The 102,331-nt window shown below is 46.6% G+C and overlaps 1 protein-coding gene across 3 annotated transcripts; it reads right to left on the reverse strand.

Annotated features, from left to right (window-relative positions):
• Positions 1-33,878: 33,878 nt before the first annotated feature.
• Positions 33,879-96,807, reverse strand: ABCC12 (ATP binding cassette subfamily C member 12). 3 transcript variants are annotated; one of them, XM_015126082.3, is made up of 29 exons: positions 96,689-96,807; positions 94,261-94,416; positions 91,537-91,684; positions 91,018-91,251; positions 89,491-89,664; positions 88,566-88,713; positions 84,403-84,551; positions 81,509-81,616; positions 79,179-79,457; positions 74,938-75,009; positions 72,424-72,548; positions 68,275-68,347; positions 66,428-66,631; positions 62,740-62,874; positions 62,551-62,626; positions 62,400-62,471; positions 59,390-59,479; positions 58,344-58,447; positions 56,156-56,353; positions 55,160-55,386; positions 52,027-52,164; positions 47,614-47,800; positions 41,989-42,078; positions 39,392-39,581; positions 38,773-38,932; positions 37,581-37,659; positions 36,430-36,543; positions 34,743-34,907; positions 33,879-34,635 (listed from the first exon to the last, which is right to left on the reverse strand). In XM_015126082.3, exons 1-29 carry the CDS (start codon positions 96,805-96,807, stop codon positions 34,549-34,551), a joined length of 4,101 nt encoding a protein of 1,366 aa, XP_014981568.2. In that variant the 3' UTR covers positions 33,879-34,548. The 3 variants fall into 3 exon arrangements, with proteins under 3 accessions (XP_014981568.2, XP_077842473.1, XP_077842474.1); XM_077986347.1 differs by lacking the exons at positions 88,566-88,713; positions 89,491-89,664; positions 91,018-91,251; ... (1 more) ...; positions 94,261-94,416; positions 96,689-96,807 and having other exon boundaries at positions 47,614-47,740; positions 84,403-84,659; XM_077986348.1 differs by lacking the exons at positions 84,403-84,551; positions 88,566-88,713; positions 89,491-89,664; ... (2 more) ...; positions 94,261-94,416; positions 96,689-96,807 and adding an exon at positions 83,977-84,224.
• Positions 96,808-102,331: the final 5,524 nt, after the last annotated feature.

A 102,331-nucleotide genomic window follows, 5' to 3' on the forward strand; every position in this document is an offset into this window, starting at 1 on the left:
GGTTAGAGGTCATTCATCATAGCAATGGTGGAGGTTGTAAGGGCCATGACATCCTCTTTGTGGTAGAACAGCTCCTGCCTGTTACATCTTCGTTTATATAAAGAGGCTAAAGTTGCTTTCTGTCACACGTAGCCCAGAGCCCTAACTGATGCAAAGGGGTTTGGCAGACTCATAATCTTTCCAAAGCTCCAGCCCCATACTTAGTCATTAAGGCCCTAATGGATAGCCAAGGAATTAGGATGGGGGCAGAGAGGAATAGATCCTCCCTTCCTCGCTGGGCCGTGCAGCTACAGGTGAGCAGATCCTGAATTTGGCAGGTGCACAGCAGTCATCAGTAAATCACATGAGAAGCTCTTGGAGCCTCCAGGATGGTGGATTGGTGGCTGCTAAGATTTTAATGTACATATCCATCCAAAATTCATGTTGGAACTTAAATCCCAAAGTGATGGTGGGAGATGATTAGGCATGAGGGCTCCATCCTTGTGAATGGGATTAATGCCTTTATAAAGAGGCTTCCGAGAGCTGGCTGGTCATCCTGTCCCTTCTGCCAAGTGAGGACACAGCATTCATCCTCTCTGGAGGACACAGCAACAAGGAAGCAACTGAATCTGCTGGCACCTTGACTTCAGACTTCCTAGCTTTTGGACATGGATGAAGAAATAAACTTTTATCATTTATGAATTACTCCATCTGTGGTATTTTTCTATGGCAGCAGGAACAGACTAAGACAGGCCAAGCCTGGAGGACCCTGAGTCTAAAGGCTGCATTAAGCTGGGGTTGCCTAGGGACACAGGCTTTGTATAGGAACATTCCAGAGATGCATCTCTACCACAAAGTCATTCAAGATGTCATTTCCTCCTGCCAGCAGAGTGCCAGGCTCCCTGTAGAAAGGCTACCCCCCAATTCTCACTGCTATTGTGGCAAAGAGACGCTTGGAAGCGCCTGCCTGGGAAATGTCTGAGTTAAGTGTGAAGCTTTCACCCTTGGACTCTGTATGGGAGCAGAACATCCACTCCTGGGGCTGCCCATCAGCATGCATCTTCCACTTGATGGCAGAGCTTTGCTACCAGAGTGCGCACCAGAGCAGCCCCACAGGCAAGCCTCTGTAAGCCCCAAGGGGCTCTTTCCTGCTGCCGAGTGAAACTTTCCCTCTGCAGGTGAAGGATGGCTGCCTTCCTGATGCTACTTCTCTCCTCCTTTTACTCCTTTTATTGGAGTAGGTAGTTAGGAAGACATAAGCAGGGCAGGAGGGGGCCCCTCCACCAGGAATGTCAGGTGACCATCAGGCGATGGTCGGGTAATTATTAAACTGTCTCTCTAAAATAATCATTGGTCACAGCCAGCATCAGGGAAAGGCAGTATCTCAATAGATAGAAAACACCTGAGGCTGATGATCGGCAGCTTCCTGATCTCAGGAGTTGGGCTAGTGGACTCAAGCATGCGCATTAAGAGGCAAATGGTGGAGATTACCTGGCATATGACCTTCCTCTAGGAACACTCATCTGGTAAGGGAAGGATGTCTCAAGTGAGCATGTGCACAACTTCAGTTAACACACTGTGCACGTGGTCCCCCCCAAGTGCTGGTAGGCCACTGTGCATGTGGACAGCCTGCTCCAAGGGAAGAACCAGAGGACAAGAGATGCAAGACCCCCAAAGCATGCCAACGTATGAAACCCCAAGTCAAAGGTCAAACCACACATTTGATCTCTCAAGTCACCTGCTTGGCCCTCTTCCAAGTGTACTTTACTTCCTTTCATTCCTGCTCTAAATCTTTTTAAATACACTTTTATGTCTGCTCTAAAACTTGCCTCAGTCCCTTACTCTGCCTTATGACCTTCAGACAAATTCTTTCCTCTGAGGAGGCAAGGACCGAGTTGCTGCAGATCCGTATTCACTACTGCTAACACTCTTACAGCAGAAGAAAGGGAACACGGTTGCTCGTTGTGGAAGTTAGTGGTAAGTGAAAGAGTCTAGTAGAAACCAAAAAGCTTTTATTTTACTTTATTCATTCCCTCCTTCTTAAGAAGGCTGCTTGCAAAACAGAGATGAGAAAGCACAATGGGTAGGGCCACAGCAAAAGAAGAAGCAAACCCTTCCCTCTGTTACTGGTGGAGGGTGTCTAGGTTCTTGGTGTCCGGAACAAAGAATTGGACAAAACGTACAAAGCAAGGAAGGAATGAAGGGATTTATTGAAAATGAAAGTACACTCCACAGTGTGGGCACGGGCCTGAGCATAGGTGCTCAAAGGCTGTGTTACAGAGTTTTTGAGAATTTAGCTACCCTTGACTTGGGGTATGCCCTATGTAAATGAAGAGGATGAAGTAAAGTTACAAAGTCATTTACTTGGTGTATGCTCTATGGAGAGGATATTTCCTGTTGTAGGTGAAGTGTGAGTTGGCCTCATGCTCCCTGCCTCCAGACCCTATTTTTCTGTGTCACCTCCTGCCCTTTTGTAACCACCCAGAGGGTTCCCCTTGCTCACTGACTAGACAGAGCCAATTCATCAAGACAGGGGAATTGCAATAGAGAGAGAGTAATTCACACAGAGCCGGCTGTGCAGGAGACCAGAGTTTTATTATTACTCAAATAAGTCTCCCCAACCTTTCAGGGAGTAGAGTTTTTAAGGATAACTTGGTGGGTGGAGAAAAGCCAGTGAGCAGGGAGTGCTGAATGGTCAGAGATGAAATCATAGGGAGTCGAAGCTGTCTTCTTGCACTGAGTCGGTTCCTGGGTGGAGGCCACAAGATCGAAAGAGCCAGTTTGTTGATCTGGGTGGGCCAGCTGATCCGTCAAGTGCAGGTTCTGTGAAATATCTCAAGCACTGATCTTAGGAGCAGTTTAGGGAGAGTTAGAATCTTGTAGCCTCCAGTTGCATGACTTCTAAACCATAATTTCTAATCTTGTGGCTAATGTTAGTCCTACAAATGCACTCTAGTCCCCAGGCAAGAAGGAGGTCTGCTTTGGGGAAGGACTGTTACCATCTTTGTTTAAACTATAAACTAAACTAAGTTTCTCCCAAAGTTAGTTCAGCCTATGCCCAGGAATGAACAAGGACAGTTAGAAGCAAGACGGAGTCAGTTAAATTAGATCTCTTTCGCTGTCTCAGTCATAATTTTCCAAAGGTGGTTTCATTTTCCTCTGGTTCATTCCCTTTCCAATAACTCTCCATCTTGTAACCACCCAACAGGTTCTTCCTGCTCACTGAACAATTAAAGACCATGGCATTGCAGTAAAGAAAGAGTTTAATTGACACGAGGCCAGTTACACCACATGGAAGATGGAGTATTACTCAAATCAATCTCCCTGAAGGCCCATAGTTAGGGGTTTTCCAAAGGCAGTCTGGGAGAAGAGGTGAGGGCGGCCAGGTAATGAGTGCTTTCTGCTGATTGGTTGGGTCAGAGATGAAATCACATGGGGCTGGGGGGATGGACGCTGTCCTCCTGCATGCTGAATTGCTTCTGGGTGGGTCACAGGAGTGGGGTCAGTGGGTTGGGTTGGAACCATAGGTGTCAGACATTCAAAAAACCTGAAAAGCTACCTCAAAAGGCCAATCGACAATAGTGGTATTATCTGCAGGAATGGCTGGCAATCTATGTCTGGACCTTAGCAGAGTCAGGCTCCTCTCCACCCCCATAGCCCCATGGCCTTTCATTAGCTTTACAGAGGGACTCGAGTTTGGGGGAAGGGCTATTATCATTTAAACGATAACTTAAATGTCTTCCAAAGTTAGCTCAGCCCAGCAATAATTAAGGGAAAGGCAAGATGGGGGGTGGGTTAGATCATATCTCTTTTACTGCCATAATTTTCTTACTGTTATAATTTTCGCAAAGGTGGTTTCCATCTGAGTGGGCCAGAATGCTGCAGGTTAAGATGTTCGCTTATGGGTTCCTCTGTTTTAAGTCTTTTCTTTTTAGAATGGAATCTGCATGCTTGCTCATGTCGCTGCAGCATCTCTAGGGCCAAAGGATGTCCCTGACATGGGGGGCTTGGAAACTGGTGGAAAGGAAAGACAGAGGGGCCGAGGAGGGCAGTGTGGCAGCATTTCTTGTTCCTTCCTTTCAGCATCAGGAATAAAATGTGGAACACAAGGAACCTTAGTGATACACCCCAAGGGCCTCATTTCATGATGAAGATGCCCACCCCACTCACCATAGATAGTTAGTTAGAGATAGAGATGGTATTCACACTTGAGACACACAGGTGATTCTATCCAGACCACAAAAGTCCCCCTCAATTACTCATTTTTTCAGGGACCCTTGGAAATATAGGGTCCTGTTTGATTGCCAGATTTTAAGGAGGACTTATTCAAATTTTCATTCAAAATTATTCAGTCAAATATGTTTTTGAATGAAATGATATTAAAGAATTATTTTTGACAACATGGATGAGCTGAAGGACAATGACTAAGGGGTCTGGAAGCCATGTCATTCCAAGAACTGGCTGAGACAGCTGAAGTCGGGAGAAGGGAGAGAATGGGCCACAGTGCAGGGGTCCTCACACATGTGTCTCTCCTCCCCATGGACACATAACACAGAGCGAGCTCCCCACACACATTTGTTGAGTGAGTGTGTTAATTGCTTTGCTTGGAGAAGAGAGGGCTGACAATACACACTGCTTCGGAAAGCTCTGTGACAGCTGATGAGAAGGAAAGTTTTGGAGAGCTGGCTGTCTTTCGGGGAAGTAAGAGAGATCGGTCAGAGCTGAAGGACAAGAGCACTTCTCATTCTTGATTACGCTCTTGAATTATCTGGAGATCTGGCTGAAAGGCAGATTCTGATTCAGTAGGTCTGGGGCGAAGCTGAGATTCCGCATTGCCAGTGGGCTTGCAGGCAGTGTGGATGCTGCTGTTCACAGACGACCCTTTCACGTCAATAATCATTTCGGGTTGCTTCCATTTCTAAGAGTCCCTATGTGCTGAGCCTTCCATAAAAAAAAGACAAGGTTGAGAAATCTGGTCGAGTGTGATTTCCAGATGTAGGAGAGTAAAAAATGGCTCCCTTCAACCTTCTAGGTTCCTTGGCTGGGCTGCTAATTAAATTGACATAAGACAGATTAACAAGACAAAAACTATATTCAATTACATATGATGCACAGAGTCCCACACACATATGTGACCTGAAGAAGGGCCAGCTGATTGACGCTTATATAATATCCTGAGCTATAGAAAGGAATAGGGGTTTGGGATTTCTAAGGACTGGTGGAGAAAAGCCATGGGAGGGTGAAGGGAAGAAATGTGTGTTGAATAAAGGTTGTGTTTTTATGCAGCTAAGAGGTCTCTCGGGTAGTAAAAGTTGTCTCAGAGCAGCCCTCAGAAGAGCAGATGAGAGTTGGGGTGTGGTACCAACCTCCAATCTTATCTCCTGTAGTCCAAGTTAATCTTCACTGGTTGCTAAGATTCCCAGGGAGAAGATTCATGACAGTTGAGTTCCTTTTGGAGGATCAGTCTTTAGGCACATCAATAGAGCACAGAAAAAGCCCAGATCTTCTGTTCCCCAAGTGCCTTCAGTTCAAAGTAATCAGAAATACCAAAGCATCAGATTTGGAGGTGGCATTTCCTGAACTCCTTCATAGACATACAAATTCGCCTTTATATTTATGTAAATCCAGAGATCTCTGTGCTGTGAACTGATCAAAAGAAGGGGAGGTGTTTCTCTTTGTATTTTCACACAAGAAGAAAAAGCATTCCTGGTGGCTATGATTCTACTAAAATACTCAGCATATGTTTACTGCATTTCACAACAAATCTGCTCAGTTTGATGCATTTAAAACCTGTCAAATGCTTTACAGGCAGAAAATACATAACTCATGCAGAATCCATAAGACACTTAAAGCCCTGTGCTGCTACTGTCAGCAAAATGAAGTCTTTCATACTCCCACAGCCTCTCCATTCAGTTTATTTCTCCAGTTATCAGCTTTTCTTCCAGATTTTCACATTCCTCATGAGGCTGCTCCCCAGTCTGGCCCTGGAGAGCCCAAGGAATTTGCCCTCCAGCCCCTTGAGCTGACTACACTGGCCTTGCCAGAGAGCCAGAGCCACGGGGCAGCAGTTTTGGGCTCACTGAACTGACAGCTTCTGGTTAGGGAAATGCAAGTCCACAGGGAAGCAAGGAGTAGGGAATCATATTTGTTGAGCACCTACTGTGTGCTAGATAATGAACCAGAATCACTCCACCCATTTCCTCTAATGCTTATTGCACCATCACTGGAGAACTATGGAGGTTAAAGAGAGAAAAAGAAGTCTCCTCACATTCATGGACTTCAGAGACAAGTGAGCATGTCCCAGACTACTCTCCTATTGCTTCACAGACAGGTCCTGACTCTCATTCTGTGTCCTGAAATCCTCTACCATCTTTGGGGAGCGGGACACCAAAGCTTGCCTAGATCAGGGCTGCCTGGCCACATGAGGAGAATCTAGTGGTGATGGATCCAAGTTGTTCGTTTTTCTTCCAGTGTTGTCTGCTCCCGGGGGAAGGCTACAGACAGTGAATGCGGAAGTCCTGCCTGGACTCCGCCCTAAAAGTGCACATCCTCTCCTGGAGCCTGAAGAGCCAAACTATGGGTGCCAGAGTCCAGGCCAAAATGGTGCAGCATGAAGACCCCATTATTAAGGCTGCTGATTTCAGGCCTATTTCCAATCGAGGAGGAATGGGGTTTTGTTTTGTTTTTTGTTTTTTCAGATTGAAAAGCGCTAAACTGATAAGCAATGATGCATGGCCTTCACGGTCAATTGCTCACACTAGCAAAAAATGTTCAAGATAAGGTCACAAAAATAATAAGAAGAGTAACAATGCCACCATGACCTTTTAGCAACATGGAGGAAATCACTCTTCAGCAGGGATTCATTTTTCTAGTTTTCTTGTTTTTTTAGCCACAAGAAATAAAGAGTGCACCCTACCCTTTAATTCACTGTTTCTCCCGTTCATTTTCTATTTCCTGGTAAATTAAGTAGGGGCAATTTACAAGCCTTTCTTATGTTCCCAGCTCCTGTGGACCCTGATTCTAAAAGCCTCTCTACCCTATCCCTACCACTCCCTCCCCATTTCTAACCCAGCTCTTCCAAACAGAGTATATATAGGTACTGTGGAAGCAGACTAAGATATCCTGCATATAATAGGTGCTCAATAAGTACTGAGATGAATTAAACTGAAACACTGACAGTTCTTTATCTGGATCTTAGTCTCATGGAGAATAGCAAAATCTGAGAAATGTGCTATCATACCGTGCCTCCCCAATCTAGTTTGTTCTCTTCCACGTTTGTTACCGGAAACTTGGAACTGAGAATGCAACACCCATCTATCCTTGGAAACCTTCTCCAGAGACAAGCGCTCCTTCTCCCTGGGAACTGTGTAGGAAATGCAGCAGGGAGCCTAGCCCAGCCTATGCCCGTCCTAGCAGCCTGCACCTGTCAGCGCAAGGTCTACGGATCAAACGGAGGGGACTTTCTGATGGAGCCATCCTGGCAGGGCCACTGTGTAAGAAAGAAGTCACGTACTTGCAAAATGAGGGTAGGGGCCAAGCGCACTCCTCAAATTCTCTGAAATAACAAAATTATTCATGAACTGAAATAATCACTGCTTTGTATCTTTTCGTTTTCCCTCTTTGTAAACAGCGCTGCTCTTGGTCCTCCTGCCTAACCACAGCAGCCCCTAGTGGCAACAAGCTGGAACACGCAGGACTGTTCCGAAAATGTCTCCAGCCGTTCTCCAGAGCCTAAAGCATCCCCTACCTCCGCCCTCCCCTCTCACTTTCATGGATCTGATTTTTATTTCTTAGGGACTGAGGTTAGCCTGTTGGTTTTTCAACACACACGAATGCACACAAGCGTATGCATATACTGATACTGTGTGGGGTGAGGCGAGACACGCAGGTCAATGGGCCCCTGGGGTGGGGAACGCACAGGAGGGCTGGTAGGAGCTGGGGGAGCTCTCTGCACACCCCCACGTCCTCTGGTCCAGAGTGCCCATGAAACCAGAGCCCAGCTCTGACTTGACTTTTGTCGAGAAGAATCAGTCGTCAAAGAGTGAGGGGTGGGACGCCCTACTCAGGGGTTCACATCTCTGCTCCTATCACACCCCCAGGAGCAGCTGCCATCAGCCAAGGTGAGAAAATCATAATGGCACCCTAGAGAGAGAGCCCTTTATGAAACAGCTAAATATCTTCTCTCTTCCCAGGGAATGACTTAACAAAACCTCAAATGCCACGCTTGGATGTCAGCTGAAACAACTTTTCTCAAAAAAAAACCTAAATGCAAAAAAAAAAAAGCTTATTTGAAACAACATCCAGAGGGAGTCCTTGTATACCTAAGTCCAGGTAATGGATTTATGCCCGGACTGCTTTCCCCTGCAGGGAGTCCAGTCCCTCCGCGATCTCCCTTCCCAGAACCAAAGGCTAGTGGAGCACCAGGCCTATTTTGGAAGGGCTGGGAAGGGAGGGGAAAATGGATATGTAAATGTCTAGTGAGTGCTGAGACTGCTGGGTGCTTCCTTCACCAACCTGAACTCACTTCAGACTCACACAGAAAAAAAATAGCACGTTAAGAATTCCTCTGGGAAGGAATTGACTCTTAAGAACAGAACTGTTTAACTCTTGATCCTGCCTTTAATTGACTCTGCAAATGTTTAAATGGATTCAAATACAACTGAAACGGAGTTGGGTGATTCTGACATCAATTAATATATTCCGATGAAGTTAGCAGGGGGACTTTGAGTTAAGTGCAAGGAATTTTTAAAAAAGGGGGCGGGGGGGAATACGACCCTTATACTTTGTTTTAAATTATGATAGAGCATACAGGGCAATTCCCCCAGGGCTTATTACAAAGACTCAGAAGATGTTAAACCCACTGGGAAAAGCCCAAAGCTCTGGCTTCTACAGGGAAATGTGAATTAGTTGATGCAGACACCACAGATGCTTTATTGGTTATTGTGTGTGTTTTTATGTGTGATATTGGGCTCTGTGCTATGTGCCTCTCAGCTGTTTGAGGGACAGATGTCACGAGGAGTAGTCCTGGCACTCATGGGTTTACTCAAGCCCAGACCCCAAGGGACCCAGGCATTTTAAGAGCAGAGCCTCCTCCAGTCATGGCCTGCCCTTACCCCTTCTAAAATCTTGAATGTGAAAAAAGACTGTCCGCCTTCCATCTGATGGGGGTTGCTGAATGTTTACTTCACCCAAGTCCCAAAATGAGGCACACGTTAGCTGTTTCCAGCCCCTCACCTTTCAGCAGCCTGTGTCCACTGAAACGGCTTTTGGGGGGCTCACTAGAGTCCTCTCCACATCCAGATTCCCCAACCTCTTTCTAGGTGTCCTGTGGGGATCAGGACCCTCTCTGAGCTGCGGTCCTTGCTGAGCTCCTGCTCAAGTCTCCTCTCCTCCTGGAGTCTCCTCTCCTCCTCTGCTTTTCCTCAAGTCCTTCCAGCCAATCCCCTGAAAGTGTTGATGCCCTTTCTGGTTTAGGACCACTCCTTATACCAAACCAGTGTTCACTTCCCTTTTATTCATCCTACGAGTATCTACTGAGTGCCTACCATCTACCAGGCATTCTTCCAGCACTGGGAATACAGCCGTGAATTTAACAGACAAAAGTCCCTGCTCTTACGGCCTTAGAGTCTAGTGCCAGGGTTGGCAACACTTTTCTGTGAAGGACCAAATAGTAAATATTTCAGGCTTTACAGGCCATATGGTCTCCATGGCAACTACAGCTCTGTGGCTGCAGCTCTAAAGCAGCCATAGACAGAACATAAACAAATGGGCATGGCTGTGTTCCAATAAAACTTTATTTACAAAAAAAAGTTGTAGGGAGGAGGAGGGCTTTGGCCTGCTGGGAAAGACATATTCTGTTTCTGGTGAGATTTCTTTTCTTTTTCTTTTTTTTTTTCTTCTTCTTTTTTTTTTTTTTTATTTAATTTTATTTATTTATTTATTTATTTATTTATTTATTTATTTATTTATTTTGAGACTAAGTCTTGCTCTGTTGCCCAGACTCCAGTCCAGTGACACGATGTTGGCTCACTGCAGCCTCTGCCTCCCAGGTTCAAGGGAAGCCTCCGGAATAGCTGGGATTACAGGTGTGTGCCGCCACGCCCAGCTAATTTTTGTATTTTTAGTAGAGACAGAGTTTCACCATGTTGGCCAGGCTGGTCTCAAACTCCTGGTCTCAAGCGATCCACCCGCCTCGGACTCCCACAGTGCTGAGATTATAGGCGTAAGCCACCCGTGCTCGGCCTCTGCTGAGATTTCTAAACTGGCAGAATGCAACTCAAGGGCCATCTTTGCTGCAACACAGGCAGAAGTTGCCTGAGAATTAAGCCATCCTGGGAAGGCGGAGTGGAGAGTCCTCATGGTATTCATGACTTTTTTTTTTTTTTTTGAGACGGAGTCTCGTTCTGTCGCCCAGGCTGGAGTGCAGAGGAGCAATCTCGGCTCACTGCAAGCTCCTCCTCCCAGGTTCTCGCCATTCTCCTGCCTCAGCCTTCCCAGTAGCTGGGACTACAGGGGCCCGCCACCACGCCCTGCTAATTTTTTGAATTTTTAGTAGAGACGGGGTTTCACCGTGTTAGCCGGAATGGTCTCGATTTCCTGACCTCTGATCCTCCCTCCTCGATCTCCCAAAGTGCTGAGATTACAGGCGTGAGCACTGCGCCCGGCCTCATGACATCTTTTGACCCCCCTGGATTCAACCAGGTAATCATGTCTGTGCCTTTGGTTATTTTAAATCAATAAACATTTCTCCCTCCCCGCCGCTTTTTTTTTTAATTTTTGGCTTAAGCCAGTTGTTTTGGGGTTCTGTCACTTATAACCAGAGTCCTGACCCATACCAAACCCAAACCCATTCTTGAGCTCCTTTTCTCCTTTCTCCGTGTGTTTTTTCTGGGCAATATCACCCACCTCCCTGAGTTTCTGCTGTCACCTCTATGTAGATAACCCTGGCATATTTTTTATTTTGCTTTTGAAATAATAAAACAGGATCTTTAGAGTAGAATTTTTATAATCCTGTTTTGTTTTTTTTGTTGTTGTTGTTGTTTTTCAGATGGAGTCTCACTGTCACCCAGGCTGGAGTGCCGTCGTATATTCTTGGCTCACTGCAACCTCTGCCTCTTAGGCTCAAGTAATCCTCCTACCTCAACCTCGCAAGCAGCTGGGACCTCAGGCCTGTGCAACCATGCCCGGCTGATTTTTTGTGTGTGTGTGTGTGTATTTTTAGTAAAAATGAGGTTTCGCCATGTTGCCAATGCTGGTCTCGAACTCCTGAGCTCAAGCAATCCACCTGCCTCAGCCTCCCAATGTGCTGGGATTACAGGCATGGGCCACCATGCCCAGCCTTCTATTTTATTTTATTTTAAATTTAGAGTTGGGGTCTCACTATGTTGCCCAAGCTGGTCTCAAAATCCTGGACTCAAGCAATCCTCCCACCTTAGCTTTGGGAGTAGCTGGGCTTTTATAGATGTGAGCCACTGTGCCCAATCCTGACATCTTTATTTCAGGCTCTAACTTTAATCCTGAGCCCGTATTTTCTCTGGCCTACTAGACATTTTGCCTAAGATATCCAGGAAGTATAACATGTCTAAAACTCAACTCAGTACTCTGGTTTCTCTTCAGATGGTATAAATCTTTCACCTTTTAAAATTCAGCTTATTACCTAACCTCTGTCCCTTCAAACATTTTTCCTGTGTTTCATAATAATACTAAAAATAATACCCAAGAGGCACTGTGACTCATGCCTGTAATCCCAGCACTTTGGGAGCCTGAAACTGGTGGATCTTGTGAGCCCAGCAGTTCGAGACCAGCCTGGGCAACACAGTGAGAACCCGCCCTACCAAAAAAAAAAAAAGTTAGCCAAGTGTGGTGGTACACACCTGTAGTCCTAGCTACTCAGTAGGCTAAGGTGGGAGGATCAACTGAGCCCGAGAGATGGAGGCTGCAGTGAGCCGAAATCACACGACTGCCCTCCAGCCTAGGTGACAGAGTGAAACCCTATCTAAAAAATAAATGAATAAATAAATAAATAAATAAATAATATCAACTGAGCCATTATTACTCTGGGCAAGGTCTTGTGGTAGGCATCATATTATTTCAAATCTTCCTAATTAGCATTCAAGGCAGATATTATAAGTCCCGCTGTACAGATGAGGAAACTGCATCTGAGAGACTAAGCTAATTGGATCAGCAGGTGACTAAGCCGTAGTTTAACTTCAGGCCAGCTGTCCTGAGCCTCGATCCTCCCTGTACCAGGCTGGCTGCCCTTCCTTGTTCGGTTAATAGCAGCATCAGTCGCTCAGTCACCCAGGCCAGGAACTCTTCTTCTAGAACATCTCTTGTATCTTCCCCTTTCTATACAGCCACTGTTTTATTCAAGATTCTCATTCTTAAGGTAACAGATAGTCTTCTAGATGCCTTCTCTTCTCCCAGGCCCTTTCCTTCCACTCCAGTCTATACTATATTTCATTATGTTATATGGTTGACCCTTGAACAACACGGGAATGAACTGCACAGTTCATTTATAAGCAGATTTTTTTCAACCAAAACACAGTATTCACAGGATGTAAAACCCGCTACGGAGGCAGGGGTACTTTTTGTAGACTCAGGTTTTATAGTACCAACAGCAGGGACTTGAGTATGTATGGATTTTGGCATATATGGGGGTTCTGGAACCTATCCCTCATATATACCGAGGGCTGACTGTAAATACAAACCCCTAATGAAGGAACAAAAATTTCTGCCTCTTCTTCCTCCTCTCCTCAGAAACCAACAGCTCCTCCTACAAGATAGAAGCCAAGCAGCTTAGCTGGCAGTCAGGGACCTTTTCAACCCAGCCCACAGCCTACCTTTGTAAACACAGTTATCCATATTTAAGGTATACAACATAGTGTTTTAATATACAGATACATAGTTAAATGCTGACTACAGTCAGGAAAATAAGCACATCCACAATCCATCTTTTTTATCTTCTCTCTTCCTAATGCTCCATTTAATACATTCTTGATCTATCCACTGCTTCCAGAAAATAGCAAGTTTAATTTGCTCTTTTAGAACGATTGAAACTGTTTCTGCCTGAAGTGATCCGACAGCTCTCTGACTGTCTTTTGGGTCCGTTCTCAATTTCCAATTCTTCCATAAAGCACTGCTGAATACTCTCACCTCTCTCATCTCCCTACTTTCTGAATCTTTTTGTTTCTCCCACTCATCCAGTGATCTCTCTCTCTCTCTGTGTGTCTCTGTGTGTGTGTGTGTCTGTGTGTGTGTGTGTGTGTGTGTGTGTGTGTCAGTTATCTGCTACTTTGAAAGACTGTTGTCCTATTTCAATTGTGGGTGTCTTGAATTGTTGTCATATGTCATTATTTAACATATACAATGCATTGCTCTTTAACTGCATCTTATTTCCCTAGCTAGGCAGTAAGTACCTAGAAGTCAGGGGATGGAACTCTTTTTTAATCCCTCCATAGTTGCTAGCACATTTCTTATTATAGATCTTCTCAACACTGGCTGCACATTAGAGTCTCCAATGGAGCTTTATAAAAAATACAAATGCCTGGTCCCACGACCGGAGATTTAGATTTAATCATTCTGAAATGAAGCCAGGCATTGGTATATTTTAAATCTTTCCAGATGATTCTAATGTGCAGCTAGGCTTAGAGCCAGTGATTTATCACATCACAGATACTCAGAAAATGCCTGATGGATGTTTGATTGACCTGAGTCCCGATGTGGGCCCAAATTTCCTAATTGACTGCCCAAATATATTTGGCTACCAGAACAAGGTAGCTAACCCAGTAGACTTAATAAATATTGTTTGGAGCTGAAGATGGTAATCTTGATGTTGACAGTGATGATGGTGATGATGATAAAAATCTGAAACAAATTCTGGCATTTCTAGTTTCAGCATGGGACAACAGTTCCCCAATAAGAAATCAGATCAGCCCGGGTTTGACTTTTGCTAATTCTTTTCTTCCCTAATAGGTGCCTTGTGCCTTTCCAGTCACTCTAGACGAGACTCTGCAAGACAACAGGCTTCCTGGATCAGTGGAGCAGACTCACTGGGAATAACCTAGTTCCTCCTCATTCCCAAGGCCACAGTTTATAAAAAACTTAGTTAATTTGTCATTGTGAGAAAGTTTTGGACAAACTAAGTTCTTTTCTTAACGAGGCCTTGCTCTCAGGGAATGGGTAGGGACACAGCCTTTTAGTCTATGGTCTAAAAGGTTTTGGGAAGGACAGAAGTTTGCATCAATAGTTGTTGCCAGCTGTTTAGAGACATTTACTCATTTGCGAATGAGGCAAGAGTCATGGCTGCATCCCCTCATTTAGTATGGAGCTTTGCTTCATTCTGTGAGTGGGGTTCACCCCTAACCTCACTCAGTCTTGCAAATGCCATTGGAGTATTCATATAGATGGTGAAAGAGGGGGAGGATTGGAGAGAGCATCTTTATCCATAAAGTGTCACCACAGGTATAGCCCAAGCATTTAGGACATGGGGCTGTTTCATTTTATAGCAGGTCTGATTTAGAATTATCTTGGCTAGAAGGTAATATGGTTTGGCTCTGTGTCTCCACTGAGATCTCACGTCAAATTGTAATCCCTACGTGTTGGAGGAGGAGTCTGGTGAGAGGTAATTGAATCACGGGGACAGACTTCCCCCTTACTATTCTCATGATAGTGAGTGAGTTCTCACGAGATCTGGTTGTTTGAAAGTGTGTAGCACCTCCATCTTCACTCTCTCTCTCTCCTGCTGCCGTGTGAAGACGTGCTTGCTTCCCCTTCCACCATGATGGTAAGTTTCCTGAGGCCTCCCCAGCCATGCTTCCTGCACAGCCCGTGGAACTGTGAGTCAATTAAACCTCCTTTCTTTATAAATTACCCAGTCTCAGGTAGTTCTTTATAGCAATGTGAGAATGGACTAATACAGAAATCAAACGATATTTAGAATGGAAAAATTAAGCCTGTTTTTTCTTCATCTTTAGCTTAACTTTTATTTAAAGCCTGAAAAAATTAAGATAGGACTGAGCAGATCAGAAACAGAGGGCCTTGGGTGGTGCTTATTTTTGGGGCCACATTCAGAATATATCAAGGAGGCAGAGTAGTGCAGTATTCAGGAGCAAAGCTCTGGAGTTGAACTGCCTATTCCCAAACCCCACATTGATCTTTGGAAATTAAAGATCTCTTGCCTCTCGAGGCTTCAGTTTCCATATTTGTAAAATTGGATAATAGCAGCAAGTAATAGTAACAATCTCATCAGGCATGAGAGAGATTGGGTTTGTGGGAGCCATGGCATTAAGGATCCCTGTGGCTATTGCAGGTCGTGGTGTGGACCCGTATCCTTGTTCCCCACAGCCTGGCTTCTGTTTAGCACACTTACTTAAGGGAACCAGCTTTTCATTTCACTGGCCAATGGAAGGTAATAGGGACTTTTTGTCCACATCCTAATGCTATATTCATTGGGTTTTAGTCAGAAAAGCAGAAACCATTTCAGGATTTCCAAACAGCAGCAGTTTAATATGGGGAACTGGAGACACTGGTAATGCAAGAGCCAAGAAGTCAAGCAGAGGATAGTGAGGAAAGCCAGAAATTAGCAAGAGCACCAAGTCACTATCACCTATGAGCTGCAAAGACAATGGGAGAAGTGGATTGCAGTCCAGGAGCCGGGCCTCCAGGGGGAAGCTAAAACCATGGCAGGGGCTGCTGGAAAGAACCTGGGGCAATGGAGGGAGGGACTGACTGGCTCTCCTCACTATCCTCTGCTTGACTTCTTGGCTCTTGCATTACCAGTGTCACCAGTTCCCCATATTAAATTGCTGCTATTTGGAAGAAGAGGCTGTGGAGGGGACACAGCCACTGCCAGAGACAACACAGTCAGCACCGAGAAGGTATGATTTTCTATGACACCACTTGGTCCCAAGGAGCAAGGGAGTCTGGAAGATATGGTTTTCTATGACACCGAAAGAGATAGAGAATACAGGGAATGAGTCCATGTAGGTGGCTTATTCCTGTAATCCCAGCACTTTCGAAGGCTGAGTCAGAAGGATTGCTTGAGGTCAGGAGTTTGAAACAAGTTGGGCAACACAGTGAGGTCCTGTCTTTACAAAAATAAAAAATAAATAAAATAAAAATAATAAAAATAGCCAAGCATGATAGCATGCACCTGTAGTCCCGGCTACTCAGGAAGCTGGGGTGAGAGGACTGCTTGAGCCCAGGAGTTTGAGGCTACAATAAGCTATGGCTGTGCCACTGCACTCCAGCCTGGGTGATGGAGCAAGACCCTGACTCTAAAAGAGAGAGATTGAATGCAGGAAATAGATCTGAGGGAAGACAGGTAGACAACAAGCACAGCTCTTTTCCCACTTCCTAATCTCTCCTGAAACCAGCACAGAATTGTGTCTCTTTGGCTGAACTAAAATTCAAAAGGGCACTTCTCACCTGGGAAGTGTCAGAAGGCAGAAGGGTGCTGGAACCACGGTGCAGACCCAGGACTGTTCTGTCGGGGTCTGGAATAACAGAGAGAGCAGGAAGGGAATGCTGCTGAGATTGTGGGGATTGCAGTGGCTTGTTTTCTTTCATTTTTATTCCCTGACAACTGCTTCAGTTCTTTTCATTATTAATCTGGGATTTTTTTAATGTTCTCTGCACATCTTTGGAAGATTAATTTAAGCCAAATCTTCACTACCACAGGGGCTAATTCATTTTTCTGACTCTTTGAACAAAGAACAACTATTATTTCTTATCAACAGAAAAGCACAACTTTCTGAGTTAAAAGCCGGAAGAATTGCAAGCCTCCTTGGCAATTTGGAGCCTTGAGACAGTCGGGGAATCTCAGCACAGGCTGTGTTTCTTGTGGGACTTTTCATATTGTGGTAGAGGAAGGAAGGAAGAGGATGGCCTTTGCCACATCAGACAGACCTCAGGACCGTGGGCCTCTCCTCTCCCTTGCCCTCTTCCCACCTCAGTTCTGAAAAAAAGAGGTTTCCCTTCAGCCAATGGGCAAATGCATAGTGGGGTGCCCAGTTCTGCTGGTGGGTAAATGAAATATTTAGTTTGTGAGCTGAAGGGAATCTTTTATCTTTTGTCCAAAGTTCAGAAGCTGGGGCCTTCAAGCAGAAACTAAATTATGGCAGAAGCTCTCCAGGGGGAACTGAGAGACAGCGAATTCTGGAAATGCCAACTAAGCATGGCAATTACAAGAGAAATAACCCTGGATTTCCTCCTCTCCTGCCCTTCAACTCTGGAGGAGAAATCAAAACAAAGATCTTAAAGCCACACAATCTCAGAGCCAGAATGTGTAGGTTTCTATCAAATGTCCACTCTCCAATGCCTCCCCAAGCACACACAGAGAATCCCGGATGCTGCTAGAACACTTCCATCACTGGAAAGCTCAGGACCATCCATCCCGTCGGTGGCTGCCCCAGTCATTACAGATTTTCTTCCTTTCACTGAGCCAAATCTGTCCACTGGCTTCCAGGAAGAGGAGGCCTGGTCTGCGCCCCTGCCTGGCAAAGCCCCTGTAGACTTTCCACCATCTTTCAAGGCTCTTGTTTATCTTCTATCCTGCTTGTAACATAAGCACCACATTCAGTTTTGGGTTTTATATGCCTGCCTGCTAAATATCTGAACCAGGTTTATCCAAAATTTGCCACAGTATATGAATTGATATTCTTTGAAAAAGAACAAAGAAAGTTTTGTGGTCAAATAAGCTTTGAAAATGCTGGGTTAATAAGCTTTGGTGGTCACGCTAAGTGTTCACCCACATCCCTGGCTTTTCCCACTTTGGCACCCACCAGCCCCACTGCCACTGTCAGCACTTGCATTGCTTTACCTGAGGGCCCTGTCTGGTCCTTGGAGCCCACTTTGACTGCACAGGGAACAAGAAGTGTGAAGGAATCAAAACTCCCCAGGAGCAGCCCTCAATCGGAGACAGATTGGAGTTGGTGTGTGATATGGTTTGGCTATGTCCCCACCCAAATCTCATTTTGAATTGTAGCTCCCATAATTCCCACGTGTTGTGGGAGGGACCCAGCGGGAGGTAATTGAATCATGGGGGTGGGTCTTTCCCCTGCTGTTCTCATGATTGTGCATAAGTCTCATGAGATCTGATGGTTTTATAAAGGGAAGTTCCCTTGCACAACTTCTCTCTCTTGCCTGCTGCCATGTAAGATGTGGCTTTCGCCTTTTGCCACCCCAATGCCAAGATTGTGAGGCCTCCCCAGCCACATGGAACTGTAAGTCCATTAAACCTCTTTTTCTTTATAAATCACCCAGTCTCACATATGCCTTTATCAGCAACATGAAAACAGACTGATAACAGAGCGTAAATACCCCAGCTGTCCCACACCACCCTTTGGGAAGGATGACACTGAGGCCCTTATTCTGACGACTGCCAAAGTTCTATTCACCATGGGAACTGGCTCCACAAAACATCCTTTATCCCCTGCTTTCCTTCCTGATCTCGTTCTCACACCTTCTAGGAAACAGGAATCTTTGTCTCAATAAATGCCTGTGGGGAACTCAAACTAAGACACAGTCAACTTGAAATTTCCAAGCAAGGGCTATAGTCCAAGCCCTTCCCAAAATGTATTTGATGGAGAAACCCTTTTCTCATAGTTCATCTGGAGGGACTAGGGTTCTGGAGGAGATGTTTAAGGAAGCTCGGTTCTGGCCTCTGGGAAGGATGCAGACCTGTCATGGAGTTCCTAAGAGGGAAGAAGTCAAGGACAGCATGGTAGCATGGATGATCAGGGTGTGAAGCAAGAAAGACGTTGAGTAGGAATATCCGGCCACCCAGAAACACCTGGAGCTGAGACTCCCCAGGGGTGGAGTCCTCTCAGAGACAGTCTGAGAGGAAGTGGCCGATGTGGGCATTGAATACGTTAATCTGCTGCTACAGATTTAAATTCTGGTTCTCACGCTTCAAGTGCAGTGTGCGGATTAGGCTAGTTCCTAGTGGATTCACGCTTCACAAAAAGATAATACTGTAGCTGTCTGTGCAAGAATTAACCCTCCTGCTCTTCTACCTGTAAGGAAATGGTACCAATTTCCTCAAGCTGCAAGACTGAGAGGCAGAGACACCCAGGATTAGGCAATTATGTTAGGAAATTCAACATTCGAGATGAATGGAAAATGACTAGGGACTTTTTCTCAACAACTTGGCTTGAACGGGATTGATTCCAGGACTAAGAAGTATTCAAGCGACTCAGTGTCTGCAGTGATATAAAATAGGATCATCTGGTAGCTGGAAAATCTAAGGTGTGCCCTCTCATCAAAGCACAGGCATTTAATAAAGTTGATTAAGGATGCTGAGGCAGCAAGGAGGGAAACCAACCATGAAACATTGGGTCAAACCCACATTAGGAGTCCGGAACATCACAGAGACACAGGGAGATGTCCTCTAAATTTCTGCATGGACCAGGAGACTTTATCTTCCCTGGAAGGACATGGAATGTTCTTTCTGGAACACCCCCCAGCACTGGCTCAGGAAGTCTCTGTGAGGATTCATAGCGGACTCAGGGAATGCTGTCTGCACCTGCACACACAGGTGTATGGGTTTCCTCTGGGCATTGGCTACATGTTAGGCATTTGGTGGTCTGTCCTATACATGACTGGATAAAGTGTTTAAGAGATAAATGTTCCCAGACCTTCCTGATCTCCTACCCACAAATAAGCATCCTGACTGGGCCTGCCCTCCACCCCCTGAGAAGAGCACTGCTTGGCAGACCCTTTATACTCAGAATCTGGAGAAAGAAGGAGGGAGGAAAATGTAAGAGGCCTAGGGAGTATGGCTTGGAAAACGAAGTTTTTCAAGGTAGTTGGGGGAAAAAATGAGCTCAGAGTTACAGTGGCACAAGAACGAAATAGATGAGAGAGAATAAGGGACTGTGTTCAGAATGGCTGGCATTGGCAGGACATGGGGACTCATGTCTGTAATCCAAGTGTTTTGGGAGGCCAAGGCAGGAGGATTGCCTGAGGCCAAAAATTTGAGACCAGCCTGGGCAACATAGTGAGACCTCACCTGTACAAAATATAAAAAATATTAGCCAGGTGTGGTGTTGTGCCTGTAGTTCCAGCTACTGGGGAGGCTGAGGTGGGAGGATTGCTTGAACCCAGGAATTTGAGGCTGCAGTGAGCTATGATCATGCCATTGCACTCCAGCCTGGACAACTGAGCAAAGACCCTGTCTTTAAAAAATAGAATGGCTGAGGTCTATATGTGTCCTTCTTGGTGTTTGAAAAATATTAGTCAAGGACAGAAGAGCTTGCTTTGAAATTACTCTTCATTGCTGGACTATACTTTCTTGACCTCAAATCCACCTTGGGACTGGATATTGTGAGTCATGGCTTAACGTACTATTGAGATGTACATCCAGACCCTGAGCCTTTAAACAAATCTACCCACTCACCATAGGTGCAGCTAAAGACCGATAAAAATGGGGAGACTGTCTTGGATCTTCTCTCTCCTTTTATCTTTGCTCCTCACTGTCTACTCCAGTCTTCTGTGTTGACTTCTGACTTTTCAGTAGTTCTCCCATTTTTGGCTACAAAATTGCTCTTTGAACTTGAATACAGAAATTGACTTTCATGCTATTGATTCTTGCTCTCCTTAAGAAAAATCTTTTCCTCCCTTCTGTTTCTCCCCTATCCTAAGCCTCCAGGGTGAGCACCAGCCCAGCCTGGCTCCAGTTCCTGAACCACCCCAATGCCTGTAAACTGGGCTTGTTCTGCATCTCACTCCCACCTTGCAGGGCCATGAGACTGTGCAGTGTATGTCTATTTCCCTGGTAGACTGAGCTATGTCTTATTGTTGCATCCTTCCCTGCTCCTAGCACTGCCTGTATTCCATAACAAGGGTTCACTGAGTATTTGTTGACTCCCAGACACAAGATCAGCTGTAGGTCTCAGCCTGGAGGAAATGTTAATAAGAACTGTGACACTTGGAATTTGCCATTGAGATGCTTCAATGTGTTAACAGAAATTCCAGAAAGCTAGAGAGGCTCTTGGATAAATTAGAAATCATGAGGAAGAGAGATGTTATTTTCTGGTCAACAGCCAATTCACTAGTGATTTAACCAAGTCAATAGCTCATGGGACCTTCGTGACCTTAACACACTGAATGGCTATTTCTCCTTTTGCTTTTAGAGGTCAGTCCTCTTCTGGCCCAGCTAATTTTTCCCCAGCTGGGCTGCACTTTCTTGAGGCCCCTGGACTCCTGCCTGAGTAGCTTCCCCCCTCTGTCACCTTCCTCCTCATCTCACCCAGAAGCTGGAGCCAGTTAGAACACAGGTTTCCTTAGGTCTGTGATTAAATCTTGAGTTGTTTCTGATTGGACTGCTCACATTTCCCATTTTTCTTTACTTTTTTCACAAATTGTTTTGTAACTACTATGAGCCAAGCCCTTTGGCAGGCATTGGGACTACAGTGAGTCTCTGACATCAAGAGGCTCCAGCATGATGGAGAAGACAGACAAGCCAGCAGAGAATTGCAAAATGCTGTTCTATAGGGTGCTGGGGCATTGCAGAGGCAAGGAGGTGGACCACCAACCTAGATGAGGCTGGGCTATGTTTGAAGTGGGGGTTGAGGAGGGGAATGGAGTACAATAAAACACCCAATACAATAAACGTCTTCCATTGCATCATTACCATGGACCCATGACCCTGCCTCCTAGACAGATGGGCAGACCCTGTTTCTTGTTCATCTCAGCAGCCCCAGGGCCTAGCACAATGCCTGGAGCTTTGTACCGTTAGGGCCAAGGGGAATTTTTCCCTGAACCCTCTGAAGATTCACTGAAAACTCAACTGATAAAAGGCATGTTAATTGGAAAAAAGGTACAGGAATGTGTTTAATGTGTACACATGAGCCTTCAGAATGAAGACCCGAAGATACAAGGGAAGTCATCCGTTTTTATGGTTAGATTCAACAAAGTCTGGACAGCCATGTAGAAATGTGATTGGACAAAAAGGGTTTGGTCTAATGCTAATAGACTGCTTGGGGAAGCCCAGCAAGGCCTATCTGTCTGAATTCTTCTTGGCCTCTCTGAGCAGCATTCCTTCCTTCTGGATGTGGGGCAGGGCCCTCTCTGGAATGGGGAGTCTTATGCCCTACTGTCAAACAAGGTAGGTCAGAGAATTTATTTATGGCCAGTTTTTGCACTAAAAGGAGAGGGTAATATTAGAATAATATTTTTAGGTTTTATGGCTGGCTTTCGGGAAAAGGGTTCTGGTTTCTATGATCCACCTTGGGGAAAAAGGATTCTAGTTTCTGTGGCTACCCTTAGGGGAGAATGGGACAGAGAGACAGGGCGGCAGGAGAAGGTCAGAGAAAAACTTCTGCTTCTGAGACTCCTTCTGAGGCCTTCACTTTGGAGTATTGTTTTCTGAGTGCCAATAGTAGCTACTCAATAAACACTTGTTTAATGTGAATAATTGAATCTTAAGACAGCTTAATGATATCATAATGCTTTCATAGGTATTAGGTAGCACATTAGTCAGAATGTGCTAGGCCCTGCAGCTGTAACAAAATCTCAACCCAACAATGATTTATCATTCATTTAATGTGCCAGAAATTGACTTCTTGCTCATACCATCTGTTCTATTCAGATCAGCTAGTGGTAGGAGTCAGGAGGAGAAGGGAGGATTCTTCACACACTCACTTGGGAGCTCAGGGTGATGGATGGAGGCTCTTCCATTTGAAATGTCATCTGTAACTAAAGCAAGGAAAGAGACATCTAGAGGGTTTTGCACTGGCTCTCCATGCATCCATCCTCACTGACATGTGTCAATTCCATTTAAGCCTGTTAACCGAAATTGCAAGATAACTGCAAAAAATCCCTTCCCTAACAGCAAAGGGGCTGGAAATGGTGAGGGGAGAAGTAGATGGAATGTTTGGTGAGACCACTGACTCTGTTACAGGTAGGAATATCATTTCCTCCACTTTTCTTCACTGGATGAGGAATAGGGGCACCACTGAAGGAGAGACACCAACCCATACTGTCAGGCCTGAGATCCCATTGCCCCAGCTCCACTTCATTCACGGGACATTGTGAAGCCTGAGTCCTTAGGAAACCATTGTGTTAGGTTCATTTTCCTTGGAAATGATAATCACTGCTAGATCTGACTGATCCTGGTCTTCTTTTCATAGTACAGGTACTGTCACCATCAGGAGACAGTATAGGGCAGTGTTCCCCTGACATGGCATCCATCAATGTTCTAGGTCTTTTCCCAGTGAACTCTGCCCCCAAGGGGTTCACTTTGCTCCCAGTCGCAAAACACAATCACGTAGCAGCATACTCTTCACTCTTGATATTTCAGATTTTCCTTCACTCTCATTCTCATTCTCTTCTGTGATGCCAGTTCCTTGAATTACTGCCATGTTTCCGTGTTTTGGTTTAATCAGATAGCTCATCTCTGGGGTTGCTGTCACAAGGGGCTTCATACAAACCACTTTTGGTAATCATTTTTCAATGTCTTCTCACCCCTCCCTGACACCTCTCCTACACACTAGTGTCCTAGGCATGCTCTTTCTGTTCTCACTTTGGACTCATTTATGAAAGCTGTTTTAATTTGTTTTCTGCCTAGGTCTATTAATACAGTGCATGTCAATGCCATTGCCTTCCTTAATTCAACATGTGCTATAGACTTTGACTCAGGGGATATGCACCAGTCCACACGTGTTAGTTTATTGCAAGGGGGAGGGGAGAGGTTTGCCTGAGCGGTGGGAGTTTGAATGGCCTCTGCAGATTGGCTTTCTCCTTACTCCTTCAGTGCAGGTGAGAGTTTGCATCCACGTGGGTTTCTCTTTTTCGTCTCCTCTTATGAACTCCCCTTGGCTGCAGTCTCCCTCCAGGCAGGCACCATGTCTTCTCTGTACTCATGAGAGTGTACAGAGCCTGCTGACTGTTGATTTGATCAAGCACTCCACCCCTGACTCCTCCACTTTCCCCTCGCAGATCTTCCCAATTTATGAGGGGCAGGAGTAGCCAGGAGGCCTCTCAGCAGCCCTGGAGGGCAGAGGTGCCCTGGCTATCACCTGGGGATGCTGGTCTCTTGATCATGTACTTGTCTCCCTCCTTGGCTTTTCTTCTAATATAATTTCAGGGAAATCTGAAACACTGCCTACTGAGGACCCTATGTGAGGGAAAATAAAGCTATTTTGGTTTGAGCTGAAACACTGTCTAGCTCATTAGAGGTGACCAGGCTAGCGTGGCCCTGCTGCTCTGTCTGAATTTAGAGGGAGACCATCCTGAGGTGGGGAGTCACAGGTGAGGTGGAGATGAGTAGTCCCTGGTGTGTGTGTGTGTGTGTGTGTGAGAGAGAGAGAGAGAGAGAGAGAATGGCAGAGAGTAACACACTGTATGAGGAACATGGTAGAATGAAAGAACTGAGAAAAGTAAGACTCCAGACCCCAACTTGCTCAAGTTGCTCTTAGGCAAACCACTCTTGCCTTTGAGACCCCATCACTCCTCCAGTGACCTGAGCAGTCAGAACTGCATGGTTTCAAAGTTCCTTTCAACTCTGAATGTCTATGATTTTATGAATGAGCACTGACTAGAGCATCACTTTTTGACCATGGGCAATTTATTTCAACGTTTTATGCTTTAAGATTTTTTTTTTAATTCCAAATGGATGATAATCCCAATTCAAGAAACTGTTGTGATCATAAAAGGAGATTAAAGATGTAAACACACTGAAAAAATTGTGTGGTACTTTTAAAATGCTAGTTATTTAACTTGCCTATATGCCTTGCTGTCTTGTAGTCCACCCAGGCTGCTATAACAATGAAATATATTACAGAGTAATTTCACAGTTCTGGAGGCCGGGAAGTCCAACAGCAAGGCACCAGCAGATTTGGTGTCTGCTGAGAGCCCACTCCTCACAGATGGTGCCTTCTACATACCCTCACATGGCAGAAGGGACAGACAAGTTCCCTGGGGCCTCTTTTTTTTTTTTTTTTTTTCTTGTTTGAGACGGACTTTCACTCTTTTGCCCAGGCTGGAGTGAAGTGGCACTATCTCAGCTCACTGCAACCTCTACCCCAGGGTTCAAGTGATTCTTCTACCTCAGCCTCCCGAGTAGCTGGGATTATAGGCACTCGCTGCCACACCCAGCTAATTTGTGTGTGTGTGTGTATTTTTAGTAGAGATGAGGTTTTGTCATGCTGGCCAGGCTGGTCTCAAACTCCTGACCTCAGGTGATTCACCCTATTGGGCCTCTTTCATAAGGGCACTAAGTGTGGAAAAACTCAACCCATTTTTCATCTGCTGTCACACTACCACAATCAACACATAGACTTCCGTGACCAAATATGTGGTGGTTTTCCACACACACAATTCTGCAGCAGTGGACACCAGCTGGGTGTCCTGAAATTCAATTCTATTCTGACACCATCACCTGGAGATAGCCAATGTCACCTCTAACAAGCTAGATCGTATTTCAGCTGAAAGAAAAATGGCTTTATGTTTTCTCAGGAAACATCCTCAGTGAAATTGCATGTAGTTCCCAACCTGGCCCCACGGGTGGGGCTGGACCTTCTGGAGAAGGTTCTTCACTCCATTCAGAGCACAACACAGCATGGGTTTAGCACAGTGGGAACACTTAGGTGTTCTGGGGGTTCGGAAGCTCTGGGACCAACAGGAGTCAGCAGTGAATCCCCCCATAGGGACTGTGCTGTCTCACAGGTGAGGGATGACTGAGCACACAGTAGCTTCTTCTCCACCCCTGTTCTGCTTTCTTCTATGTTGGCTTCATTCACAGGCAGAATTTCTCCTCATTATGTCAAAAATGGCATCTGAGGTACCCACTATCCAAGAAGAGCTCATGTTTTCCCCCCTAGAGTTCTAGCTAATGTCTTGGGTTTGTGTCCAGCCCAAACCTGTCACACCACCCCTGATATGTGACCCTCTGATTTGCCTGGTCTAGATCCCAGGCCCATACCTGGGGACAGTTGGTAGAGTCGGCGTCATCTGAACTACCCAGTTTCCAGACTAAGAATAGAGTGGGTGGTGGTCCCCAAAGAGGAGATGGGAACTTGCAAATGATGGGTTTGAATTTGAGCTCAGATTTCTTTGACCCCCCCTGAGCTAGGTCAGATTTCCTAAAGATTTACTCTGGGACAAGCATTTATATGCTTCTGACTTATCAAGTGTATTAGTCTGTTTTCACACTGCTGATAAAGGCATACCCGAGACTGGGAAGAAAAGAGGTTTAATAAATTTATAGTTTCACATAGTTGGGGAGGCCTCACAATCATGGCAGAAGGCAAGATGGAGCAAGTCACATCTTGCGTGGATGGCAGCAGGCAGAGAGAGCTTGTGCAGGGAAACTCCTGTTTTTAAAACCATCAGATCTCATGAGACTCATTCACTATCATGAAAACAGCACAGGAAAGACCTGCCCCCATAATTCAATCACCTGCTGCTGGGTTCCTCCCACAACAGGTGGGAATTATGGGAGTTACAATTCAAGATGAGATTTGTGTGGAGATACAGCCAAACCATATCATCAAGGATATATTCTCAGGGAAAATTTCTAAGTAACACAAGGAGGAAGAAAGATACAATTTCAGGCAAAGTACTATGGAGGTTAACTTCAGCCTGAATCCACAGGGGAACTTGGAGTGTAAGTTACACTTTAGGATCTTCCCAAAATGAGGGAGCTGGGCCTATCAGCTCAGAACTCACCTGGAGGAAGGTACACTTCTAGCCCCTTTGGCCCTTCCTTGGGTGTGGGCACTCTCACTCTATAGCCCAAGGCAGTCCTGGGAAGAAGAGTTAAAGGTACCAACTACAGGTAGCAAAAGCACCCTGAAACACACCAGCAGCTAGGACTCTGGGCAGAGTATTGACTGATGGTGTTTACTAGAACCCCAGAGCTCATGCTTTTCTATGTCACACTTCCCCATTCTCCAGTTGTCAGTCCAGATATTAACATGCTGCCTTTGCTTAGAGTGAGGTCACTTGGCTCTAAAATCCCCACATCAGAGAAAACTGAGGAATGTGATTAGTGTTGTGGCACTATTATGATCACTTACCAAAGAACCCTTTTGGTTGCCAAGCCAAATGTACTCTCTGTACAGAGTGGTCTCATCATTTCCTAAACGATTCTGCTATGTAGATGATCTCTGATTTACCAATTGCAGAAACAAAGAGGCAAATAATTTAAATGAATGCACTGGAGGGAACTTGGCTCTCCTGTCTTTTCCACCACATGCCTGGAGAAGAGCTTCCCCTGGCAAGGGCAGCATGCATCATTACAGACTGGCACACATGACCCTTGTGTGTCACTGGCAGTGTCTGCCCTCAGGACACCCATCCTGTCCTGGGAGGGGTGATGTGGTGGAACCAACCCCATTTCTCTCCCCATAACGTAGTTGGCTCTGCTGCAGGGGGATTGTCTGGGGCCCCACTTTTCCTTGGCCAAACTCCCTTTGTTGCTCATGGGCTTTTCCCTAGCACCTGCCCTAATTGTTTTACAACAACTGTTCTCCTGTCACTAGCTGTATCCAAGCCTTTGGTGTTCACCAACTGTTTGAAGATGCAGACAGTGAAGTACCTGAAAATTTTCCAAGCAGTCCTCAGCCCTAGTTAGGCGGTGGCTGGCTGTCTCCCCAGCCAGGCTCGCCCTCACTCCCAGATCTTTTTATGAATGCTTTCCTCAACCGGAAACAACACCTTCCCCAGTCCTCATCACCTTCATGACTTATACTTGCCCTATAAGGACTGTTGGTCGTGTCCAGAATTGTTTTCACTGCTTCCAACCTTCGTTCACCCCTCCCTTTTTCAATAGAAGAAAGGATCAAAAGAGTGAAAAATCAGGTGAAATACTGAATGAGTGAACAAGTAAATGAAAGAATGAATGAATGAGCTCACCACCTAACATCACACTTCATCCTCTGGTATTTTATTGTGTGTTCTTTGGTACTTTTAAGTCATTTCCCCAATAACATGATGAGCTGCCCGGAGGAAAAGAGCTGTGATTTTTACTTCCCTCTGGAGAACAGTCTGATGCCATGTGGCTGCATGGACATAGCACTAAGTTAGAATTCAGGAGCCCAATCCTCCCCCTACCACTTTTTGAATGAACTTGGACCAGTTTTAGGTTTCCTGGGCCTTCTTTTCCTAATGTGTGAAGTGAAGAGATGGGATTGGAAAAGCCAGCTCTGGGGTAAAAGTCCAGTTTCCTCTCCCTGCCATCTGAGTAACCTTGGGAAAGACACAACCTCTCTGAGCAAACAAGAAAAGTCGTTCCTACCTCATGAGCTGTTTTAAAGCCTTGATGATGTGATGCATGCGAGGTTCTTAGCCCATAGCTAACAATTATAGTCTCTGAGCTCCTATACACATTGACATAGTGAGAATATTCACTTGAGAATGCTGTATTGGCCAGGCGCAGTGGCTCAAGCCTGTAATCCCAGGACTTTGGGAGGCCGAACAGGGCAGATCACTTGAGGTCAGGAGTTTGAGACCAGCCTAGCCAACATGGTGAAACCCTGCCTCTACCAAAAATACAAAAATTAGCTGGGTGTGGTGGTGAGCACCTGTAATCCCAGCTACTTGGGAGGCTGAGGCAGGAGAATAGCTTGAACCTAGGAGGCAGAGGTGGCAGTGAGCCCATATTGCGCCACTGCACTCCAGCCTAGGTGACAGAGCAAGACTCCATTTAAAAAAAAAAACCTTGCAAGATGGGCTACCACAATTCTCTTCTAAAAAATGCAAAGCCAATCAGCACATGAAAAGATGCACAACACAACTCATTAGGGAAATGCAAATCAAAACCACAATGAGATACCACTTCACACTTATTAGGATGGCCTTAAAAAGGAATTAAATTCTGATACACGCTGCAACATGGATGAACCTTAACTGAAATAAGCCAGACACAAAAAGACAAATACTATATGATTCCATTTAAATAAGGCACCTCATGCAGACAGAAAGTAGAATAGTGGCTGCAGGGTTTTAGGGGGACAGGGGAATGGGAAGTTTAGTGGGCACAGAGTTTCAGTTTGGAAAAATGAAAAATATCTGGAGATGGATGATGGTGATAGCTGCACAACAACGTGAATGTATTTAATGCCACTGAACTATACACTTAAAATTGTTAAGATGGTAAATATTGTTATTTACATTTTACCATAATAAAAAAAAATTATTTAGAGCAATGCAGAACAATTGCCACAAACCAAGCTGAGGTTTCTTTGGGTGTGGCTCTTGCCAGGTGAAGGAGGCAGGTTTGTGCTAAAACAATAGAAACTGACTCAGTCTGGTCCTTGAATGCTGGTCTCAGCAGAGGGAAAGCTTTCAGCCAAAGCCAGGAATGTGCACGTCATGAAGTTAGGCAGGGCCTCTCCATGGAAATCGACATTTATTTGAAGACTTTAATGCTTGATTTGGCCTCACCCAGAGGTGACCTTCTACACAGGGCCAAAAGAAAAGTGATTTCTTTGATCGTCCATCTGACCCCAAACTGACCTCCTGCGTTTTCCAATTCATTTTAAACCATGCTGTACTGACCAAAGTGATTCCAGCTCTTAGCAAAGAACATTTCATATTTTACCAACAATTCTGGGCCAATTTCAGATCTGTTCACTTGAAGAGCAGGAATAAAATCCTGTGAGTTCTCTCTGGGTCTTTCTGATCTCAGGCAGTAGGGAGGGAAGGCAAGGGGAATATTTATAATTTGTGTGAAGCTTGGGGGACAGATGAGAATCGGAAACTCCTCCCTGCTTGAATGTGAACTGGCTCACTTGGACCACATCTGAGTGGGAAGGAGATGGTGTAACTCGCAGGGCAGGGACTGGGGTTCTTTTTTCCTCAGGTGAGGATCAGCATCTTGCGAGGGAGGAGAAGAATGTGATTCTTCTGTGTTGTTTACAACACTTTAGGCTGCAAGTAACAGCAAGACCAACTAGAGCTGGATTAAACAATAAGGAAAATGTATCCTCTGTAACAGGACAAGAGGATGGAGCTATACAAAAGAGTAAGATCATGTCCTTCACAGCAACATGGATGCAGCTGGAGGCCATCATTCTAAGTGAATTAACGCGGAAACAAAAGCAAATATCACATGTTCTTGTAAGTGGGAGCTAAACATTGGGTGCACATGGACATAAAGATGGGAACAACAGACACTGGGGACTCCAAACGTGGGGAGGGAACAAGGGTTGAAAAACTGCCTATTGGGTACTGTTTTCACTGCTTGGGTAATGGGCACACCAGAAGCGCAAATCTCAGCATCACACAATATACCCATGTAACAAACCTGCATGCGTACCCCCTGAATCTATAATTTAAAAAAGAAAAGACAAGAGATAGGGTGACTATGGGGTTGGTATATCAGCAGCTCAGTGCAGTAAGCAAGTCCCTGTGCTCTGTCCATCTGCTTGCTTCCTTCATGCTCACACGAGGCTGCCGACTCCCCAGACAGACCAGGCAATGGGAGGGTATGCCTTCCAAACCCCATCCCGACAACCAACAGAACTCCTCCTCATGTGAATCATATCCCATGCCAATGCCCCAAATCAGGAGACAGCAACCTTTCTCTGTAAAGGAACAAGATAGTAAATATTTTGGGCTTTGAAGATATACATTTGGTCACAGTCACTCCACTCTGCTGTTGGAATGTGAAAGCTGTCATAGGTAATGCATTAACAAATGAGCATGGTTGCATTCTGATGAAATTTTATTTATAAAAACAGGTAGGCCTGCTGGATTTGGCCTATGGGCTAATTTGTCCACACTTTTTCTAGACCAGGTAGCCTCAAAATTAACTCCAGGATACAAGCATTGATGAAACAAGTCACAGGCAATTTGTTACTAATTTATAACCACAGTGCTTGTAAACGGTTTATTCCATTCTCTGTTGGCATCTAATAGAGACTATTCAAAAGGTCCTAATTCATAACATTGAGCATATGATCACCCAAAAGGCAGATGATAGCAGAGCACAGCAAAGCTGGGGCACCGAAATAAATGAGAATAAAAATTTCAAGGCTAGGCGCGGTGGCTCATGCCTGTAATCCCAGCACTCTGGGAGGCTGAGGCAGGCGGATCACTTGAGGTCGAGTTCGAGCCCAGCCTGGCCAACATGGTAAAACCCTATCTCCACTAAAAATACAAAAATTAGCCAGGCATGGTGGTGCACACCTGTAATCCCAGCTACTCAGGAGGCTGAGGCAGGAGAATCGCTTGAACCTGGGAGGTGGAGGTTGCAGTGAGCCGAGATCGCGCCATTGTACTCCAGCCTGGGTGACATCTCAAAACAACAACAACAACAAAAACATTTAATTACATTTAAAGGGTACTCTATCCCCTCTGAATGCCTAAATTCCTACAGAAACTGTTTTCATATTTCCTTTTTTGTTTCTCCTGTATTGAAAGTCAAGAATGAAAAAGACCTTAGCACTTTGTCCAAATTTTACAGATGGAATGGAGATTCAGAGAAGGCAAGCTACTTTCCCCATATCACACAGCCACTCAGTGGCAGAACGAAGATCCCAACCCAGGCTATAGTAGGTTGTCGTATTGTTCAAAATATTTGCTGCCCCTCCAAAGAGGAAGCTTATACAACTCCTGCTGGAATAAGCTTGGTCCTTGTGCCTTGTGGTGGTCCTCTCTCTGGAGTAGGGTATATACCACCACCACTACCCACACTGTTGAACTCAGGAGCAGCCAGGCAATTTGTTTTGCCCATGAAGTGTGGATGAAAGTAGCATGTATCGCTTCCGATTGCCATGTCTGCCTGCGCTCTACCACAAAACATGATGTTCCTGGCAGAGACTGCTCTGCTCTGCTGGGTTGCAGAGTGAAGAGGATAAGCACAGCTGCAGCTCACCTGTGATGAGCATATCACACGAGCAAGAAATAAGCCAGTGTGGTCTGGGGTCTTTTGTTACTGCAGCATAACTGAGTCTACCTTGACTAGTACTCAGGCTTTACAACACAGGCACTGCTCTTTCTCACCAGGAGGATCACATTTCCAGCAGTGTTGCATGGAATTTAACAGCACATGTTTTATTTTTATTGTATTTATTTCTGCAGTGATGAGGGCTCCACCCTCATGACCTAATTAATCACCTCCTAAAGGCCCTACGTCTATACAGTCGCATTGAGGATTATGTTTCAACATGAGGATTTTGGGGAGACACAAACGTTCAGATCATAGCAGGTACCTACCCCACAGGGATATGTTGAGGATTTAATAACCAAAGCCTGTGCTTTGAGGAATTTGGCTAAATGGCTACTATTATTCCACATAGCCTCCCCTTAGCTGATATGGCAGTGACAGCAAGGGATTGGGGTGGGAGAGGGGTTTACTAAGATGGTTTCATGGCTTATACATGCAAACAGCCAAACCCTCAGAAGTCACTCTCCCCCAGGGAGGATGCTGATGACCACCACTGTCCCTGCAACAGGCCAAGGGGAAAGGACTGGAGGGGCTTTGTTGTGAAGGGGTTGGGAGCAGGGACTGTGGAGCCAGACTGGTTAGGGTTCAAGTCCTATCTCTGTCCCTTCCTTCCTGGGCATCTGTAGATAAGTTACTAACCTCAGTGAGCCTCAATTCCCATCTCATGGGGTGAGGTGAGGATTCAGTGAAATAATTCATGAAAAAAATGCTTGTCACTGTCCCTGGCACAGTGCAAGGTCTCAGTAGACATCAGGATCAATGTCGGTGTTCTTCTGCCAGAGTAAACCAAAGCGAGTGTGGGCAGAAAAGGAGTCATAGGAGGTGATTCCTCTCTCAGTGCATCTGAAGGAGCAGCAGGGATCATTGTAGCCTATCCCCTGTCCTCATGAAAACACCACCTCTTGAAATCACAGACTGATTATCTGGCTGGTGTCAAGTTGGTAGAAAATAAAGCATCCCTCCCTGACATTGCACAACTGTCATGGATTCCCATGGATGTGGGTTTAATGACCTTCGGTCAGGGTTATGCACCATGGGGGAAAGCTCAGATCAGGCAAAGATACACTGTGTCCCTTCACAAACAGATCCACACTTGGCCTGGAGCTGTCCACGGAAGGAAACCCCTGGCTCACGTCCTTCTCTGCCACATGTCTTGGTGCACCCTCTGCTGAGGGCAGGATCCACTGCTGCCAAGCTGCTGGGCCAGGGCTTTCACACACTTGCCAGGCTATAAACTCTACTTGAGGCCAGGTATGCTCGCCTCCCCGCTGGTTGGGTAGACCCCTGCCTAGGCCTGGCTGGAGGAGGGCTGGAGAATAATCGGTTGGAGGTGAACATCACATGCCCAGCCCTTGAATTGCTGGCTATTGGCTTGTTGGCCAGAAATCCAGATTAAGCTCTTAACATGCACACGCACCTGGGAGGGATGTTCGCCAGGCTCCACAGCTGTGTTTGAGTGAGTTCATTAGATACTGTCATTCATGGCTGCCACAAGTGTTCCCCGGGTGCTCCCAGGTGTCAGGCACTCCTTCCTCCATGTCTGGGGAAGCAAGGACGTGACCAACACTTAGAAGGGAAGTGGGGTGGGGGGTTGCCATCTGGAAGCTTTGCTGACCACACTGCCCTGAGCTGTGTTTAGAGTTCAGCCTGGGGCCTGGAAAGCAGGCCCAGGAAACCTCATAGGGCCTTCATTCCTGACGAATGAGAAATAGCCAGAACTGCCGGCCTGCCTCTTGGCGGCTACTACACAAGAGCTTGCCGGATTTTCTATAAATTTTTTTTTCTCAAATGTCACCATGAATTCGCAGCGCTCACTCCTGGGGCTGCTGGGAATACACCTTTACTGCTTCCATCAGAACCAGCCTCAAGGTTGGAGAGAAAGCCTTTTATTTGGTAAGCGACTGTGAGGGTTCATTACTGAGTAAAGGGAGAAGGCAACAAGGGTCTATGAGAGGAAGTAGTACAGAAATTGGAATATCGTCAGTGAAGTAATTGCAAGGCAACATTTCAGGGTAATTTCCTACTGCGTTTTAATGACCAATAAAGAAGATACAAAAGTGTCATTTATAGAGAAACTCCAGCATTTTGTTTTCTTGGTTATTCTAATAGATCAATTGAAACATATAATATGATTTAAAAAACAATTTTTTTGGCCAAACACTGTATTCAATCTTTCATGCCACAGATCTGTGTAGTTACTGCTTGTCATCCAGTCAAGATGGAAGTGAGTGGGGCTAAACGAGAAGAAAATTCTGCTCTTTTTCCTTCTGATAATGGGCAAGGAAACCTTGCAAACTCCATCCTAAGACATTTTCCCATTTTCTTTATTGTGGCTGGTTTCTAACTGAAAGTTACAATATATTCATTCTTAGGCAGTGGGGTGGTTTTGGTGAAAACACATGAGGAACCCTTGGGGTTTTGGGAGGTGAAGGGCAGTTTTTTAGTCCATTAGCTTTGTCTGCCTAGGTTCACCACCCAGAACCAACCCCAAGCCCACCAAGTGGGGTGACATGGACTGAGTATGACACGGGGGACAACTTCAGCGCCAGCCCACTCATGGATGGGAGGGGCTGGAGACCAGGGCTACTTGCAGAGAGGACAGCTCCCCCTCCTGAAGACCCCTCCTACTCATCTCACAGAGCCTCTTCCTCCTCTAGAATCAGCCGCCAGGACCTCTACAATCTGACTTCTGCTGCTAGTAACATCGCAAAGGCAGAATCTGGCTTCTCTGCAAGGACTTCAGGCTTGTCAAACTCAATCACCTGAAAGTCAGAGAAGAAAAACTGAAATCAGCAGAAAATATCTACCCACTGTAAAGCTCAAACCACTGAAATTTCTGGGGAGATGAAGCCAAAAGAGCTTCCTGTACCTTCCCATTTTCCATAACCAGGACGTGATCGCAGTTGAGAACTGTGTTGAGGCGGTGGGCGATGGTCAGCACAGTGCAGCCTTTGAAGGCATCTTTGATGGTGTTCTGGACCAGGGTGTCAGTCTTGGAGTCCATAGAGGCGGTGGCTTCATCAAGGAGAATGATCTGTCGAGGAGGGAACATTGTAAAGGTAAGCCAAAGGTGCACCGAGAGGGGAATTTATAGCCTTGGCTCTATTTACTTTAAAAAAAGAAGAAGAAGAAAAAGAAGACCACAAGATGAAAAGTAATTAGCTAAACATGCATCTCAAAAAAAAAAAAAAAAAAAAGAGAGAGAAAAGAGTGAAGTAAAACTCACATCACATCACCTCCATGTTTCCCAAGGAACTTGCTAGAGGAACAAGGTTGTATATCCTTTACTCCTCTTTTTAAGTGGTTTATTCTAACCCTACAAACTCATAGGGAGACAGGCTGCACAGGCTTTATCTATTATGCTAACCTGAGTCGGCATGAAGCACAGCAGCACTTACATTCATTCCCTATATTGCTGCCATATCAAACGATCATAAACTTAGAGACTCAACATAAAATTTATCTTCTAGTTCCAGACGTCAGAAATCCTAAAATCAAGGTATTGTCAGGGCTGCATTCTTTCTGTTTCCTTGCCCTCTTCAGTTTCTGGGCCACTTGTATTCCTTGGCCCACAGCCCCTCCTGGCATCACAGCTCCTTCTCTCTCTTTGACTCTTCTGCCTCCTCCTTGGAAAGCCCCATGTGAATACGTTTGGCCCACCCAGATCTAGGATGATCTCCCCATCTCAAGATCCTTAATCACAACTGCAGAGTCCCTTTTGCCAAGTAAGTTAATATATTAAAAGTCTTGGATGAATATGTTCACAACATCCAAAAATCAGGACATTAACATCTTTGGGGAGGTGGGGTATTATTCTGTTGGTCACAGGGCGGATTTGATTTAGCAAATCAGAGCACTTGAACTTAACCCCTGACTCTGCTTGACTGGCCAAGTTACTTAACTTCCTCGAGGCTCTGTTCCCTCATAGGTGAAAGGGGGCTATGCCTTATTGATGAGCTAGAAATGAAGATGACACTTAAACCACTTAGCACAGCAGGCACTGGATCCATGCCGGTCCCTCTCCCCTGACATTAGCACATCTGGAGAATACACACAATGGGTCACACCTTTGATGAGGCTTCAGACACTGACATTACTAAAGCAACAGCAATCCCTTCCTGGAAATCAGTAAATAAGGGTGGCTAAGTCACAAAGAAAAATAAGTATAAATTGTACAATTCCCATATCCTAGCATTCTGATGGCCCTCTTGAGCATCCTGGCGACAGTGTACCCAGATTCAGAATTGTTCAGAGACAATGGGAGAAAGTTGGGAGACAGAGTTTTCAAACTCAAACCACTTAGGCGAGCAGAGTGAAAATCTAAGCGAGACCTCCCCAGGGGAAGCCTGGGAGAGGAAGGTGCTCTTGCTGTAAATGGCTGTTACTTTTCAATTTTTATCCCTCACAACTTTGTCTTAAGAAAAAGTGATCGGTTTTTAAATGGCTCAATTGCTCTCTCTTTGCTGAAAGACATACGCCTGGCACTACCTCCTGGATTGAGTGGCGCTGCGGGAAATATCCAAAATTTAACCAATCCATTTTCCGTGTTTTCTTACCTTTGAATTACGGAGAAGAGCTCGGGCCACACAAAGCAGCTGACGTTCCCCTACTGAGAAGTTTTCTCCATTTTCTGTGACTTCTGCCTGTAATTTTTCTGGGAGTTTCATTATCTATAAAACACAGAAAATGCCACATTTGTGCTGATGATCTATAAAATTGTCCTATGCTGTCTGTATCGATTGCCCCCTTCTCTTGCATTCATCAGCTTGCTTTATTTTACTATGGCAAAGAAAGTGCAAAACAACAATCATTTCAATATTGCAAACAGGCACCAGGGAAAGACCGGGGAGTAGGCGGACATTAATAATTTAAAATCACAGTATGATTCATAGAACCCTGTAGACAATTCACCAAAAGAACAAATGATGCAAATGCAGTTCCAGAGAGCACACAAGCAACTGGAAATGGCCTTCTGGATTGCTGTTTGCATGGACAAAATAGAGATGGGATGGGAGAGTTTCCTGGACATTAAGGAAGGGTAAGACAGGGTCTGGCTTATCCAGAGTGACAAGCCAAAGTGGCCTTGGAAGATGCTCATGTTGGTACACCAAGTCCTGGAAAAATATCATGTTGGGCTGTAGAGGGGGTCATGCTTACCTGCTGACCTCAGCTGGGGTTGTAGTTCTTATAGGACAGGGTCCCCTCTCACAGATGGTTCAGTCCTCTCCAACCAGCCATACTTGCTATTCCCAGAACATTCCACACCCTCCCGTTTTCTGTGGCTTGTCTGTTCTGATAAGCAAATGAGGCCATTGGCAGAGTAGCAGGGCCTTCCATCTGCTCTACAGCCAGATAGGCTTGCGTTCAAGTCTCCACCCGGCTACTCACTGGCCTGGGCATGTTACTTCCCTGAGCTTTAATTTCTTCATCTCTAAAATTAGGGGTAAAAGTACCAACCTCAGAGCATTGTAGTAAGGACCAAGTGAGACGATACACGTAGTGCTCTTGACTGGGTCATTGTAGAGCCCTATTGTTGCTTTTAATAGGAAAGAGTAACTAAGGATTATGTTCTACTGACTTATGTGGTGTCCAAAAATAAACTTGGCTAAGTGCTGGCCTAGGTGCTTGTCAAATTTAAACCTGGGCCAGGAATCTAGGGCAGTGGTGCTGGGAAACAAACTCCTCCTCAACAGCCCCAGAGACCTACTGTGTCCCTCATGAACGTTCTCTCCAGAACCTGCCAGAGCATCTCGTCGGTGTGACTCTCAAAGGGATCCAAGTTGTACCTGCAATGAAGGAGAGGAAAGGACAGGGAGCCGGATTTCCAAGGACGAGAGGATGGATGGGGAGCAGGCTTTCTGTAGCATGTGGAGGAGGGTAGGAGGTGGCATGTGATGACCTCATGCTCCAAGAATCGTCCTCAGTCCAGGACAGTGGTCCACAAAATACGGACCTCAGGCCACGAGACCAAGGGTCCACAACTCTGTGATGGAGCAGAAACCGCCGAGGCAGGCAATGACAGGTGGAACCCTGCCGAGAGGCAGCTCTGAGCAAGGTGCTCAGAAAGACACACCTGGGCCTCTCAGCAGCCCCGAGTAGCAGAGTGGGTTTGAACTGATAAAATTCTTGGCAGAGAAAGAGGGAGAGTGAGCAACCCAAATCTGCCACTCCATGCATCGGCAGCTCCTAGGGCCTCACAGGGTGCTGAGCAGTTCAGACACAGAATGTAAATCTACTGTTTCAAGAGGCAGAATGCATTTTTCAAACAATGAACTCTAAATACAGTAAATACAGTTACCCTACTTCATCTGGTGCGCTATGGGAGAAATGTTCCTCTCATTACAGAGAGCCACTGCACTGGCTAACTGAGAAACTGCCTTTCCCCTTGTGCCTTGATATCAGATCTGGAGCCCCACAGAAGCTGCAGCCCTACTGTTCTTGCTTGGAATAGCTTCTGTTCACTTAGTTGTGGAAATAAATGAATGCACTTCGAAATGGACAGCTATATATGTGAGGTAACTATTTATTTTATTGTGCACACTGGGACACTTTTCAGAGTGGCCATTGCTAAACCTGATGGGATGCTGGGACACAGGCATAAACTAGGGCTGTCCAGAGCCACCGGAATATCTGCTCAGTGTATGAATGAATATAGAAGCATCCTGTTCATTGATAATGTGTTTATAAAACACAAGCAATGCTCAGACCCCTGGGGCCTGGCTCCTCCCAAGGTTGGAGGCAGAAACAGGGACCAGCAGTGCTTGTGAACCCTCTGGGATGCTGCTTCCCTCAGACAGAACAGCTCCAGGCCAGCCATGCCCTGGGGATATCACAAAGTTCTTGGTCAGTCTGATTTCACTCTCCAAAAATAGGAATGCACAATGATTAAAAACAGCTACCTTACTGTACCTACAAACAGGACAGGATCCTGTGGGATCACGGTCAGCTTGGTTCTGAGGTCTTCCAAGCTGAGAGTGCAGATATCCACCTCATCAATGAAGATTGTGCCATTGGCTGGCTCCACCAGACGAAACAAGGCCATTCCTAACGATGACTTTCCTGGGAGCCATAAAAGCAAGAACAACAAATCAAACATCAGTTTGTGCTTCCATCATATCGAAGCATTTAATTAGTGGGATTTTTAATGCAATGCAAATGGCTCCATAAGGATGATGGTGTAGACAGAAAGTGTCCTCACTGGGGTCGGGGTGGAGGGATGGGCTACCCTGACACAGTTAACCTGCTCATCCTTGCAAGGGCCCTTAGCACACAACTCATCTCTGGGGCCCTGTTGCACTAGAATGATTGTCATTTAATTAATTCAAAAACTGATGTGTCTGCTTCCATCTCCACACACCCATTCAACCTGAAATCCTAATTTACAGTAAAGAGATTTGAGAGAAATAACAGCCAATCTGACACACATACACATCACTCTCTGGTGTGACTTAACTAGGACATCCAGTGGAAATCCAAAGAAAACAACCTAAAAGAAACAAAAGCACAGCTTGTCCTCACCGGAACCTGTTCTTCCAACAATCCCGACTGTCTGCCCACTTTGTATGTTCAGGTTCAGGCTGTCGAGAACAAGGGGGGTGTTGTCTCTGTATCTCATCTGATAGTCTCTGAAGGTGATCTCCCCATGGCTGGGCCAGTCTTTGGGACAGGTCCCCACTTTGAGGGGATGAGTGCATTCAGGAACACAGGTCTGTAAAGGAGAACAACCAATGACCAGTGAATAGCCATTTGTTTTTTCATTTATTTAACTAATTCATTCATTGATTCACACAGTTTCAGGTACTGCTATTCATGGTGGTGAAATAAACCATAATGACCCTTAATTCTAGAAACTCACATTCCAGTGGGGATGTCAGATAATAAACAAGAAAAAAAATTAAAAATGAAGACAACAAAACAGAGTATTGCAATAGGATACAGAATGTGATTTGTGTGTTGGGCAAGGGGGATGGGAGAGTAAAAGTACTTGAGGTTTGAGGAAGGCGCCTATGTGACATTGGAGCTGAGGGCTGGAGTGCTGGGAGGATGCCAGCTACAAGAGGATCAAGTCCGGAGCCCTCCAGGTTGGGGGGACAGCTAGTCCAAAGGCCCCAGGGCCAGAATGAGCTTGGGCAATTTGAGGAATGGAAAGAAAAATCATGTGGCTGGAGCTTAGCGAATAGAGGGATGGATGACTTAGAGGAATACACAAGGGAAGCTCATACTGGGCCTGTGGGCCTGGGAAAATGTCGGAAGTGTAGCCCTGAAGCTGTGTGACAAGGCCAGAGAGAGCCTTGAGATTTGCAGAATTCAACCAGATATAATTTCAAGATCTGCAAGAATTATCATCATGCTAGAAGTAGAAAGATGGTAAGAATGCAGGATGTCAAGTTCAGAGGTCTTTACAGATACATGAAAAAAAAAAATCATTTAAGTCCCCTAAGAGTCCAAGAAATGCAAGCTCTGATTAAGGAGAAGGGCAGCTTGGCTTCATCACAAGAGCAGCCCCTCCTCTTAAGTCACCTCTGTGTAAACAGCTGGAATTAGGAATCCCGTGTGCCCCATCAGGGTGGCTGACCAGCCCACATCTCTGGTCAATAAGCAACCTCATTTAGCTGAGAAAATACCTGTATTGTTAAGGACTGAGTATTTTTTAACGCCTAGAAGATTTAGAATTAGGAATAAAAATATTTTAGAGAAACGAAACTGTAACAGTCATATTTTTACTTTAAGAAATCTGTATGCTTGGTGTTTCAAGTATTCACAATATATTAACAGAACTTGGGCTGGTGATGCTAATTTAAAATGTACAATTGAATAATTGATTTAAACATGATTTTACGTTAAAAATTTACTGTTTATAGCATTGATTCTGTCATGAAAACTTAGCGCTTACTATATTTATAAGTTTAATTCATTAAAGTTATACAAACTCAGGAAGGTTTGTGGTTAAATCAGATCATTGAGGTAGTTAAAAAAGAAACTGAATGTATTAAATTTTAAAATGCAGTTTAAAATGTTTTAAAGTGTTTAATTAAGTTTGTAAATGGAGCCACTCTTCAAAGACACCTAAATGTGATTGCTAGAATTGGCTAGACTTCTTTTAAAAGAATCGCAAGATTTGTAAGTTGGATATAAAAGCTTTTAAAGAAGCGTCAGACTGGGCTTCTATTTTTTCAACTTATGACTTTAATCAATCAAATAATAATTTTTAACTTAAAAAAATTTTAGAGTCAGGGTCGAGCTCTGTTGCACAGGCTGGAGTGCAATGGCATCATCATAGCTTACTGCAGCTTCAAACTCCTGGGCTCAAGTGACCCTCCCTCCTTAACATCCTCAGTAGCTAGGACTATAGGTGCACGCCACCACACATGGCAAAATTTAACTTTTTTTTTTTTTTTTTTTTTTTGGAGAGATAGCGTCTCACTATAATGCACAGGCTGGTCTCAAATTCCTGGCTTCAAGCAATCCTCCTGCCTCGGTCTCCAAAAGTGTTGAAATTACAGGTGTGAGCCACTGCGCCTGGCCAAATATTAATTTTTAGAAACCAAAGTAAACCACTGAATTGTATTTTTCTGTGTATCAAAACAGCCCTTAAGGAAACCTTGTTAAAAAGAAGCTCACATTCAACATCAAGGACTTTAGAATGTATTGTAAATACAGGTTTTAATAAGAGGGATGACTCATCCGATTTGGGGTTTTTTTTTGTTTTGTTTTTGATTTTTGAGACGGAGTTTTACTCTTGTTGTCCTGGCCTGGAGTGTAATGGCAGGATCTCAGCTCACCGAAACCTCCACCTCCTGGGCTCTAGTGATTCTTCTACCTCAGCCTCCCGAGTAGCGGGGATTACCACTGCTCGCCATCATGCCTGGCTAATTTTTGTATTTTTAGTGGCGACATGGTTTCACCATGTTGGCCAGGCTGGTCTCGAACTCTTAACCTCAGGTGATCTGCCCACCTCGGCCTCCCAAAGTGCTGGGATTACAGGCGTAAGCCACCACGCCCAGTCTGATTTCAGTTTTTTAAAAAGACCCCTTTCGCATCTAAAAAGATCCAATATTTGCCCAAGCCCTGCCAAAATGAACTTGTCCCTCCTCTTTGATACACTAATTTCTTACCAAAATGTATTCCCTGAGCAGCTCCACGGAGGTGAATTTGGCTTGGGTCTCTGTTCCCGTTCGCACACACACTTGGAGCAGTCCGCTCAGCTGTTAAAAAGGAGCAAGCAGCCGCAGTTAGAGCCCCTTCCTCCTTCGGGTGCTGTTGCTCCCGGTTCAGGAGGCAGCCCTGGTGAATGACCCCTCCCCTGCCTCAAGCAGGACGGCACAGACAGGAGGCCTGCCTTCCCAGCCAAGTGCCCAGAAGTAAAGATATTCCTGTTGGGGTGTTTTGCCTTTAAACACTTCCTTTGTATTTAGAAACAAATGGTAATTACATTTTTCCTCAGCACTCCAGATGGTGAGAATCATCTCCCCACAGAACCACTTGATCACACGCCTCTTTGAGTGGTGGGAATTCTCTCTGGGAGCTGCAGAACTGCTAGGTATCGGCCCCTTGCTGCCACCTGGCAGGGTCTTGCATCTCAGAGCAGCCCTCCCTCAGCCTCTTGCTCAAAAAGCAACTGAAAACCACATCGCCATAAGAGAACAGAAAACCATCAAGCCTGTCTTCTTGCTATAGTAATGAGAAAGTCAAGGCTCAGACTGGGGCATGTGGCTTGCTAAGATCACCCACCTTAGGCCTGGATCTCCCAGAGGCCAACGCTGAGATTTGACTGTAAGGATTATATTAGGGCAGGTTGAATGGTGTCCCCCACCCCTAAAAGATGTGCCCATTTCCTAATCCCTGGAACCTGCAAATGCTCTCTCATTTGGAGAGAGGATCTCTGCAGGTGTTAATAAGGACTTTGAGATCATCCTGGATCACCTGAGTGGGTCCTAAGTCCAGTGATAAGTGTCATTATAAGAGACAGAGGAGAAAACATAGAGGAGAAGGGGACATGAAGGCAGAGGCAGAGACTGGAGTGATACAGCTACAAGACAAGAGATGCCAGGGATGGCCAGCAGCCACAGAAGCTGGAAGAGAGAAGAAACAGATTCTCCCGAGCCTCCGGGGGGAAGCTGGCCCTGCCAACACCTTGAGTCCGGGCGTCTGACTCCACAACAGTGAAAGAATACCATTCTCTTGTTTGAAGCCTGCAAGCATGTAATTTGTCACAGCAGCCTTCACAAACGAACATAGGCAGTGAACCCAGATTGTACCAGGAGGGGATGGAGGAGTGAGCAGGGGAAGAGAGGCTGCCCATACCAGGTGTGTTTGTGAGACGTTACTGCTGTGGGCAACTGAGAGTCCAGCTGGCCTGGGAGCTCTGGGACACTGAATGGAGCACACCTCGGAACTGGCCCATGCTGGGGTAAGAAAGCTGAGGTGCACGTGGGTACATAGCCACTGACTCCCTCAGTCATTGCTACACCTGCTCCTGGGTGTGAGAATGCCTGGAACCTCCAGCCTGCCCTGGAAAGGTGGGGCAGCCACAGCATGTGTCACCAAGTGGGCTAGAGGCAGGGCCATCTCATGCATTAGAGAACTTCATTGACTGAGCAGTAGCCATGGGCCAGGTACTGGTCGGGGCACCAGTTTCCAGGGTTGAAGGTTACAGACAAGATCCCTGCACTCACGCAGCTTCCATTCTAGTGGACTGGTGGAGATGGCACACAAGGCCATTGCAGGAGTGACAAGAATGTCCCGAAAGGATGATGTAGGAGAGGGGCTGGAGCTGGGGAGTTAGCTTAGATAGGGGGTTCCAGAGGACTGTGTGAGCTGAGGCATTTATGATAAGAAGTCCACCAGTCAAACTCAGGATAAGAATGCTGTAGTAAGAAGCAAGAGGCCTTAGTCGCAAAGAGGCAGGGGGCACGAGCAGGTGGGTGACGTGGAGAGCGTCCACCTTTCGGTGCAGACCCTCTGAGAGCCCCTCAGCAGGCCTCCCTGCTTAATACAGGTCAGCAGTTTCCACTTCTTTAGAGCAGTGGCTCTCAACCTGCCCCAGAGAGGGCATTTGGCAATGTCTAGAGACGGTTTGGGTTGTCACAACCTGGCAGGAGGGACGTAATACCAGCATCTCATGGGCAGAGCCAGGGAGGCTGCTGAACATCCTACCATGCACAGAACAGCCCCTCACCAAAAGGATTATCCAGCCCCAAAGCCTGCAGTGCCATGGTTGAGAAACCCAGTCTTGGAATACAGATAATACCCCTGCCCCCGACTTACAAAGCTCTACATATTCTACTCTGCTGGCACCTCATACCACCTTGCTGAAGCCACGTGGGCTTCTCAGATTCTCAAACATGCCAGGATCATGCCTACTGCTGAGCCCTTCCCTGAGGCACTCTTTCTTCCAGTCTTCCTTGGCTGGTTCTTTATCCTTCAGGTCTCAGGTTGGAAGCCACGTCCCAGCAGAGGCCTCCTGTGGCTGTTGTATGAAATGTTGCTTCCCCTTCTGACAGAGACATTCCTCCACTTGTTGTCTTCCCAATGCTTAAACACCTTCTGAGCTTCTCATCTATTTACTTGCCCCTCATTTATTCCAGCTGCCCATTAGAATGAGGGCAGGACTTGTTCGGACTGCTGACTGCTGAATCCACAGCCACTAGCACAATTCCCGGCTAATGGTGGGTGCTTAGGGGATATCTGGTGAGTGAATGAATGAACCCTGCCCTTGAGAAGGGCATATACATCTTTTGCTAAATGCAAGAGTATCAGCTCCCAAGGCCACGGCAGCCCTCCCAGATTTAGGATGCCCACAAAGGCACAGTGCTGGCCCCAGGAAGTGCTTATTCTACGTGATGTGATATGATGTCACTTTGCATTCACTTTCTGCTCTGTGGGATTTCATGCCAATTTCTCATCCATCTAGGGAGTCTTCTCTAGTCTCAAGTGGAGTGCTGTCATTCTGATTCTGTGTTCTCCAAAGGGGGCTAATGCTCAATGAAGCCACAGAGCCAGCTGGAGAACAAGTGTTCCCATAGATCTCAATGCTGTGCACGACCTTTCAGGAATGTTTGAAAACAATCTCATGGAAAGCTGATAATATCGCCCAAAAGCATGACCTTAGTTGGGGAAAGCTGTTTTACTTGGACCAATTAAGGGAAACTGTTCAACATCATCTGCTTGATATTTTACTAGGCAACGACAAATGAAAACATCTATCAATACAGGAAACCGGTTACCCAAGGAAAATTCATTTTTCCCCACTTAAAAGAGAGTACTGAGAATACGTTTTTGTTTCTCCTTCTTCCCAAAAATACCATTTAAACGATATCAGATAAATTTTCCATAAAGAATAGACCTTTAACAGTAAGGGGATTGAGGAGAGACAGCAGTGAATGAGCTACAAATTTCTACAAGATGGAAAGAGGATGAAAGCCTTTTGATAAAATGGAAGCAGAGCATGCTAGAGTTTAAAGAGCAGAACCCAGAGAGGCTCCAGGTATGAGAAGGGGGCCCACAAAGAGGCTGGCTGATAGGCTCTCTATATAGACAAACACTCCCATCTGGTTCACTCACTCCTCTTCCCCTCTTCTTTCTCCTAACCAGAGTTAGTTGGACCCTTTTTCCCTAGGCATGGGAGCACACGTGCACACAGATACACACACATACACATGATTTTCTCTAAAGAAATTGAATTAACTGCCTGGGGATAAATGGGGCTCTCAGAATAGTCCCCATATAAAAACTTCTTTAAATCTTGCATTTGGGTACCTAAAAGTCAGCTCCCTGGCTGCTTTCCTGAAGTGAAGCCAGCCTATGGAAAAGCCCCCCACCCACCTACTGTAGTCATAAAATTTCCCATCAGGAGACACCTAGCAAGGTGAAACAAAGGCAGAGGAAACTCTGAAAACCGAACCTAGTTCCCCGAGGTTAAATACAAATGGGTCAGGAGACAGATGGACAAAACCAACGGCACGAAAGAGCAAGAATGAGAGAAACAAAAAGAAAAACTACCTCTGGAAGAAACAGATGCAAGTCAAAGAAGGGAGGAGAGTTTAGGAGGGGAAAAAAGACTCTAACTGATATGGTTTGGCTTTGTCCCCACCCAAATTATCTTGAACTGTAGCTCCCATAATTCCCACGTGTTGTGGGAGGGACCCAGTGGGTTGGGAGATAATTGAATCGTGGTGGCAGTTTCCCCCATACTGTTCTCATGGTGGTAAATAAGTCTCATGAGAGCTGATGATTTCACGAGGGGTTTCCCCTCGTGCTTGGCTCTCATTCTCTCTTGTCTGCCACCATGTAAGACGTGACTTTCACCTTTCACCATGATTGTGAGGCCTCCCCAGCCACATGGAACTGTGAGTCCATTAAACCTCTTTTTCTTTATAAATGACCCAGTCTCAGGTATGTCTTTATCAGCAGTGTGAGAACTAACTAATACACTAATTAATATCCTCAGAGAGATTCAAAAATACACTGCATCCATGTAAAAAGTGATTCTTTTAAAAACTCAGAGAATAAGAGCTTCTGGAAATTAAATATATGAATATAGGATTGCCAAATTTAAAATTCAAAGGAATAGCTGAATGGCAAAACTAATGAAAATTCCCAAGATAAAAAGACAAGAACATGGAAACTTTGAGAGAAAAGAAAAAGAAACATAGAGAATTGATGCAAGAAATTCAATATTCAACTGACATGAATACAGTAAGAAAACAAAAACAAAGAAAAAGAGGACATTGTCAAAATGAAGGAGAAAAAGGAGACATGTTTCCAAGCTGATGAGAAATTTGACTTTAATCTTAAAGAACTCACAGCATCAAACAGAACACATGAATAAAGACCCACATTCAGATACATTATTCCAGAGTTTCACAGCACTAAGAATAAGGACTATGTCAGAAAGTTTCCAAAGATAACAAGATTCAAACAAACATGAGGTCCAGGTGGCCTGCATTCAAACCCTGGCCCTCACACATGACAGCTGTATGATCTCAGGCCAAGTCTTTCTGGGGCTCAGTTCCTTCATCTGCAAAATGGGGATCACGGCAGTATTGGAAGGTTGTTGTGGGGAGGAAATGAATTAATTTAGTTAAAAGACAGGGCCTGAAGCCAATCACAATCAATGCCATATGTTCACCTATTATTGTTACTCAAAAGAAATAAAAAAGCAACCAAAAAGATAAATCAGTAATTATTTGTCATCGACATTATGACCGTCTCTCCAGCGTTCATTTCACTCCCTCCACTGTGGAGTAGCTATGTGACTTAAAGTTGGAAATAGGTGTAACTCCATCCCTAGCCTAACTAATGATCTGTATCCCACCAAACCACTAATTAGTTCTGGGATGCCTAAATTAATCCAATAAGAGTAAAGCTCCAGGCTTTTGCCTCCATGGCTGGGCCAGGAAATGCTTTCCTCCAATAAGAGTAAAGCTCCAGACTCCTGCCTCCATGGCTAGGGCAGGAAATGCTTTCTTTCTGCTTCTTCTTTGCTGTAGACCCCAGAGGCTGCTGGTCACTTGTGAGGAAAGTGATCACAGGGCATGCGCAAAGCTCAGAGCCATAATCCCACTGTGCCTGAAGTCCACGCAACCATCCTACTTTTTAAAGATGTGAGCCACTAAGCTCCCTTTCTCATTTAAACCCATTCAGGTTGGGGTTTTTGTTCTGTCCATCCAAAAGCACCCTCCCTGATGTATTATAAGCCGGAGCCTCCAGACTAAGCCCAACCTTGCACCAGGCATTACCTGGATGATGTATGACAATGACAGGCCTTTGGATGAAGTGCTGATGGAGGAGAAACTCAGGGTCACCAACAAGGCCACAATGAAGGTAAGGATGTTCATGAGGACATCCATTCTCAGCGCAAACCACCTGAGAGCACAGTTAAAGTAGAGGAGGTGACTGGAGTTTTCGTCGTTTAGCATCTTAAACCTACAGTCAAGAAAATCAGAAAAAGCAGGAGATCAGGTTGTGCTTCTGTAGACTTAGGGTTAGGGTGACTGGAGAAATGAGGCCAGGGGAATTTTTAATTGAGGGAATGCACTCTCACATGGAAAACTCTTACAAAAATGAACATATATTCATGCTCTTAAAAATCTGCCACTCTAGACATCTTTGATTGGCACATATTTTGGAAAATCTCATGTGGCAATAGAGTAGGGTGCTAAGTGGCTCTTTCTGTCTTTCCCAGAATTGGCAGCTAGAACCTACAGCTGAGAATAAGAGGTGCTGAGTGCTTCACATTCTGACTCCAAAGGATCCCTATCGTGGAGTCAGCCATCCTCAAAGGCTTTGTGGAACTGACAATTGGCCCCCTTGATATATAGAAAGGGTGGGCGTGGGTTGTGGAGCAGGTCACCTTTAGGGAAGTCAATGTTTCTGACCGTAGAGGAGGGAAGGGAGGGCGCATGTCAGGTTTCCCTCCCTGATCAGAGAAAGAAGATTGAAGACAATTGCTTATAAAGCTGGAAGCCTCTTCAAGGAGAGGAAGCTGACACCTTGCATCCCTGCTGCATGTCCATGGAGCCAAAGGTCTTGGAGAGGAGGGAAGAAGCACAGAGCGGAGTGACAGGGAGATGACGTAGCCAGGAGACAGGGGCAAGACCCACCCTTGGAGTTCCGCATTCCCCAGATGTATGGAAGGCAGATCTCATCAGCTCCTCAGTTCCTAGGGCTGAGATAGCAGAAGAAAGATGACCTTGGAGCCTGCGGTCCCTGGCATGGAGCAAAGAGGCCTCTGCATCAGAGGAGTGCAGTGTGAGGGCTTCCAGGCAGAACTCACAGGAAGACCCAGTGACTCCTACCAATCCAGCAATGCCGGCAGAACTTCTGGGGTTCTGGCCCTGCTGGGGTCTCCAAGCTGCTGTCCCACATCTGCACAGTGCACTGTGGCAGCAGGAAAGGGTAGCAGAAAGGAGAGAATGGCCCAGAGGTGCCAGTCACCCAAGGATGTGTTCTTCCTGCTGTCCCCTCCCCAGTTCCCCTGCATCAGAGAGCCAGGCCTGGAGAAAAGGAAGAGGGTGTTTAAAAGCACAGAGCAGGTGCTTCTCAATTAAACACACACACACACACACACACACACACACATACACAGCATAGCCTTGCCACACCAAGCCTCTGGGGGAAAGAGACCTGTGGCTTGAATACATTCAAGATTGAAATTTTCACCGCACTGAGATGACCATTAACCAAAAGAGACATCAGATTCAACTGCCATTGTGGCTTCCCTGATCTAGTGGGGAAGGGCTTCATGAGAACAGCTGGTAGAAACTATTGGGGGAAAAAATGAAATCCTTTCCATGCTTAAAGCCCTAAGGAGGTAGAATTCCTCCCCTGGCATAGTCGTGAATGTGCTCAGGCACTGCTGCTCCACGCTGTCCTGGAAGGCCTCCCAAAGTTCTGCCCGGAAGCCCCTCTGACCAGCCGCCCTGGGCTCCATCACCCTCTCCTCCTCTCTGTTTTAACTCTAACTTATTTTCCCCAGAGCTTAATCAAAATATTATTCGAAACACAGTGCTGTTTCTATCATGTAGCTATACAGCATACAAATTCAACTGACAGCCTCTGTGACCTGGAAGTCACCTATGGTCTTATCTGTGTGGTTGGTTAGATTGCATAGAAACAAAATCACTAGCTGGGATCAAATTGGAATTTGACCTCTAACCTTTTTACATTTTTTAAGCTGCAGCATTTTTGTCTGGTGGCAAAAGCAATACATGTCAGAAACCCAAGCCCTTTAGAAAGAAACTATTAAAAGAAGGGAACCCTCATCAGTCATTCTTGGCTCCTTATAGGATTCTCTCAGAAATCTTGGAGGAGAAGCTGTGGGAAGACAAAGCTTGCATGTGTGTTTGTTGTGGGTGAGTAGACGAACGGCTCCATGGGCTTTCCTCATGGCTAGGACTTTGGAAGGGTCTATGTGTGAGGCAGCACTCTTGAAAAACGATGTTCAGGTCAAACTAGGGTCAGGACTAGGTGCTGACTGAACTAAAGACAAGATGTGATGTCAAGTGTACTCTGAGATCCTGGGTGGTAAAATGGAGGGGGCGTGAGAGAGAATTCGATGAAATTCTAAATGTAATGCAATTCCGGGCCGGTTGCAGTGGCTCACTGTAATCCCAGCACTTTCAGAGGCCAATGTGGGTGGATCACTTGAGGTCAGGAGCTCAAGACCAGCCTGGCCAACATAGTGAAACACTGTCTCTACTAAAAATACAAAAATTGGCAGGGCCCCAGCTACTTGGGAGGCTGAGGCAAGAGAATTGCTTGAACCTGGGAGACGGAAGTTGCAATGAGCCAAGATCGTGCCGTTGCACTCCAGCCTGGGTGACAGAGTGAGACTCTGTCTCAAAATATAAAAATAAAAATAAAAAATAAATAAATTTAATTCAATTCCAAACTTAGAATGCATTCAACGCACCCTTTAGAACTACATCTAATTCTTTCTCTCTGAAGGGTGTGTTAGCTTTTTAAGGAAGGAAAAGGGCCGGGCGCGGTGGCTCAAGCCTGTAATCCCAGCACTTTGGGAGGCCGAGACGGGCGGATCACGAGGTCAGGAGATCGAGACCATCCTGGGTAACACAGTGAAACCCCGTCTCTACTAAAAATACAAAAACTTAGCCGGGCGAGGTGGCAGGCGCCTGTAGTCCCAGCTACTCGGGAGGCTGAGGCAGGAGAATGGCGTGAACCCGGGGGGCGGAGCTTGCAGTGAGCTGAGATCCGGCCACTGCACTCCAGCCTGGGTGACAGAGCGAGACTCCGTCTCAAAAAAAAAAAAAAAAAGGAAGGAAAAGATAGAAAATCTATGTGGGAAAGGCTGCTATGGATTCACCAAACTCCATTTTCTTTTCCTCCTTTGGATACAGCTGGACTACATTTCCCAGTCTCCCTTGCAGTTAGGTGAGCCCATGTGACTCCAATCTGGCCAATGAATGTGCAGAAATCTTGGGATGCTTTACTAGGGTTGGACTATAAAATTCCCCCTGGGTCCTACTTCCTGGTCCCCTTGTCTTCTGGCTCAACACAGATGATCCGAGAGAATACCCCAGGGCCCTTGGGATGGAAGAGCCCCAGATGGAAACAGACTATGCCTGAGTGTGGAGTACAATCCCCTACTGTTGCCCCATGGACTGTCACTAAATTGTGACGTCAGGAAAAATAAAAATTTATTGCGTGAACTCCCTAAGATTTGGGGTTATTGTTACTGCAGTGAGCCTACTGTGATTTATACCTTGTTTTTTTTTTTTTTTTTTTTTTTTGAGATGGAGTCTCACTCTGTCATTCAGGCTGGAGTGCAGTAGCGCAATCTCGGCTCACTGTAACCTCCAGCTCCCAGGTTTAAGTGATTCTCCTGCCTCAGCCTCCCGAGTAGCTGACATGACAGGTGTCCACCACCACACCCAGCTAATTTTTGTATTTTTAGTAGAGATGGGGTTTCGCCATGTTGGCCAGGCTGGTCTCAAACTCCTGACCTCACATGATCCACCTGCCTTGGCCTCCCAAAGTGCTGGGATTACAGGCGTGAGCCACCGTGCCCAGTCTGATTTATACATTTTATGTCATATTATAGAAGTGTGAAGCTGGAAGATGCCAGAGAGATTTACTAACATAGTCCCCATATTTTAAAAAGAAGAAAATGCTAAGTGAAATGAAAGGTGGCCTTTAGAAATTATTTTTACAAGAAACATGTAATAACATGAAACAGGCTATTTTAAATTGTTAAATAAATTTAAGAAATGATTATAAATACTTAAGAAGAAAAAGAAGACTCCATGAAGAGAAAAAAAGAAAAAAACTAGAAGGAAATATGTGAAAAAAATTAATATGTTTGGGTTTGTGGGGTGCTATAAGTGATTTTTTTTCTTCTTTTTCCTTTTTTGCTCTATCTTCCTGAATCAAACACATTTTTACTTTTAGAATGAAAAATAGAATAAACAAGGTTGCCATTGAACAAGCTCCCCTCATTCACATTTTCTGGGGCCCCAGATGCTGGAAGAGAGGCCGTGAGGCCAAGTGTCTTCAAGGACCCCTCCTCATTCTTCCAGCTGTTTGTCTACAATCAGTCCCCAGCAGCCCAGACTTCCCTCCTCCTGTGCCCTCCCCATCGGAGTCAGGCATGAAGCATAGGGGCCTGGGGCAGGGCCCCACGTGGGACTCACTGGGTGACGCAGTTCTCCTTCTTGCCATAGGCATGAATGATGCCCAGGCCCTGCATGGAAGAGGTGATGTGGGAGAACCAGGGTGACCGGCTGACATTCTCCACCTTCTTGAGCTCCTGGACTCCTCTGTGGAAAATACTGGAAGAAAATTGAAAGGGGCCAAGTGGGCCACAAAGTGAGGTCTCATCAGACTTGCCCTCACACATACAGAGCCAACTAGGCACTCAGCACAGTGCTTAAGTCAGAGACGGTGCCGTCTAACTGGGGATGAAGAGCGGGCCTGCCATTCTGCAGCGATGCCTGCCCCAGGTGTGGGAATGGCGGGGCGTGAGAACCATGAGTCAGCCGCACTCGTTTGGCCACGGTGCTAAGTGTTTCTCGTATCAGGAAAGTCTTGCTCCACAAGGCATGATTCTAGTCTTCAAAAACCAAAATTTCTCATACAGCGCAGCCCCTAAGTATCAGCCAACCACTTTTTAGTGCCCAGCCAGAGAAAAAGTGATCTGTTCTAACTCTGGAAGAAAACCCAGTGTGTCAACTGCCAACATGTGGCCTTCTAAAGGCATTTTCAAAGGTAATTTTGAATGAACATCATTATAGTTGACTTTAAAACCAAACTCCACGGGATGCAGCTCCCCTTTGTGTGGAAGCTCCAGGAGCCCTGGTGAGCAGGAGACCAGGGACCTCGGGTGTGTACAGTAGCTGGCTGGCCCCCAAGAGAGAAGACAATCAAACCTCTCAGCTAAAACAAACCCAGGGCAGCGAGGAGGGAAGCCTCATTAGTGCAGAGCTAAAGTGAGTTGGTTGGAAACACTTGGATAATTCAAGCAGGATGAGCTCTGGTCTGTCCAGTCTTTATAGCTAGAAGGGTGAGTACAGAGCAGAGAAAGAGCTTTTACTAAGTAAATCAACTGCATAAACAGGAGGACAGACAGGAGCAATGATCAAACACAGGAATGACAAAAAGGAACATGAGCCCAAAGAATCCACTGTAAGAATGACATTCAGGAGTTGCTTTTATCCTGTAAATGACTCTCAGAAATTATTTGTATTTGGTCATCACAATAAACCCTTGAGTTTGGAGACTCGGACCATTTCATTTGGAGGCAGAATGGGGTCTGGAGGCAGGGAATCTAAGGCCAATTCACACTGATTTCCAAGAACTAAATCCAAAGGAAAACCCCAGCTTTCCCCGCCTACATAACAAAAGGCTCAAAGGCTACTCCCCTTGCACACCTGCCCCTGCCTTTTTCTGGGTGACAGATGTACCTTTGATTAGTCCCCTCCCACAACCAATCAGGCTGGTGGCAGACCAAGTCTTCATTTGTATAGGAGTAACTTTGTAACTTCACTTCAGCCTCTGATTGGTCGCTTTCTGCAACCAATCATACTGATCATGGGCCACTACTTCATTTGCATGGGGCGTACACCAAGTGGCCAATGGGAAACCTCTAGAGGGTATTTAAACCCCAGAAAATGCTGTAACTGACCTTTGAGCCCGTATGCTCGGCTTGCTCCCACCCTGTGGGAGTGTACTTTCATTTTTGTTTTTGTTGCTTCCTTCTTTCCTTGCTTTGTGCGTTTTGTCCAATTCTTTGCTCAGGACGTCAAGAACCTGAACACCCTCCACCGGTGACAATTTCACTTCCTCAGGGTCACCGCGGGAACAGTGAAGACAGCAGCAAGAGTCCAGCTCTCCCAGCTCCCTAGGGCACGGTGTCAGCTCCCAGAGCCACACCTGCCCCTGCACAGAGTCCAGCTCTCCTGCGCCAGCACATCCCCACACCCGCATTTGCCACTGTCCATGGACACCATCAGCAGACTTGTTGAACAGAACTGAAGCATCCGAAACTAAATTCGTATTCTTATTACCCAAACTGCTTCTCCTCCTGCATCACCCGTATCTCTCTTCACGTTGCTCTTCACCTTGAAATCATTCATTGCTTCTCCCATCCCCCGACACCCAAAATTCCACCAGACGTGGGAAGTGAAACCCTAATGACACTACCATGGAAATGACTCTCAAATCCACACCTCTCTTCTGTTCCCACTGCTGCTGCCTACCTCTGGTCCTCATTAATTCTCTCACACAGACTGTAGATTTCAAGGGACTCCCGCCCTATAGTCTGCCCTGACCTTTCTGTAGCTCCATTCATCCTCCACACTGTGGCCACAGCAATTATTTCTAAAACCAGGATCTGAGTGTGAAAACCAACAACCCTGTGCACAGGTGAAAGCAAGTCCAGGGTTTGTGGGCTGAATATTTTATAATTTGGGGAATTCTCTTTCAGATCTGCAATAACTATCCCACTGGCTGGGCAGGTCTAGGATCATGATAAATGATTATTTTTAGTTATTGATTTTTATGGAAACTCTTGCCTAACAGCTTATTCCCTTTTTAACCAACAAGCCATTGGTTGTGTAGTTTCCCTGATCCTCGCAAGCCCTCTGAAACAGGTGAGGCATATATTTCAATGATTACCTTTAGGGAGAGAGGAAACTGAGGTGTGCAGCATCTCTCTGACTTCTCCAAGGTCCTTCAGCTGGTTGTGGCAGAGCTGGGGCTCTAATGCGAATTTCTCTGATTTGCAACCCTTTGCCCTCACCCAATACCCACCATGCTACCTGCTGGGAACCCCAGCTCACCCCAGGAAGAGCGGGGAGCAGGGCGGGTGTCCTAGGAGGCTGGGATCATGGCTGTCCTCCTGCTTTCCCCCAGGGTGGGTGTGCACAGCTGCAGTGGGAACCCCTGCCCCCACAACGTGCAAAGTTGCCTAAGGCCTTTCTCTAAACACACCCATGGTTAGGGTGGGGGTTATTTCTCAAAGCTCAGAGCAGCAACAGTAGAGCCCCATGGTTAGGAACATATCAGCAGAGAGGTGGCAATCATGGTTACTAGTTTCTTGGCCTGGGACCAATGCCTTAATCTTTCAATAACTTCCACCTCTCAGGGTTGCTCTGAGGCTAAAATGCCAGATGTATGCAAAGCACTTAGCACCTGGCATTTACTAAGTACAAAAAATCAATGGTAGACCATCAGTGAAGACAGCAAGCACTCAATGTTCAATATCACGTGATACCCAGTCAGTGTGTGTGTGTGTTGTTTTCTTGTGTAAATAGCACATGGGCCTACCGTAAGAGAATGAAGAAGCCTACAGCAAGGCCGGCCACGACTAAAAGGACAGCAGGAAACACAGCAGCCAAGATCACGAGAATAAATACCACCATAAAGAACTGCTGCAGAAAGTTCTCTGCGTGAAACGGCAGCCTCACATCCAGCTCATCCATATCCTTGGAAAAACGGTTCATTAGCCTGCCAGTGGGAGTCGTGTCAAAGAAGCTCATTGGGCTCTTTAAGATCTGTGGAGAACAGTAGAGAGTCAGAGTCGAGGTGGGTGCTCAGTAAACCCTGCCGCTCTGCTGGGGGTGAAATTGTGAGCACAGGGCCTGACCTTTTTTCCAGGGCACAGCACAGTGTGTCAGGTGATCTTGGGAAAGGGAGGATGCACCCCCTTCTTGTGGCCACCGTGAATGAATGTGAATGTGGGGATTCAGTCTCTGTGCGGAGGCCCCGAGAGACCCCCTATAGGTCAGGCTTCCCCTCCAAATCTGGGATGCAGCTTGAGACAGGAGAGTCTGATGCCTTTGTCAGAGGAAGGAATTTTGTGCCCCATGGCAATAAAAAGCCAAGTTTCACTTTGTCTCTTTACCTCCGAAGTGTGGGCCCCACCCATATGCTCCAGCCAGGGCCCTCCCAGCCCCTGGCTGCTGCCCACCATGGCAGTGGAATGCGGAGGGGGCTGGAAGGATCTCTTGAGGCCCGTGTCGCACTCAGGGCTCTTTGGAGCAGGAGCTGCTTTCTTGGCCTGCACTTCTCTGCCGTGGAGTGGCCTCCCCTGCCTCCACCCCCCGGCCCAGCCTCAGGGCTGATGATCCACCCCCACAGCTCCCTGGAATCTACCTTTAGTTGGTAATCAGCTATTTGGGAGACTCTTCCCAGACTAGACTGCAAGCTCTATGAGGGCTCTGGCTGTCCCCAGAGCCCAGCACCATGCCTGGCACACAGCAGGTGCTCCATATACCTTGTTGACTGAATAACTGGGTACACCTGCAATGCTTGTGGCCATACCTTATTAAACACCATGTCATGCAGACAGGAGGATGCCATCAGTGTGGTCTTGGTGAAGACGAAGCCTTTGGTGACACCAAACACCAGCACGGACACCATGCTTGCAGCGTACACCCACTGGTACACATGCTGACCGATGTCTGCCAGCACCGCGCCGACCTCACACGTGGTCCTGTTGCCCTGGGGCCCACAGGTCATCTTCAGAGAAAAACAAGAGAAGCACCAAGAATTGATAAATTCCTGCCAGGAGAACAGGCATTTTCTGGATAATCTTTCCAGAGAGAAGAAACTAAGAACAAGGACATGAGTGTTTTAAATGAATCAGGTGGGTACAATCTAATCTGTTCCCTTCTGGGGCCTCTGAGCTTTGCGGGGTTCCTCCTGCTGGCATTCATGACCCCAAGGGGCACCTGACTGTGAGCTCAGCACAGTCAGTGGGAAAAACAAAGCAGAGAAACGAGGTGGGCACCGGGCAGCCATCCCCGAAGCTCACAGCACCTCGGGACACCAGAAGCAATGCTGGGCTGGGAAGATCAGAGAGGCAAATGGGGAATCAGAATTCTACAAGGCTGGAGGAGTAACCCTCAGGCAGAGGATCAGGAACTGACCTCCAGCATGCTGAGCTGTGTGGCAGCAGCCACCAGGCCTTCGGGGTGACTCAGGGGCTTCTCTGTATGACGGGCCAGCTCCACAGTCCCTTCCCTTTCTTTTTCCCAAGGGGTAACTGAGAGGGTGCTAGGGTACTGCCCTGGGATCTTTGGTGGGGAGGAGGGTGCCCAGTGAATACAAGTGGCTCTCAGGATTCAAAGAATCTGTGGCTCTGTCCTGCCCAGCGAAAACACACAATTTTGCCAGCACTTATGGGGAGACGGCATCTCCTCGCCCTGAGAAATTGGCAGTTTCATTTTTCTCTGGGCTGTGTGCTAAAAGTCAAGACTGCCCTTGGGGAGCAAACAAGTATCTTTCTTCTAAATGCCATTTTGCTGATTACAGTCACAGTGGAAATGTAAACCAGAGGTGGCTGATGGATGAACATCGTTGAAAGCAAAAGTATCTCTGGGGAGTTGAGGGATAGACGGCCCAGCCTGAAGAGGAGACACTCCTATGCCTTTGATTGTGCCAAGGCACAAGGGCCAAACACATGGTTCAACCACCATGGCTGCATGTGTGGGAGGGTAGGGGCAGGGGCAAACGCACAGTGTCCGAGGCACCAGGGGCAAACACATGGTTCAGCCACCATGGCTGCATGCTTAATCAGCCAACGGCAGTGGGACTCCTGGGGAAGCACCAAGCCTGTGAGAAGGCTACACCCTGATCCTAAACCTCGGGCCCTCCAAGGACACAGCTCTTCGTGAGTGAGAGGGCATCTGGGAGAATCTTTCTATTCCGGAGATGGCTCTCTATTTCTGCACAGAGCAGGCCACCCATCAGCCTCTCCCCTTGGGACTAGCTTTGGAAAGCTGTGCCCGGCAGCCTCTCCCCGCCCCTGTCTCCCCAGTGCCACCTCCCTTTGGTTGTCATAGCAACAGACCTGTACCAAATGTAATCTTGGAGGATGGGCCAGTGACCCCACAGCACTCCCCAGGGCTCCAGGAAAGCTTTGAGACCATTGACCAAAAGCTGGGAGAGCTCCCAGCAAGCTCGAGAGAGAGTCAACACATCAGTTCTTCCCAGGAAGGGCCCTGCAGAGAAGGGTCCCCCATGGCTCCATGGCATTTGCAGAGCCTGAATCTGATGCTTGCCCGTCCTGTTCATGCAGAGACGACTTTGGGGAGCAGAGACATGTGGGACCTTCTGGCACTGGGCAGTGTCCGTAACAAGATGCCAATTTCTCTTTAGGAAGACACAAATCCGTGTTAGGCTTTCCTGGGGGAAACTTACAAGAGAGACTGTGAAACTGACCCAATCTTGTACATGCCTGATTCCAGACAAGCTGGGGCACACGTCTTCTTTAGTCAACCCTTTAAAATCTGAAAGTGGTGTCTATGCCCTGCTTGTCTTGAAAAACCAAAGGGGATTCCAGGGGCTTGGGTCCTGTGGTGTAAGCATCTGACCTCCACTTCTTGAAAAGGGCAGGGGGATGCATGTGGGCTCATGGCATGGTGGCAGGGACAGTCAGATGCTCTGGCAGCAGTGTTTTACTCCAAGACACAGACTCGGTATCTTCCAATGCCAAAGGGAAACTCACCCGTGAGCCCTTGTCCAACCAGAGACCCAGCCACCAGTTGCTGAAGGCAGAGCTGCCAATCATCAGGAGGAAGAGGAACACAGTGAAGAGAGAAAGGAGGTACCCTGCAAGAGGAGGGGAGACGCCCAAGGGGCTGCAGACATGAGCATGTGGCAGGGGCTGACCTTCCTCAGGTCCCAACCCTGATGGGAAATTCAAAACCTGCAGGAAAAGGATCCGCACACCTGGAAACCACCTGCTAGACTGATGTGGCATATCTGAGTGTTGGGGCCCTGAGCCATGGGGACATCTGTTCTACCTGGTTGGAAAATGGGTCCAAACAGTGAACATATTGGAAAAACCACCAATGTGCACTTCAATAACAGTGACTCAGTATTCTTTAAAAACAAGCCAAGGCCGGGCATGGTGGCTCACGTCTGTATCCCAGCACTTTGGGAAGCTGAGGCAGGTGGATCACCTGAGGTCAGGAGTTCGAGACTAGCCTGGCCAACATGGTGAAACCTTGTCTCTACTAAAAATACAAAAATTAGCCAGGCATGGTGGCGGGCACCTGTAATCCCAGCTACTTGGGAGGCTGAGGCAGGAGAATTGCTTGAACCTGGGAGGCGGAGGTTGGAGGTTGCAGTCAGCCAAGATTGCACCATTGCACTCCAGCCTGGATGACAAAGCGAGACTCCACTTCAAAAAAAAAAAAAGGAAAGAAAGAAAAAGAAACCAAGGAAAACCTTGTATGGAAGGCTGGCAATGGACTGGCCACTGTTGTACAGAGCAACTGGAGTGCAAGGGTACGGGTCATGCTGCTGCTCACTCTACTCCAATAAAAGAGAGTCTGGCAGCTTTAGTGGAGATGAAGAATGATTCCATTTAAAAGGCTGTATTATCACATGTTAGTTTTTAGGAGGGGAAAAAATAAAAGCATTGATAAATGGCCCTCCCATAAAGAGAGTAATTGTTAAAGAAATCATAAAATGTGAACCCAACAGTTTAAGACAGGATTTTTTTTTAAATGCAAATTAAATCCAGAAACTCGTTGTTTTATACTGAACCTCCAGAAGCCTTAATGTACGTGTGATATGTTTTCCAGGTCACGGTTCCTTCCTGGGGGGACTCAGTCTGGATGAGCTGGTGCTCAGGAACTGTGGAGACAAACACAAGTGCCACGTCTCTCACCACTGGGGCAGGGGCCCAGCGAGCCAGGCACAGCCCCTCCGTGGACTCCACAGCACGGCTAAGGGGGCTGTGACACATCCTTCCACTCGTCCCATGCTCTCAAATTTCCAACACACTTTTGCTCATTTTGTGCTACCTGGTCCTCAGTACAGCCCTGTGAAGTAAGCTTCTATTCTCTTGAGAAATATTTATTAAGCACCTACTATATGCTCAGTCCGGGGGATGCAAGGGTTGTCTTGGTCTATTTCTCCTAGAAGTGGCACCCAAGAAGAGCCTATGAATACGAGGTTTATTTGGGAGCTAAAGGGAATAAGGCATGTCACCAAGCTGGCAACCACTATGGGCCACTGGGGCTTCATCCCATGTGAAGAAATCTCAGAACCAGTGTAGACACACACTCAGGGCTTTTCCACGTGACGAGAGGGATCTGGGATTTTTCTATACCGATTCCTATTGGCCATAGGGTGAAGGCCACTCCCTGGGTGGGGGTGTTAATTCCTGAGCTTCCAGCTTGACATGTAGCTGGCAACTCCTAGAAAGAGCCCCCAGGCAAAGGAATGCAGAGGTGGCATTTGGGAGGGGGCTAGGGGTGCTGAAGTGGTAAGGGCACCCTTGTCCTCTGCTACAGAGTAAGCAAGAAAGAGGCAGGTCCTGTGTTCTCAGAGCTCACGCCATGCAGAAGAAAACCAGCGTATACTCCTAGGTTGGCTGCTGCACGGACACCTGATTCCCTCAATGTCTGTCCCACGTTCTTCCATTCCCCAAGGGGAAGGGAAAATGACTGTCAAGTTCTCATGGAAACAAGATTTTGGAGGAAAAGGGATGCTGGACAAAGCAGCTCCCAGCAGCCAGTACTGAATGCATGTCTCTTCCGCTCCTCCACAGAGAAGCGTGAAAACGTCAACTCCAAAGCAGAATTATACACCATACTTGGCTTTTATAAACAGAGATAAATAGAGTTAGAAGAGGGGGCACCCCACGTACAGATTCTGTGCACCCTGGCCCAACAGGAAAAGCTTTCACGCCTCAAAGGCACCTTGCTGAATAGAGCCACCATTACACTCGCTGCCTGGGAACCTGGAGCGCCTTTGAAAATGTTCAGCCTGACTTTAGCCTATTGTGTCTCCCTCGAAACTGCAAAATGAGGGAGACGCCTCAGCGTGTGGGCAGAGTCTAATGAACGGCATCCGGAAGCACAAAAGGGACTGGTCACATCACCTCGCAGCCTGCAGGCCAGGGCAGGAGTGCCGCTGATGCTCTGTTTGCCTCAGCTGTGCCTTAGAAGACGCTGTGATGCCAGGCAGGTGGGCAGTGTTGTCTTTAACCAGTTCACGAGTCTTCCCTTCCTCCACCTTTCACAGCCCTTGACAACCCAGTTGTTTATCCTTGAGGACTGCGTCTCTCTCCAGCATGAAATTTCACGATTACACTTTCCTTTCCAGAGAGGGGTGAGTGATGAGGAAGTGAGGAACAGAGATTACTCTCTCCACGGGACCCCAAATCCCGGGCAGCCTGGAGGTTTCTCCAAAAATCACAGAAGAGATATCTGGGTACTTCAGCCCTGGAAGCCTCTGGAACTGCAAAACTATGTTGCCTTTCCAAACGTGCATGCATTTGTCACAAGCACCATTGAGGATGCCAGATCTCATCGATTCCAAGGCTCACTTCTTTCCCCCACATTGTAACATCTCTGGAATCTGGATGTGCCTTCCATTTGCTAGTATGTCATATCATTTAATTAGCAGAGATTTTTTTTTTCTTTCCAAGTGGTAGGTAAAATGGTGGTAGCCTTAAAAAATGGATAGCATCTTAAATTTGATGAAATGTGCTAAGTTTTTTTGTTTCTTTGTTTTTTTGGCTATGCATCATTGAGAAACAGAACTCTAACTTGGAAAGCCACCTTGCTGTGTATACTTTGAGGACTATTGACCCCAGCCCTCTCTGTGTCCAGCATGGGGCAAGGGACAGAGTAGGTGCTCTAGGGATGTGGAGTGAATGAAGGCAGGGTGTCTACGGAGGAGAAGAGGTGGCCTGACCAGCTGGCCCCCACCAGGCTCATCTTCCACATCTTGTCTCCCCACCTCCCTGGAATCACCTCTTGCCCTCAACCTCAAGCCCTCTACCCTCTCCCACCTTCTCACTGCAGTTTCCCCAGCAAACTCCTATACAACCTTGAAGGACCAGTCCAAAGGCCACCACTCTGTGAAGCCCTCCTTGACGTGTTGGTTTCTCTCACCCAAATTCCCCATTACTCTTACTGGTTTCCCATAGATACCCATCTGCCTGTGTCCCCGCCAGACCACAAGATCCTGAGAACACGGGCATCTCTTCTTGCTCTCCCCAGCCCAGCTTAGTACTGGGCACACCGTCAATGCTTAACCTTTATTTGTTGAAAGAATGAATAACCTTATCCCACCTCAATCTCTTCATCGCTTCATAATCCATTCTCAATGCTCCCCATAAAGAGTGGGAAACAGCTCTTGTGTCTGCCTTTGCCTCTGATGAATCCCCGTGCATTACTTTGATCTCTCCAGCTCATAATAACTATTAAGCATCACTGTGTGTCAGGCACTATGCGAATCACTTATGTTCATTTTCTCATTTAATCTTTACCAGAAATTGTGGTTGGTACTACTTCCTCATTTTATGGATTAGGAAGCTAACGTTCAGAGTGGCCAAGTATCTTGCTCAAGGTCACAAAACTAGTAAGTGGTGGAACCAAAATTTGGACTTAGGCAGTGGAACCCCAAGGCACACAGTACCCTAGACCATCCAATTCTGGCTGCGCAAAATGACATGCACAGTGTCTACACTATGTGTATCCCAAACGGTAGATGCCCAATACATCCTTAAGTGTATGTGACCAAGGAGATGAGTGGTAAATACCTTTTGTGTCTACAAATTCTGAGCCTGTTTCGGATTCTTTTCCTTCATCTTTCTCATTTCCTGGAGCCAAAACTAGGGTGAGAAATAAAGAGAGATCTGTGTCCATTCAAGCCAAGGACAATAAGAGGGATGGGATTCTAACCGATTATACCAGCATCTTCCTGCCTCTCAGCGGGGCTCTCCTTGAAGGCTTCCACCATTGCTGCATTGTAAAGGTGTTCAGGATCCTGGAGACAAAATGGAATTCCTTCTGAAAGCTAAGTGACAGGACGTCTCCCAGGCAGGAAATCCCGAGGGATTCCTCCCCAGTTGCTCCCACACCTGCCCAGGTGTGAGTTACCTTGAACTGCAATCCTCGCAGGTTGTGAATCAGTTTTGCATAGTGCCCTCTCTCCTCCATTAGCTCCTTGTGGGTTCCCTTTTCACAAATCTCTCCATCTTCTAATAAAATAACTTCATCACAAGACTCTAAGAACTGCAGAGGTAAGTGATCGACAATGAACTTCTGCCTGGAAAGGAGAGCCCATGCCAAACTCCTCTCCAACCTTAGTTAGCACGGTTGACTTTAGGTGCCAGATCATTCTTTGTTTGAGGGGGCTGTCCTGTGTGTTGTAGGATATTTACCAACCTCCCTGGCCTCTACCCACTAGATGTCGGTAGCACCCCATCCCAGAGGTGTGACCAGCAATGATGTCTCCGGACATTGCCAAGTGCCTCCTGGGGGCAGGTTGGCCCCTAGCAGAGAACCATTCATCTAGTACCCACAGGTCTCATGAGTCCAAAAAACGCCAGCCTTTGGCTGTCACAGTGAAGCACACTGAATCTTCCTTTGCTACTGCTCCTTAAATGAGCTGCCTTCCTAAGAAATCTGATCATGGCTGCATGCAATGGCTCACGCCTGTAATCCCGGCACTTTGGGAGGCTGAGGCCAATGGATCACCTGAGGTCAGGAGTTCGAGACCCACTTGGCCAACATGGTGAAACCTAATCTCTACTAAAAATACAAAAATTAGCCAAGTGTGGTGGTGTGCACCTATAATCCAGCTACTCAAGAGGTTGAGGCAGGAGAATAACTTGAACCTGGCAGGCGGAGGTTGCAATGAGCCAAAGTGCCACTGCACTCCAGCCTGGGTAACAGAGCAAGACTCCATCTCAAATAAATAAATAAATAAATAAATAGAAATCTGATCATGGAGATTTGGGGAAAGTAAAACTGACAGTCACTACAGCCAGGACTTGGTAGCGAGGGGAAATATGATCTTCACGAAGGCCCTTCTCTGTTCTAACATTATAAGCCTCCCTCGTCATCCCCATTTAGCCCAGGAGAAGCAGACCATGGTGTGGTCCCCAGGCAACAGGCCACATTCCCTGGCCTGAGGAATTTATGCCAGCTTTATCTATGAGATAAAAACACAGCTACATTTAATGCTGGCATCCCATATTTTGCCCAAAGCACTTCTGTTTTTTTAATTTGAATTCCCTTCACTTCCATATCATTCGTGAGATCAAAGAGTTCTGCTAAGAGGGTTTTCCTTTCATTTTGGAATGAGACACAGAGCTCTCCCCACCAGGATCAAGGAAGTCTGCTCCTAGAGGCAGGCAAGATGCTGAGACTAAAGATGGTTTGACCAAAAGAAGCCTTTGCAGTATGGGCCAGAGGTCTTCCCTGATACTGCACGGTTCATCCAAGGTCAAATCAACCTCTGCTGCTCTTGATTACAAGCCTGAAAGAAGTAGCTGTGTTCGGTCATTGTATACTTGATTGGGCGAGTTGGGAGGGTGCCCAAAGGCTGAATGATAACAGTTCTAACAGCTTGGACAGTTCCAGCCCTCATGCCTCCCTCCCACTAACTGCCCAGCTCTCTGTCTTATTGGCTGATATTTCAGATGGGGAAACGGAGACACTATAAGCCTGCTCCAGTCCCATGGCCTTTTCTGCCTGTGCCACAGCACACACTCCAGCTCCAGGCGCTCCCAGGGAGCCCCCTCTGGCCAGCAAGTCCCCAATTCACTCCAGAGATATGAGGCCAATTTGAGCAGCTTTGTTCTGCAAACTGTCACCGACTCTGCCCCTGAGTTGGATTTCAGTGGCTGCTCCCAGCCTCTTTTCACTGGTTTCCTTAGAAAAGCGATCACCCATCCCAACCACTCAGATGCTTGCCTGTGGGCCTGAGAGTAAGAGAAGAGGGGATAGGCTCTGGAAAAGCCCCGGGCCCCAGTTTGGGGGCTCTGAGTTCCATCGTCCCTGACAAGGGACAGCGGGACTAAGATCTTGTGCCACCTGGTGGCTACCTGCCTCTTCCAACTTGCAAAAAGTGAGATAAAATGACAGGGGAAGGTGGAATCTGAGCAGACGGGCCTGGTGTGAAGATGGCTCCTGCCTGAGGTCATACTACGGCTCAGTCAGTTTCAAAGACTGAACCAGGACCGACGTTGTGATTCCCCTCATGAGGACTCCTGGAGGGACAGCTGTGACCCACACCTGTCAGGGATGACGTATCCCCTCCGGATCCCCAGAGCCCTCAGAGGACAGCCCTCCCTGCTGCAGGGTGTCTCCAGGGAGATTCCAGGTGCAGAGGGGGGGCTGCCAGGTTTAGCACCTGGACTTGGCCAGAGCCCATTCTCAGTCACCTCATGGGGGTCTTGAAGAAATCCAACCTTGTCCTCCATCCTAACTCAGAAGAAGAACTAGGCCAGAAGAAGAACTAGGAGCTCTTGTCCACACCAGCCCAGTGTGATGCTTCCTGGAGGTGCTCAGGCCCACGCAGAGGAAATCCAGACAATCCCCATGTGCAAAATTCGGATGCCTGGAGCTTATTCCGGGGCCAGAACTCTAGCCCCGGGCAAAGGTCGGCTCAGGCTAGGGGCAGCATCACAGCAGTGGGAAAGCCTGGTTTTATAGGGTCTTCGAGGAACCCCCTCTTTAGGCTGGTCCTCCTGGCCACTACTGGAGGGTTCTAAAATGCTGGTTGCAGCATCCTATAGCCATGGCAGCCTTATTTGCCCCTCCCTCTCCACCCCAGCTTGACTTACCCTTGCAAAGACCTGCTTCCTGTCTCCAGACCAGGCCCTTATGTAACATGTTCTCTGCAGGTAGCAGGAGAGTAAAGAAGATGGGACTCTTGCTCTCCTGCCCCAATAAGCCTTTCAACATAAGTCAATCCCAAGGAATCTCTCATCAGGCAAGGAGACACACACGTGCACGCATGAACACACATGTGCACACACATGCAGTGCCCCCCTTCTCTCGCACATCTCTGGGGATTCCCTTCAAAGAGGAGAGAGGGAGATGGTCTGGAAGCAGGGAAACCTGGCCTGGGAGGAGGAGGTTCTTGGATTCCCACCAGGCATTCAGGACCCCTTATGTGGGACCAATGCAGCGAGGACTATTCCCACTCTGCCAAATTCTCAAATTCACTCAGGTCAAGCCCAGTCACTTTCTTCAGTGAGATTCATGCTCCTTAGCCTGCGACAGTGGCCCTGAGCAGAGAGAGCTTCCCCAAAGCCTCAGCCTTAGTCCCAAAGTCCTGGCTTCCAGCCTCTTTCCCCTGGGGTGTGATGCCTGGGGCATCTGGGCCCCTCATCTAAGAGGTCTGCCACCCCCTGAAACTCCCAGTCAAGGTGTCCCTGGCCTCAGGCTTGCCCAGAATTGCTGCATTAAGGGTGGGGCCGTCATTGCTTTCCCTGGCTCCCAGAACTGGGGGAAGCAATCATCCTTTTACCAGGCACCCAGAACTGGGGGAAGGGTGCCCCAGTCCACCCACAGGCAGGACTCAATTGCCTCTAGAGAATCTACCCTCTGGGGCAGGAAAGGTCTTGACCCCACTGAGGCCATGCACAGAGTGGAACAGGTGGACCTCCTGGGACCCAGGAAGGCTGGGGAATCATGAGTGTCTCTTGCATCCCTGGCTCCCTCCCCACATTCCCAGCTGAAGACAGGCAGATATAGGCAGAATAGGAGGCTCTGTGAGCCTCAGACACCAGCCACACCCATCCTGTGACCTCCTGGATCCTGCATGTCCCGTCACCTGTAGCTGGTGGGTCACCAGGACGACTGTCTTCCCCCTGAGCGTCTTCTTAATGCACTCCTCAAAGACGTGCTTCCCCACATGGGCGTCCACGGCCGACAGGGGGTCGTCCAGCAGGTAGAGTTGACGGTCAGAGTAGACGGCGCGGGCCAGGCTGATCCTCTGCCTCTGCCCCCCGGAGAGGTTGAGGCCCCGCTCCCCAATCTGTGGACAGCGACAATGCTACTGCCTATTGTCAGGCCACCCTGAAGTTCTTGGGCAATGGAAGCTTCCTGGAGCTTTTCAGGACTCAGGGAAAAGATGTACACACTGATCCTCACCTCGTCCAAGTTCCTCTGCCCCTTACAGGGCCCCCAGTCACACGAGACTCTGTGGTGAGTGGAAGTGCTCCACTTGTCTACCTCTCCAGGAAGCCTGGTGAAGCCTGGTGGGCAGCGGCAACTAGGACAAAGCTCTTTCCCATGAGGAGTGAGGGGTGCTCGTCTCACAAGACCCCAGCCCAATGCAGATCCCACGGGGAGGGGCTACGTCATTATTACCACCAAAGGGAATTGGGTGAGCAGAGAGCTGGGGAGAATGCAGCAGTGAACCAGAGGGAAACGTGGTTGGGTGCAGATGGAAAAGGGAGTTCCCTATTTTATTTACTTGGAAAGCAACTATCCCATCCCTAGGCAACTCTACGCACTGTGGAGAGATAAGCCTTGACTTCCTAGTTCATCATCACTACCCTAAGGCCTGGCACCACGCTGGGCACAGAATAGGTGCTCAGCAAATATTTACGGAAAGGATGATTGCTTACTGTAGGTGATTCTATCCAATGGAACCCAAAGTGAACCCCACGTGTTCAGCCAGGCATTGAGCTAGGCACGGGGTGGGACACACAAGCTGGACAAGAGAAGTCCCCTCTCCCTGGGGAGCTCCACGGTGGGCAGGTTAGTTATGTACATAATAGCAGCAGCAAGCAGAATTTCACAAGTGCCTGCTGAGAAGCATCAACAGAGTTCTTTGGAGCAAATTATTCAGGTGGTGGGACTTGGGAAAGCCTTCCTTAAGGAGGTAGATCTGGGGTTGAAACTCAAAGGGTAGTGATGCCACAGGATCAGAGACTTAGAGGCTAGGAGGTGAGTGGACACTTTGGCAGGCAGGTAGGAGCACGGCCTGGAAGGGTGAACCAGGGCTGCAGTGTGGGAGGTCTCAGATGCAGGCCAGGAAGGCTTCACGGCCATTCCCTTGGGGAGGCAGACTGAGGGCACCAATAGAGAAAGACACCCCAAACTGGCCTTTCCTCAGAAAGCCTTAGCCTTCTGGTCTCCTCTGGGGCTCCTGGGCAAGGTGAGGAACATTGTGCAGAGGGCATAAGAAGGGTGGGGACCCGAGATGGCAAGGTGACTCCCTGGGTCTCTTGGGGTGGCAGGCTCAGCCCAGGATGGAGCTAGCACTTTGGACAAGCACCCCAGGGGGCAATGTTTAGAGGTGACCCCCATACTCCTGGCCTGGGCAAAGCCAGTGAGGCAAGAAGGGGCCCTGGTTTGGAGGACAGAGCCGGCCCTCGGGATGAGGAAGCAGTTTTCACCAGAAACCCTTCCTAAGATGACAGGCAGATTGGGAGTAGCCCCAAGAAGTGACTACACTGTGCCAAACACCAGTAAGCTTGGTGTCACATCCACTGTGACATCCAGCAAGTATAGATCCAGAGGGAGAATTCAGAACGGGTGGAACCTGAGCTTTGCCCACACGTTCTTGGGGCATCTGGATGTGGAACCGGAGCTTGCTGGCCTCAGCCCTTTGGACCTGAGCAAATGTACTGTGTGCAGCAACAGTGGGCTTGCGCTCCCAGCCCTGCTCACCTCAGTCAGGTCTCCATAGGGGAGGTTGCTCAGGTCCTTCTGCAGGCCACAGACGCGGACTGTGTGCTGATACCTGTTGGTGCAAAGCTCAGAAGTAGCTGGGTGAGAAAGACCGCAAGCACCGCTGCCCTGGGCTGTTTCCACAGGCACTGCTGGTGTCGCTGGGACAAGGCCAGGGGTGGCGAGTGCTACGTCCAAGGCTCCCTGACCAGTCGCTCTGCCTTCAATGACCCAAGGGTGGCGTCCCATTGACCACTGGCCCCTCCCCTGACCTGATGCAGAGTTGATTCAGGAATGGCTCCTCCCCTGGCAGGGTTCTTGCTAGACAGGGAAGAAGACAACAGTGAACAGGAAAGCACTGCAAGGAACACTGAGGGCGCCACCTGCTGGACGCTTGTGGGAGTCAGAGGAGTGGGTCACCCATGGGGGCTGCAGTCACTGGGGACCGCCTCCTGGGGGGCGCAGGGCTGAAGCAGGACCGTGGGTGGAAGAGAGGGTGTGTGTGAAGGAGGCTAACAGCAGGGGGCTGGGTGGTCACAGATGACGACCTTGACATTTGCCCAGCCCCTTCACAAAGCTACTCCATCCACCCCTCACTGCTACTCGGTTGGAGAAAACAGTTTTCTCCCCTGCGACAACTCAGGACACTGAACCGAAGGGAATGGCACCTGAGGTGAGGGGGTGGAATGGGAGAGAGAGTGGGACTCCTGCTCTTTGGGCCTCTTGGCCTCTCCATTGTGCCCCCTCAGCGTCACCCTCTGCCTAGCCCTGCAGCCCAGGCTATGGGGAGTTTGACAGCTGAGGCCCTAGCCAGCTCTGCAGCAGCCAAGTCGCCAGGACTAGCACCCTGTCCTGCAAAAAGCAGCAAAGCTGTGGGGTTGGCCCCACAGTGGTCCCCAGGGGCATGACCCCGCTGTGCCCCAGGGGAGGCCTTTGGGGACTTTTGGCACCGAGGAACCTAAGACCATCAGTGCTCACTGGGATGTCGTCCCCATGTTACGACAGATGCCCACACCCTCCTCCCTACGTTTTCTCTGCAACTCAGCCTCACTCAGACAGCCCCACCATAAGCAGAACCTTCCCCAGGCATCACAGAGCCCCCGCACAGCCGCCTTGGGGACCCAACTCCTGCTCAGGATGCCTGTAGTGCCTGGTTCAGGTGTGTGCTCCCTCCCAGCAGCTGCTGAGCAGCACCACTGGGCCTTTAGGTTTCTGTCCTGCTCGGCGGGTTGCCTGCCTCCACAACGGCTGATTGGTTGGTGGATGACAGATTGACTGATTGATATCATTGGCATTATCATCATCAGGACCCTCTTTCCTTCAGTGAGTGACAATGGGCAGGTCTCACAACTCAGACATCGAAAGACAAACCTTCCCAATAAAGAGGCAAGAAAGAGAGCAGATAGGCGTGAGCAGCTGCCCTTCCGGTTGCACACAGGCCTCAAAATAGAACCTGGGCACGGCCCGAGCATCGTGCCCACACACAAACTTTAGGGTTGGCGTACACAGCAGTTATGATGAGGGGCCTTGGAATCAGAGAATGGGTTTGACTCCAGCTGGGCGACCTTGGACAAGTGACTGTACCTCCCTGATCCTCCCTCTCTGCTCTATAAAACTGTGCAAACAACAAACTCTCATTGGGTTGTTGTGAGAATGGAGCAGAAAAACATGTGAAGCCATTAGCACAGTGTCTGCTACATGGCAAATTCTCCATCAGTGGGGGCCATAATTGCTATTACTACATTTGCCAATCTGCGACTACAAGACTCAGACAGCACAGCACATCTTCCTCCCCTCAACACCTCCCACCTTCAATTGCCTCCCACCCTCCTGCTTCCTATGGCCCTGAGAGCCACAGTTTCTGCCCTAGGAGCAAAATCTCTGCTAAATATGCCACGTATGAAGGATGCTAGATCCATCTTTCAAAGCCCAATTCAAGTGCCATCTTCTCTTCCCTGATCCACCATCCTCTCATGATCTCTGCTGCCTTGGAACAATCCGAGCACAGTCTCCCGCCACCTGGCTCATTCCTCCCTGATGCACTGTCATTTCTGTGCATTTCTTATAGCCCCTTCCAGGCTTGAGCATCTTAAGGGCAAAGATACACCTGAGCCATCTCTGTCCCCATGTGCCCTGCATGCTGAAGGCATTTGGCACATATTTGTCCTCTGAACGTCATTTTGATGAATAAGGCAACCCTCTGTCCAGTCCGCTTCCACAGACAGAGAAGGTGTTCCAGGTGGGTGGCACAGGCCAAGAGATGCTGAGCAGAGTAATTTGGCTGCACTGATCACTGACTCCTGCACTGATCACCTTCCTGCCACACCTGAGCCTCCTGGCCACAGGACGGCATGGCCAGGGAAGAGGAGGTGAATTGACAAGCCTCTTGATGAGAATATATATGCTGGCCATGCCAGCCAGCAGGGACAGAGTTGGTGGGTAAGATGAAAGAGGCCAAACTACCGCTGCAGAGCTGACAGCCAGATTCCTAAAACCAACTCTAATTCTCTTAATTCAGCATTGTGATGCCTGGGAAGGTTTCTGAGTGACCCAGCTGTCAGGCAGCTCCAGCTCCAGACAACTGATGTTGATCTGGAGCTCAAGGTCTAAGTCCAAGACTCAACTCTGACATTTAATAGCATTTAATACCTTGGGAGGGTCAACTCACCTCTCTGGGCCTTTTTCTTTATCTGTAAAATGGGGATATAATGCCATGATCTCCCTAAATGGGTGGTTATGGGACTCAAATGAGAGAATGTACATGGCAATACACCAAGCTAAGCAAAGAACCATAGGAACTCATTACTTTCCAGAGCTTAAAGATGATGGTCCAATCAATGGTGAATTGGATAAAGAAAATGTGGTATACACACCATGGAATACTATGCGGCCATAAAAAAGAACAAAATCACGTAGCAACATGAGGCAGCTGGACTTCATTATCTTAAGTAAATTCACACAGAAACAGAAAACCAAATATCACATGTTCTCATTTATAAGTGGGAGCTAAACCTCGGGTATGCACAGACATAAAGATGGTAACAAGAGGTGGGGGGATTGCAAAAGGAGGGAGGGTGAGAGGGCACAGGGATGAACAGCTTCCCATTGGGTACTATGTCCACTAGAGAGTGAACAGGATCAGTAGAAACCCAAACCTCAGCATCACACAATATACCCCTGTAACAAAGCTGCACCCCCTGAATCTAAAATTAAAATTTAGAAGAAATCGAACATTTCAGAAGTAGGGAGAGAATAACTATAGAAATGTCCAAGGTGATCACGGTATTAATGAGTTATGAAATGTTCTTAGAGAAAATATTTCTCCCCAAATTGCTGTCTGTTCATTACATACTACAGTTATTACAAATACATACTCATAATTTTCCTGTTGAAAACATTTACAATACACTCTTTTAGTACTTTTGAAACATGCAATACGTTAAAATTTATCATTGTCACTATTCTGTGCAATAGATCACTAATGACTATTTCTTCTGTCTAATTGAAACTTTGTACCCTTTGGTCACCATCTCTCCTTTCCCCTCACTCCCCTCTCCCCCAGCATCATATATCAAAACACAAAAGTGTACCCCATAGATAGATGTAATTATGTCCATTTAAAAAATAAAATAATATTAAAAAGTTGATGGCTCAAAGTAAATCGAGTAATTATAAGTTGAGCTTTGTTTTTGTGTAGTTAGATCATTCTGAGGACACTAACAGCGATAATATATCCTGATAGCTCTGATGTCAATTAATAATGTCAGGGCTGACTCACTACATACTTGCTCATGATTTCAAGCAGTTTTGGGTACTCAGCCTAAAGCAAAATTGCTGGATTCATTTTTCTCTAGTCAGACCACATATGCCCTGTTGCAGAGAACCTCGGAACATATGTTCCTCTGCCCTGGGAATGAAGTACCGATTCTATCCTCTTCCCAGTGTGCAGTCACAGGTCTGCAGAAGTTGCCTCTCCTTAACGCTTGGCTCAGGAAGAGGAAAACCAGTGCCTGTGTGGATCTGATGAATGTTTAATGGGAATTCATTAAACTCAGAATCCACTTAGCAGTCATTACCAACAGCATCAGCATCTGTAGGAGAGTGTGTACCAAACACAAATGTGCCTCCTGCTTTAAAAGTTAATATTACCTTTGGTGATCATACTTTTCTCCAAAGAGTATGTTTTCTCTCACATTTCCATGAAAGATCCAAGCCTGCTGTGAAACGTAGGCCAAAGTTCCATTGACCGCCACCACCCCTTTCTGCAGCTGCATCTGGAACAACAAAACCAGAGAAGCTTCAGGAGCCAAGCCTTGAGGACATTTCCTCGAGTGCCCGTTGCACCCTGCCACCCACCTATTCCACAAGTATTGGTTACAAAGGTGCAAAAGCATCGACAGGATGTCTTGTCCATGCACCAGAAAGCCCAACCATGCAGATGGAGAATCTCAGAGTCAGACACCTGCACAGAGCCAGGCAGGGAATGTTTGAAAAGAGTCAGTGGTAAGCTCTGCTGCAAATGGGAGAGCTTGGACTCCAGGGCTGCTCCCAGTGCACATGGCACCTGGCCCCAACTACAACAGGGTGTTCTCTCAACAGACTCTTCACAAGAAGCTCCCCTTCCTCCAGGTGCACTGGCTGGACCCAACCCTGCTCAGCCAGGCCCTGGGAGCAGGGCACCACCTGCATGGCTGTGGGTGCTAGCCTTCGCACACCCCATCTTCGGGAAGCAGCCTTGACTCAGTTGCATCGTTGGTGCCATGAAAGGATGCAGGCCTGATGGGGCAGGATTTTCTAATTTGTCAAGAGGAGTCAAAGATCCAGTTTTCCATGAAATCTTTGGACTTTTAAAGCATTCGGCAATCCAATTAAAACTATGCACGGGCTCCAGTTTGTGACCCTGAGTACATACGCTCATTTAAGATGACCCCTCATGGGGGCAACCAATACACAACGGTAGACAGTGGGGATGCAATGTTCAAAGCTATCAACAGAAGGGACATGTGGGGCAGGCCACAGTGCTCAGGGCTGATGCTCACGGGGCAGTGGCAGTGGGTCCAGGGGCAGAGGAGGAGAGTCACCAAGGCAGCCAAAGGATGTGATGCCATTTCACCTCAGGAGTTGTGCAATGGACAAAGAATTCAATTTGGAGAAGAGACCATGATGATAACAATAATAATCATAGTATTTTTAATGTGTAGGGTATATTCCGTGCACTGAGTTAAGAGTATGTTCAATGTTTATCACCATGACTGGCCTTGCAAATTATCCTATAGTCAACTATTGCTTACATAATCTCATTCGATCCTCACCACAACTCTCCTTAGCCCCATTTTACAGACAAGGAAACCAAGAGGTTTTATGAGGCTCAGAGAGGTTAAGTTACCTGCCCAAGGCTAAGCAGTGAGCATGTGGCAGAAACAGCTGGGGAAGCCAGGCTATCCAGAGTGCCCCCCTGCCTCCCCAGTGACCACAGCAAGGGGCCTGATCCCACCACTGTTGCGTGGGAGATAGATGCAATGTTATCTCAAAATTTCCGAAGGATAAAAATTAAAAGGAGGCAAATTTCACTCCAGTATACATCAAAATTCTCCAAAAAGGGAACTGGCTGTGACATGTTGAGTTTCCCATCACTGGAGCTATCCGAGCAGAAGTTGGGTCATCTCTTATGCAGTAGGATGCTATTAAGAGTATTCACATGATTATGTGGGGAATTGAGCTGAGTCACCTCTATGGCTCCCGCTGACTCATCATGGAGGCACACACTCTAAGAGCGTGGGTGACCTCAGGAACTCATCTGATTCAGCCCCCACCTCCGCCTGCAGGCAGGGAAGGAGTTGTCATTCTTTCTACAGATGAGTCAACTGAGGCCAAACGAAGTCACTCATATTAAAACTCATAAGACACATCCCACCACCACCCTATTCTGGAATCTCCACTTCTTCAGAAGTACCCTGACCTCTTCCTGAAAGAGGCAATCCCAGCTTCACAAACTTCCCTTTAGCAACAGCAGAGTGGGGAGAAAGAGGACTTAGCATTTTTTTCCCCACAAAGCTTATTCATGTGGGACGCGACGTGGAAACCATGGTGACATAGAGGTTTGTAAAAACTACAAATGGCTTGGCCATTTTCCCTGGGGTCACCCAACTAGAAGGAGCAGAGAAGGGACAAGGACCCAAGTCCCCTCCCTCTTCCTACCCCAAGGTTTGCAGAGAAGCTGGGGGCACGAGCTGCTTTAGTTCAGGCATAAAATACATCTATAGTCACTGTGAGCTCCTGACTCCAAAGTCCTTCCATACCAAGCTGCCTCGCTGGCATTTCTAAATCAGGGCAGCCCAAGTCATGGAGAAAACCATGGGTTTAAGGACCCGACTTTCCTTTGACCAAGATGGAGCTTTAGGCAAAGAGGCAATCCATTCAATAGACCTCCTCAATGGCAAACTTAAGAGTTTGTGAAAAACTCAGCCTCATCTGGCCCAGGGGCCTGGAGCTGCTGAGCGCACTAACCTCCCAGAAATGATCGTGAACCACATGCACAGTGTCCAGTGCAACCGAGGCCATCTGCTAGGTCCACTGTTCTCATGGCACCACACCTGACCAGAAGGGAGCCACTTCATTGTCATGTTAATGTTCCATCCTCACAGCACTCATCACACAGCTTACCTGTCCTAGGAGAGCTGCAAGGAGGGAGCTCTTTCCACTTCCCACATTCCCACATATTCCCAAGATCTTCCCCTGCCAGAGAAACAGAGATAGGACACAGTCACTCTCTCCCACTTCTTAGAGGGTCTGGCCCAAAGGTGCTGCTCTCAAACTATGCTGGTCAGGCCAGGCAGAGAACAATGGGTCACTGCTGGCTTGGGGCAGGGCAGCTGCAGCCACACCACCCCAGCCCCGCATATACACAGCCTGGGAGGAGGATGCAGGAATGTAAGTCTTAATTAACTGCTTTCCCTTTTGTGGCATAACCAAGCACCCAGAGGGCTTCTAGAAATCATGTAAGATCACTGGTGCGAAACAGCCTTGTGCTGGTCTGGGAGCCACAGGCCTTAAACATGAAGGCTACTCTGTGCTCAGACTCCAGAAAAGCAAATCTAATGGGATGCAAAAGGCTGTACAACCCAGGGGGACTAGGGTACCTTTTGAAGTGTGAAGATCTAGGGGCTTTTCAAAAATCTTTTTTTAATGGAATCCTCCACCATAACAACTCAATCTGGAACTACTGAGAAGTTACACTATTCTAACATTCTACAGCTCTAGATTTATTAATTCAACCAACAAATCATTATTAGAGCCTGCTATGTGCCAAGCACTGTTCCAACCACCAGCAAGAACAGCAATGAACACAACAGGCAATGGCCTGCGTCTGCCCTCATGAAACTTACCTTGTAGTCAGGGGGAGATGGACAGGAAGCAAGACAAATTAAATGTGGGGCAGGCACATATTTGCTTGCCATGGAGAAAAATAAAGCAGGAAAGAGACAGGGAGTGGGCTGGAGGCTCGGGGATACAAGGAAAGCCTTACTGGAAAGGTAGATGTCTTAGCTTGAGTTTTCCCAGAAACACATCTTGAATCAAGGATTTGAATGAAAGTCACACTGTCATTTGGAAGGTGCAGGAAATTCCAGTAGGGAAGAGGAGAAGTGATACAGGAAAGGGAAGGTGGCCCATCAAGGGCAGCCTATTGGGTCAGCTCCCTAACAGAATATCCTACACAGAAGGCAAACGGAACTCAACCCTGCAGGGAAACTGGAGGAAACTCTGGGGAACTGACTATAGCTTTGTCCCACCCAATGGCAGAGGAGGTGGGGTATTGATGCCCCAGCAGTCATTGTTTGAGGGCTGCTCTCTACTCTGTGAAGGTCTTTATAGAGGTGTGCAGAGCCCTTGGGCACAGATGTGGATAAGGCAGTTGGAAGATGGCCAGGAAACACTTAGAGGTCCAGGGCACATGGGCAGGGACAGCATCTGCCACAGGTGACAGTTGGGTAAGACCTGAAGGAGGTAAGGAAGGGTGCCATAGGGTATCTGGGGAGAATCACTGCAGGCAAACAGCCCACGTGGAGACTGATGTGGAAGCATGCCCACTCTTGTGTTCAAGCAGATATTGCAATACTGCACTTGCAGCATCCGAGAACATTCTCATGTAGGCCTGGTCCCTGCAATCCCCTTAGGGCAAACATGCCCAACATGGGGCCAAATATGGCTTTCTTCCCACCCCAAGCTAGACCAGAAAGGCACATCCCCCGTCTGCCACTCTCAGCACATGAGAGTTGCTGCCTGTCATCAATAACTCCTTACACAAGGTCTTTGTTGAATCCCAGGCACCTTGGGATAAAATAGTGATCCACACAGATGCCTCCCTGCCCTTGCAGAGCCCACATGGATATAAATCTGGTTGGCTGAGTGCAATTGAGCTCAGATTTCAGTTAAGTCCCACTGAGTGCCACCTACTTTGCCTTCTCGCCACTCTCCCCATGAAGCACCTGACTTCCCCCACCCTGCCTTCCCATTTGCCTCCAAGAGGCCTCCATGAACTTCCCGTGTTCTAAGGACTTCCTGGCCACGCAGTGGCTTTGCTAATGTGCTATTCCATATGCTGATGACTCTGGAATTCCTGCGTCATGAAATGAAGCTGGATCTATTTAGTTTTCCTAAAAGGACTTCAAGGAACTGGGGCATTAAAGAGACCGCAGATGTGATGCAGCCTCACCAGGTATTTGGTTGCCCTCTGAGTCCTGTCCACTTCTTGGGGCCAAATAAGAAGCCTTCTAGATTCATCCTTGTCTTTAGCAGAAAATCCATGAGGCCTGTATCCTCTGATGATTCTCCCAACAAACATTGCTGGCCACCTTCAAGCCAGGGGCTGGGCTTGGGGATAAGCACATAACTGTGAACAAAAAACCCTGACCCCATGGAGGATCCGGTCTGATGGAATTGAGGAGGAGCTAAACTTGGAAAAACTTGGATGTCCTCAATGTAGAACAGTTGAAGGCAGCACTTAAGCTGGGCATAATTGTTAAAGAAAAAGGCAACAATCATACTTAACATCAGCTGAGACTTACTATGGGCTTAGCATTTTTCTGTGGTATCTGAGTTCCCCCTGCCACCTTGTGAAATGGGTACTTCTATGAAATGCATGGTGCAGGTAAAGAAACGGAGGCTCAGGGAGCTTCAGCAAGATATCCAAAGTCAAGCAGCTAAGCAGTGGCTGTGCCTGGAACTGCGGTCCCCCAGGCTCCAGAGGCAACACTGCATTGCCCCCACTGTATCTTCAATTTATTCCACAAAACACTGACCGCATCTTGAGGCAGGAATTCCAGAGTCACTGACATATGGAATAGCACATTAGCAAAGCCATTGCGTGGCCAGAAAGCAGCGTCCTTAGAACACGGAAAGTTCACGGAGGCCTCTTAGAGGCAAATGGGAAGGCAGGGTGGGGGAAGTCAGGTGCTCCACGGGGAGAGTGGCGAGAAGGCAAATAGGTGGCACTCAGTGGGACTTCGCTGAAATCTGAGCTCAGTTGCACTCAGCCAACCAAATATCGTTTCCGATGAATCCGTGGCAGATAGCCTTGTTAGCTACAAGAGGTACCATTCTCACACCAGCTATTGAGGTTGACATTGCATAATAAATGAGAACCTCTGGCACAGGGAAAGAATGAGTCAACAGGATGAGAGATTAAAATACTAGGCACAAGATTAATGTTGAGGCCTCTGCAGCAAAATCAACACTGTCACCCTGGGAGTGTGCTGCTGAGTTCCCAGAGCAAGAAAGAGATGCATGCAGGAGATGCAGAAGGAGGCCAAACATTCCCTAAATCCACAGCGTTGCCTGAAATCTCCATCCCCCAATCTTGAGGGGAGAGAACAACAAACAGACTCTGGCTGGCTTGGCTGGCTTGGCTGGCTTAGCCCTTAGCTGGGTTGCTTGTTATCTCAGTTTGCTTTTTACAAGAGGAGTATTTCCTGGTGGTTAAGAGCCCAGACTCTGAGGCCAGGTGCCCTGGATATGAAACCCTCCCCTGCCACTTGCTAGCTATGTGACCTTGGGCAAGCTATTTAACCCTCTTGTTCCTCAGGCTCCTCAACCATCAAGTGGGGGCAGTTATGATGCCTAGTTATTGGGGTGGTTGAGTTTATTATGTACCTGGTAAACAGTAGTGTTCAAAATTATCAGTCATTATCATCTATCGTAATATTCCAATGTGAAATTAAGAACATATCTAGGGCAGGAGCAGTGGTTCATGCCTGTAATCCCAGCACTTGACCCAGGAGGCCAAGACAGAGAATCACTTGAGGCCAGGAGTTCGAGCCCGGCCTGGGAAATATAGCAAAACTCCATCTCTATCAAAAAAAAAATAATAATTTAAAAATTATCCCTCTTTCTCCTGGTAAATAAAAAAAATTTTTAAATTTTCCAGGCGTGGTGATGCATGCTTGTAGTCCCAGCTACTTGGGAGGCTGAGGCAGGAGGATCGCTTGAGCCCAGGAGTTTGAGGCTGCACTGAGCTTTGATTTCACCACTGCACTCCAGCCTGGGCAAAACAGTAAGACCCTGTCTCACACACACAAAAAGAGAACAAATCTAAAAGGATTTATGAAAGCTAGTCAGTTCAAGCCTAGCCACCTGGAGTGGACTGTTCATTCAAAATTGCAACTGACTCTAAGGCAAGTACTACAGATCAGAATGAATATAACCACCGTCTTCTCCACACTTGGAGACAGGGCCTCCAATGTTCATGTACGTAGTTTTAAAATTGGGGGAAAAATACAGGGACTCTGGTTAGAGACATCCCATCACCACCTTCAGCTCTAACTGAACTGTATCAGACCTGGAGAAGGCTGTAGCTATGCAATGCAAGGAGGAGGGCTGTAGGCCACACCTGTGCAACACACACCTACCTTTCTCACCACAAAGCTTATGCTGTGCAGAACCGATTTGAGGCTGCCACTTTGCTCCTCTGGGCCAGTGGCTCCCTTGGCTGGTGGACTCCACTCACTGTATGCCTCTGACCTCTGTTTCTTGAATAAATGCCTTTTCTGGTTCTGCACTTTCTTTGGGTCACTTTTCCTGCTGGCTTCATGCTCCCATGTCAAGGTGGCATTTGCTAAAAGCAAGACAGTATCTGGGTCTTCTGGTTGGGTGATGTAAGATGGGGGGCTTTTATCTATGAGAATTTTCTAAGATTAAAGAGACAAAATTAACTGAGCAGATGTCATCCATTTGCAAGAATCATCCCAATATATCTCCTAATGACCCCAAATCACAGTTTTGGCCATTCTAACCCAGCACATCCAGGAAAGAGGTTCTGAAATTATTCCCCCAGGAGAAGCTGCAGCAGAAATAGTCCACTAGCTCATGCTATCTGGGACAGTTGCCTCTTTAACCACAAGGCCTATGTGGGTCACCCACATTGGAGAATACTGATCCCAACCACATTTCACCCTTGTGCCCAAGACAGTCAGTCTTACCAGTCTTTGGGCAGTGGACTTCACTGCTTGGCACTAAATGCTTATGAAACCAAGGTCATATGCTCAATCTCTGCTGTGTCCTCTTCCTAGGCCACTCAGTCCAGTTCGACAAAGCATTTGCTAAGCCCTAACCATGTGCCAGACTTTGGGGTAAAAGCAGAAATGCAAATATAAATAAGCCACAGTTCCTGTCCTTGAAGAGATTACAGTCTGGAGGGAGATGAGAGCATGCACGGATTGTTTCTGTAAAATGTGATGAGGACAAAGCACTGCGACTGCCAGAGAAGGGACACTTGGCTTCTCATTCTCGAGGTCCACGCACTTGGTGCTTGAGCTGGGTCTGTACAGGTGTTGTATAGGCAGAGATGAGAAAGGGAAAGAGGATGACAGCATTCTACCTGAGGGCCCAGCATGGGCAAAGGCAAGGAGCATGCAAAGGCATGGTTTTGTTGGGGTGGCGGCATGAAACAAGCAATTCAGGATTACTGAGGCACAGAGTTCAAATTGGGAAGGGAGGGGGACACAAAACTGAGAACGCACAGATGGAGAGCCTGGAGGGGACAAGGGTTCAAGGATTTTGAGCAGGTGCGAATGAGTATTGGTAATCAGACCAGTATTTTAACAGCTCTCTTTGGGTTGAGAGCTATATGGACTTGAGAAGAATGTTAGAAAAAGAAGGGTTAGGTCATAAATCACTGCACTAATCAGATGAGAGATGAGGGAGGCCTCGATTGAAGGCAGTGGCAGTAGGGACAGAGTGAAGGTTGAGGAGTCAAGAAATGCCACCCTTTATCTAGTCTAAGAAGCACCTTTATTTTTTTTCTGATATCATAATACATGCAATTAATGTGATGGTGTTCTTATGTTTTGTTCAAAGAGTAATAACTCAACAGTGTACCTTCCAATCCAATCTTACAATGGCGCCCCTTAAAATGGAGAGAATACCATAATCAGGGGTTGACTTAACAGGGTTCTTGACTGGTTGGATGTGTATGGTAAGGGAAAAGAGGAGTGCATGAACCAGGATGCTTACAATGACTTCCGGATTTCCGACTTGGGTGAGTAAGATCATTCAATCAATTCATAGACGTTTGAACAAGCTTCTGTGTTGATAAAAATGCCCTTCTTCCCTTTCCTCTCCTCAGTTGAACTTTCAAACCACTTTATTTGCCCTTCTCAAATGTCGCTTATATCCTTATCATGTATAGAGATTCTTAGAGTGCCTGGTCCCACACTGGAACAGAGGCTTTTGACGACAAAGCCTCTCTATTCCTTATATTTGCATTTCCCATGTCTTATACATAGGAGGCACAAAGTAAATCTTTGATGAGTGAATAAATGAAGGAATAAAGGGACTAAATGAGTGCATAAATGTAGGGATCCCAACATCCTCTTCATCACTTCCATCACCATGCCCATCAAAGGACAAACTAGGTAAAGTGGGGATGACTCAGTACAAAACCAACCTCACTTGTGGAACACTTAAGATGGATAGATTGTTTAAGGAAAATAGGGTCAGGAACATCTTCTTCATGTACAGAGACTCTATCTCATCATTCCTACAGACAACCTATAAAACTCTGCCTGCTCTGTCCTTCATACACATTTATTCATCTAACTCTGAATGGATGCCCTCCTCCCAGTGTCAACTCAACAAGTGACCCAGCTCTCCAGCAGGTTGGTATAGACTCCACATATCTGAGCATTTTCCCACCCCAAAATGAGATCTCTCTTCCCTACTCACCCAGGGTTAGTTATACCTTCATTCTCCTTAGAGAGACATTCGCTTCAGCCATTGCTTTGATGGAGAAGGGCAAGATTGCAATGGAAAACTTCATTACATTAAACATGGCAATCACACTAAATGCCTGAAGAACAAAAGAGAAGTATGAGGGTTTAGAAGGAGAAGTCACCTTGGCTCTAAAGTGTTATACACATGGGGATTAAACTTGCTCAGATGAGAAATGGCGGCATCGTTGGAATGCACAGAGGAACAATCTTTTCACTTCGTGGCTCAGAAACCATGGGTTGGCCAGTTGGGGACAGCAGCATCTTAATCTATTTTGCTTTTGGATTTTCACCAAAACGATGGCAAGTATATCCCCTTGTCTCTGTTGATTCAGAAGGGAAGAGGTCTGAGGCAGGCCACTAACAGAATACATTTGGCAATCTCCATCCACACTGCATCCTCATTTGAATCTAGACTATTCACTCAAAGCCCATGCAGACTGTCCTAAAGCACCCCCTGCTCTCAGTTCTTCAGAGGCATCTGACCCTTTGGAGCTAGAGCATTATCTTCACGCTACACACCACACCACAGCCTCAGGGTTGGGGCTGGAAGCTCCCCAGAGAGACCTGCTTGCACCTGGGGGAAGCTGGAGGGTGACCTCACTCTCCTGTTCCCAGGACCTGGCCTCCATGCCCTGCCTCCCCATGCACCACACGAGGACAGATTTGAGAGCCTTTGGTCAACTCTGGTTCCCCCCATCCTCCCCCACAAAAAAATCACCTCTGTTCACGCAGCCTTCCTTGCTGTGCCCTGCATAGTGGGTGGTTGATATTCTATAGCCTCAATGAAAACAAGCCTTCTCCCTTTGGTTGGTGCCCCAGGGGTGCATGATTTCATCTCTCCAATTTCATCTTCTCATCTGTCCGAATTGTAATTAGCAGCCTCTCCCTAGCTACCCATTTAAGAAATTGATAATACAACTTTCTTCATCTAATCCTGAGTGATCCTGCCTGCTGTTAAATGGGCCCCACGGACAGGGCCCCAGGCTTCAACTAATCCTAGTCCCTTCATTAAGAGGATAATGAAAGATGCTTCTATCACATCTGGTCCTAAATACATCCTCAAAGGGAATTCAGTTCTTCCAGGTCCCAAAGCCCCACCTTGGCTCAGGAAGCCCAGGCCTGGCTGACAGAGCACATGAGTGGCCTGATGTGACTGAATACCCTGGAGGTGACGGACTCCTGACATGACCTTAGCAGAGGAAGTGACTGCAATCAGTTCTGAATCCAAAAGACCCAGAGCTTTGCAAATTTGGTTTTGGTATAGATTCCCTCTAAACTATCATGTTAGAAAATATGAACTACGTGCACTCAATTTGATTTGCTTGATATGCTCCTGGAGAAAAAAAAATAGTATTCCTTTTGGTCTGGGATCAGAGAAAGTCACAATAATTGAGCAGCCCTGGTGTATCCTTGCCATTCAATCTGGCTTTGGGCTCACAGCTGGGCTGAAGGCCCGAAAGTGTGTCAAAGTAAACTGTGCATGAGTGATTGCCTGCTGAAGAACCAGAGAAAATAAAAGCAACTCACCAAGAAACACAGGGCAATAATGGGATTAAACACAGGGCAGTCATGGGTCCCACAAAGGATGGCTCAGCAAGCACATTCTGGCTTTGCAAACGTCACCTCTTTCCTCCCCCGTGAGGTCCCTGATTTTAGGTGCAATTCTTCCTCTACGAACTTACTTATTTCCTTCTCTCTCTCTCTCTCTCATTTTTTTCTTGTCTTTGTTGACTTTCCTCCAACTACTTAGTTTAATACTTAGCTAGTTTTTTCTTTATTTAAGCCAGGAATCAGTTTCCCTGTAGCTCAGCATTTCTTTATCTTTGGATGTCCAGGCCCCTTGTAAAGAACTTGAACATCTCACATTCATCCCAGCTCTCCCTCTAAGGCTTTCAATCCTCATTTGCCTGGCCCAGATGAGAATCAAGGTTAAGAAGAATAGCTAACACTTGTATAGGACCTAAGAGCCTGAGATGGTTCTACATGCTTTACACGAAATAACTGATTCAGTCCTCACAACAGCACTGATTGTGGTTATTATCGTCCCATTTACAGATAACAAAACAGAGGCCAGAGAGGCTCAATGATTTACTATAAGTCATAGCTACTAAGTAGCAGAGTCTGGATTTAAACGAGGCCGACCGGGCTCCTAAGCCCAGACTCTGACCCCAACACCACTGCCTCTCCCAATACCTACACCTCCTCCCTCCAAGAAAATTTTCTCAAACTCTCCTTCTTGTAGTGTAAATAAATAAAACAGCCAACTGCTTGTTTGGTTTCCATCTTTTTCCCCACACTTAAAATTGTATTCCCACATTAACTATGACCCCTGCCCAACCATGGACATGATAAGAATCGCTGCCAGGCTCTCCTGGGCCCCTTGTCAGCCAAAGCACTTGTTTCTAAAAGTTGGATTTGGCCCGGCGCTGTGACTCACGCTGTAATCCCAGCATTTTAGGAGGCCAAGGCAGGTGGGCAACCCGAGGTTGGGAGTTCAAGATCAGCCTGGTCAACATGGTGAAACTCCGTCTCTACTAAAAATACAAAAATTAGCCAGGTGTGGTGGTGGCAGGCACCTGTAATCCCAGCTACTCAGGAGGCTGTGGCAGGAGAATTGCTTGAACCCAGGGGGCAGAGATTGCAGTGAGTCGACATCATGCCACTGCACTCCAGCCTGGGCCACAGAGTAAGAACCTGTCTCAGGAAAAAAAAAAAAAAAAAGTTGGAGTTGAAGTTGCATCCTGTGGCCTGCTGTGATTGGATGCTCCCAATGCCAGTATTGAGCAACGGTAGGCAGGGCTTCCCATCTGGGACTTCCCGGGGTCAGGGTGCAAAAAAGGCCCAATCTGAAGCCAGCTCTTACCACGGGTGCAGTGAGTTTGCGTCTCAGGAGGATGTGGCAGGAGAATGTCAGCACGATGGCTATGGTGGACACAATGGGGGCCAGGGCAGAGTTTCCACTTTGGACAAATCCAGCTTTTTCCAGTAATTTTCTTTCCCTCCTTCTTATATCTGCAAAATAGAACACAGTCCAAGGTGGTCTCATATTGCATGTTGAATGCTAGCATTATGAAATGTATTAGCTCTACTTGGTCCTCTTCCAGATGAGTCCTCATGAGACCTGTTGTGAAGTTTAAATGAAAGGAACCACAGAAAGCCCTGGGCATAAACCCAGCAGGTACTCGCAGCTCGGTGCCTGTCAGCTGCCATAACTGGATGGTGTCCAAAGTCCCTTCCAGCCCTGACACTCTGTGTGTCACGACTCATAAGCTCAGATGCCTACAAGGGCCAGGCAAGTGTCATCAATGAAGGGAGTAGGGCCAGAGGGGAGGGAAGACCAGAGCGGGGCTCTACAGTGCAGCGGAATGGAGAGGAGAATCAAAGGGGCAGCCCCTTCTCAGTGCAGGGGAGGCTGGTGCTACCATGAAATGCAGCAGGGACCTCTCCTAGGAGCCTGTTCCCCACCAACTGCAAGTATAGAAACAAAGGAAAATCTCGAGTTCCTTCAAGGGAAATTCTAGGCACAAGGCTAACCCTGAGAAGTAAATGAGCAACTTGATAAGCAAGAAGGTAACAATAGCCTGAAACAACAGCCAAGGAAGTTAGAGTCACAGGAATGTTTGGCTCCCTATGGAAACTAAGGATTATATCTTAACATATGTCCCTGAGTTGTATTTCAGAAAACCCGGACCCCCATCCAATTGATCCACTGGTACACAGACCTCAGAGAAGGGGGAGCTGAGGACAGAACTCTGACTGCAGTTTTTGTTCTAAATTTCTTCCTGAGGGGCCTGGAGGAGGTCATGCCCACCGGCCAGATCCAACACTCTTTTCTGCTAACTCCAAATCTTCAGACAAAGCTTCCCTTCCTTAACCAGGTGCAAATCAGAAAATCTTTGAATCTACCCATGACTTACAAGCTGCCTGCTTTAAGATATCCCACCCTTTCGGGCCAAACCAACATATAATCTCCATGTATGAGTTACGATTTTGCCTGTAACTTTGCTTTCCTGAAGTTGACCCCTGCCTTTAAAAACCCTTGCTTGCAAGCCACTGGGGAGGTCAGGTCTTAACCATGAACTGCCTGATTCTCCTTGCTTGGCACACACCAAATAAAGGCCCTCCTTTCCCCTGTAGCAAAGCCTCAGCGTGGATATTTGGCCTTACTGTGCCAGATGAGCAGGCCCCAGTTCGGTCCAATAATAACCAGATCATCCACCATTTCAAAGTCGGAGGTCCAGATTTTTATTTATTTATTTATATTTGAGACAGGGTATTGCTTTGTCACCCAGGCTGGAGTGCAATGACATGATAGAGCTCACTGCAGCCTCGACCTCCCAGGCTCAAGTGATTCTCCCACCTCAGCCTCCTGAACACCTGAGACCACCACACCCAGATAATTTCTAAAAACTTTTTTTGCAGAGATGGGATCTCCCTATGTTGCCCAGGCTGGTCTCAAATATTTGGGTTCAAGCAATCCTCCCAAGAGGTCTGGATTTTTGGGAGACATCTCCCTACTTTAAAATGTTGGAAACTAATTGAAAAAACGTTTTTAAATACTATACAGCAGGGGAGAAACAAAACACATGTGCTGGCCTGAAGGCACCTGCCTGGTGTCCCAAGAATAGACACAAAAACTCAAGAGTATTCTCCCTTACCTAAGTCCAGAATATGCCCATGGCACTGCAGAGCTCACAAACTACATTCAAGCCTCCTTCACCTGCTGTTTCTTGTCCTCAACCCCAATTCCAGCCTCCTCTGCAAAAGCTCTTTCACATCCGCACAGGACAGCCCTAGATGTTCTAATGGAGTGATCACTACATGCCAGGTGCTCTGCTCAACACTTCACAGGCACTTTCTCATTAGAGCATCCTCACCACTGCGTGATGAGAGAGAGGCTGCTATTTTATGCCTTTTTGACAGGAGAGAAAACTGTCTTCGCAGGTTTAGTAACTTGCCTTTTCAGTGATCGGGGCAGAATTGCAGCCCACTTCTCCTGGGATCCAAGCTCTGCTATCCAGGTGCCCTTCCCCTAAAGAACACCTAGCACCCCCTTGTCCCCAAGAGCACCCTCTTATCTCCACCTCCAGGCCTCTCCTCCTCCCCAGTTCTCTGTACGTCCCAATCTGTCCTATCCCTTTGGCCTACCTGAAAGCTACTTCTGCCAGGAAGCCTTTCCCAGTCTCCCCAACCCAGCATGCTCCTCCATGGAGCATCTCTGTTTCTCCTGTGGCACTTTCCCCATCTTCCCCCATAGAATAACGTGAATTCCTGTGTTCACTCACTCAAGACATTTAAACCTGATGTCTACTATATGCCAGGTGCTGCACTTGTAGTTGGAGAATAGAGGAGTGAGCAGGGTCTCGGCCCTCTTCCAGTGGGGCAGATAGACAATAAAGAAACAAACAATTAAGTAATTACAAATTGTGTCGTGTGACCTGAAAGAAATGAGCAGGATGAAGTGATTGAGAGGTAGGGCATGGAGATGCTTGGAACTGCAGCCCAGAAGTCCTCTCCGGATGTTGGGAAGAGACCTAAAGTCAAGACAAAGTCACTGTAAACATCCAGCGGAAGCGCACTCCAGGCAAAGGAGACAGCAAGTGCAAGGAACGAGTGTGGCGTGTGGTTCTAGAAACAAACTAAGGCAGACACCGCTAGAGCTGAGTTTCCTAAGGTTAAGGTAGAATGTGATAATGTCAGAGAGGTCACCAAGGTTCAGATCATGTCCGACCAAACAGGCCATATGAAAGAATTTGGATTTCCTTCCAAAGACCTAACTTTGAATAATCTTAAGTGTGATAAGAAGCCACGATTTTCCAGCAGAGGAGGAACAGGAGGATCTGATTGACATTTTTTAAAGGTCACTCTGACTGCTGAGTGCACAGTGGATTGCAGGAGGGAGGGGGAAGGCAGGAGCAGGGCCTAGATGTCATAGTCCAGGAGGGAGAGGATGTTGGCTTGGACCGGGTAGGAGTGAAATGGAGAGCAGCAGATGGCTTCCGGATATACTTTGAAGGTAGAGCCAACAAACTCATGGCTATTTTTGAGCTAAGTTATCTCATCCTCCCTTACTCGTAAAAGCAGGAATCCTTTTCCATTTCATTTGTGTAGCTCCCATGGCCTTGCACACAGTAGGAACTTGATATATATTTATTGAACTAAATTGACAAGTTAAATTAAATTGAAATCATATGGAAACAAATTTAATCAAATCAAATTAAATTGCACTGACGTGAACTCAGAGTGTGAGGATGTGTTTCAGGGTCTTCAAAGGGGGTCCCCTAGTGCTGCTGGGGTCCCAACCTGGCGCACTTCCTTTGGCCAGCTCAGAAGCAGGTGCTCTACAGCCACTCCCTAGAGTGCAGATACACAGCTTTGGCCTGGTTCCATGCTGGTGCAAAAGTGTAATTGTCCATCCAGAGAGTCAATTGTAACAGTGGTTCAGATCATTAACTGGTGAACCACCTGAGTCTATGTCAGCAATTATGTAAATGTCCCTGCAATTAGATTTGCATTTATATTTGATCGAAATAGTTTCTATATCAGCTTTAAAAAAAGTAAAACATATGCATCTCCTCGTATCTGCCCAAGGAGCGTTGAGTCAGTGGACCATCCAAACACAGGGATGCTGCTGCAGGCAAAGAGGTCTGTGTAACCCTGGATGTGTGTGAGCGTATGTGTGTGTAGATGTCTTCTAAGTCAAGGAAATAGCTGGAGACAGCTTTTTTCCTGCTCACAATATTTTAGTGAATTATTTTTATAAAAGATAACTCGCCAGGACCAGGATCCACATGCCCCAGGAAAGAGAAACCATATGTCACTCACCCTTGGGTTCACCAGAACCCAGATGCCTGGCTCTATTATTAAATCTCCATAATCCTTTGAAAAATCCCTTGACCTGCAGAGCAGCTCAGAGGGTCCCCTCAGCCTCCTTCTGGAATGCCTGGCCCTGGGAACCTTAAGAACCCCTTAGAAGAGCATATTCTACAAGGTAAGTGGTTCTTTAAGCAGCTACTCTTGTCCTACCTTGGATAGTGTTGGTAAAAGATTTCTCCCAGGCATACATTTTGATCAGCTTGATGCAGGTCAGAAACTCATTCATTGTCTGAACTCGCTTGTCTGTCACCAAAATGGCTGACCCTCGGAAAGCTGAATTGAGCTTGGCCATAAACATCTGAAATCAAGGTACAAACACTGTTTTCAGAGAGAACTGCTGAGTTGCAGCTGGCCTAAAAATCCAGAGATGGGAGTGTAGGTGCCAGGAAAAGTTCTAAAGGAAGTTGGCTTGAGAGTCTCAGCCAAGTTATTCCCTTGAGTTATGGCTGTTCATGCTGTCTAAGGGACACCACGTGGGGGTCAGGCAGGTGATAGAAAGGCATGAATTGCCAGGACGCAAGGGGAGTGCTGGGGGCTTTGACAAATTGAAGAGGCATTCCACTTCCCAGAGCATTCAAATTCAATTTTTTTTAAAGCCTTCACTGTGGCCAGGTGCAGTGGCTTGCACCTGTAATCCCAGCTGCTCAGGAGGCTGAGGCAGGAGGATGGGCTGAGCCCAGGAGTTCAAGACCAGCCTGGACAACATAGCGAGATGCTATCTCTACAAATTTATTTTTTTTTTAACTAGCCAGGTACAGTGGCATGCACCTGTAGTCCCAGCTAGTTGGCAGGATTGAGACAGGAAGATTGCTTGAGCCCAGAAGGTTGAGGCTGCAGTGAGCTACGATTGCACCACTGCACTCCAGCCTGGGTGACAGAGCGAGGCCTTGTCACTAAATAAAAACAAAACAAAAAACAAACAAACAAAAACTACCCTGTGCCAAAGGAAGTAAATCTGTGAGTACAAAATGGGGCACAGGCTTCATGAGCCAGAAATGCAGCCTTCCACCCGATTCAGTGAAAGTGTGTGAAATGCAAATATAAAGCAGTTAGAAGCGCAAAAGCCTGCCATTACCTGGACGGGGATGAATATGACATACACCGATATCCCGATGAGAGCTGTGGGCCCCAGAATGAAAAAGGCGTATGTCGCACAAAAGACCATTAGGATCGGGATGGTGGCTGGCAAGGGACAAAACAAGGCAGCTTCAAACAAGGAATAGCTATCACTTGACAGTATATTGAGCACCTGGAAAGAAAAGTGCAAGGGTTCAGGCTTTGGAAGAATCAGTCAAACATGTCTTTAAATGAAGGCTTTCAGACTGGCCGAGGGGATCTAGGGAGAAAGGAGAAAAACTGCTCTAAAGCAGGAAGGGGTCACTGGGGACCAATATGATGAGTTTTATGGGTTCTGGTACCACTTTGGAGAGGCCGGTCTTGTAGGACTGATCATCTCAATGCAGAAAGACAAAGTGTAATGTTACCATCTGGGAGCATGCTGGAGGGACTGCTAGCTGTCTACACAATCTCCCCCACCTCCTTCTACTTCCGCCTTCCTTGTGAAGACAATTCCACTTCTTCGGGGAAGAGATGGGCCCAGAAAAGACTACATTTCCCAGCCTTCTTTGTGGAATGAGTGTGGCCATGTGTCCATGTTGAGGGCAATGAGATGTAAGTCAAAGTGTAGAATGAGACATTTGTGATGAAATCTTAAAGGGAGTCACCTCAACCTGAAAGGCACCCCTTCTTCTGTTCCTCTTTCTCCTACCACCTGTCTGAAGCATGGCTGGGATGGCTGGGTCTCTAGCATCTACTTTTGAACCATGGTGAGAGCCAGGTGCAAAGATAGTGATAAAGGCAGAAGGATCTGGAAGCTCCTGTGGCAACCCTGCGTTATTCCCTTCTAGATTCCTTTAACATAGAGTGAAATTAATTCCTTTTGTTTAATCCACTGTTATTTTCGTTTTGCTGTATGCAACTGAATCTAATCATAATTAGATGCTTTGAGCTTGCTAAAAGAGCAACTGTAAGAAAGAAGCAAGTCTCTTATCTTACCCCACACCACCTGGGGTTCCCTTGATTAGGGAGTTTTTGTTGTTGTTGTTTGTGTGTGTTTTGTTTGTTTGTTGTTTTTGATAAGTGTTAAGGATTTTATTGCCAAGGATTAAGAGCTTAAGAAAATGTCAGCTCTGAAGTCCAACAGGCATGGTCTTCATTGTGGCTTTGGCACTCCCTGTGCTACACAATTGGGATTATTGAAGCCATCAGTCAATCCATTGTATTAAACGCCTATAGTGTGCTCAGTACTGCTCCACTGTCCCCATAGACCATCAAAGCAACTGGATTAAGTCTCCCTGAGCCCTGTTCCCACTGGAACTAGGAAGTCTCTCCAAATTCTCCAGCCTGAACTGAGCCCTCCTGTGTCGGAACTCCTCTGGTGTTTTGCATCTCCACCCCTCACTTAGCCAGGAGATGGGACATGAAGGGGAGGTCACAGACAAGCAAAACGAAGGCAGGTGCTCCATCCAGGACCCACATCTCACATGCACTCAAACTACTCGGGACTCATTTTCCAACATTAAACTCCTCTGAGCCAGCTTACCTCGCCAACAGAGATGTGCGTCAATGTCTTGAAGGACAACAGGTTTTCAAAAACCAAGGTGGAGAGCGCCACCTTCAACCGGATGGCCGTGCGGTAGTTGATGGCCCAGGCAAGGGCCCAGAAGAAGACTTTGGTAAACTCGGTGACAAAAAGGGCTATGCAAAGGCCGATGCCAACCCAGACATTCCCAGAGGTGCTCTCGGTCTGCTGGAGGATTTGGTGAATGAGAACTGTCTGTAAAACAGCATGGTAGGGAGAAGAGAGGGCCACTGAGGACTGAGGCTGGCATACGAGGCCTCAGATCATGCCAGCAAGCTGACTTTAGGAGGCAAACTTTTTAATTAATTTTGGTGGCTGCTGCTGTGCTTGACAAGGATTCACTTTATGAAAATTCGCCCCCAAGGAGCACACAGATAATGACAATGCACTAAACCCACCAGCTCGTAGAGGAAGTAACTAATGGCATTCTTTGCTAGGCTGGGGACCTAGCAGATGAGGAGGAAGGGCTGCCCCACTCACCGGCCCTATGGCTGCCATGATGATGCACAGTATGTTGGCCACGATGTCCATCAACACGCGCGTCCTCTGGAATTTCCAGACCACGCGGCTCAGAGAGGCCTTCTCAGGACCCACCCTTTCTACCTCTTCATCCCAAAGGACTCGAAATCTGTGATAAAAAAATGGAAGCTTAAAATGGATTGGCACTTCTATGTGCTGTTTGAAGCTATGCTGTTGGGCACGTTCTTGCAAGGGTGCTAAGCACAGCCCACCTCCCTGGCGATGGTACCTTCCAGCACCGGCTCAGCTTTCTGCTTTTCCTGAGCAGGTGGGATTTGGGAAGGGCAGGGGCCAATGCCTAGACACAAGCTGGTATGTCTGTGGCATCTGGGTCCTTGCCAGGCCTTCTTTTCCTCTGCCTACCACCCATCTCTGCCACAGTGTCAGCTCTTATAAGAAGGCAGAGGCAACAGACAGGCCAAGAGAAAAATCTTCTCAGTGCAGCGAGGACGTTGTTAATTTCAAAGATCTGGAAGAAGGCCAGAGAGACAGGAGTGTGGTGCACAAAGGGGAGGGGCTGATGGGACAGTGGGAAGCAAGGCAGGAACTTTTGGGACCTTGGGGGACTTCACAAGACCTAGGGAAAACCTCAAGGGCCTTCAGGAGTTTAGGTTTCACTCCAAGTGCAAAGGAAGCCATTACAGATTTTTAAGCTGATGTGACAAGATCATTTTGCACATCTAAAAGATCAATTGGCTGCTATGAAAGCGATGGATGATGGTGTGAGACTGCAGCAGGAGACTGTCAGCCTCCAGGTGAGAGGTGGCAGTGGAATTAAAGAAAAGTGGACAGAGAGCGACAACAGGTCTTACTGATGAATGAGATGTGGGAGGAAAGGAGAAAGAGGTTCAAGGATGGACCCCAGTTTTCGGGCTTGGCCAACTGTGTGAATATTTATAGAGACAGAGATGGGGAAAAGCAGAAGAGGAGAGGAATAGTGTCAGTTTGGGGCCCTGGATCAAGAATAAGTCCAGCTTTAGATAGAAGATGCTCATGAGGCATCCAAATGCAGCCGTCCAATTAGATGCTGGCCACACAGTTTCAGAATCTGGAAGTGGGGTGTGGCCTGGAGATAGACATGGACACGTTATTGGGGGAGTCAGTGTGTTTGGTGTTTAAGCCTTTGGAGTGGAGGGGATCACCTAGGAGCATAACATGGCATGGGAGAGACAAGGATCTAAGTGGACACTAGGTAGATGGGAGGAAACATTAAGAACAGATGGAGAAGTACTGGCCAGAGAGGACGGAGGAGAGCCGGCGCTCCACAGATGCTGGTCCAGTCCCTTGCCCTCAGAGCTCCCTGGCAACTTTCTCCAGGAGGTAGATTTTTGAATGTACCACTAGCTGAGATTTCTTCGGGGCACAAATGAGGAGAAGCACAATTCTAGAAGCAATTCGGAGGCCATGACTAACACTCCCAGGCCTTCCCCATTCTTCATATTATATATGTAATCAGAACCACAGAGTTCAATGCAGCTGCTGGAAAAAATGAAGTTGATGTCTTTGTCCTAACATGGAAAAGCCTTTATAAATTCTTAACTGAAAAGAGCAACATGATCAACAGTTATGTAGCATGCTTCATTTTTTGTTTAGATTAAAATAAAACATGACCTGTGAGGTAAGAAGAGGTACTGATCTGAAGAAGACGGTAGCCCAGGGTGTGTTTAATCAGAGTAGGAAAATTCTGGACAGAGTCACACTGACATTTTCACAGTGCTTTGCCTCCAGGGAGTAGAGCAGGAGCATGGGAGAGATCCTTTCACGGCTTAAACTTCTGCTGCTTTCACATTTTTATAATGAATATGAATTAGGTTGGACAAATGACATTTACATTTTTACAAGTTAAAATTGTCAAATATTGGCAGTTTCATTAGGATCAACCTAAATATATTTTGTAATATAAAAGTCCAGTAATGATGTTTAAAGTAAAACAAAACCTGACACCTTAAGCTGCATGCTGGTCAGGTGGGGTCTGACCAGCACAGGGCAAAGTGAGATTCCAGCCACCTCTGTCTTGATACAGTGCCCCTGCAAACCAGCTGGAGCTCAGCCAGAAGGGTCCTGAGCCTCAGGCCATAGCTCTCCAGTGAGTCCTCTCTCCCTGCTAATGCTGCCTAATTCCCACCTCCCCGCAGCTTGGGCCAAGAAGTTCATGCAGTCCAGCCTGAATCTCAGAGAATGGTTACCCTCACTCATGGGTGTCATTTTCCATGTTGGGGAAATTATGAAGCACACAACTAGGGAGTACACAAAAGAGTTTATGGGACCCTTTCCTTAGAGTGGGCTTCTGTCCTGAGGTGACTGATACAGTTTGGCTGTGTCCCCACCCAAATCTCATCTTGAATTGTAGCTCCCATAATCTCCACCTGTCATGGGAGGGACCCGGTGGGAGGTAACTGAATCATGGGGGCAGGTTTTCCTGTGCTGTTCGTGTGGTAGTAAGTCTCATGAGATCTGATGGTTTTACAAAGGACAATTCCTCTGCACACACTCTCTTGCCTGCCACCATGTAAGACATGCCTTTTACTCCTCCTTCGCCTTCCACCATGGTTGTCAGGCTTCCCCAGTTACATGGAACTTTGAGACCTTTAAACCTCTTTTTCTTTATAAATTACCCACTCTTGGGTATTTCTTCATAGCAATATGAAAATGGACTGATACAGTGACCCAAGCAAATCCTGCTACCTTTTCGCATTGGTGTCGGATGAGTCATATGGCGACAATGGGGGCAGGGTGTCCACGGTCAGCCTTTGCCGGTAGCCTTTCACCATCACCGGTGTGAGCCAGGAAAATGTGGCGAAGGAGAGCAGCCCCGCATCATCCACCGGGTTGGGTGCCAACCTGCAGACAAACGAGATGCTCAGTGTTCTGGGCATTGGGGTCATTGCCCCAGCTCTCTCTCTGGATTGAACTTGTAACTACAGTAACAGCCACAGCTGCACGAAGAAGCTGTGACTTGCATTCATTATGTTCATTAGCCCTTTTAGCCGTGATGTGCTGGGGCCAGCTGGTGAGAGCCAATTGTTAAATTTTCAGGAATTTTTCAAGTTAGTTGTTAAACACAGTCAATATTCAAAATTAAGTTACATAAGTTTTAATAAATTGTCTTAAAGACAAAGGTAATAATACTCAAAACTCATTGCTTCCTTTTTTTTTGTTCCTCTTCCTTCTTCATTTCTTCTTCCCTTCCTCCTCTTCCTTCTTTTTTCCCCTCCCCTTCCTTCTTCTCTTCCTATTTTTCCTCCTCCTCTTCCTCCTCCTCCTGCCCAGATTTTCGGGGCATTAATACTCCCAGGGGCAAAACTTCACTAGGGGAGTAGTGAAAACTTCACTAGGACTCACTAGTGATGTGAGTCCACCTCACATCCTCTGGGTGGAAAACTGGACACTTTCTAGAAGGACCTAGTAGTATCCAGGCCCCTCTGCTCACAGCAGTGACACTGAGGCCACACCTCATGTTACCTTTTCCTCCTTCCATGCATCACTCTCCCTAAATCTTTCTCCTTGCTCCTTGGAATCACTTCTCAAATAAGCTATTTGCCTCCAAGTTCTTGACTGAGGCCCTGCTTTTGGGAGAATTCAAGCTAAAATCATGTGAATAAGGTACTATGTACTCAGCACATAGTAAAAATTCCCTGAAAGGTGACTTTCATGATACAGTCATGCATTACTTCATATATTCCTCACAACAACTCAGTAAGATGGGTGGCAGGGTAGTATTATATGCCCATTTCATAGACAAAAACATTGAGGCACAGAGAGTTTAGAGTATTTGCCCAAGGTCTTACTGCTGGAAAGTGGTGGGACAGGAGTTCAAACCCACTGCTTATTGACTCCAGAGTCCTATCATTCCCTTCAGCACCTCCCCACATTGCCTCTCCACAAAGCGATTATAAACTGGTTGAAAAAGTGGACAGTTAGAGATCTCCTGGGGCTAGGAATAATAGCCCATGTCCTCCCCTTCCAACCTCCACTTGTCACCTTGGAGGGTTCAAATGTGTGTGTCCTTGGCCCAGACAGAGATGCTGGGAGAAGGTAGCACAGTGTCCACTTATTATAGAAATGCCACTTGGCTTTCTGTTGCTCAGAGAACAAACCACAGGGCCTCATTCCATGTAGAAAAGGCAGCATTTCATAAAGTTATTGTTAGCATAATGCTAATAATATATACAATAATACAATATGCTGCAAGGTTGAGCATGGGAGCTCAGAAATCAGACTACCTGACTTTCTATCCTGGATTACAAAAATGACCCCATTTTCTCTCCCCATCTGTTCCCAATCCCTTGGAATGTGACCTGGCAGCTCATTCCATCAATTAGTCGAGTCTGTTTCCTCACACTTTGAATCTGAGCTGGCTTGTGATCTGCTTTGGCCAATAGAATGCAGTGAAAAAAGTGGTGTGCCAGTTGCAAACCTGAATCTCAAGAAGCCCTGCGTGCTGCCACTCATTCCCTTGGAAGCCCGCCGCATTACTGCGTGACTGAGCCTGGGCTAGCCTGCTGGAGGTTGAGCACACATGGGGTCCAGTTGCCCCAATGCCCCAGCCAACAGCCGGCCCACCCCCAGCAGCACAGCCACCTTGCTGTACAGGAGTAAGTCTGCTCAAGACCAAATGAACCACCCAGCTGAGCTCAGCCCACATTGCTTTATTTTATGGGTCACCCATCAAGCTGTAAGCTAAAGAAGTGGCAATTGTTTTAAGCTGCTAAGTGTTGAGACAGTTTGTTACAAAGCAAAAACTACCTGGCAAACCTTAGGCAAGTTACTTAACCTCTCTGTACCTGTTTCCTCACCTATCAGATAAAGATAGTAACAGTACCTCCAGGGTGGTTGTGAAGAATAAACGAGAAGATATTTGTAAAGCACTTGGACAGGTCCTAGATCATGAAAAGCTCTCCTTAAACCTGAGCTACTGCCTCCTTTTCACCAAAGGGCAGGAGGAGGCAAGGAAGTGAGTGGTTGATAAATGAATGAATGCGTGCATGGGTGGATGGACAAAAGGACCAGCAGATAGAGCAGCAGATGGGTTGCAGTAGCAGTGCCCACTCTCCTGATGGACATTCCTGGAGGTCCTGCCCTAGCCCTCCCTTCCATCTTTCTTCTGACTTACCTTGCACAGGGTCGCACTGGGATCATGGTCTTCAGGCTGGGGTCATATCTGTCTGCAAAGGATCTCCGCCGGCCTCGCTGGTCCAGATCTGAGATAAGGTAGGGTCCTTCACCCACCATCCTGATGGCAGCCTGGAGCCCTGGGGTTTTGGCCTGGGGACACTTTCACTCTATGGCAGAGAAATGGCAAAGGTTATTGAGAGGTGAAGATGTCTAATTGGGATCAGGCAGCCCCTACTCTACCCAGATCAGTTCCTTTGCTTTGACCCCTGAGAACTGTTTTCACCAATGAGCTTTCCACATTTGTAGGGGAGTGTAGCCAGAAGACCTGCTACGTCCCTTAACACTACGCTGAGGCTTTCTTATTAGTAGGACCATTTGGTTCCTCTTTTCTCATGTTGGGTTGGCCGAGAGCAGAAAACCCTATGGTGTGGTTTCGGTTGGGAGCCAGCCCGGTGACCAAGGCTGAGTCCCAGCCCAGGGAAAGAGCCCCAAGAAAATGGGTTTTCTTTCTTAGTATTACTCAGAGTGAAGTTTGACTGACATACACACATGCACACACACACACGCGTGCACATACACCCACACACGCCTGTGCACACAGATGCGCACACCCCTTCTTCTTTCAGATTCTCTCAGATCCCCAGGAGTCTATGCATCCACATCCCCTCCATCCTGATACCCACTGGTCAGAGAACTCCAACAAAGCCATCCCCCAGGACCAGCCACATCTGGACAGGCCCACATTCCCCACACTTCTGTGACTGCTGCCCCAAATGAAAACCAACAACCCAGATGGAAAGGACACTTTTTGCGATGTCTGTTCAGTCCCCAAGCCAGCCACCCCATTCTCCAGCCACCTAAATCCAATCCATAGAGCATCATCCCTGAGGGTTTCCCATGCCTAGTCCTAGTCCTTTCCTGAGGCCTCCCTCTATTCCTGCCCTAGGGTCCCATGACAGCCCCTTCCTCATACTCTATAGATAAATTCTCCTTTTTTACCTAAGGTATGTTGAGTTGTTCTCTGCCACTTGCAAACAAGGGCCTTATTATTATATATAAACAGGGGTCACATTCCCATGAGTTCTTTCTGGAAGATTCCATAGCTAGAAGTAGTGAATAAACTGATTCCCATCAAGTTGCTAGTGGCTGATAAAACCATGGCATGGCAGAGCTGGAAGTGTCCTCAGATGCAATCTTTTACACATTTCTCATTATACAGAAGAGGAAACAGAGGCCCAGAGAGAGGAAGGACTTACTCAAGAGTATATAGAGAATGAGTAGCATCTATCTCATCTGAGGCACTCTGGATACAGGAAACTGATGTTCCTTCCCTCCTCCAATAACCTACAATAACCCTTGCTTGTATTATATTACAAGAAGCAACTCCTCTGGAATAATATATGTATTTCTTACAACAGAATTTGAAAATCATAATGTCTTCATCTCAAAAAGATAAGTCCCCAAACATGGAAACTGAAGACTTGTAGTCAGATGGAGAAGCCCACATGTTTTAGAGCTAGTAGTTGCTGAAAAGCTCTTTAATCATTGTTAATGAATTTAAAGTTGTTGTTGAGACGGAGTTTCATTCTGTCGCCCAGGCGGGGGTGCAGTCGTGCCATCTTGGCTACCTGCAACATCTGCCTCCCGGGTTCAAGCGATTCTCCAGCCTCAGCCTCCTGAGTAGCTGGGACTAGAGGCACATGCCACTGCATCTAGCTAATTTTTGTATTTTTAGTAGAGATGGGGTTTCACCATATTGGCCAGGCTGATCTCAAACTCCTGACCTCAGGTGATTCACCTGCCTCAGCCTCCCAAAGTGCTGGAATTACAGCCATGAGCCACCAAAAAAAAAAAAAAAAAAAAAAAAATTGAGACAGGGTCTCACTCTGTCGCCCAGGCTGGAGTGCAGTGGCATGATCTCAGCTCATCATAACCTCTGCCTCCTGGGCTCAAGCAATCCTCCCTCCTCAGCTCCCCAAGTAGCGGGGACTACAGGCGTGCACCACCATGCCCAGCTAATTTTTGTATTTCTAGTAGAGATGAAGTCTTGCCATGTTGCCTAGGTTAGTCTCAAACTCCTGGGCTCAAGCAATCTTCCTGCTTCAGCCTCCCAAAGTGCTGGGATTACAGGCATGAACCACTGTGCCCAGCCGCAGTTAATGAATACTAATGACACAAATACCATAGACCCAGCTGTAGATTCCTTATTCAATGAGAATATTAGCAGCTACCAGAGACTCCCTAAACCTCTGGACAAGCTGCATACTCTACTCTCCACCCTCTATTTGTATTATTGAATGCTGCACTCCAGCATGTGGAATATCTTACTACTCCCTGGACAAACTGTTTATTCCTCCTGCTTTTTAGTTTTTGTATTCACTACCGCCACAACCTGGAACCATCTAGGATCCCTTTCTTCACTTGACCAATTTCTGCTCAGCCTTCAAGGCTCAGTTCAAACATTTCCTTTTCTAAGAAAACTTTCTTACATACTTTTTTATTTCCCCAAACTGTGGGCTTCATGTTTGTCTTGTTCACAGCTATATTTCCAATACCTGGAACAGTCCCTGGTACATAGTAGATGTTTAATACATATTTGTTGAATGAATGAGTAATAATAAGTATGAAAAACATCTAAGATGCAAATCCTCTCCCCAGAAAGTGAAAAATAAGCACACAATAACATACAGTAAAATATAAATTATTTTGAAATTAAGTATGGGATGATACAAAAATAATAAATAAAGTATAAATCATAACATTGTGTTAACCTTGGAAAAAATACTTTTTAAAAAGGGTTAAAGCTAAGAAGTCAGTCAAGGAAATAAAAAGAAACACTAAATAGTAGATTAACTAAAAAAAAAAAAAGTAAGCAAGGAGGGACAGAAGAATAAAAAACAAAAGGAATAAATAGAAGACAAATATTAATAGCAAGCCAGTAGGCTTAAACCCAACCATATCAATAATTACATTAAACATAAATGAACTAAATATTTCAATTAAAAAGCAAAGATTATTGGACTGAATATAAAAACAAGATCCAATGATATGCTTCCTATGAGAAGTTTATTTTAAATATAAAGACACAAATAAGCTAAAAGTAACAAGGTGAAAAAGGAATACCATGTTAACAGTGCAAAGTATATACAGAGATATGTATTTATGATCTTAGGATAAGGAAGAATTTCTTAAAGCAATTTTTTTAAAAGTCCTAAAGCAAAATCTTGATAAATTCTAGTACATTGAAATTATAGATGTCCATTAATCAGAAGACATTATTTGTAAGAGAAGCAACATACTGGTATAGATGTGACCCATTTAACTGTAAAGAATCAGTATGTGACTTATAAAGAATTATCAATATATTAATAACAGAAGGACAAACAATTAATTAGAGGAGCCAGCAAAAGACAATTGACAGATGATCCAAATAAACACAAAAATATGCTCAATCTCTGAGTGTCAGGAAAATATGAATTAAAACCACAATCACAATAACAGCCATTTCTCATTCTTCAAATAGACATTATTTAAAAGTCTAAAAATTGCAAGTCTTGGCATATGTATGGAGCACTGCAGCTCTTAAGCCCCCCTTGTGGGAATATAAATTGTATAACTAATTTGTAAAGCAATTTGGCATTATCTGGTCAAGTTAAAGATTGTCTTACTAACATAGGCAGCAATTATCCTTCTTAATTATATATATGCCTTGGAGAAAGCCTGCCTGTTCAAGCAGTCAGATACAGAGTGGCCACTAATTTTGCAGGCTGTCTTCCATTCTCCTCTGAATTTCCTCCCTGCCCCTGCTAGCCTCTCTCCTCTCATACTGGTGTCAACACTGAAGTTCAATCTAGGAAAACACAAGGAAGCAATCCACAGAGGATGGACTCTCATGCAAAAAATATTTTTGTGGCTCCTCTACAGCAATATTTAGAGTGGCTCTCTTTACAATATCTTAAACATCCATGAATAGGAAAATGGATGAATAAATTGTATCATATGAGTTTGGCATATTACTATTCAATGGTAAAAATGAATAAACTAAGTCCACATATCAAACTTTGTGTATAGCTCATGTGACAAGTTGAGAGGGGGGAAGAAAGCTGCAGAAAAATACATACATTCTGATGCCATTTATATAAAGTTCACAAACTTGCAAAATATACAATATACAAATTCATGTACTTGCAATATATAATAATATATTTTATTTAATAATGACTATATTTGTAGTAAAATTTCATTTCTCCAAGTACTTGAAATTCATTATATTGGAGAATCATATTAGAACCAAGATCTGGACACTAGGTAAATTCTTTGTTATTAGGGCGTTGCTGCTTCTAGGCCCTCTCAGCTGACAACGTAAGGAAATACATGTATGCATATTAACTAGTGCATAAACACATATCTATAAATATTTCTATATGTAACCATCCACATCTATTTTAAGCTAACAGTGAGTTCATACTGATTCATGCTGACTCTCCAACTTGAATCCATTACCATAATTATCACAAGTCTAGCCTCCTCCCCTTGCTTATTTGTAAGCTCCAATTCTAAAAGTGAGAAGCCTGGCTCTCACCATCTACCATGTGTTTACTTAACTGTTCAATTAAGTGTACACGTATAGCAGTATCAGAATTGTCATCCCATAGCCCTGTGAGAAACAACTTAATCAACTAGAATCCGATGCTTCCAAGAGTATAGTACCATATGAAGAAGGAAAAAAGAATAGCCACTTTACAGTGAAGAAGCCTGGCACACATGACCTCTGCCAGGTAATCAAGGTCAACATCAGCAGTGATAAGTCCTGTTGATAATGTGTACCCTTAATATGATGTGGCAAGAAGGGCACTTTACCTCTGAGGTCCTCCGCCCAAAAGCCCATAACGCCAGTCTAATCATGAGAAAAACATCAGACAAATCCCAGTTGAGGGACAGTCTACAAAATACCTGGCTGGTACTCCTCAAAATTGTCAAGGTCATCAAAGACAAGGAGAACCTGAGACAGTGACACAGCTAAGGGGCACCTAAGGAGACCTGACAACTACTTGTGAAGAGGCTTCTTGGTTGAGATCCTGGAATTGAAAAAGGATATTAGATAAAAACAAAGGAAATCTAGTAAAGTATAAATATTAGTTAACAATGTATCAATATAATGCATTAATTATAACACATATACCATACTAACATGAGATGTTATTAATGTTATTAGCAAGGGTAGCTGGATATAGGGTACTGGAAGACCCTGTACTAACTTTGCAATTTTTTTGTAAACCAAAACCAGTTTTAAAAAATAAAGTTTATTTTTACAAAGTGAATGGGAACACTCTACACCAAATTCAAGATGATGGTTACCTCTAGGGGTGGGGAAATAAGATCTGGAAGTTACTCTGGTTTCCTCCCACATTGCTGTTATATCTGATCATAATTTTAAGAATCTAAAGCCTGAAAGCAGGCTGGCTGTGCTCAGTGTCGCTGAGTAATGCAGACCCGTGCTACAGAAGTTCTGAGAAAGTAGAGGTCAGTACGGTCTGGGAGGAGGATGGGGTTAGGAAGGACTTTTGTGGGAGGTAAGACTAGAAGGATTTGAGAAAAAGCCCAAACAGAGAGTTTAGGCTGAGCCTCGGTTTGTGTGTGG

This window comes from Macaca mulatta, chromosome 20, assembly GCF_049350105.2.
Source record: "Macaca mulatta isolate MMU2019108-1 chromosome 20, T2T-MMU8v2.0, whole genome shotgun sequence".
Taxonomy (NCBI): Eukaryota; Metazoa; Chordata; class Mammalia; order Primates; family Cercopithecidae; genus Macaca; species Macaca mulatta.

Excerpts from the sequence above, each read along its gene's own strand:
- ABCC12 (XM_015126082.3), bottom strand. The coding sequence starts at position 96,807 with ATGGTGGGTGAAGGACCCTACCTTATCTCAGATCTGGACCAGCGAGGC. Across the intron at positions 88,714-89,490 it reads TCATATTCATCCCCGTCCAG|ATGTTTATGGCCAAGCTCAA; the intron begins GTAATGGCAGGC and ends CCTTGATTTCAG. Across the intron at positions 52,165-55,159 it reads GGCTTCTTCATTCTCTTACG|TATTTTCCACAGAGGAGTCC; the intron begins GTAGGCCCATGT and ends ATTTTCTTCCAG.